Source organism: Xiphophorus hellerii, chromosome 12 (genome assembly GCF_003331165.1).
Source record: "Xiphophorus hellerii strain 12219 chromosome 12, Xiphophorus_hellerii-4.1, whole genome shotgun sequence".
In the NCBI taxonomy this organism is placed as follows: Eukaryota; Metazoa; Chordata; class Actinopteri; order Cyprinodontiformes; family Poeciliidae; genus Xiphophorus; species Xiphophorus hellerii.
Window position 1 is genome coordinate 23,825,938 of NC_045683.1, and position 115,334 is coordinate 23,941,271.

Genomic DNA, 115,334 nt, shown 5'->3' on the forward strand with positions numbered 1-115,334 from the left:
GTTGGGAGGGAATCAAGGTGGAATCAGAGTCAAGGTGAGAAAATCCCTCAGAGCCTCCAACGGCACATATATTTATTTTTTCCACAAGGAACACACAAACATGCAACAAGGTCATCACAATTCAATAAAGACTGATTGATTAAGAAGCCCTTTATAGTTTAATCAGTGTCTCTCAATAGCTTGCATTTTTGTTAGTGTCACACTGCTGGAGGTTAAATCAAAAAACAATAAGTGACCGTTTAAAATATTTATTGAAACGGCCACCTAAACGCATTAAAAAAGCTATACCGTATGGAGTTTGTAGACGCCTGGTGCTGCCTCAAGCAGGTGCATCTCAATAAATCAGAATATCATCAAAAATGTTATTTTCATAGATCTATTCAAAAAGTAAAAAACATATTGTATAGATTGTGTTGTGTGGAAAACGTTATGTGATGGCTGAAGCAATTGTGGGAAAACTGCTGACGGTTGTCCAGCAGTCAATCGCTAACATGTTTCCAAAGGAAGGGAAACAACAACGGTTTACAGTTCAGAATGGGCTGAATCCAAATACACTGATGGAGAGTTAAGTGTAAGGGTGCAAAAAGGGGGGACATGCAACAGGGATCATTGCTAAAGAAAATGGCTTTTCACACAGCGCCCCATGTAAATGACATGTTCAGTAGAAGGAAAAAGTGTGGTAGTTGGTTCTTATACACAAGCGTGTTCATGGAAAATTGAGTGGAAGAAGGGTGAAGCGGAAAAAGGGGGACATGCTACCTGTTAAGAGTGCTGCATGCATGCATGCATGCATGCTAATGGAAAGTTAAGGGGAAGGAAAAACATAAAAGCGAATAAGCCAAAGAGATCATTGTTGACATAACCGCCTCTATACAAAGCGCTGTATAAAAGTGTGTTAACGAAAAATGTAGTGGAGGGAAAACTAGCAGTGACTTTTGTGTCAAACACTGACTGCTGGTCAACTGTGAAAGAAGCTGTCTGCTTCATGATTGTGTAAGCAACAACATAGTTATAACATTTTTATATTAAAGATATTTTTTAGTCTTTTGCAAAATTCACATTTATTTTCTGACAAACTGAATTTTAGTCTTTCATCAGTTGTGAGCTGCAATAAAGAAAATTAACAGAAATACATAATTAAAATATGTCAGAATGTGTGTAACGAATCTATACAGATAAGTTTCACTTGGTGACTTAAATAACTGAAATAAATGTACGTTTGATGATACTTTTTATTTATACAGATGTGCCTGTAAATCAAAACCAATATAGGCGATAAGATATTTCTAACTAAAGAATTCAATAAATCAATCTTTTTTCCAGAAGACACTATGATGTTTTCATAGACACAACTATGCATTGTCAATACACTTACAGTTTGGCTGACATGCACCTCTAGGAGAACATTACTGCATCTTGAAAGGACATGAACGTAAGCTTTGTTTACTGGACACCTACCTGCCACACACACACACACACACACACACACACCCACGCACACCTAGAAACCCCCCCCAACTATTTCCACGGTTTTCAGCAGACACTACAAGAGAATACAGCTGTAAATATATTATGTAATAATAGCGCTGACCACTTATTCCACCTCTAATCAAATGCAAAGTATGAAGTGAATAAACAGAACGAAGCAGTAATGTTACATAAGATTCCTTTGAGAGACGATCATTAAAAAATACATAAAAATATATGTTTTCAAATACATAGCATATTAACGTCCTCAGACTGAAACCCCCTTTGCTCATAAACCAGGAGGTAGGCAAACTACAAAGGAAACATCCGCTGTCATATAAACCGGAAATCTGCTGTCCTGCTACAGACAAGCCACGTACTAGAGATTAAAAATAGGAAATTGCATAAAAGCCTTCTCTCTCTCTTTATATTCAGGCAGATCATTTTCTCTCCGTTACCGAAACTTCATCCGACATCAAAAGAATGAAGGGAAAAAAAAAAAAAAATCCCTGATTCACAGCTTTCTCTCCTGCTGTCCCGTTCATTTATTTATCTTTTTCTTTCTTTTTAATTTAAAAGAGTGTCAGGAAGGTGCGAAGGAGGAAACTCCTGGAAGAGTGACCGTTTTTAACACCCGGAGTCAAAACATTGTACTGTAATTCTTCAGAAGTTTTTTTTTTTGTTTAAAACAGGTAACACAATTTAGATAATAAATACATTTTGTACATCTCTAACAGCTGATGTCTTTGGTTCTGGGGACCGTGGTTGCAGCTTTTGTTCTTGCTATGAGCTTACATGCTTTCCAGCTAATAGCTTGGCAATGGGTAGGACATAGGGAGGGAGATACATTTCCAAATTCCTTTCACATAAAAGTATTTTATTCACCATCAGCATGGGTTCATTTATTTTAGCATTATTTGACACCATGGCTGATCCGATGGAAATATTCCTACTTCCAAGCAACAATGAGCAGATGCTTTTGACCAGAAACATTAACTTGTAAGAAATATGTCAAGCATTTTTTTTTGGGTTATCTTGTTGGGCTGGGTGTTAAATTATTAGACTAGGAATAGTCTAATAATTAGACCAATTTGCAATAATTGGTCACATTATTGCAAACGACCAATGATAAAGATGATACCTCTTTGTTTTTATGGTGTTTGATTTGGTTTACATGCTGGTCTAATGTTTCATTTTGCTAAATCAACCTCTTATATTCTATTTGCAATTTCGCCTTCAGACTGCTCAGAAAGGATTTCAAGTTCTGGGCAAGTAGAAAAAGAGTAAAAGTGCCTAACTTGTGGGAAAAAAAAGAGAAAAGAAAATATCTCCATGCTAACCTTCCCTCGCCAATAATAAAAGTCAATTTACTGAATTTACTGGCGTCCAACAGGCAATCAGCAATGCAGATTCTACGTTAAGGTAACGACAGCCGCATTCTAACACTACTTGTAATATACAACGTTCATGACATGTCACATGTTTCAGTCCCTGACAAACTGAGCCAGAATCCATTTTGACATGTGTTTGCGTATAAATATGTGGGACAATCTTTTTTTTCCCTCCGTATATATATAAGAGTATAAAAATAAACTAAACTTACACCACCGACTCAAACTGAGCTCGAAATTAAAGGTATATCACATCTGCAATTATATATCATACATATATGTCTATATATATATATATATGTATATATTATTTTTTATCTTTAAAGCATCGCAAGCCAGTTTATAAACATCAACTTAAAAAAAGACAGTAAATAGTCATTTTAGACATCTTATAAAAGAAATTAAATGAAATAAAAAGACTGATTCAACAGAAAAGTTGCCTCAAAGTGCTATGGAAGACTATGATTCAGCCCCCGGCCCAACTCATCGAATTGATCACATACACTCAGGAGGATTATCCACCGATAGGTTGCAAAGAAACATTATGAGGGCCTTGAGAAGCTCAAGCTCTCAGATACTACAAATGAGGAGGATGCAGGAAAAAAAACAACCTTCTCTGCCAAAACGCAAGATGAAATTTTGCACCCCTCTTTAACTCTACAGCTGAGAAGAAGCGAGGTCGAAGCCATGCGCTAGCATCAGCTTAAAGCAACTCTGCATGAGCTCAGTCGGGAAATGAAATGTTTCGCTGCTCGCCGTACGGGCCGTTGAGCTTGGTGTGCTGCCCGTCAGTGAGCGGGGGGGCTCACGGGAGGCTTGCGTATTGCAGGTGAGCCTCGCGATGGAGCTCGGAGAAGGAAAAAATCGTTGGTGTCTGAGAGAGGAACGTCCATCTGGGCGCTCAGCTGCTCCACTCAAGGACTTAGAACCAGAGCTGAGACGCCTCACAGCAGGCGATCGCGCTCTCGCTCCTCCCGTATGGCCGGGCGTGATGGATCGAGCCAACGGACGGGGAAACTTTCGATAGTGGAGAATAATAATAAAGCGGGCTTTCTGTTCGCAGAGGTCAGCCTCGTCAGCATCACCAACGAAGCGGATGAGTTTGGCCTTCGATGAAATCCTGCTGCACAACCTCGACATCCTGTTGCAGGCTTAGTTTCGGCCGGTGTGACCTCTCCGCCCAACAATCCAAAATATAAGTTTGGGTCCGCACCTCTCAGACATCTAAGCACTTTGCAGAATACTAATTGGTAAACAAATATAAATAAAAGCTGAAGATGACCTTAAATAGCTTTCACCAAATCAGGAATCTTCACCTTAAAAGTTGCCCAGGCGGTTTGCTTTGTATTCACACCCCCTGGTCTACAACCGCAAACTTGTAAGTATTTTATTTGTATTTTTCTTTGTGGAGATGAACTAAAATGACCGCAAAGTTGTGCAGTGGAAGGGAAATGATGAATGACTTGCAAATCATGATTTTTGCACTCAAAAATGTAATCAAGTCACCGTTGACAACTCTAAACAAAACGCACCGTAACCATCTGCCTTCATCTAAGTAGTAAATGCCTATCAGAGCGCCCTGCTGCTCTGTGAAGGCCTCAGCAGACATTAGTGAACAAACAGCATCACAAAGTCTAAGAACACAGCGAGAAAGTTGTTGGGACGTTTAAAGGCAAGCAGAGCTGCAACATAAAGAACCACATTGTTTGAAGACGTTGTTTAAGATGCCAAATCTAAACTTTGAATGAAAGGAGGAGCTCTGGTCAAACTGGGCTAAAATTAAACATGTTTTCTTACAACAGATGCAAAACTATGTGTGTAAATAAATAAATGAAAAAAAACTAACACCACGCATCACCCTGAACACACCATCCCCAAGGCGAAACAAGATGGCGGCAGCATAATTTTCTTCAATCGGGGTGGAGAAGCTGGTTGGCGTTAATGAGTAAATTAAATGGAGCTAATTAAATGGCAGTAATGGAAGAAAATATAGAAGAATCTGAAGACGAGCGCAGGCTCAACGGGACAATAACCCTAAGCAAACACCGAGAGCCACAACAGAAGCACATGTTAACGAGTTAGATGGCTCAGTCAAAGCCCAGACCTAGATATCTATCCCAAAAGAATTGCTGTAGTTGTAGTAAAAGGTTATTTGTAAACGATTTTGAAAACCATAATTTTTCGTTTCACTTAACTATGCGCTACTTTGTTGTGAGCTTGCCGTACGAAATCCCAATTTGAAGCTTGTGGTAATAATGTGACAAGGGGTGTGAATACTTATGCAAAACACTGTACTGCAATTATTGATTGTAAAGGCAAAACAGCAAAGCAAAAACAAATGACAAATTAAAGTTCTCTCCTGCGTATCTTTGCTATGACAGGCAACAGCTTATCCTGCCGTATTTGCTCAACATTCATTATGCAGCATTAGTTGGGGTCATGCATTCAAAAGCTTAGCCTTTAAAATATGTCTGATTTGGACCCTGACCTTCCAACTCGCAAGTGTAGAGCGCTTTAGAGGTTTAAGTCTAAAAGGGGTTACGTGCAAACTGCGGCCTGCAGCTTCCGACACGAGTATAAAACCATCCTCACATCCTCCTCTCAGAGGGAGGGAGCTCATCGAGGCGGGACTCGACATCCTCAAGGCATGGATCGGGAGACAGCTGGGTGGAGATCGAACATAAATCTGAACCATTGGTTTCTGCTTCTATTGCTCTTAGTCAGCCACTTCTGAAGAACGTTTCAGGTTGTAAGCTGTTAAGGAGTTGCCAGACGTAGCCTGGCACATCATGCATTGTCCCTTGTTCTCTGAAGAATGCTGTGCTGCTGGTGGCCGCTGTGGCCGGCACGTCAGTCCTTCAGATTGTCCTCTCCAACGCCCTGGGCCGACAGCTCCGTCAACACATTGTCCAAGTAGTTTGGGTCAGGGTAGCCGTGGCCGGTCAGGTTGGAGCCAAACTCCGTCTTGTGGTGAATCTCGTTCCACACGACCGTGTCCGACTCTCCCGTGGTGCTGGATGTGCCGATGGTGAAGATGAGGCGACGGTCCCAAGCCATGATGAGGAGTTTTAGGACCTGGAGATTCAGGAAAAAAAACAACAAAAAAAACAGGGGAAGTTGTATAAATCCAACTTTGGACAAAAGGTAAAACAAAAAAAAACATTTAAAACTGGAGAAAAGCCAAGAAATCTTCTGGGGACTTCATGCTTTCCTGATTTTCGATCAATCACAGAAAAACAAAAAAATCGACCCCCCCCCCAAATTACTGAACACATCAAACGTACCCACAACCTGGACATGTTCAAAACAATACTGCTCAAATTGAAAATAGTTACGTAAAGTTTGTCAATTTAGTGTCAGGGAGGTTTTTGAAACATTGCAAGGAAGCTTCTAGAAAACGAAGTGTATTTTCAAAAGGAGTCATGTTGGCAGTTCAGTCAAGATACTCTAGGATGGAGCTAGCCTTTTCCCCTTGTTCCTTCATATTTTTCCAGTTTTACATCTTTCACACCTTTTCGGCTATGAAAAAGATACATCTGCCACTGGAGTTCACGTCCCATCCACTTTGGACATACATAGTGTTCATATAAGCTACTAAACCAGAGTTAGACATCAGCAGATAACAGGAAGCTGAGCGTATTACAGCAAGCAAGCTTTGTTTCATCCTTTTGAAGGGTCCAGTTTTGTCTGCCAATGGACATAGTGGATTTGGAAATGTTGGCAATATTTTAGAAATCTAACTTTCAAGGGAACTCACCGGGACTATTAATAATGCTAACCATGCTAATTATGTTAGTCGATAGGCTGTTAAGGAAAATTTAAATGGAAAACCTGCAATCTTGCCGTCTTCGTTTTCAAATGACGTTTAATCCCGTTTAACTGCAGAGCTGTGTAACACCTACTGCTCTCTCTTATGCACACAATGCAAGAAGTTGACTCTGCTCCTTATATAGCTAACTGTTGAGCTGTTACTGAAAGGCTTCTTAAGGCTTATTCCTCTTAGAGTAATTAGATACCTCTGTCCCATAACCGGCAGGATTTTATTGAATTTACATACATGTGCAGATGCAGAGAGAGACAACGCATTTATAAAGAAAGTAGAAAAAAAACCCATTATTTCCAGTAAAAAAAAAAAAAGAATATCCTAAAAATCAGTGCTTGCGCATCTACAAAACCGTTGATTGGCCGGAGATCATCTGCCGCCTCTGTGCAGCACGTTTACTTCCTGGGACAGCAGTCGGTGCTCACCCTCCTGCCTTTCTCGTTGTCCGGGAGGTAGCAGTGTCGAGGGAAGCCTCTTGCACTGAACTTCTTGCCGGGGTTGGGGTGCTCATTGGTCTGCCGAAGACGTGAAGAACAGAAAACACATTTTTAGATGTGACTAAAAATGTCTGACTCTACTTAGACCAAAGACTCTACTTAGACCAAAGACGGCTTAACAGTGCTGGAAAGTCCCACCGCGCCCACATGACGAGCTTTATTGTCAGCATTACTTAAATGGCCCTTGGGGAGCGAGGATGTAGTGCGTACAGTAATTAATAATGTTTCAGAAAGGCTGTTTCAAGCCCCACCTCCCCCACGTGGAAATAAAATTACATCATATCGATAAGAAGAGAAACCTGCAATCGTTATAACTAAAATCTGATATCAACATCTTGAGATTAATCGTTTTCTCGTCCTTGTTTCTTTTGAAGAAGGTCCCGCTGTTATTTCAGACATTTCCCTCAAACATCACAATAACAGATCGCCTTACGAATAATATTATTGTAACGTTTTACTCAAGCTCCAAAATCTACTGAAAGCGGTCAGGGTGTATGCGGAGTGTGGAGGGAGAGGGCACAAAGAAACTCAGCAGACCTCCAGTAATGTCCCTGTTAATGATGAATTGTGCTGCGGTGCTGACCGGAGTGGTCGTGACCTCAAGTATTCTGACCCTGGGGACGCGGAGGCTTCTCTGCCGGTGGAGGGAAGAGGTCAGTTTATTGTCTCCGTTAATGCTAATCTCAGCACTACGCAGCACTCTGGTTTTCAGCTCCGACTGGGACTGCGCACGCCAAAAGATAAACCACACCCACAGCCTGAGACTGCAGTTTCCTCCAAGTCCCAAGCACTTCACCTTTCTGCACAAGTGTCCTTCTGACGAAATGAAGCAGATAAGCGGTTGAAGAGATTCAGATGCGGGGAGACGCAGCGGATCGATGCGAGGAGGCAGCTGTGGTGGATCCGGTGAAATGAGACGCGTCTCACCTGGATCCCGGCGGGGATGTCGTACACGATGCGGATGGTTTTGCATTCCGAGTAGCCGGGCAGAGAGTGGGGGATGACGTGGTACTCCATCTTCCCAGGGGGTTGGGTGCCTGTTTTCTCCCCGTAGATTGTCTTACACGTTGGGCACTGCAGGCTGCCGTCCTGGTTGCAAAGAAAACAAGCTTAGGTCAATCACGTGATAATGACTGCTACTGGTGCGTCAGTTAAAGACTTCAATGAGAGAAATAAAATACTCTCTCTGAGACTATCTGAAGGCAATTTGTGATCAGAACTTTAAAGTCCTGAAGTTAAAGATGCGGAAAAACCCCCCAGAAACTTTGTATTTAAAGTGAATCGACATGGTAAGTACATGTCTGGGCTGGGTCAGTTTTCTCCTTCATGTCCCCTCCCCTACCTGTTGCAGCAGAACGGAGCGACAGAAAGCTACTTGACTTAAAACAAAGAAAGACTTAACTGATTCAAATAATTTACAATTGCAAAAACAAAATATGTGACTGGATTTATAAAGATACAGTCTGTAAGCTACAAACTGCATGTCTGACTGCAGACTGGCTAAAAGAGCAGATAGCTGGGCTAATTACTCAGTTTATATCTGGCGATAATACTCGCTGTGCTAAAAAGTAATAAACCTCTTTACAGATTTCATCTGTCTTTTGCTTTTTATCACACTTCAAGTTTTCAGAATACCAAACTTGTACCAATTGAAACACGCAGTGATCATGTTTAAAGATTTTATTGATTCTAGATGTCTGCGAGTTATTCAGTCTAGGTTTGCTTGTGGATAAAAAAAAGAAGTTAATCTTAGTTAGTTAGTTCATTATTAAGAAAAAAAAACAAAAACAAGTTGGGTAGCTTTAACCCAAAAAAATCAATTTAGAAAAAAAATACTTTTTTATTTCCTGGATCATATTTGTTGCTGTAAAGCAGGTCATTAGAAACAGTCTGTCATTTACCTACTTTCAGGGTTTTTGTTGTACGATGCATCTTGTAATAAAATTAGCACGTTAAAATTGAGCTGGATGAAATGATGCATGATTTTTTTTTTTTTTTGCATAACTCCAGCAAATAAAAATAAAAGAAAACCGAATTGCAGTTGCATTTCAGAGTAAAGTCTAAACTCATGTGAGAAGTAATGTGAAGTTATATTACTAAGAAGGTTAAGTAGCAGATTTAAAAATGTTTTTTCCAGAAAAAAAATGAAATCTGCTTAGGCAGAACAATGGCGGCCTTTTAATGCACGACATTCGATTTTCTTTGTAAAACTTAAAACTGAACACTCACCAGTGAACCCGTGTAGGTGGTGAGAGAGAGGAGGGGGTTTGGCGCTCTGAGTGATTAAGTACTTTGAATACTCGTTGAAAGGCATTGTTATAATTTGTAAATGCCACATTTAATGTTATGATTAGCACAAAAGCTGAAAACTGAAAGACAAAACCTTTGAAACTGTCCCCAACCTGCTCGTTAGCTCCACGCGCATTTTAAGATGCAATCAGGAGAACCAATTATGGCCGACTAAATGTGCTTTCTGCATTTCAAGGAGTCAAAATGAAACGAATAGATTTTACTGTGATTTTTGATTTGAAACGCTATGCTGACACGACTGGTCCGCCGAGAGTGCATAAGATCCCCCATCTGCGCGCGCCGCAGTTTCTAGGCCTGATAATTTACCAACGTCATGAGAACTAGTCGAGCACTAAGATATCGAAAGGTTTATTTGAGCCTGGAGCGACATCATAACAACGTCTGGCTCGCAAGCTTTTACCCACCTTATTGCCATTGTTGTACATGGCCACCAGGCACAGCAGATGGTACATGTGACCACATTTGCCAAGTTTGCCCACCGATTCTGGCTTGATGCCTTTGTGCTGCAGGATGCCTTCGTAGCCCGATGACATCGCCAGCCTCTCCATGCAGATGGTACAGTCCTGGAAGAGCCAACCAGAAATACTTCTGCTGCTATGGTTGTGTGAGTGTGTATGTGCGTGCGCGCAGGGGCGGGTGTGTGTGTGTGTGTGTGAGAGAGAGAGAGTCTTTCACACCCAGTTAGGATGCTGAATAGTGACAGATTGCATCTGTTGGGAGAAAGGAAACTTTTTGCTGTTTTTTTTTTTCTGTCCTTACCTCGTCTGGCACCACTTTAATCTTCTCTGTGTATCTTCGGACCACATCCTCCGGGTTTTTACCTGGTTATGAAATCAAACAAAAAGAAATGATCCTCCAACAAATTGTAGCAAAATCTGAAATATGATAAAGAGACATTTTTTTTTAGCCTTAAAACAAATTAATCTTTTATTGCAGGAGCACAAACTCACCCTGAACATTTCGGAACATTCATTAAGCAGGGGGGAAAAAAATAAAAAATGGGCACAATTATTGGCACTCCTGTTGTGCCACAGGCCTTAGGAGTCCTAAGCTAAGGAATGGATTTTCCTATTTGGCTAAAAGAAATTCCTGCATTGAATGTTGCAAATGATTGGATGTATTACCACATGTACTTTCTACCCACAAAATTAATTAAAAGGTTTTGCCTTTGTCCTCAAAACCTAACACATTTGTTTTTTGTAAAACACTTGCTTTCACCAATTTGAGTTTTATGAGTTTGTAACATAAGTGTATTAAAATATAGATTATGGTTGCACAAAGAAAAACAAGTAACTGTGATAATGCAACTTAAAAATGGGAATGTCATTTTGACCCAGCTCAAATTTCTCCGACCCTACAATCTTTTCTACGGCGCTCCTCCCAACAGGTTTTCTATGACTTAGGTCTCAGGTTCTCATTGGGATAAGGTTGATTTTATGTTAGGTGAAGCATTTCTGTAAATTAGGCAACATAAAAAAAAAATCATTATCCTACTGAAAGACTCAATGCCGACCCATTTTCATTATGGATAGTTTCATTATTCATTATGCCATGCACTCTAGCTACATAGGCTCCCCGTGGCCTTTGGAAAAGAAACACACTCACACCATCGCAGATTCGTCATCGTACGCAACACTGGAGGGCTTTTTCACATATTTACGCTTCGTTTCAAGTCACCCCTACACTGGGATGTGAAAAAAAACTTGATATTCTCACAAACCAAAAGCATAGAGTTCCAGTTAAGCTGCTGGCAGAGTTCAGTAAAATTCATGTTTATGTTTTTAAAATTATGACAAAAAAGATTTTCCTCCTGACATCATTATTCTCCGGCTTGTGGCTGAGATGTGAACTGCGTTTTTAACTTACCTTACTATATCCTGCTCATAATCTATGGTGACAAAATAAATATGGGTTCTCCTCTGGCCTAGAGGCCAGTGGCTAAATGAAATGGTCTTCTGTATCATGACATATTTAAACCCTCAGGGAAACAGCACGTCATTTATTATTAATCAAACATTCCTAGAAACTGGAACCTTAAAATAAGCCTTAAAATGATCTGGTTTAATCTATATACCAATAATTACTTCTTGTTGTGGGATTTTATCTCTACTTTACAAATTAAAGGTTCGATTTTTCTACATTTTTCAGATTGAGATTCTCCTACTACGACGGAACATGAATTTATTTTAAAATATTGTTGCATCTTAAAAAAAAATTGTGTTTGTAAATGTGGCACTGGGGTTTTTACTGATGTTTTTTTAATAAGAAAACATGCTTTGCCCGTGTATATAGTACAGACATGTGATGTTAAAGAGGAGGTCACCTTCAAACTGGCACATAACAAACAGCCTTTCCCTACACTCCCTGATAATCCCTGTGTGCAACCAGGCTACCATGGCTGAGAGCACACACACACACACACGCACCCACACCCGCAAGCACACACACAGCTTACACCCCTAATACGCTTATAGGCAACCTCTTTCCCCCATGAGGCTTTGTTTGTTCATTTGAGGCACAGCCAGCGAGCAAAAGCAGGGGCAGCGGTGGAAAGAGACAGAAAAGCTTCGGCACAGAACAAGCAGAGAGGGAGGAGAGAGAACAGGAAAGAGGAGAGAGATATAGGTGCATGAATAAAGGATATTGCACAACTGGGAGGGCTTAAATAGTAAGATCAGAAACCTCCCAGACATTTTTTATGTGCAATAAGCAGAGTGAGAATAAAAAAAAAAAAAGGAAAAAAAACCGCTAATCTCCAGGCTGCTCAGTGCCACCCAGTTTACATGAGTTTTTATTCTACGATTGCTGACAGGGACAATATCCCCACTAATATTGGTCACAAAGTCTATAATTTCTAATATTATTGTCATTGTAAACTTGTATTAAATGAGACAAAAATACCAAAGTAATTAGTAGGGGCTGGGAAGACCAATGTTACTTTTTTCCTCAACATTGCACCACTTTGATGCGGCAAACTTTTTTCAGACGTTTTCTTTGTAAAACATCACAAAAGGCCTACTGACCAAGACTTGACGGGTGAATAAATAAACCCTCTGCCTATCAAAGGTTAGCTTCGAGCTTTGATACGAACTGAGGAGAGTTGCTTGGTATGAGCAAATGTATGCAGCTAAAGTAAAAAAGAAAAAGAAAAAAAACACCCACAAAAACACACATCTTCAGCTAAGAAAACTTGTCAACCCTTTGATTTTTTTTACTCAATAATGAAATTAAAATGGAAATGACCATTTTCTTTACTGCAGGTATTTTTTGACTCAATTATTCACAACATGAGAGGCGCCAATGTAATTAAAGCCATTAACGATGGCTAAGTTCTGCTGATAGCCTGAGGAAACACTGACAATAAATCAGCCTGCACTGGAGCAGGTTATTCCCTAAAGGGAGACGGCTCTTATTAATACATCAGTGCATTTCCTGCTACGTTATGCCAAGTTTTCCGACTGTGAAATTGTCCTACATCATCCAGTTCCTATATATCCGATTATTAACCTGGCACCTAAATCCTGTTACAGCTTCTTTTTCAGCATTGACACTTGTCTGACCTGAAATCCGTCTGCAGCTGCCAGTACAGGATGTAGTTTGTAGCTTCAGCCACAAACGCGCGGCTTGAAACTTGGCACGACGCGTTCTTGTGTTATAGTTATAGTGAACTCGCAAATCTGGCAACACTCCAGGTGCCTTGTAAGGTTTTCTAGTGGATCCCCAGACTGAAGAAGGATACGGGTTATTTACAGTTTTTCCTCGGTCGCTTTGGTGCATTTCTCGAATCATTGTCGAGATCCGCAAAGCAGCAGGTGCATTTATAGAAGTGATTCGTACAAAATAGCAAAGCAACATTCCAGTTTCTTCCTCAAAATCCTTAGTTCATTTCTCAAAATTAAATATTGGTATGGATAAACTAGACAGTGCTTCAGAGTGTTTAAGTACTGGTTTCATTGAGTTTGGATAAGACAGTCAAATTGATTAGTCATGTCGTCAATACAGTAGAGAGGGACATTTTGATGTAAACTACGACTAAATGTTTGATGACAAGAATTGTAAATTGGACAAGATTCGCATTTATTAATTAATTTATTTGACTGTAATTTGTCATTGACATAATCTCCTTCGTGTTTCGTTTCGTGGAGGTCGACCACTAAGCTTTATCGTTGCGTTTGTGTAAAGACTTTACTGTGTGTGTGAGTACAGCAAAGGGGATCTTAAAAGGCCAGCCGAGAGGACAAATGCACAGTCACCTCAATCAATTATGTGTCCTGTGGTCCAGGCCGCTCCACTGGGAGGCCTGCATTCATCAACCAGCAATTAACTGGAGGCCAGATTGCTCCACCCAGACAACATACAGTGGATACAAAAGACAACACACCTGTTAAAATATATAAAACATATAAAATTCACGGGCTGCACAGTGGCGCAGTTGGTAGCACTGCTGCCTTGCAGCAAGAAGGTCCAGGGTTTGGGTCTTTCTGCACAGAGTTTGCATGTTCTCCCTGTGCATACGTGGGTTCTCTCCGGGTACTCCAGCTCCTCCCACAGTCCAAAAACATGACTGTCAGGTTAATTGGTCTCTCTCAATTCTCCCTAAGTGTGAGTGTGTGGGTGTGCATGGTTGTCTGTCCCGTCTGTCTCTGTGTTGCCCTGCGACAGACTGGCGACCTGTCCAGGGTGTACCCCGCCTCTCGCCTGGAACGTTAGCTGGAGATAGGCACCAGCAACCCTCCCGACCCCATTAGGGACAAGGGTGTTAGAAAATGGATGGATAGCTATAAAATTCACAAACTTTCTCTTCCGTAATTGAGTTGAGTATCCTGTATGAAAAATAAAACGTCTCCTTGGTCAGGATCTGGAAAGTATATAGATGTGCTTGAGAACCGTAAAACGAATACCTTGTTGGACTACCTTTTTAATTTCATTTTATGATTATTGCATTGATTTTGACGTGTGCTTGGACTCTCGGTGAAGTTGAAAAACAAGATCTCCCCGTTTCCCCATCTCTCTCTAGCCAACACCGGTGCAAGGGTTTTGGTTTCAGAGATGTCTGGCATTTAGAACCGTTCACGATTTTACACAACACGACAAAAAGTCTACACTGACATCCGAATAACAGCAAGGAGAGAAAAATGATGCTGCCACCACCATGTTTCCCTGTGGGTCTCTTACTGTGGTTGTACCGGTGACGTTTGGTTACATCAGACAAAAACTAATCGACTGTGGTGCCACTGTTTTGCCTCAGTGGAAACCTGCCATTTTAAGAAAAGTGGCACGTAAAATGGTTGACATGCACTGAATACACTTTCAAACCCCAAACGTAAATTTTGCTTGCTTTCACCAAACTACAATTACAGATTAGTGGAACATTCTGCAAGGTAAACCATCATTTTATGTCATCAGCTGTCCAGAAACGTTTTGCTAACGTTAGCAGAAAACACTGATGATTATAAAGTATTGCAATCCAAGCAGAGCCTGCATGGAAACCTTCAACAGTTTATTTCAGAGGATGGGATGAAATGTAAACAACAGACAGACAGACAGCTGATACAGACACACTGCGAAACTTGGCAGGACACTCAGCTGAGTGTCAGTAGATCGGCGATTCTTTCGCCGCAGAGTGTGGGATTTCCGTGCAAAGAGTTCAACCTCAATTTGTTTGCTCTGATCAGACCGGTTTTCTCAGACTCACCTCTCTTCAGGTGCTTCTTCTTGGTTTTGCGCCGCATGCCATTGATCCCTGGCACAGGCTTCATGTCGCTCTTGTTGATGGGTGGCGGGTGCAGTATAGGCTTTGGAGCTCGAGTCAGACAAACGGGTAGACCTGCAGCGCACATCAGGATACCTGTCATGCCTGATACATATGTACACACGCACACGTAAACACAGAGAAGAGTGGAAAAAGAACAGCGATAGTCATTTCCTTTGGGATAAATATCTATAGATTAAAACATTTTGAGGGGGGAAAAAAATCAGACATTTGCACGTAAAGAACCTCTTCCAGTTTTTCTTTTTTTGAGAAATATGCTGGAAGCGTGGTGATTTCTAACCTGCTAGCGCTGGGTGCACAGGTCCAGACCCGGTCAGATTTTTCACTGGTAAAGCAGGAACCCTGTAAGGAGAAAAAGCCAAAAACAGAAAACAGAAGTGAGTAATGTTGCTGACAGTAAATGGCCCAAATGGTGCACCATTGCTTGAGATCTGAGAAGAAGAAGAGAGAAAAAAAGAAACCAGAAAGCAGCCTATTGTTCTCTGCATCCCACCATAAATACTGAAGCTAAAATGTCATGCACTTCAACAGACACTGCTGCAATGGGTTGAGACGGCTTGACTCATGTACAAAGCACCACAGCAGAGCCTGATTCAGGATGACATTTGGAGAGCTTGGACTTTGTGGCAAACACAGACGACAGTTCACTTGCCCACATTTCAAACTCTCTGGAGCAGAGCGGACAAAAGCCAGCGGTGTATTAATAGCGCAGAATCCAGTGACTCTTTCCGAGGGGCCGAAACCTCAATTCAAACGGCGTCGCCCTGCTGAGCAGAGCTCAGGAACTACAATCGCCTCTTCTGACACAAAACATGATGCTGCGTAGCTGACGCCAAAGCTCAAAAGAATAATTGTTTCTTGCAAGTTTTAGTGTTTTAGAGAGGCTAGAATGAGAGGCTTGTATTAAATGACATCGAACTTTGGAATAAAAAAAAAAAATAAATCATACCCAGAATAAGAAGTTCACTTTTAAAAAGAGGTCCCTTTATAAACGGACAAGAATCAGAGGATTTTTTTTTTTTCGTTTTTAGCTTCATCTCTGACTGTTCGGTCGGTAACTAGACAATCCAATCATTTTACGACCAGTGAATACACCTCGCCTGCCTGAGCACTGGCAAGTTCTGATGTAACACAACACTCATCAGTGATGAAGTCATTACTGAAGAAATAACAATCAAAGCAATTGCTCTTGTTGTTAAAAGATTATGCAGGAGAAGAACAGCACTTTACTTTTCACCAAATACTTTTGTAAACATTTTCTAAAGTTAGTCATAGTCGACCCCCATTGTTACCTGTGGTGGAAAATGTGACCACAGAGTCCTAAATGTGTTTAGATAGCTGAGCTAGAGAATGCATGCTAATCACACATACTGACACACATATCACAGCTTACAGCTAGTTTGAATTGACATAACTAAGCTATTTCCCTCAAAACACTGTTTCTCTGGCTGTACGGTCTGGCAAAGTGCATAACACCTTCTGACATTTCTTTGGGCCAAAAAATCTGATCTTCTCAATATAAATTTATTCGCCAAACAAATTCACTGCCAGAAATGTGGCTTGACATTTTTTTTCCTTCCTCAGTTTGTAATTTCTTTAAGAAGGTGAGAAAACCACAAGATTTTATTTTAGAAAATCCTGAAAAGTTCTCTGTAAATATTCAGTTACTTCCAGAAAGGTCTCCGTTCACACCAAAGCGCCGCACAAAAAACTGGTTCAAAACTCCTAAAACACTTTGTGCTGACAGAATTTTTTTTTTTTTTTAACAACAAAATCCAAAGTGGGAGGAGTTAATTCTTCCTGTTGTTTTGTTGGAGGACAAGCAAACACAGGACTTATGGTACCACTATATATGACATGATCAAACTTACTGTTTTTGTGCTGAACTAAATTTGCAGTGGCCATACTGACATTCGTACTTGCAGCATACGCAGAGGTCAACAGTAAATTTACATGATCTGCATTAAAGATAGATGGGTTTAATGTATGTGTGCTCCAGCATGGCAATAAATTTAAAAAACACAGGTCAAGACAAATTTTGACCAACGGTTTCACAAAGCAGTCCAAGTCGTTCCTTGATTGAGGACAGTAATTATCTGTCTCACTATAGTCTGCACATAAATGAAGACCAGAGGCTTTAGAGGCCTCAGCTTCCATACAAATGTCTACAAAACTTTAGTTAGAAAAGGAGTAAGGAGCAGATGAGGCAAAGCAGGGTGCACATCAACATAGACCCCACTGGGTCCGCACTGACCTGACCCCTTGTTCTTGCAACTTTGAAAAACAGACACGATGCTCATTTATCTGTACTCAGTTAATCTTATATTCCCAAGTTTATTAACCACAAACTGGCCTAAAGGTGCACACAGGCTTTGAATCTTGTTACTGTGTGACCGTTGTGGACCGTCGGAGGTCGTTGGCCCTCCAGTACTCCAGAAGAGCACAGCTCCACATCGACAGTGCGCTTTGATACAAGTGAAAGCCCTTTGTTCCTGTGCCAGGGGATGCCCTTCAGTGAATTAAATGCAACAACAGAAGCAGCACACGAGGTCGTGTGTCCCATCCCTTCTGTAAGCATGTGCGGTTTCTCACCTCCGTTTTGGCGGGAATTTAGCAGGAACGCATTTGTTCTGATTTGCTGATTTTTAAAAATTTTTTTATTATTATTGTTCTAACCACAAATTTCAACCAACACAAATCAGCGCATATTTTTGAAGTGGAACGAAAATGCTCTGTGATTTTCACAATAAAACTTTTCTATAAAGCATGCAGTGCAGCCACCTCTTCATCCGACACCCCTACATAAAATCCAGTGCAAAAAATTCCCCTCAGAAATCACCTACTTGGTATGTAGAGTCGATAATGTCAGGATACATTCAGCTGTTGTCTGCACACTTTCAAGACTTTCATTTTATGTATCGTCGTCTTTAATGACAATACTACACGGTGGCACTGCCTTGCACTGCTTTGTGTTGGTCCGTCGCATGAAAACTCAAGAAAATACATTGGTGTTGTGGTCAAAGAATAAGGGACTGTGAGAGCGAGCAGGCAGCAGCTGAAAGAACGAGAGATTTTCCAACAACAGAGAGTGATTTCACACCTTAAACCGCAACAGAGGAATTAATGATGTCTCTCAGCTCAGAGAGGGCGCTCAGGAAAACAAAAGAAAAAAAAAGCTAAAACAAAACACAGGGTCAATACTTCAAGACACGCGGCTGCCCCTTCACTCAATAAATGTATCAGCTTGATTGAGAGCTTAGCCAGTGTTTGTTTCCACTGCTGTAGATAAAGGAACGCTAGCTTAGCAGTAAATTTCAAAGGTAAGGTCGATGATGTGAGGCATCAAATGGACAAAAAATAAAAAACAAAACAAAAAAAATACAAAAAAATAATAATAACTGTGCTGCCCGGTGGGAAATTTTCCTTTTCACTTAAACACACACTTAAATGGAAACCAAATGAGAGCAGATGAGGGACAACATGCCTCTGTTTGTGTGTGCATGTATAATTCATGGTGTCCACAGACAGCCGTGATCAAACAGGTCATTTACATCAGGGGAAGGAATGGGACAGAGTAGCGAAGGAGCCTTTAGCATAATGTAATGTACTGTCTGTACGTACATTTTGTTCCAGGACACGACATTTATCCCTCTATCACGGAAACACGGCTCCACGTTTAATGGAGATGCCGTTTTGTCTCGTGGATTTTCAGTTCCAGTGACGATAACTCCCATCACAATAAATGTATCGATACAAACCTTTGGTCAGTTTTGTCTGCTACAGGCGGGAAGAAATGAGCCCTTATCCGGATTATTTATTTTCCACCTCGACAAAGACTCATTCTGAACTCGTAAACAAACTCCCGTCCATCATCAGATGTTTTACACTTTCTGTTTGAGACGAACCATCAGTGCTAGAAAGCGGTTATTCTACAAAGCTGCATCTTAAAATCGGATAAATCGCTGCCGTCTTCCTCCTCGCCGGTTTACTTTAAATATAGAAGTATCCCTCATCTCGAGGCAGCGACCCTGTCCATCACGGCTGCACCTCAAGCCAGCTCCCTTCAAACAGTGATGACAGTGCCTGCAGCTGCACGACTTCCAGGGTTTAGCCGTGGAGTAGCTCCCCGTTCGTTCCTTTAAAACAATTGATAAAATGTTGGGCAAAAATCAAGCAGCTCTTTTTTTTTTTTTAACCCATATTTTGCATGTGCAATCTGCAGCAGACTTACAAAGCAGGTAGCTCTCCCTAACTACAGGCAGACACAAATATGTCCCAGGAAATATAAGAGATCAGAACCAGAATCCGCTTTTGTGCAAGTAATGATAATCTTTTTTCTTTTCCATATAGAGAGCTTTTTACAGAACAGGAGGTCAAAAAGATGCCAACTCTGACTCGTTAGCTAACCAGGCAACAGATGTTCTCGCCACAGCCACAAACAGAGCAGGTGCAGAGGCGATCAAAGAGAAAAAGAAAAGTATTTCCTCACAGAAAGCTCCCACATCTGTGAGAACATCTGATTATTATTATTATTTTTTCATCACAAAAGAGTCCACTCTGAAAGAAACAACACATCAGAATTATGCAGGACTCTCTAAAGGTATGGACTGTTGTGTGGGGAAGTTTTTGGAATATATTATTATACTGTTTTTACCCAAAATAAGGGCAGGTTGTATTTACAGAGTGGATATATTTTAATTCTCTGTAGTCCAACGGGATTTTCAACACAGTTAAGAGAATCTATTCAACTAGAGAAATAATTTAGCAAATTATCAGGCTGAACTTTATCATCTGTGATACCTTTTAATTCTCCTGTGTCAAAATCCTGACCTACTTTAAGGAAGTTTGTAATATTTCAGGTGATCTGTATGCTGTAAATCTCGTTGTTCTTTGAGAATTTGCCCTTAAAAGTTGAATGCCTCAGTTAAATCTGGGCAGACCTCCTCAGTGCAGCGTGAGGTTCGTTCTGCCGGGGAAATCCAAAACTTCTCTCACAAAGTGTTCAGAAATTTGCAACATCCTGTGCTCATGTTTTATGTATCCCTTCTTCTTAAATACATAAACCCACATTTATTTCCAACACTTGGCATAAAAACGGAGGGAAAGCTAAACATAAAGCGTTGATCTGAACAGATTCAGATTTTTTTTGTTTTTTGGCTTTTGAAATCTCAAAACTAAATCAAGGCTCGTTTTTGGAGCCAATTGTAACTCTGAATTGTCTTCAGAGTTACAATTTAAAACTGATTCTAATCAGTTAAAGATAAAAAAAATATTTTTAAAAATTCCCACACCTCATGATCAAACGTGGGTCTGCGCTCAGACGTAACATATCGCAGCACAACATCAGCGTGAACAGGCGCCGAGCTTCAGCGTTTCCTCTGCGATTCTGCTGTTGTGGCACTTCAGTTTCGCCGAGGACGTTGAGCAAACCGCACAAAACCTTTGTCACCACCGCGTTTCTTAATACGCTGTGAGAACAACTTTTGCTTTTCCTCTCGACTCGCGTTCACCTCGCAGTTTTTCTGTCTCTGCTTTCCTGTTTTCACAAAAAGAAAAATCTTACGCAGGACCGTGTTTTTAAGGTGTTCTTGCTCTGGGGCTTTTAAGTCAGAAGAAACACGTTGAACTGTTAAAAGAGTCCGCAGCTTCATTGCTGATGCTGTAATGCCACATTAATCACGGCCTCTGGCAGGTCGGGGCATATGGGTTGGCTTCTTCTCCTCCTCTCGGTGCCATTCTTTCACTCCTCAGGGAATATTCAGCTTTCTTTTAGGGCCTAATCGAATGTCATTCTTCATTAGACCCACGGCATTAAGCCCAGTTTAAAAAGAAACGCTGATAAAGAACTATAATCCACTTCATCTGCTCATCATGCATTACAAAAAACGTGGATAAAAACGTATGAGTACTTATTAAATTACTGCGTTGACGCAGGCAGCAGCAGGTGGACACAAAGCCGCTTCTCCCTGCAGCGGCGGAGTTGGAGCAGAGTAGAGAGGAGCAACACTGACACCAGCAAATTTCAAACTTGCATCAGTTTGGCCCACATAATCTCTCATGATTTATTTATTTGCTATAATATTAATTTTCGTCCTGGTGGGGAGGGTCTGAACAAAGCGACGGAGCAGCTCGATGGAGACTAATGGTCTGTTTGCTCCTCGTCTTCGCGGGCCCTCCGATCGGCTCCCACATTAGCATTCCTACCTCAGGGGCCTCATGAAAACAGCAAACATGTGGTTACATTTTTTTTTTCATCCCTTTCAGCAGAAAACTCAGCTGTTGGGTTTTTTTTCTCCTTTTTTTTGGTTTTACATTTTGTTTTTTACTCATCAGGAGGTAATTTAGCAACACAGACACTAACTCTGCTAAACAAAAGAGGAAGTGGTTTCCTCTGAGTGAAAAAAACAACAACAACCAACCAAACACTCAAGACCGTGTGAACTAGCTTGTCTGTTAAACCACAACGTGTTACACACAAACAAATCATTGCTTTGTTAAGTCCACTTTTGAATAACTATTTGCTCAGTGAGAGTTTTCTTCGGTTTTTGCCTTTTTCTGTAACACCTTCGTTTTTCACATCGTCAAAGAAATGTCGACGTGAGAAACAGATTAAAGACCAAACAGACCAGGATAAATAATTAATAATTGTATTTTGTGGGCTGACAGGACAAAAGATTAACTTTTTTGGAAATGTCGCGTCCCGTTACGTCTGCTGTAAAACTAACACCGCCTCACAGAAAGACAACGGAGTCAAACGTGGCGGTGGTAGCGTGGTGATCTGTGCCCACCCTGTTGCTTCAAGTCCCGGATAACATTACGGAAATAACGGTACCATGAATTCTGGTCAGTGTCCTGAAGGAGAACGTCCGACCATCACTTTATGACCTTCGGCACGGTAGCATCAAGTTATGGAGCAGGACAATGATCCAAAGCACAACGGCAAGTTCACCTCTGACCTCTGCCCAGGCAAATTCCAGACTTAAATGTAATTAAGATGCCGTGGGATGACTTCAAACAGGTTTTCCACGCAAAAAAAGAGTGAACCAAGATTTCTCCATCCCTCTGAGCAAATTGGCATCAGGCAGTAAAAGCTTCATCAGTGCATCTAAGCCGTCTTAGGTATCCAGTTTTCTTTATGAGCCTGTGTCAGCTTTCCCCTCCCGCCCCCCATTTGCTGGTATCACAAATTTGAAATGATATTCACTGAAAATTAAAGTTTGTGCAACGTCTTTGCATATTCATGCATCTGCTGATGGCTGCACTGTCATTCCTTGGGACTCGGATTTAGATCGGATAAATGTGAAAGAAATCAAAACCGAAAGAAGGAGCTCCGGCTCCAGTGCCGACAGATGCGTCCGCCGCCATAGCATGCAGGTGGTGGGACGTGGGCAGTTCCAGTTTTCACATACGCCGATGTGTTGACACACACCAGCAGATGGTGCCACCTCTAATGTTTTTCTGCGCTCGACGCTCACAACAGCCAACCTCCACCCTTTTTACAGCTTAAGGCCAGTTGTTTTATGACACGCTGGATAGAGATCCATATATCAACAGCAGCTGTCGCCATCAAACAATGAACATGTCATGCCAACATTTATGACACCGGGCGATCTTACAACAAGACTACATAAACAACACGCGAGATTCTTGTAGCTTTTTGAATCGATCTGGAGAATTGACCTGCGATCAGAAGCAGCACGGTTTTCTGCACGCAAATTCAGCTGATCAAAACAAACCGCCGTGTGCCAAATACCTTTTCTGCACCCAACAACAGTTAAATTAGGGCGTGGGTGTGTGAAAAAAAGAAAAAAAGTCTGATGTTTTACACTCTGCGTGGGTTCCTCTGTTATCTGTGTGCAGCACACACTTGTGGGAACGTGCGCTGGGAGTTTGTGTTTCAGGCTGTGCCTGCGTGAGATTGCAAGCTCTCATGTCCTGCTGTGCGCATGTTAACCACACTCATCCTGTACGTCGAGCCACTCGCCTGGGAACCGATCTGCTCCGCCTTGCGCTCAACACCACCGCCATCCCCCACACCCCCTCTTACCGCCCCCCCCCGTAATCTGTTTTCCTCTATACCGCTGTGGGTCTCAGTGTTTCTGTGCCTCGAGGTGAGAAAGTCCCGTTTTTACCTACAACTCTGCATGGCTGAGCTTTGATTGAGTCCTGAATTTCCAGAAGAGATGTCCCTGAACGGGATGACCCCCCGGGGGGCGTTTTAGTGACCCGAGTCGGGCTGCAGAAAGCAAAAGCGTTTCAGTCCACAGTAGTGACAGGATGTTATTCTAGCAAGCACTTTAGTGCGTTTCTCCCCAGAAGCACAAAGAATGAAAAAAAATAAAAAAAATAAATCAAACTAGAGCAGTGAGAGGGTTTCATATCACGGACACAAGCGAGTGTCCGTGTCGCCACCACACTGTGAGCATCATTTCGCAACCAATAAGAATTATAAGACAAAGAACCCCAAAATGCAGTTTTTCAGAACCAGTAAAAAAAAAAAAAAAGCAGAAATGTTATGATGAGACCTACACAACATTGCTAAGTTGACACATCTCCAAAAGGTTCCTGACCTTTTCTACGAAAAAGGGGAAACTGATAAATTACTGTATTCAAGCTTATGTTGCTTTTTCCTTCCACTCGATTTTCCAGGGACACCTGAAGGCTTGAGAGCAGTGGAACGTAAAGCCCATTTGTGATGTTGAGTAAAATTCATAGGGCATGGACTGAGACTGGAGCCTGGACCAACTCTAAACATCTTGGTGTAATTTTACATCTTGCATAATTGTTCAGGCAATAAACTACTTACAATGCCTGTGATCCCCAAACTAAGGAAAAACCTTCACACAGAATATCCATGACAACTCTCTATCTCCTATTTTCCCCTTATGTCTTATTAATAGTACTATTTAAGGTTATTTTTTAGATGTAATATTAACAATACTATTACCATTTGTTAAGGTGTCTCACATCCACCACATAATAAAAATTTTACACAAAACAGGTAAACCTCAGAAACTTTACTTTGCAAAGATAAAGCAAATGAAAAAAAATACACTCTGTGACGTCGAGATCAGCTCACCCACATTTTAAATCCATTGTCTTCTACAGATAGTTCTTCTTTATTGCCGTTTTTTTATATCTCAATGATCACCAGATTTTGTATATTATGATCAAAGTACTAAAATAAATAAGCAGAAATGATTTTAAGAAACACAATTCAAACTTGAGCGTCTGTTCTAAAAACCCAGGTTCCAAGCACGGTGTTGGTTTTCAAGGCCAGGCTGCTGCTCGCAACATGGCCGACGCTAGCGTATCTTTTCTATCGTGCAACAAATTCGAATGAGTTTCTACTTTGTTCCTATGCTTAGGTTTATTGTAACGGGGGGAGAAAAAAAAAACAGGATCAGGGACAAGGACTGCTTTGAACGTGAACAAACTTCCTTTTCTTAGTTCCTTTTCTCTGAACTGCACTGAGGTCAGCACCATGCTGGCGCTCTGATTTTCCCTTGATCCATTATTCATTCTTCCCCGCTGGAGCTCTGCCTTCATGGCAAACAGGCGTCCAAAGCTACACCAGTGCCCTCTTCGCACTTTGCCCATCAGTCACTCCACGTACACAAGAGTCAGAAACGAAGCGCACTCGAACAAAGACGCTGTTAAAAACACATCCCACCCCCACCGACTCGCCCCGTCAGACTCCTTAGCTTCCAAGCGACTCAACAACCCCAGCGCACCCTGATAGCAACAAATTAGTTCAAAGCAGAATGATCCAGAAGAGCTGCAGTATTTCACGCCTACTGGGGCCAACATAAGCTCATTATGGAGCAGACACACACACACCCACACACATACACACAGGGAAGGAAAGGGAGGACTCTGGCACACAAAACTAAGCTGAAGATTTTTTTTTATGATTCCTCTGCAGATCCATTGATCAGCATGTTAAAAGAGAGCAGTCATAAATCAGCGGAGTAAGAAGTGGGGAGAGAGTGAAAAAAAATAAACAAGTACAGAAAATCCGACACGTTCAGCGTAAAGCTTTGTGAGGCAAACATGACGTTTGTTTTTGTTTTTTTAAAATATTCAATCAATGTCTAAGTTGAATCTGAGCTTTATGCTGAGGCAGGAACACATGGAGGCTGCGGCGGACTTCAGAGAATCTCAAGGACCAAAGAAAAAATAGACACCATTACCCGGGTGGGATGGCTCCTCTGGTGGTCCCCATGGAAATCCGCTGGGTGCCTGGCCGGTTCAGATTGTTCTGTCCGTTGATGGTGAGCGCGTGGTGACCGTGGGAGGATGAAAGCGATGGCATCACCGGGGAGCAGGGAAAGTTGGCAGAAGGCAGCGGCGACTGCACCTGTTCGGCTTTCGACTGCCCACCTCCCACGCTTATGTTATTGTGGTTGGCACCGGAGGAGCCGGACGTCGGGGACCACAGGGAGGTTCCAGCGAAGGTGTTGCTCTGCCGCACGCCGCCGAGGCCTCCCGCGGCGCCCGAGTTGCCAGCCGTCCCTCCGTAGAGCTTACGCCGCTGCGAGGCCAGGATGGCGTTGGAGGCAGCTCTTGTACTGTTCACCAGGATGCACTGCTGGCACGAGCAGGGCTGGCCAGAGCTGGCGCCCACGGGCCACGACTGGGACTTGGGAATGGAGCCCATGATGAGCGGGTACGCCAGGTCCATGCGTCTCCGAAGGCGGCGCTTGCGCTGACTCTGCCGGTTGGTCTGGGACATGCTGTTGAAGTCGATGAGGTAGCAGAAGCCCAGAGAGGTCAAGTCCAGCCACGGGTGCTGCTTCTCGTAGGCATTCTGGATGGTCACGCAGATCTCCATGTCGTACGGCGTCCACGAGCCGTTGTCGTTTTCCCACTCCCACACCACGCCTTTCCCTGGGGCCGATGACGGCTCGTAGAAGTTCCTCTGCACGGGCCTCATGGTGCCTGAGAGGAAGCGGAGAAAAGTACAATGTGAAAATGACTTCTTGACTTGAATGGTAAACACTTTGGTAAATGAGAGGATTTGCAACTTTAGTTTTATCGCGAGGCTTGTCTCAAACTCATTCCTTGTATTGCATTAAGACTAAAGCATCGTCAGGCCCCCTACTGGTGGGAAAAATATTTGCTGACTTTTTTTGTTTCTTTCCTGCCCACTGCTACCCAGCTGCATGAAAGGCTGCCACTAAGTTTTTATTTCATGCATTTTTAAAAGAAAAATTCAGTAATGAGTCATGAATCAACATTATACTGAAAATATTTTTGGTCACGAAAACTAAAAGAGCACCACCAATCAATATCACTAAGGTATATTGAATTTTAAAGATGTATGACTATCACTATATATATATAAATATATATGTGACAAATTGCAAATAGTCATTAAGTGTACAGATTACTTTTTTATACCTGAAATAATAAATATGTTTACATATTTTACCAGCGAGAAGATCACATTTTTGCTCTCGTTTCAGATAAAAGTAATGTTGTTTTTGGGCTTATTTCAACATTTTGTGTCAATAGAAAATGAAGCCAGGGTATTTTTATTCAGGATTATTACGCTGTAGGAAACCCACACTGACCTATAGCCAGTACAGACATTTCCTCCAGACCAAATGTTTTCAAGTCTCAGGCACATCAAATACGATATGCGGTGTTGAGAGGACATGACGTGCTGATGGAAATGAGCGTTGCTCTGTTGCCCTGAGGGAAGAACAAATGCTGATGTACAAACTGATAAATTCTTCACCCTCATAAAGCTGCCACTTCACATAAAAGTGTAAACTTGGCCTTTGAAAAGAAAAAAATAAATAAAACACAGACACACGTCATACCCACAATCCCTTACTCGGTAAGTTTGCCACTCTTCTGTATGACGACATCGTGGAAGGGGACTTTATGCCCATGTACCACCGCCGATGGGCACTCAGCTCCCTCCTCCATTATAACACAATTACCGTAGCCCCATGGGAAATCATGACACCTCAGCCTATCCATCTCCACGCCACACATCAACAAAGGTATGCAGGCGCTTCTGCAGAAAGCGTCGCCCCTCTTCCTCCCCCAGCTAATTTAACGGCTAAATGCACAGTCCTGTGACAAGGGAGAGTCGCGGCAATGACGGAGGAATGGGAGTGTGTGTGGAGAATAAATAGGCGTGGGATTGACATGGGTTGAGCAGGGCCGCTGGGCAGCGGTAACCCCCTCATTCGGCAGTTTGGCGCCAAAGCAAGGGAATAAACTGCATCAGCAGAAATGGCGACTCTGACCTTGATTGTGTCCTGCAGTCTGCTGCTAAAGGACTCGGTTTGGTGGCTAATTTCAGTCTGAGCCGTGTGCTCACAGATGACTAGTCAGCCAGCTGCGTGCGTCTCTCACATCTTCACCCAGCCGTCCGTGCACAAATCTGCACCAATGCGTGATCGTCGCTCGCAGGTGTACCTCCTTTTTCTCAGAAGAAAGCCAAAATACACAACATCGTTTAATAAGTTTCAAAATGAAACCTCTTCCACGTGGTTTTTGAAAGTCATGTTCTGCTCTCTGTAGAAGAGAAAGGCTCTGTGATGTTCCAGTTCCTCACTGTGGCATTTTTTTGTTTTGTTAACAGATGTGCAACATGCAAGTATGATTTAAACTGATGTAAAAATCAACAACTAAATAAGCATTGTGCAAATTTCATAAATAATGTCACACGCGCAGTTGCTTATCCCCAGGCCTTAATTTATCCACATGGTTAAGGAGGGATGAACAGCATTTCATTTTGAAGACTGTTTATTAGCTTAAACTGATCTGACAGAAATGCATAACACAGACGTGAAAATATTATGTGGTTAATGTCTGTAATGTGCAACAGTTACTGTCTAGTCTTAAAAAGAAAAGCAAATAGTTTTACTTTTGTTGATATATTTATTCAGGGGTTATAATGACATATTTTATTTTTTTAAAAGCTGTAATTGGACCACAGGTTTGAATTTTGAAGGTTTGCCTTTAATCTATACACACCTAGAAACTGGCTGGATATTTGAGCACTGTTAATGGCCAAACTGGTGGAACTAATTTTGCTTTCTGTCTCTGACAAGCTGTTTAGAATAACTTTTTTCCCCAAAGGGTAGAGGTCATTCAGGGAGCTTAAAGTAACACACTGGAACAACGCTGTTCTAATGTCTGCTTTATCCAGCATCAGTTCTGATGTGTGTCTGCGATCAGAACTCGGACGGAAAGCCAACTTGCGTCCAGGTTTCTGCAACCCGGCTGCTGGTTTGAGATGAAATAAAGCAAAATGTGGATGTAGCTCATCCGCTCTGTACAATGAACCAGTGCAGCAAAAATAGGCCCTCGGCAAAACACCACTACCATCCTTTACTGCTGGTTCAGTGTTCCCGAACTTGAAAGCCTCGTCTTACAGCTAAGCTGCCCAATTTTTGTCTCATCTGGCGACTACGCGTTTCTCCAGAAAACATTTGGTCGCTCCAATTAAAAGCCAAGACATCAAAGCCAACGATGGGTGAACGTAAACTCCTAACGGGAAGTTTATGATTAAAAAGCTGTACACATCTCAGAAATTTCTGGAAGAGCGGCTTGTTTAGTCGCATTATTGAAAAGCTGAAGACACCGTCCTGCTGAGTCGACGACCTGATGACTAATAAAACAATGAGGTAAGAAAAAAAGGGTTATAATGTAAAAGGGATTTCCATTTACAGACTCATCATTTTTATCAATTATTTCTACACCGTTCATCGCTCTAGGACATCCAGTTTCCTTCTGTCTGACAGCCTGTGTGCAGCTTCTCGCTAAAAATCCTCCCACCACTGTTACACCATTGGTCAGAGAAGAAAAAAAAAAACGTGAGAGAGCTGCTCTCTTTGTGTTTCAAAACTGCCAAATAATGATTGATATTAATTGTACAAATTACACAAAAGGTCTTACAGTGACTTTGACAAATGACGATGGAAAGAAGTTTGGCTTTACAAAGCTCAGCAGTCTAGTAGAAGCAAAAATATGTGAAACGAAATGAAGTTGGTTTAGAAAATATCCCCCATGGTGCAGTATCTTTATTTAAAGAAATAAATAAAGTTGCGTACACATTGCACATCTGGCAGGACTTGTACATTGTAAGCTTCTTATGAACGCAATGTGTTGGAGTGAATTGCTGATAGAGGACGAATGCATGGCGAGGTTATTTCCATAGCACTATTCAGAAACAAGATCATTCAAAGTGCTTTACATGATGAAACGAGTAGATTGCAGTGATACAGAAAGGGAAAAATTTAACTATAGACTAAAAGTAATAAAAACGGGGTTTTTATCAAGGTTAAAAACTGTGTTTTAAACCTCGATTTAAAGAACATAAGGAGAGAACTCAGTGTTCCAGCGCTGCACTGATGTGCTCCATCTTTTTAGTGTTAGTGAGAGCAGCAGCATTCTAGATCAGCTGCAGCTGCTTGATTTTTTAAGGCAGACCTGTGCAGACACTGCTGTAGTAATTAATTTGACTAGAGATAAACACATGGATGAGTTTCTGAAGATCTTGTTGGCACATTAGACCATTGATCCTGAAAATGTTCTTCAGGTGGTAGAAGGCTGTCTTTGTAATTGTCTTTATGTGTTTCTGAATGTTGAGGTCTGCATGTATCACTACTTCCAGATTTTAGACCCGATCAGTAGTTTCTAGCTGTAATAACTGAAGCTGTGTGTCAACTCGAGTTTCGTTTTTATTCAGCCGAAGATAGTTATGGCACTACCACACATCGATTTGTCCTACACATCTACTCAAGACTTATGGGTTCACAGTCACCTGGTCATATTGAAATGGTATAATCTGAGCTAGCAGGAGAATGTAAATATAAAATAGGAGGCGCCCCAAGATGGAACCTTGGGGAACCCATCATGTGATTACCATCATGTCAAAAGTTACCTGGTCCTTAGTGAAGTATTGTACCGAAAGCTTAAGGATAGCAACCATATCTTTGTTTTTTACTCCTGTACTCAAATTAATGTTTTATTTTTTTTCCACTTAATGTAAATAGCTTTATTTATTTGAACACAGAAAATCCTAATGGCTAAATCTAATCACCAGTCGCTCAACCAGGTATGAAAACTGTTCTGTTAAGTGCACTAAAAGCTTTAAGGGCTTTACATTGCAAAATTATCATATGTTTGACCTATAGTCACGCATCCTTTGGTATATAGAGCTACAGAAAGAAATAACATATAGGCAAACAAGAAGATAATCAGCTTTATGATATGAAATTTGTGCAACACTGATCTACCACATCATAAACCAAAAAAATGATGCTGAGGGAGGCTGGACTGAGACCAATCTCAGCCCATCTACAGAGGCGTCAGTCATTTTGACATTCAGTCAAGTACACAAGTAAACTGGTTTCTGCTTCTGGTACTGTAATCAGCAACTTACTACATCAGCACTTCCACCCGTAACATTTTACAGAGGGCTTTCTGGGTGTACATGGGATTGAGGACTAGGAAATGCCAAGGTGAGCAGTTCTAAACATGGTTTGTTATTTATTTTCAATGTTTGAGCAGAGACAAGACGTAAAACAATGCTACATTTAAAAGAAACCATTGTCATATGAAATAACTAGTGTCAATATTAATTTAGTACGTCCTCTGTTTACCTATGACACAGTAATTATGAAGTAAAAGTATTAAAAGGTTTCAGGTTTAATGCCAGTGGTCAAAATAGATGAGTTATAGGAACAATAGGACATAAGTAATCGGGAATAAAAATGCCTCAATCTGAGAATTTTGACATTTAAAGTTGTCATCCAAATGAAATGATGATAATGCATAAAGCCTTGTTCTGTCTTCATTCTGACTGAGGGAAACTGACCTAACCCCACATGTGTGTCCTATGCTAACGTGACGTATTTACACCGTCAGTGAATAGAAGCTATAGAGCAAACTTAATTAGGGTGTGTATTAACGTCTCAACCGAACCTCGAGCGGAGACGGACGCTTTGAAAACACAGAACGAACACACTACTGTGGTTGTCTGTTTTTATGTTCAGTAATTTTCCAACTTTGCGCATGTCAGTGCGTCTATTCCGAATAAAACCTGCTGCCAACGCATGTAAAGATCAGATAAGGATTTTTGTTCTCATATGAACAATTATTTTTCTCTCTCCCGGTCTGAATACCTTTCAGTCCCATAAAGTAATTTTGTGCAAGTAAACATAGCTACTGTCCGCTATAATGACTTTGTATAAATTCATTTAATTTTGCTACGCAGATGTTTCTGTTAGTTATGTGAGGGGGGGAAAAAAATCCTGAATAGTACTGCACGTAAAAGAACGGTACCCCATAATAATTTTAGCAGTCTTGCAAAAATCTTAAGAGTTGAGGTTTGGATTTGCACACAAAGACAAAGGGATGCTGGTACCAAATATAACCAGCTGCCATAACTCCAAAACTGAGAGGTGAGACCTAGTGAGGCAGAAACATTTGTGCTATCATGTTTGCGTTCTGCTGTAGAATCTGTGTAAACTGCTGATGGAGGATTGTTAGGACTGGAGACCAGAAGCCACAACACAGCAGTCCCAGAGCCATATGTGGAAAAGTTTTGTCCAAACATTCATTCTGAAACTTCTGCCACCTATTATGTCCTGTAATTTACTGCTGTGTAAACACTCCACTTCCCCCTGCCTCACCAAAATGTCTGGCCTGAGCTGCTGATGTTCTCCCTGTGACCCTTCCCGCTCATCCTAACAGGATACCGAGCAAGAGTGGCCACTTCCTGTCTGACCTTCTGTGCCTTCGGCGGCCATCTTTCCTGCCTCACTTATCTCCCTCACTCCCACGATGTCCTCCAGCTGTTCCCCCCCCCAACCCCCCCATCCCCAGCACAGTCTCCTCCGGGTGAAAGATAGCTGCATGATGTATTGTTACAATCGAATCTCGCCGCGGGACTCTCGACCCACTGTCACACAGCACCGGGCGGATTCAAGGTGGGCTCAATTGGCCTTTCACATCTTAGCCGGAGCAGAAAAAAAAAAGAAGCCATTCCAGTCCTCATCCCTAATAGCTTTGTTTTTGCCTGCGAGTGGGAGAGAATTACTCTTTAAAAGGGAAGGACATGCATCATTAAATTGCAACATCCTTGACTGCCCTTAGAGGTATCCTGCAGGGGAAGTAAATAGATTGGGAAAATGATACTTTATAGATAGCAATATTGAATGCTTTTACAACGGATGTACAATTACTGCTCATTCTGAACGAAAATATGCAGCACAGCCGGAGGGGATAATTTACTCTCAAAGCAGAACTCTAATGCTCTCTTTTTACCCTCCCTCCTCAAGGATCTTCCTCATTTTTCAGGTCAAAATGAAGACAAAATGAGACTTTTGAAGAATGTAATTTCCAGGCTTCACAATTAAATTTTTGTTACCCCCCCCCCCCCCTTTTTTTTTTTTTACAACTTCATCTAACAACCAAAATAATAAAATGTCTCTGTTTTTTTTTTGCTAGAAGTTTCTACAGGTTTAATGGACAGAATCTGAAGAAAATACAACTGTAAGTGGATGGATGAATAGAGGTGAATACATTCTGGAAATACCATCAGATTTACAATCACCTTTTATTCTTGTGCACTTACCCAGACAAAAAACATTTAAAAAAAAAGAATATAAATTTTTTTATAATTTCAAAACGAGGTAAAAGAACAAAACAAAACAACAAAAAAAGGTGCTATTTCTATTATCTTAATGAATATACTACATAAATATGCCACTGAAGTTGTGTCACGCTTTCAGTGCATTTGTGCTGTGGTCATCTGAGAAACAATAATAAAAAAAAAAACCCACTCCTAATAGAAGCCATCTGTGACTCGATCAGTAGCTACAGGTAATTCCAGATATGGCAAAATGCACCAGGTTGAAATGGTGTCGTCACAGAGAGGCAAGATGTCGTTGTCACGAAAGTGTCTCCGCAGAGAGAAGAGTGAGCAGGATGGGGTGGGTGCGTGTGTCCACATGTGAACCACTGTACTATTACTTTCCCTGAGAACAGCACCAGCAGAGTCTTCCTCCTGTACTCATCATCTGCTGCTGACGCCAGCTTCCCCCACCGGCCCAAACACCCCTCCAGTCTCTTCTGGATCCTGACCAAAGCAGTGAAACTGAGCCATTCCTCACATTTTCCACTCTGTCACTCACTGGACCCCGTCCCGGCTCTCTCACATACAACGCTCAGCTTTTGGACAGAGTTGAGAGATCTGTGTCAGTGAAAAACATCACCTTGTATTCATTGCTCTGGGTTGCGCCGCTGCCGCTGCGCTTGGATCAAGCTCTATCATAAATCCCTATAATTGACAAACCTCTACCGCTTCCCAGGGGCTCCCGTTGATCGTATTAAAACATTCTGCTGTGGTTTCCCCTGAACTGGAAGGGGAGGGTTCGCAAAACGCTCAGTCATATGTCTGAGAAGTCTTTAAGGGGTAATGAAAACAACAAGACGAAGTCCTAGCACTACATTGGTTTTAGTCTTCCTTTCATCACCCGAAAACTATGTTGTGCTATAAATGTTTTTCTGAACTTGGTATTCGGTTAAATACATGCTCTCAAGCACCGGTTTCCCCTCCGAAATGTTCCCTGTAGGCGCCAACATTAAAACATTAATGCTCTTCACTGTGCTTTATCAATACACTGTTGAGAAGTTTCTAATCCACACTGGCAATAATCTACGACTCACTGCAGGTATCCACTCTAGGGTTCATATAACATAATTTGACCCAAACGTTTTTTGCTTTCTTTTCTATTGCACATCAAGAATAGTTAACTTTCAACAAAGGAACTTTTACATGTCACAAACTCCCCAAGAAGCATGTTTACAGTGCTTCTGTAAAGACTAACAATAAACTACCACATTATTGTCAATGGGAAGGGAAATTAAATATGGTATTTAAGTTCTCTGCCTTTTTTACTCTGCCTCCTTTATAAAACAACCTTGGACTGAAATTAAAGCCTCGAGTCTTTCAAGGAGCATCTCTACCTGCTTTGTACATCCATTCTTCAGTCTAGATAGAAAGCCATCTGAAAACATCCTTTTTCAAATCTTGTTAACAATGATTTGGGTTGCCAGTTTGAACACCCGCTATGCACCATTCTGATTGTATGTTAGACTCACTTCTGTCAGTCTTCTCCAGGGTAGCAGTGGCTACAATGTAGCTCGCCATCATCGGCGTATGAATGTGTGCGTGAATGGGTAAATGACTGAATGTAGCGTAAAGCGCTTTGGAGTCCTTAGACTTGATAAACCAGTATTCAAGTACAGGCCATTTACCTTTTATCGTCATTAAACACCATCAACCAAAGGATAAGAGGGCCTGGTGCCTGAGTGTTAACCTCTGTTGTACCTGCTGCCCCCCTATTGACTCCTTGTGTTTTCCCTCATGTGCTTTAGCCTTTCGCTAATTCCTTCTTTGTGTTCATCCTTCAAGGTTTCCTCCGTCATTACCTCCAGAGTTCCTCCTAGGGTTCCTCACTCATAATCTCCCTGCAATAGTTCCTGGGTCAACCATTCACGACCTCTTATCGTCATCATGCAACCACTGATCCGACATGTCCTGCTTCCATGTCAGCTCCCAACATCCCCTGTACCACGCCAGCCAACGACTCTCCCGACTCTCTCATTCTTTCCTGGCGTTCATCGCCTTCATCCACCGAAAGCCGTCGACCGTTCAACCGTCATTAGGGTTTGTCTCCCTGGATCATCTCTGTCCCTCTACCTCATAGCGTTGCCGTTTCCTGCCTCCTACGACATTCCAAGACTCCACTGTATTCAATAAAATCTGTTAAACTTTTACTTTGTCTCCTGAAAGAGTCTGGGAAAACCGTGAAAAACATGACAAGTCATGATGCAGTTTGTTTACCGATATTCTCCTTAAAAAAACAATAAAAAAACCCAACTTCTAACGCCTTGAACAACTCGATTTATAGTGAGATTAAAGTACACAAAAGAGGGACTCTATTTATTCTAATTACTAGAAACCTTCCCAGGATTATAGGATCTACTGGATTTTATTAAGGTTTATGAGAGAAAGGGGAGGTAGAATCAAGCAGATTTTTATTTGTAACTTCCCAATTATGTGATCGCCAGTGTCTTCAATAACAAGCATTTTGCCACAGTACCCATGTTGAACACTGAAACAAATATTTAAAGCAAACTTAAAGGAACAAATCAATTTAAATCTGATACACCGAGTCCGACGTAGAAGAACATCCAAAGAAATGTGTCAAAAAACTAAAAACACAATGCAATCTGACAAACATGCCACGGAAGGATGACATATCCAAAGGGTTCAACCTCAAACTCAGCTGGAAAGGATCCAGCCGCTGCAACCCTGAACTAAAATGAGTCAAAAATGTTGCTGTAGAAAAAAGAAAAACAAACAAAAAAAACTCCATGAATTATTATCATCGACCTTCATAATTTTCCTCATATAAATAGCAAATTCATGGTAAATATGCTAATACATTCTTGAGTATGGGAGACATAAAATAATTAAAGCCAGTTTGATGTTTTCACATAACTCCCTGGGGCAAATCTTTAAAAGACTTTCATCTCTGGAAAAAGGATCCCTCACAAACAATAAACCCAAGCTGGCCATTAGCGATGAAAGAGAGAGAAGTTGTTTTGAAAACAAATGCCTCAAACTGTCAAAAAAAAAAAAAAAAAAGTTGTGATATTACCTGAATATGATAAAAGGAGATTTTTATTTTATTGAAATGCATGTAAAGCAGAGGCTTTAGAAGTGAAATCTCTCTCTCCCGTGTAAAAAAAAAAAGAAAGAAAAAGTGCTGCATACCTGCACATCAAAGTCCCAGAGATCAGTGAGAGACTTATCTGCTCGTTAGGTAACATGCGGAGATCAGAGAACATCGTAATGAGCGAGATAGGCTGGGATTAAGCCGTTTTAGCAGTATTGGATCTTAATATCTCTGTTCTTCAGCTCCTCTTTCAAAAAGGAAAGACAAAAACTCAACCGGCGAAGCTCTTTCCACGTCCTGATTCATTGCTTTTATTTTCCCAGGATGCACCTCTTCATAAAGGGCTGTGGTCATGAATAGTGACTTGGGTTCCCTGAAGCATCCTGATCTCTTTGCCTGCAAAAGTGATGGATGAACAAAAGTGTCGGCAGATGAGGGAGAAAGAGGGGGGGGGAGGGGCGGGGGGGGGGGGGGGGGGGGGGGAGAAGAAGAGAGGAACGGTGGAGGAGGGGGGAGTGGGGAGAATCAGAGATGGAATAAGGCCAGAAAACAAGAAAGAAAAAAAGGAGGAGAGGAGAAGGTGGAAAGCATCTGATGAGAGGAGCTTATCAGCTGACAAGAAAAAAAAGCAAGGAGTGCGGTGGTGGGGGTAGCAACTTCTTGAAAAGTAAACGCTGCAGTAAAAAAAAGAAAGAAAAAAAAAAGAGAAATTGCCCAACTTACAGTTTCGCCTGCAAGAAAGACAAAGTGGTCAAGAAAAGCAAACCGACTCCCACTGCAACCGTCCTCCTCTTCCTCAGCCCCTCCAGCTTTCCTACAGCCTGGCAAGGCGAGGGGAGCTGGCCAGTTTCTGCATGCTTGTGCAGCGTTTGCACTTACTGGCGTTTCGCAAAAAAGACAGAGTGGGTAAGAAAGAAAAAAACTTCAGAAAATTAAGTTAGAGGCCTGTCCACCTGCCAGCTTCCGCACTGCAGCAGGCGCTGAGACAACCTTAATGTTGTGGCCGTCCCTCGGCTGAGGACTTTGGGCGTTTTTCACTCACTTGTGGTCGACCTGCAGCTGAGGGCATGAGCAAAGGCGAGCAGCGTTACGTTGAATTTTGACACAAAGCTGCTTCCCTTTCACTTCGGCTGCGTCGTGTCCAGGGGAAACCTCGTCAGTGCAGTCGAGTTGTTGGGACAAAAAAGGAACAAAAAAATAAATAAAATAAAGAGGCACAACTCAGGCACCATTTGCTTCACACTAAATCTGCAGCTTTGGCGTCACATAACATGGCAGCATAAGCAGAGAGAGCTGACAGGTCTCCAGTGAATAAGATTTCTTGTTAGCAGGAGACGCAATTTCGCCAGGAAAGCGAAATCCAGCTCTGTTAATTTTTCAAGCAAACACATCCAACGGCAACCGGAAAACACAGAGCCGATGAGGACGGAGGGGTTTTAGAGGGACCGTCCCTGTTGAAAACAGTCACTTCACCTGTTTACCTTCTGTATTAATAATCATTTACTGCCAACTCGCACAGAAGGGCTCTTATTCCTGAGCAACAGCTAAATATTTCATCCAGGCATCGGTTCAACAGTGAAGCCAAGTATTACCGGAGAGCAGATTGAATAAAAGCATGAAAGTCCTTTTGAAAATGTTTCAAATAACTCAAACACACGCAGCTAGATTGTTGGGAGAGACGAGCACGAAAAGCAGAACTAATCCGAGTTTAAAAACGATTTAAAACGATATAGTTGAAAACAAACACACCCGAGTCGACGAAGCCACATAAACATGTAAAATTAGGATTTATATGGAGAAATCTTTTTAAATTTTATTTTAAATGAAGATTTTTTTAAAAATGGAGAAACAGAAGGAGGATGTGACCAATTCTTGATGCAGGCGACCAAAGAACGAGCAATTTTAAACCTCTGAGCCACTTAGCTAATGTGGAGATATTTTCACAAACTCCTTTACAACAGAGAGACCAAAACAAAATCACAGCGTCGCTAAAAGCAGACATTTGAACCTTGAAAATCAGACTGAGACAGACCTCTCTCAGTTTGTGTTAATGTACCTCAAGGTTTATTGCCAGTCATGCAAAATGTGCCTCAACACAGACATTAGAGCTGATATTAGCTACAGCAGTGCTGACACAGGTCCACAGCAAAAATAATAATTAATATTTATCTAATGTTCTTTAATACTTTAATAGATGATTTTATTACTGTCAAATATCACTATTTGGTTAAAAAATGTTTTATTTGAATGTGATAAATTCAGATTCCAAAGCTTTCCAATTAACTGAATCTCGCCTGATGAAGTCTGGTGAATACTTAAACACGGCCACCTGACCTCACATTGCCAACAGCAACACTAATCCCTCCATTTAGCATGGAAAAAGTGACGCATCCAACTTTTACTCCCCACGCCGTTACACGGTGATGTATTCCACGGCAACGGCACCATTATTCATGCCAGGCGTCGCACCGCGGCAACAGACTCCGCCGTCTGCTCAGCTGGAACCTGACGGATGGGCCTACTCGCACGAGGAGAGACTTGGAGAAAAAAGGTCACGTTGTTCTCCATCGAATGACCTCGGCCACGCGGCGCATGCAACACTGGTCACTACACGACTCAGTTTAAAAACAATTTGGCACAAAATTAGATTTTAAAAAAGCAACAAAAAAAAAAAGAGGAAGAACCACCTCATCTCTTTGGACGTCACAGATTTCTGACTCACTGCTTTGTTCACACAACCACATACAGGTCTATCCGATGGCCTGCTCAACACTCATTGCTCACAAAATATGTTAAGTGGGTGGCTTCTCCCCTCCCCCCCGTAAAACAACAATCACTTCCAACAAATCAACCATAAAAAAAAAAAAAAAAAAAAAAAACTTGGACTACTGAAAGCGAGTGTGACTCATCCAAATGAACACGCAGCGAACGCGTTTGCCGAGATGGGCTTTCATAATCCACTTCGCGGCTGTCAGACGCGCTCGGGCCTTATCAGAGGAAACGTCTGGCCACATTAGCACAAGCTGTCCCTGTGCCAGACGACAGTGGTCGGCTCTGATCAGCGCTAAAGTGGACATGGTGTGAGAGCGTTGAGAGGGCGTCAAAGTGCTTCAACTGCACAAAGTGGTGATGTGTTCAACAATTTCACCTCAACTGTGCTGCTCTTTCTCAAGGATGTTTTTTTTTTTATTTAAAAATCAGGTCCAGTACCTTTCCCCCATGGACTCACAACTTTAGTCACATTTGTGCAGCGTTCAGACTTTAAACTACATATCAAGTGCTCGTCCAAAATGCTCCTCTATATTTCTGCGTTGCACAGTTCATCTGTAATCCCTCCGTGTATAAAGAGTAGACGGTTCATGTAAGAGGCCGGTTGTGGTTGAGGTCAAATCTTTGCCATTTTAGGGCTAAACGCATGAATAAGGCTCCAAAGATTACCGCTAGACTGTTAGGAGTTTCGACAAATGCAGCCCGCCTCAAAACGATTCGAAAGTTATCGATTGTGCTGATTTGGCAAAGGAGGAAGCGGAAGTCGCTGAATTATCAACAGTAGAGTGTTACAGCTGAGCCAGAAAGATGGTTTTCTTCTCATTGTACAGATATCGCTGAAAAGGGTTCGCTTCAATGAGACGATTTCATGCCGTCGGGTTCCCAACAGCTGGAAGAAATATGCATAATTCAAAAGGACCTATGATTAATGAATCATTTATGACATTCTTAGAACGTGTTATTACTCTAGAGGAGATAAGGGTCAACTCATTTAATTAGTATTAAACTCAGAGATGTAGAAAAAAAGAAAACTGAATCTAAAATTATATATATATATATTTTTTTTTTTTTTCATTTTACTTCTTGCTGCAGGATAAGAGGGTGCAACAGGAAGAATAAACCCTGTGCAGCTCCCAGAGGAAGGACACTTAGTCGTAATTGTAGCGGCACAGTGAAGTCACTTTATTTACAACAGAGGTTTCTGAACGGTATGAGGGGTTGGAGGTTCCCATGCTGTTCATGCTTGTATTGTTTGAGCAGATGAATATTTAACCTTAAGGAGATGTATGATCCATCTCCACAGAGGGCCACAGTTCTCCTCCTGATATCTTGTCACATGAAGAAGCAGTGTGGTTGAGGTATTGTCTTAAAACATGTCCTCATTTAACTCATGTTAAAATGTCTGTGTGCTTCAACCTGTCAGAAGCTTACAAAACCATGACATCATCATCATCGGGGATTTACCAAGGTGACTCAAGGCGTAGTAATCTCAGTCTTTGTAAACTTTGGACTGAAAATGTATCTCTGTATCAGTAAATGGCATTAGCAAACCATGATAATGCCAGCCAGAGGGGAATGCCTTTTTTTTTTTTAAGCCTTTTGAGATTTCCATTTCTGTCTGTTTTTCAACATCCTGGTGTAAAAATGTTGGCAGCCTTTTTGAAAATCTGAGAATTGCAAATTTCAGGAAATACACATAAAGGCTGCTGTTTTGCAATGTTTGCCATTCTAAGTGATGATGTACATTAGCTAAATCCTGCATAACAACAACTCACACAGTGATGTGAAGCTTAATCTGCTTCTTGGGCTTTTCTCTACTTCTCGTGCAGCTCATGTCGACTTGGCCGGTCCGTCAAGTTTCTCATTTTAACTGCAGCTTTTGAAGTATTTTATTTTGAAAAAATAACAACTTCCACCTCCATATGACTTATTCCCAGTAAAGACTCCTTACAGTTTTATAATTATTCCCGAGCAGTGAAAGCGCTGTGAAGGCTTATTATTTGATGCATGCATAATTCTTACACCAGTGGATTTTAAAACTTCAATCTAGATGCGATATGTCTATTTTTACTTATTTATTTTTACCTTTTGATTATTCATTGCTTTATGTTTGAGTTTTGTTTATTAATCACTTTTCCCATTTTCAATCAAGAATAGAAAAACGTCCAAGCCTGTCAACCTGTCAAGGTGAGCAGCAGGACAAAGAATAGAGACAAGCATTATATATACTGTATATATATAATGCTGCTATGGTCTTTCTCACACTGAAACAAATCCGTCATAAAAAAAACGATGGGACTCGGACATGAATCAGCACCTGAAAGACTTTGCAAAGACAACGTTCACATTCTTTCACCTGACAAACGCCTCCCTGACTGAAATGCATTGATGCAAAGCACATAACCGGAGGCAAACGGCGTGGAATCACGATGGCCCGCAGGTTTAAACCTCGAAACACATTTCCAGACATGAGATGGCATCTGAGCAGCTCCTCCGAGAAGGAGAAGTGGATGCGGGCTGCCAGCACCACCTGGCACACTTCCTCCTCTCACAAGTTACTGCAGGACGCTCCTCCTGCTTGCCGGGTTTGGCCTCGTACCAAGAACCGTGATTTAGAAGTACTTACAGGTGACACAGAGAACGGAGGAGAGGAGGGTGGGGAACACCTCGCATTGATATTCCAGCAACTGCTCAGGCAGCACACAATCAAAATAAGTGATATTGCTTGTAGGGCCTGAGCCACGCTTCGCCACAAATATTCTCCCTCTTTTTGTCATCGCTCCAAACAGCTTTTGACCTTGCTGTGAGAAGGAAAAGTCGACGTCAAAACCTTTGCAGCCAGATATGCAGATCCAAATGGTTTTGGATAAAGGAGCAACCGATACTTAGCATGGTATTGGGAGCTTTTTAGGAAATGATGTTCAAAATGACCTGAATTATTATTGCATAAATAGCAATTATTGCTAAATGAACATTAAACCATAATCCTCAAGTGAAGTTACTGGTCGACTGGTTAATTGGGGCATTCACACCAGTCCAGTTCAGCCTGCTTTAATTGTAATCTGGCCCTTTTGATTAGAAAGTCCGGTTAGTTTGGCGAACCGTGATGCGGATCCGCCTAAAAACCTGGGTCTCGGTTCGACTGAAGTGACCTGGCACAGTTTGAATGTGCAAGTGGATGCTGACCGGACACTGCTCCAAAAGCTAGAAGTGGACTATGTCGCAGGGCGTTCTGGTTAAATCCAACCCAAACAATTGTGCGGGTCCAGCGCTAGCGGGAGAAACGTCTCGGAGTCTTTTACCAAAGACTAAAGAGAAATCCTACAACTGCTCAAATCTGACGCTGCTCCACTTTTGTTGTCATTTTGTGAAGAAGGAAGTTGCGCTCGGTGTCTTGTTCGGAGGTTTTTCATGTCGTTTCCTTCAGTGGCTCTTGGTGAGGCGCCACCACGGGCCGAGGGTAAACGGGTTTCTCAAAGACTTTGAATCGTTTGACACAGAGCAGTTTGAAAGCGAACTACACCAGCTGAAATTGTCACAAATTTAGAACCGAGTCTACCAGACTGTCAGGCGTGAAAACATCCTAATTTTTATACAGTGTTAGAGCAGTGAAAACAGTCCAACAACACAACAAAGTGGTCATTCAACATAAATATCTTTCAAAAGTAAGCAAATGTTCATGACATTCAAAACAAAAGGAGAGCTATACATGTAGGACATAAAAATAGAAGACAACCAATACAAAATGATTTACTATTTACTATCATTCATTCAGATGGTTTTATGTTCACTACATTTAATCACATTATGCTAAAGCTGTTCCGACCTGTGCGAGACGGTCTTTAGAGGAGTGATTTACATGAGCGCCAGGATACTTTAAGACGGAGGCTCGACGCACGTTTGTTCAACAAGGAGTCAGCCAATAAACGGAAGCAGGAGATGAAGCGGAGTTTACACAGACAATGCTTTGATAATGCCTTTGATAATCCTCGCTTTCTGGCAGCAGCGGGCCGAGTCAGACTCCCGAGCTCTGATCTGAGCGACCTCCCAGACAAGCCTGATAAGGGGACGGGGGTTGGGGTAAAAGCGGTGCGGAGAGCAGCTTTAAAACCGCCTCCTTGATGGAAAAGTAAGATATCCACTTTAGAAGTTGAAAGTGGCGACTTGCTGGATTACGAGTTCGAACGTGACGTGAGGAAACGATTCCACGACCGAAGCCAGAGGCTGCTAGGAGCTGCTAGGAGCTGCGGACACTAAACTCATCACAGTAATGTAATAAAGATGTGGAGCGAGAAACAGACCCAACGAGGTGGAAATCAGGTTGGCTTTAAACTCAACAACCGTCTGCCTGATGCTTTAAAACAAAACTACGGGGATTATTGATTACAGTTCGACAGAGGAGAACCGTAATTTCGTTCTGATGAGCTTTTCTGTAAGCTGTTTCAAATTAAGACAAATTTCAATATAAAAGATATCCTGACCCAATACAAAACACGTTTCCCCCAACAATGAATTCATTTGTTAGCACACAAAGCGGCCGGTTTAAGCACACAGCTGAGGTGCGGACTGACTATTGTTTTGTAGCCACAGACCATCATGCTGCCGCCACCATGTTTTATTCTGAGCATGATGAGCTTTCACTGGAATCCTGTGTGAACTTTAAACCAGATGTGCAGAAAATTTTTTTTAAAAATCAACATTTTCTCCAAAACATTCCACAAAATATGTTTCTAAATTTCTAGAGGGTCATCAAGGCGTTGTTTAGTAAATCTGACATTGAGATTTGTGTAGTTTTTTTCTAGCAGTGATTTTTGCTTTCAAACTTAATTGGGGCAAATATGTGTTCAGCATTGCTTTAGATGTTTTCTGGGTACTTAGCAATCTCATTGTTGTCATGGCAATCTTGCCGTAGTTTTGGTAGATGGGCCACTCTTGGGAAGGTTTATCACCGTTCCATGTTTTCTTTATTTGTGGATAGCGTTTCTTACTATAAAAGTCAAGTACTTTGTCTCTTGTCTGTTCTTGAATTTTATTTGGTATTATGCGTTGCTTTTGAGATCATTTAGCCTACTTCATGTTGTTAGGTGGGTTATTGATTATACAGATTTGGGAGTATTCAGACCTGGGTGTGACTAGTGAAATTAAAGTCAGCTTTCCAAAAAAGTGAAATAAGAGTTTAACAGGTTGCTTCTCTGTTTTGTCGCTGTTGTTTTATTGCTGCATTTACTTAGGCTATTCTTGTCACATATCACAATTTGAATACTACTAAAAAGTGTAAAAAATAAAAAAGAATGTTTTTTTGTTCTGTTTGTAGCAGTGTACCCAGAACAATATGCAATGGTTCTGCTTCATTTGTTGGTTTTACAAACCGTTCTATTACAAAGTTGTCTTTTTTTAATGCATCTTGTGTTTTGAACTTTTGACTGTTCATTCCTGAAAGTAATAAAATGGCCAGGAATCATAATACTGTACCCAGTAACTGATGCAATAAATATTTAACAATATAAACAACATATTTTGCAAGTTTTAGATGATTTTATTCATTTTAACTACCAAAAAAAAACCAACAACTGTAAAATATGTGCCGGAAACATATAAATACTGGAGACTCCAGTTTATTTCAAAGTCCTGTGCAGCATCATGCCGGTCTTCGTGGCAGCCATCAGCCTCCCACCATCGCACTCACCAGAAGAAATGCTTAATCAGATAGCCAGCAACAAATATCAATAAATAAGGCTTGATTAAAATAAAATTAAATAGGAAACCATTAGGCTTAAGTGGATGTTTCACAGCAACAACGCTCAAGCAGCCTCCTGTGATTCATTCCCTTCCTCCAGTCTGTCACTTCCCATCAGGAAACCGTTCCACCTCTCCCCGTGTTCCTCCTCACTCCACACCTCTGCAGGTTCCTCCCTCCATCTCCCTTTTCCTGCAGACATCCGAGTGGAGTCCAGCCGGCTGATTCGGGCCTAACGGACCCCCGAGGAGGGCGACACCTCAGGGCCGCCCCGGCTCCGATTCCACTAAAAACCTCTTTCTGACAAATCACAATTTAACTATACTGATGGTAATATTTTGTGGTACTTATTGCAATGGCTGTACACATAGCAACAAACCGTATCCATGCTGAAGTTGAAACAGCAAAAGTAAAAAACCTGATCGTGTTGTAAGCAGTGGGATAGTTGTGAAGATCATCAATTAGCCTTTATTACTAACGGAGGATGAATATTTATTATCGCAACTATTTATCTCACAGTAGCCATGAACACTATGAAAATAGCACACCCATATCTGCCTGCCATTTCAAAGAGTCCTTGTTCCCTTGACAAGAGAAGTGGCCCCCAGCATCACAGGTCCTCCTCTATGCATAGCAGTGGGCAAGAGCTGCTATTCCACATGTTAAACCTTTGCTTTGCGCCAGATCCGTCGGCAGAATTTGTTGCCTCAAAGCTTGGTCTCATCAACCAATCAGTCGGTCTTTATTTTTACAGACCACCTTTTCACACACAATGAATGAAGGCGACAAAAGCCGTCTTTAAGCTTTGCATAAAATCAGGAGGCAAAAAACAAAACGATAACAAAAAGCCAACAGAAAAGAAACAAAAAGGATTTGTGCAAAGTGTACAGAAATATGCTGTGATATTGGTTTGAGGGACTGAGGAAGCAGTTGTGCTAGTGGAGATACTAAAAGTAGACATAGAGATTTTAAAGAAGAATGGATTGTAAAATCCTGATAATATTTTTAGACCTAAAATCAGGACCAATAAAAAGAACTTACTCTGACTGGTAATCAACAAATCAGTGTGTCAAAACTATGAATTCCCACAATTTTCTGTTTGGCATAGACACACCAAACAACAGCAGGTACTAGGGCTGGGAGATGTGGTTTAAAAATAACATTTTGTACTTTTTTTTAAATACCAAATCTGATTTTAATCACCGTTTTTACTTAAGAAAAAAAACAAAACAAAAAACACTTGACCGAATGAACTGAAAGTCCAAATAAATAGAAGCTGTAAAACAAGATGGTAGTTCTTGGTCAGACTGCTGCCACTCTGAACTATAGAAATCCAAGGAGTGCATTGGTGGAAAAAACGATCTAAGAAATAAATCATCAAAAACAGAAACTCTGATTAACTGATCAAATCAATACATTGCCCAGTCCTATCAAGTTCCCTAATGGACGTTTTTTTTTGTTTGTTTTTTTTAAATTGAGCAAAAAAATCACATAAAAGTTAGTGATGTGCTTTGATGGATACATTGGAAGAAACTTGTAATTTCTTTATTTCCTGTTTAATTCACAACTACAATCTATCACAGAAAATGTAGCAGATGTTGCTCAATTATGTCTTGTAGTGCTTAATTAAAAAATGCATCCATCAAATTTAGAATTGGCAGCTCAGACCTAAAAATAAATAAATAAATAAATAAATGAAAACAGAAAATGACACTGGCCAGGAAATTCTGGTTGGTACATTTCTATATTTTCAAACCGAGGGAACTTCCTGGCGTAATGATATAACTCAAGATAATTAGAAGTTTCTGGACACTGATGAAGTATGAAAAGCAAACGGTGTCAGTAAACGCGTCCGTCACTGAATGACTGTCGACACAGTGATGCTTCTTACTGTAATCAGAGTAGCGTACCAAACACACTGTGCCAGCCAACATCACAGCAACGCTGATGCATACACTCAGCGGGAAACCATTTGAAAGCAACGGCAAACGCACCACAATCACACCCAACGACAAAACGCTCCGCTTCTATTTCTAGCCGGCTTCCTTACATCTCTCGGCACACAAGCGCAGACTTTAAAGCCTATAGGCTCCACTCCCGGCTCGGTTTCACTTTCTTCTCATGCAGATGGGATTTCACAGTCAGAGCTGGCGTGCACGCCACCTGACCTTTTTCACGTACATTGCAGGAATCCTTTTCACAGCTTCCTCCCACAGACCACCGAAACTGTTCCCACACATACTCCATACTGAGCAACAAAGGAGGGAGAGAAAGAGAAATAGAGAGAGAGAAAAATAACAAATTCACAGCTCTTCCCTCAACAATATGCAGCCTTTTCAGTGCACAGGTAGCAGTACCGAATCCCCCGACCAGCCCGTAACCCCTAATGAGGTCTTTGTCTTCTGCTGTTTGCGCTCAGTAATTAGCCAGAGAGAGAGGGCAGTTAGTCGTAGGTAATGAGCCAGAAGAGAGGAGGCTCTGGAGCCTCTGCAACCAAAACAAACAAAGCCTCGGTGTGGCAGCACAGCAGCCATCAGCGGCCGATAGAGGTTTATCTTTGAGACGCACATGGGCCTTCTTGCGCACAGTGACACTGCAGAGGCCTCAGATACCCAGCAACGAGATACAGCACACATGCCGACATGCGGAAACGTTGTCGGATTTTGTCACGTTGCCACCACAAACCTCAACATATTAGATTGGGATTTATTGTGAGCTGAGGTTTAAAAGAAGGCTTTAGATCATGTGATGTTCAAAGTGGGGCCCGGGGCCAAATTTTTGTTGATTTTAGTTTTTGAGAATCATATTTTTTTGACCCACAAGTACTTTTGAGCTGATGATTTTGGCTCAAGTGGCAAAAGTTTGGACACCCCTGGTGTAGTTTCTATTCATCTTCTCAGCTATCTTCTTCTTTGTTGGTCCCCCAATGTGGCAAAATGTGAAGAAAACCTCTGACACATACATACGTTTGCAAGGTACCGTGCATTTTGTTCAATGGTGAATTTTATTTCATAGTTTACTTGGAAATGAACATTTCAGTCACCCCATGATTGGCAAATATCAGACTTGAACGCTGACTTAAACTCATGGGGAAGCAACCCAAGCAAATAATCAGGATATAAATTCAATTTGCACAATGTCGGTGGGAAAGATCATTCACGGTTGACACGTGCTGCATTTCAATTTCTGCGTCCCACAAAGCAAATTTCTATTCAGCAAGAAAAAAGGTCACAAGCGAGAGCGACACACACACACACACACACACCCCAACACACACACATGAATGCAGATGAGCTGATCTGTGCCTCGTACCCCTCGTCCTAAAAATGGAAAATATTGAAGATGTGAGTGCTTAAAAGCCAGGCGGCAGAATCAATCAGTGTAACGTCCGTCTGACAGGCCGGGAGCGTTGGTGTGTGACGGCAGACGGGTCTGTCTGTTTCACCCAGGGAGCGCTGTAGCGCAAGGGGATCTGTCCGAAGCACTGTTCCGATTTTCAGCCGTGCATCTGGGGAGGGGAACAGATCGATCCCGATTGGCCGGCAGCCAGTCGTCGCCTTTGCCTTCACACGCGGAGGGCCGACCTCACCGAGGTTTCCGCACCGTGTGCAAATTAAGTGCACATGTGTTTGGACTGCCAGCCGAAGAGAGGGACCCTGCAGCATCATCTGCGGTGCCAGCGCCGTCGTCATGACGCTCCGATTACAGGGAGCGCACTGTAAACTAAACCTGCAGTCTCATTAGTCGGAATAAGTCGGCCTGGTTGCTGCCCACAGGAGATCCTCCCAAACCCACACACCCTGCACAGCTCACTGGAACGGGGCACAAACACAGCATGGAACAGCACACACACGCAGACGAGATCCTGTAAACTTTTCATTCTCATACATGGACGGCAGAATTCTTCAATAACATTTTCCAGCTGAACAGAAACAAAACTGAAATCATTATCTTTGGACCTACAGAGTCGGCACGCAGCTTCAGCTAGTAATAACTAACTTCAGTTATTACAGCTAAACTAGTGATCAGGTCTGAAATGTGGGTGAAGTGATGCACTCAGACCTGAACCTTCAGAGCCACATAAAGGCAGCTACAAAATCAGCCTCTTATCACCTGAAGAACATTATCAGAATTAGAGGACTAATGTCCCAGCAAGATGTAGAGAATCTCATCCATGCGTTTATCTTTAGTCGCTGTTGATTACTGCAACAGCGTCTTCACAGGTCTGCCTAAAAACAAATAAAATCTGACAGCTGCAGCTCATCCAGAACGCTGCTGCTCACATTCTGACTAAAACCAGGAAGATAGATAAATCACTGACCCAAAATATTTTAATGATCTGTTGTTGTGTCAACCTTGCAATGGATTGGAGACCTGTCCAGGGTAGACCCCGCCTCTCTCCCGCAATGTCTTGCTGGAGATAGCCACCAGCAGCCCTCCTGACCCCACTAGGGACAAGGGTGTACAGAAAATGGATGGATGTTATGTCAACATTGCAAACCACTCAGATCTTTTGGTTCTGCCTTGCTCCGCTTCCCCAGAACCAGAACCAAACATGGAGAAGCAGCGTTTAGCTTCTATGCTCCTCAAATCTGAAGTAAACTTCCAGAAACCTGCAAGACAGCCAGCACACTGACTTCCTTTAAATCTAGGACTAAATACCTGCCTGTTTAGAGTTGCCTGTGAGTGGAAGTAAGAACAACATTGATCAAAATATTTGATGTGTATTTGCTTGATGATTTTGATGATGACATTTGACAAAATTTTATGTTTATTGTTTGTTTCATAATGTTTTTTATGATGTAGAGCACGTCAAACCTCCTTGCCCAATTGTGCCACACAAATAAATTTGACTCTCGTTTCCTGCTAAAACTGGCCTCAGAGGATGAGATTGCCAACTCCCCTAGTGAATAAGATTTTCCAACAGCATGCGTCGAACACCATGTTTGACAAGCTCACGATGCGTCAAAGACGATGTCCTGGCTGGAGGTTGGCCGCATTTAGGAGCAGGGGGGTGGAGGGGTGAGAGTTCAGAGGATTCTCCTCAGGCTGCGCCGTGACAGGTTGATCCTAGACAGAGGTGAAGACAGCGCTCCGAACGGCACCGGGAGACGAGTGTAGGTTATCCTGCAATAGTCAGCCCCGCCCACTCCTCACTACTCCCCAGGGCTGCCTACTGACCAGTTCTCCGTCTAACAGGTCCGGAAAATCTCTGAGTCCTGGGTATTACCCTAAGAGTACTCTATAAGAGATAATCTATTTAAACTGGTAGCGAAAGTGACTCGTCTAGCTCTAACTACCTCCAATCCAGAAGTTATGACCCTTTACAGTTAAGGAACAATCAGCTGAGTAGCCCTCGCAGCTGCATAATTCCAATAACCACTTCTGTTAACGGTAGCCCACTTTCTTAATCATAACTTGCACTTGGAACCGGCTAGATTATGTTTAGTGACTTAGATGTAAGTCCCAGGGTCATTATTTACTCTCACCAAAGGAAATTATGAAGCCTCCTATTTACTGGAATCATGTACATTAGTTTTACCTTGATTAAAAGAACTGGACAAAGATTAAATGACTCTATTAATTCCAATGTCCACCAACCTCATTAGAATTTTGTGGTATAAATTTATTAAGCAAGCTTAAGCAGGGATATGCGACATACAAATCAATTATCAATCGTATATAGATCAAAAACAGTGTAATAAAATTTACATGTACAATCCCACTACTCTGTCTCCTTTCCCTAAGAATTAAGTCGCAAGTTCTGAAATGGAATTTCAATGAGCAGATTCAACTCATACCCAGGCGATGGTGGATCTTTTGGCAACAGGAATTTCTTGCGTCCTTGGTTGAGGTCTTTGCCTGGTGTGGAAAAACCCTCCTCAGAAAGGAAGCAAAGCAGAAAGGGTCTGAATCCTTTTGCAAAACCCAGTTCTTTATCCCTGATGGACCTTTGTCCTTCCTCCAAGTCTTGTTGCAGAGTTTGAAAAGGCTGGGTTGAGACGAGACCAGCGGTCGAATAAAGAACCAGAGCTGGGGCGATGGAACCCAGTCCTTTTTTAGTGGTGTGAAGTCCGAGCTTCCCCGTGGTTCTGAAGTGCGGTCCGTGTTTCAATCTGCTCCTGCATGCTATTGCAGGTGTTGTCTCTTCTTCTCCGCCGCCGGACTGGGAACGGCTGGTTCCTCTTTTCAGCCCCTTTTTATGCCTCTCCTCACCATGTGTGTGTATGGGAAGGTTTGGCCTACGTGACTTCCTTCACGGCCGCTGTGTCTCATGAAAAAGTCCCCCCCATTTCTCAACCCGCTTGCTGACCACAGTGGAATTTCCCGTCCTTCTCCTTTCTTCCTGTGCTCCTTGGCCATCTGTTCAGAACTGCTTGCGACATTTCCTGTTTTCAGGGCTGTACTGCACATTCGTCTTCTCTATATTCTATAACTCACTTTATCTATTAAAACTCAGTAAACACATTCAACTTGTTGTTAAATTGATTTCAGATGATTATAACTTCATATTCATTGACAATAAATCACATCTTTTCCTTGTTGTTAATCATTAACATCATCATTACATATTTAAATCATTACAGAACATTAATCAGAGATTCTTTGCAGAAACAAATCCTTACAGATCATTAATTAGAGATTCTTTGCAAAATGTTATTGAGTGGTTACTTGTATTCACGTTATTCAAACTTATTCAACTTAATTATCTTTTAATCATCCTTACAAGATTACTTTATTTCTTTCAAGCTATGATGTACCTTTTTCTGCGTATACCCGGAAAGATCTCATACCCTTATGCCAGTTTTCTTGACACCCCCTCCATGAGATCGGACGGTGCTGCGCGGAAAACACAGAGTCCAAAGTCAAAAGAGATCAAGTCCATCACCACAAGTGGCAGTGAGGATGTCCCGCTCATAGCAGGTAACCGGAGACGATGAAGGTGTCCAGGAATCCACAACCTCATACTCCGACAGATTGGATGGCGGAGAAAGCCAGTGTTCTGCACCCAAATCGTTGTCAAGGGTAGTTTCACCTGAGACGGAAAGGGTGGAACGCTCCAGCGGAGGCTGCAGAGGCGAAGGCAAGTCCATGCCAAAGTCTGGCAGCGCGGACGGGTTGTTGCAGTAGCCTTCCAATTCTGCCAGCAGATCCTGGAAATCCATATCACTTGGTGATGGAGATGAAGGGGAAAGGATGTCCTCAGTCTGGCATGCTTGGGGAGATGAACTGAGGTTCTCAGTTTGGGTACCTCTCTCGTTAGTCGCACTGCTGGTTTGGCATCCGACGTCGATAAACAAATCTGGAGACACGGGACGTGTAGGCGGAAGGTAGTCGCCCACTGCCACAATTCGGCCGTCCAACAGATGTAAAGTTGGGAGGCATTGCCGAGTAATTTGGTGTTCCCATAACTTATGAATCACGGGCAGCCGTAGTCCCGTATACAACGGAGATGTGGTGAAGTCGTCGTCGTCTAGGCCAAACGCGGAGGTCCACACGATTTTGTGCACCCGTTCCAGGGACCTAGAGGTGGAATCCGCTATGTAGGGCAAATCCTCCAGCCCTGTGGCGCAGAGGATTGCCGTTACATTGGTAAAATTGGCGTTCACGCATTTGTGACACCAGCGGGAAGACGATGCAACCCAAATGAATCCATAAGATTCTGCAGTTATTCCACACCCCACACAGCAGGTTGATGCCTGAGGAGAAACAGTAACCCAGGTAACTTCATGATCAGTGGTTATTGATTAACTACATGTACTTACAACGACGAAAATGCAAAAGCGAAAGCTGAGAGAGTAGGCTGGTTTAAGCCCGTGTGCCGGCGTATTTTGCGAGCCAAGGTGAATTAATCACAGGAGCCGGAATGTCATGATCCGGAGCGGGTTCACCTCGATCATAGACATGAGCTGAATCATGGAATATTGCCGCGTAGGTCATCAGCCATACAACAATGGCCAGGTCCGAGGTCTCACGGAGCCAGTAGAGGACCACAAGGATCCCCCAAACCGTTGCCCAAAGAGCCAGAACTATCCATTTCTGCATCCAAATTCGCCGTCCCCGACCCTTGATAGACAAGGCCTGGCGCGCTAAATAGATGAGGATAGATACTGCGAATAGCCCTTCTAGAATAGCTGTGAGGATCTTAAATGGGGCGGCTCGGGTAGCTTGTGTGCCCCCAATGACCAATTCCAGTATCAGGGCTATGGTGTCGGTGATGAGCCAGAGGCAAACCACAACGCCCCTGCGCCAATTAATGCGGGTACGGCCCATCAAGTAACAAGCAAAAAGGGATGAAGCCAACCCCCATTTGTGGAGAACGACGGGACGGAGGATCAGCTTGGCATATCCTTGTAGCGCGACGAAGATCCTCATAGGGTGTTCCTTAGGCCAAGGACCGGTGTGGCAGAAGACTACCCAGGCCAGGGTAATCCCTAAATGCTCAAGGGTACTCACTTGAATCGGTGCAAAAAGTGAGTTGGGGTTTGATGAGTTGGTTGAAGAGTTGGATGAAGAGTTGGTTTCCATGATGTCCGATGATGGTTGCTCTGGATCAGGTCTTCTCAGCAGCTGCGGTGAAGGTTGAATGGCTCGCAGGCATACGGCAGCTCTCTCTTATGCAGAAGCAGGCTCCTCCTTCGGGGGGAGGGGCTGGTAGTTCCTCTTTTTGCAACGACACAGTGCTTTTAGCCACGCCTCCAGGACGATTTTACCGATGATCAACGCGACAGCGACGCCCAGGAGACCCAAGAGGTATGGCCACAGCAGACTCAAAGCACTCATCAACCATTGTTCAACAATGTTGAGGCCTTCTTCCACCACATGAGCAACTTCTTCCGCAACCTCAGAAATAGCGGCCACCAATGTTGCCCCCATAGTCTCGTACCAGTAACAGTCATGTCGATCAGAGCCTTCTCCACATTGTTGCCAATTCTCTGTAGTGGTTGAGCAGGTGAGATTGGAATACAAAAGGTTAGGTCCTACCCAGTCAAACCCTGAATCTATGTTGCCATCACACAAACTTTTACGGAAAGCATGTCCTTCGGCGATGGCTATAAGGGAGTCAGGGATGAACGGAACAGGAAGACCAAGTATACTCTTGCGCTTCTGGAGATGATATCCTAGAATGGCATCGGTGCAGGTTCCTCCGCTCACTATCGCCCTTCGCCATGTTCCATTGAACTTTCGCCAAGTAACCTCAGAAGAGTGAGTGTCATACTCGTCTGCATAGTGGTCTTTGCAGTGACTTTCCCAACCTCGGAGTTCTCCGCAGGGTCGTCTGGCCAATCCTATTACACATTCAAGGATATTTCTGGTGTTGTTTTTACAAGTCATGCGCCAAGGTCTAGGGCTGACGTAACTGGCCGGTCTCCAAAAAATCCCAGGCCAAATCATGCGTTCCTTAGAGTAGACCGTAGCGATGTATTGGTACTGTACCCAATAGTTTGTTGATTCTGTAAGGCATGGTGTTACCCAGGCTTCAACCTCATGTTGTTGGAGTCCCCACCACTCGTAGTCCCATTTTCGATAGTAATCCTCGTACCAGGCTCGTAGGGCCCATTTAGCCGTAGGAGCTTTATCAGGATCCGGGCAGTTATACCTCCAGGTAGAGTGCAAAGCGTTGCCAACCTGCCAGAGGTCGCACCGTGGCGATGAGAGGGTTTTCTTCCAGCAGGTGTCATTTAGGCTCTCAAAAATTCTGTTTGCAACACACTTGTCAATTTTTGCAAAGTCCGTTTTAGGGACGGTGAGAAGGTCATCAGGAGTCGGAAGGCGCTGTGTACGCAAGTTGGCAATGTATAGATCCGTTAATCCAGTGTGAGAACGAACTGTCCCCTCTGGGAAGTCTCCCATAAAGAACGTTTGGTCTTTGGCTATGTATGTCCACGGGAACGTGTTGTTCAGCCAGGGTTCAATTTCTGTACGGTGTGGACGTGTAGAGTGCCAAAAATCAGCCCAGTACTCTTCTATGGCTGATACTATATAATTCTGTCCTACACATTTCACAAACTTGTTCCAGAGGCAAGGATTTAACCAAAGAAAGTGGTGTTTGTAACAGTGCTGTTGCTCGGCCTGATACATAAACTGTCTAGGTCCTTGTCTGATCAGGAAAGCCGTCATGTTAGTCAAATTGGCTGGTGTAGGCGAAATCGTTGCATTGACTGGAAGATTACCTCGGGAGGCATTTCGGTAGGTCCAGTTCCCCGGTGGTGCAGTTGGGATGGTGTCATCCACCCTGCAATTCAGGTGATAATCTCCCCAAAACTCCTCTCGGGGAAGCCAGGCTCGACAGCCTGAGGACCTGTGTGGGGCTGGGTATACTACTTCTGTATCCCAGTACCCTTGATGTGGCAACAGTAGCAGCGACCTACAGGCCATGTTGCAATGCCATTCTGGCATACCTCGGTCCGGGTGAATCCAGTTGCATCTGACGGTCCGTCGCTCTTTATTTTGCAGAACCCGTATCCAGCAGAGCACTCCGGTGTCGAGGAAGTCATAGTTGTAGATCTCCCAGGTGCGATTCAGAAGGTCGTCCAGAGTGGAGTCGTTCAATCCGAAAGCTCGGCGTTCCACGTACTTTTTTCCGTTGTCTTTGGCGAACAGTCCGGTTCGGTTCTGGACAGAAGTTTCGTTGTCCCATGGTACAAAAATAGCCGTGGTGTTTGTGTTCCAACAATTGAAGTTGGCGTACTTGGAATGTCCGTAGGTGACTCTTGTATGCGTAAGATACCACGGTCCAACACCGATGAAGTAGAAGATAGTAGCAAGAACAGCAGCAGCAAACAGCAGGGCAAGAAGCGTTAGCAGCCCTCTCAGGCATAGGGATTTTCCGGTTATCGTAGTCGTTTTCCGTAGCAAAGGTTCGTTAGAGGTTTCCGAGTCGTCGTCAGTGTCAGTAGAGCTGTCTGAGTCCGATGTAACATCCAGCAACTCCGGGTCTGTAGGCCGGCGCTTCATGCCGATAGCATCCATCCTGGCCAGACTAGTGCTTCTCTGGGGTCTAATGTATCAGGCTTTGCGCAGACTTTCCTCAAAGCCTTGAGGTGGCCCTGGTTGGCAGGGTTCTTTCCAACCCGTCTGGTGGCTCTTCTCTGCTGCAGGGCTGTAAATATGGGAGAGGGGTAGGGTAAATCAGGCTCCAACCCCCTCCACACCCACTTCCAGTGGAACACCCTCCAGTAATCCGGCCGAGGAAACGGGCCTTGGGCGGTGCCAGTTTTCAGCGCCTGGTCATACCAGGATTCGTGTTTGTACCCTATTGGGGCAGGCACTGAAATGTAGGTGTACAATGATTGTCCATGCAGGGTTAGTCTGGTACGGTACCCCCAGGATGACGGAGTATAAATCCTCTGGTGTGGTGGATTGGGGTAGACCCTGTCAATTTCCAATTTCAATGGAAGCCTGGTGTTATTAAATATATAACATTCTGGATTCGTTTCCCTCTGTATTATGGTTTTCGCCATGCTTGGTGATGTGGTCCAAATGATCATGTCATTAACTGTAACTTCACAATACAGTCCTTGCAGTGGTTCAAGATAATGGGGACCCCACCGAACCCGCAGCTCGATCCCCCGTACCCTGAAATACACTGTATTAAAAGTCCATGGTAGAGATCTTGGACACATAGGGGAGATTGATGCAAAATTAACCGTGTTTTCAGATCCTCTTCCTTGCCAAGCAGGCGGTGCGGTAGGGATAAATATATGTGGCTTCGTGGGAGGGGGCGTCGTGTATTCTTCACTTTCCTCCACCTGTTTTGTGTTTTGGAAATTGGTGGGTCGGAGATATATGAGATATTTGAGAAAATAGGCCTCGGTAAGCGGATTGGAAACAGTGAAATCTTCTCTTGGCATATCGAGTAGAATGGAGGTGGTAGGGAGTCTTAAAAACGGGCCTCTGTCTGATAGTCCCGATGAGACTCCAACCCCCACTTTGAACAATCTAGTCACAAAACACTGTCTCCCCTTTCGCTTTTTGGTTTTTTGCTGACCTTTAGACTTGACGACTCGGTTTTCTCCTTCCGGTGCGTCCATCAGTTTTGGTTTGTCTTTCTCCATGGAAATGCTGAGGCGAGCTTCTGCCAGGCGTGAGTTTTGGGTTTCTTCTTGGGAGGCTCCGACTCCGTACTGGACACGGTGGCGTAAGTCTGCTCGTCTGGTACCACTTTGATGGCTGCTCCGACTGAGTAGATCCCTTTATAGGGGACGGTGATCATGCGCACTGACAGCTGGACATGACAGGAGGTGCTAGGATCAGAGGGCGTGCTCGCCCTGTGAGCCACGCCTCCCGGGTGTTGCAAAACTCCATCCCGAAACTGGGATTCCGCTGTCACCCAGTACAGGCAAGACTTCTCCTTTGGTCTTACCGCATTGCTGCCCCATCCGTCCACCTCAGTGGTGTAATAATACATATCTGAGCTGCGCACCCCATCTTCCCGTGGTACATCCGGCAGATCTACTATTGGTATTGTGCAGTCATTGATGACCTCCAAAATCAGATGTGCCCAGGTGGTCAGTTCCCAGGGGCCTGTCCACCCACCGTTAACGGCTTGCTCTCGGGCGTCATCTGGGAGTGCACTGAGCTCCTCGGCTGATGGTCGGTATGCATGAGGCCGATGTACCCGGAAGACCACAGGAGAGTGGTTGGCATTCAGTGGTGGAAAGGACAGGGAAGCTCTAGCAGCGTCATACGGCCAGGCGGCTTGAACAGAATCCCACAGGACATCATGCGGTCCTTCGTCCCTCCTCCACACCCATGGGTCCAGTTCTTCTGGAGTGTTCGGAGGAGCGGAAGGTCCTGGTAATATTATCGGTATGGGGCTCCCATAGTTCGATTGCACTCGCCCGTAGGTTCTGTAATACCGCAGCGAGCTGTAGAACCTTGTCACTTGCCACCCTTCAGCTTCGCCTGTCAGTGTTACCTCTCCGCTCCTTAGCTGTTCCTCACACACAGGACAGTGGTGTAGCTCATTTCCATCCCACGTGCAATAACAAGTTCTTGGTTCTTCCTTGAGCCACCCCCATTGGGTTTCCAACTTAAGCCGGGGCAGGTAACCAACTCGGCAGTTCCCACAGATTGTATTGTTCAACACCGTGACCGGGGAGACGCGAAGATGTTGTAGCATCTCTGCGGTAGCCCCCTGGTGCCTTGGCTTCTCACGGCCTGGTCCTTCCCAGATAATGGGGAGATGGTGGTCCGTTAAACAGACCGGACAGCCGCTTTTAGCTTTCCCCCAAACCAGCATCTCTCTTTCCTCCGACAGGACTCCATTTTTAGCCCAATCCAATTTCTTCAGGGCTCGTCCTGCCCAAATCCCTGAAGGTGTTCTTCTAATTACAACCACCCCTTTCACGGTGGCCAGTCCGAGATAGGGTGGAATGGTACATGATTCACTGGCCATTTCACCGGCTTCTGTTTCACTTTAGTCAGGAACTGGCTTGAGCTGCTCAACTCCTTGGATCCCTTTTCGTTCCAGCAATACTGTGTTCCTATCCAGTACTTTCTTGACGATGTCAGTTGTCTCGAACTTGGGTTTTACTGCTGCATGTACAGGTTGCTCTCTTGCTTTGACCCACACGCGCTGTCCCTCTCGGAATGGCACTCTGGGCGTCAGCTTCTCCTTTTTGTCGCTGGAGCCCCGCCCCACTTCCTTCGTGGTGAACGGCCGTTGGTTGAGTTCCATCGCGGGGGCGGGTCTTTCGGCTCTGCTTCTGTCATTCAGGGCCTGCCCTATTTCCACCGCTTGGGTGCTCCAGCTGTTGGTGTTAGCATTTTTAGCTATCCAGCTTTTCACTAACCCAATGGCTCGTTCCACCACTCCGTTAGCTTGTGGGGTGTAGGGTGGCGAGTAAACTCGCATTACTCCATACTTCTGACACCACTGGTCAACCTGTGAGTTACGGAAATGAGTCCCATTGTCCGTGCGCAGCTCTTTCGGGATTCCCAGGGCACTGCATACTTGTTCCAGCATGCCGACAACGCTATTGCCGTTTGCTTTCCTGGCTGCTTTTGTAGTTACAAACCCCGACATAGAATCCACCAGCACTAAGAGGTACTTTTCACCTCTCCTTCCTGTTATCCCCATGGGACCTGCAACATCCATGCAGACTGAGCCCCAGGGGACCGTGCTTTTGATGGACAACCCATCCATCCGCTGCCCTCGGCGACCTGCGTTGTATTGACCACACACTTCACAGTCCCTTAGCACGCGTTGGACTTGTTTCACTGGGATCCAAAGGTCTTGCTCCTCCAGTTCCTTACGGGTAGGTCGTACGCCTGCATGTCCAAGGGCCTCATGCACGCTCCGCACGACCTCGACCACGTATTCTTCTGGGACCTCCCGTCCTCTGGGAGTACTGTCCCACTTCTCGGTACCGACAAAGACGATCTTCCTTTGTTGGACATAACAGTCCACCTCATCATTCCCACGCCAATGAGCTCCCTCATGCGTGTGTGCTCTTTGATGCTCAACATCTATTTCCAACTGCAGTTTTAGCTCAGCAATCTTTTTCCACAAGTCTTTGTGTGCCACTGGCTTGCCCTTTGCTGTCTCGAAACCATTTTCTTCCCAAATGGCCAAGTCCTCTCTGAGGGCCTGAGCACAGTAGTAACTGTCGGTTACTAACCTGGCACTTTTGATTTTCCTTTTCACCAGCTCCAGCAATCCTTCCAGTACTGCCGTCACTTCTCCGGCTTGAGCACTACCGGGGGCCTTTCCTTTCTGACGGCATTTCTCTTTGCCATCCTGCTTCAGAATAAATCCCCAGTATGCCGACTGGTCGGACCCCTTTCTGGATCCATCGGTGTAGATTGTCCATTCCGGTTGTCCTGGCTTCTCAGGTGTTTCTTGTGGTTTTTTCTTACTGGTGGGTTGTGCTGGCCCAATTTCAAGCTCCGGGTCCAGCAAGATGTCCTCCCATCTTCCCCACCGAGTATTGGTTGCTTTAGTACTTTCCACAGTCCCTTTTCTTAGGTACTTGTGAACTTGACTTTGTGTGATGACTTTAACTGGTTGTCCTTGTGCCAAATCCTTCAGCACACCCCAATATCGAGCTAACACCGCTAGCTCCTTCTCCTCCTGCGGGTATTTCTTCTCAACCGAAGTGAGGGTGTAGCTCCACAGGGTAACCAAGCCTCCATTTTCGTTACTCACTTTGATCATGGCGTCGTCATTCTCGCAGCTGATTTCTGCCACCAGTCTTTCTGATAAACTTCTTGGCTCCAGTCTCACGGCTGCTTGAATGGCCTTTCTCAGTTCCTCTAGGTTCTGTTGATTGGCTGCTGTCCAAACCCAGGGTCTTTTTCCGTCTTTCTCATCGTCCTCACTTTTCCTCAGGCAGTGGTACAAGGGTTTGGCATATTTCTGATAGTTGGGCACATGGTCTCTGACATAGTTGCACAATCCCAATATTTTCTGTAAGTCATTTTCTGACTGAGGTGGTTGAATGTTCGTCAGCTTTTCTCTGTACCCATCAGAGAGTCCCAAGTCCGACGTGACTTGGAAACCCAGATAATTCACTTGGAACTGTCCAAATTGACATTTCTTGAGGTTTAGCTTCAACCCTGCCTTGGTGAGGTTTTCAACTACTTTTTGTAGCCTTTCTAAGTGTTCTTCTTCTGTGTCATCAGCAATGAAAACATCATCAATGTACACAGTTGCTCCTACGTCCCCCAGTACTTCCATCACTGCTGACTGGAACACATTTGGGGAGTTCTTGTAGCCCTGGGGTAACCTTTGCCACACATAGCTTTTGCCTTTGTGGGTGAATGCAGTTTTACCTTGCGACTGTCTGGCGAGGCGTAGGGAGAAAAATCCATTAGCTAGGTCGATGCAAGACTTGAACTTCTTGACTCGAAGAGTTTTCAGCGCTCCTTGTGGATTGATTAGACTGGCTCGGTTGGCTATTGTTCTCCGATTCAGGGCCTTGAAGTTGATAACTGGCCTCCAACCCCCTCCAGCCGATTCAGGTTTCTTCACCGCCTGGATGGGGCTGTTGGTGATCGGGTTGAGTTCCTCTCTGATGATCTCTAGGGCACTCAGTTCCTTCACGATCTTGTCCATCTCCTCGACTGCTCCTGGGTTCAACGGGTACTGCCGAACAGGTGGGTGAACCCCACCTTCGATGTGATGAACGAACTTTGGGCCCAAATCTCCACAATCGTTCTTGAACCGTGCCACCTGCGCCGTAACGATGATCTCACGCAGCTTCTCTTTCCCAGCCGGGGAGAAGTCACTCTCTTCAAGTTTCTGTTCTGTCACCGTTGGTATGTCGACCGGTTTGTACCAGTCTTGCTTTTCTGATCCTGCTTGGGTCGGGCCGACTTTCACCAATCTTGCTTTCAAGCTTGTCAGCCTTCGCTCCAGTCGGCGATGTGTGCCTTTCTTTTTACTGAGTTCGTCTAAGTCTTTTACTGTGAGGAGATTGTAGGGACCTTTCACCCACACTACTCCTTTCCAGGTCCCATACGGCATTTCTTCTACTTTTCCATTAGCAAACTGAACCTTCAGGTGTCCTGCTGTTTTTAGGTCTTTGCGGGTCATAGACACCTCCGCTCCTGTGTCCACCAGGTAGGGTACTCCCTCCACTTTAGCGTAGATTTCGTCCCCCTCCCAGTAGGCATTTTCTAGAATGACCCGCGACCTGGACGCCATTACTTTGGTGACCCTCCGGCCCCGGCTTTACGGGACTCACGGAGGGCCGTCCTCTCTTCTGGGCTCAATTTCCTATACTCCTCATCTGTCAGGAACTGACCTTTTCCTGGCTGGTTTGATGAAGCCGGAGGGTTGGTCGGTTTCCCTTGTGGTCCTGGTGGTTTCTGCTGGAACGGCCGGTTCCGGAAGTTGGATGGCGGTGCTCCTTGTTGAAACGGTCTGCTCTGGAAGTTGGATGGCGGAGCTCCTTGCTGGAACGGTCTACCCTGGAAGTTAGATGGTTGTCTGATGTTGACCCTTCCAGGTGGCTTTGCCGATTGGCTAGCTTCCTTCTTCCTTTTGTCCTCGTAGTACTGCTGTTCCAGGTCGAATCCTTGCACTGCTACATCCATCTGAGCGATTGTTGTGCTTCTCACTGGCAACTTGACGAACACGATCTCTCCTCTGCGTCCCTTGGTCACCTCACGCAGTACCTTCACATATCTCGCAGGGGAAACGGTCTGCTTAAGTGTGTGCCACAGCGGTTCCAACCGGCTTCCCTTGTCCAGCCGTCCTCTGGCTCTCTTCACCTGGGACTCTTCATCATCCATGTCCTCCAACACCAGCCTTTCATAGTTGCTCTGCGCTGAATCTGTTCCAACCATCGGGTCCGAGGTCACGCTGGTCAGCCACAACTTTTTGGCTCCCTCGTGGTTGGTGGTAGACAGCACAGTTGGCCAAACATCTTTCAGATATTCCTCATTGTTTTCGTCTGCGTTTTTACTCCTGATCACCAGCCTTAGATTCTTCAGCTCGGCGTAAGCGTCCTGTCCCGTATTAGTGGCAGGTAGCTGAGCTGACACCTCTGGTTGTCTCGCCGGGATCTGCGGTCCTGGCTCCGAAGACGTCGCCTGAGGTTCCTCTTCATCCGCCGACACTTCGTCCAGCTGCTGTTGAGTTTCCCTGGAGTACTTGTAGGCGGCTTTCTTCAGTCGTCGCAGCATCACATCGTACATAATTCCAATGTATGCGTTCCTGAAGTTGGTAGTCAGGGAATAGTGTGCTGTCAGGGTGGAGCAGGATGGTGTCATCAGGATGTTAGCCCATTCTCCGATTGTTGCTTCCACCTCGAGCTGCACCCGGTCTCCCAACCTGCTGGCCCATCCTGCCGGGATCTGGTACTCGGTTTGGCCGGCCTCTGGTACATACGTACGCCGTCCGTCCTTAGCCTGCACTGGACCCCAGGTCACGTCTCTCGCCAGTCTTTCAGAAGATTTCTCGATGTCAAAGGTCTCCATTTCTTTCTTCTTACCCCGGTGCTGTCCTGTTCGGAGTGTCTTGTGCTCTGTCGGTGGTTGCTTCGGGTCGGAGAAGACGCTGCCGTGATCACTTTCCTCTTCTTCTTCTCCAGGTTGTTCGATCTCCGGCTGCTCTTCTCCGTCTTCCGAGTCGCTGATATCCTCATACTGTTGTTGTCGAAGAGGTTCTCTCCCGGGGGAGTTCAGCGGTTGAATCTTGGCTGGTTTCATCAGTCCTTGTTCTTTCGGGACCGTCGGCTGCTCATTCTTGACTCTTCCCACATTGGGTTTTTTCAGTTCACTGCGGCTCTCTTCAAACGAGAACTCCTTAACGTACCTTGCTGCGGAGAACCCTGGTTCAACAGGTGCCTCCTTTATCTTTATTCTGGGTGGCTGCACGGCCTTGGCTTTACCTTTCTGGGTGGTGTTTGAAACCTCTCTCTGGGGAATTTTTAAGGGATATTTCTTGACTTCTTGTGATGGATGGCTAATGCGGCATTGCTCCTCCATCTCAGCTGCCATTTTCACCCCTTGCTCAGTGCGGAGTCGATGCAGACGGGGGTCAACCACCACCACCACTTCTTTGAACACAAAGAAATGGCTGTTGTTCTTAGCTATATTCACCACCCCGTTCTCTGCAATCGATCTGGCGGTGTCCCTTGGCAGATCCGGTGATCTCAGTCCCTGCACACTCACTACCACTCTTCTCATGCATTCGTTGCTGGCTGCCGTCAGGCCCCGCTCGAGTCCGTGCCACATCTTCTTCCGGTACTCATCTAAACTCTCTCCTTTTCGGTAGATGTCAATCGGGACCAGGATTACAGCACTATAAGGGAGACTATAGCCGTTCATCAAGACTACTTCCCCCCTTGTTTTTGGGCTACAGCTAGCTTCCAGCAATCTTAAATCTGTTTTGTAACATTGCCCTGCTTGGTCCGCAAGGCTGTGTCTGAATTTTCGATTGTGGATCTTGTATTGGTCATTGGCGAACACAATCAGTCCGTCACCTTCAAGATCCCATATTCTTCCAATAACCTGATAAATCCGGAGTCCGGTCTGCAGTCCAAAGTTGCTGGCCCCCGGTGGTATTTCGGCTAATTCTCGGGCCATCCTCCAGGTGTCCGATTTCTGAGTCTTCTTCTTGGGGCGGTCGGGCTCCCGCAGCTCCTCGTCCGATTCCTCTTCGTCTTCGTCGGAGCTGTTATCCGCCGGAGTCCTCGTAGGTGGCAGTGGAGGCCTCCTCTCCGTGCTGTGGACTCGGGGATGAAACCCGAGCTCCGGGTCCCGTTGAGGGGACCATTCCTTGGCTGCATCCTCCCACTGCTCCTCTGTGAGTCCGCCGACGAGCGCTCCCTCGGGGTCGTCCTCATTGGCCGGTGCAGGTGGGATGTCCTCGTTCCGCGATGGACCCGGTGGAGCTGAGGGACCCTCATCGTTGTCGTCGCTGCCGCTGTCGCTGCTGTTACCGCCGTCGTTGTCGTCGCTGCCGCCCGTCAGGTCTATCAGAACCCTCGAAGGTTGCTCCCGCTGGTGAGTCGGTGTCGTGGCTCTGCTGGGCAGTCGGGACGGAGCCTCGGCCACCTCCGACCCTGCCTCTTCGAGGGCCCGCTCCTTCTTCTTGGTTTCCTTGTAGGTCAGGAGCCTCTGTAGGGCCTCCTTGCATTCTTTGTACTGACTCACCCCCCTAGCGAGATGGTTCACCAGGATCCCGTCGATGCCTGCTGCCAAAGTAGCGGTTTTCACTACTCCGTCGTACTTTTCAGAGGGGCTGTAGACAATCCGCAACTCGCCAGCCGTCCATCCCTCCAGGAGCTCGGCGAACCATTCCAGCCACTCTTTAACCTCCGGCTTCTTGGTAACTTTCACCGGGCATTTAACGACCCCCAGGCGGTGACCATTCCTAAGCCGGGAGCAGTAGTACATCTGAGTCTGTATCAAGTATTTCATTGTGTCCAGAGCAGTGTCCTGATTGTAGTGAGATTCAAAGAACATCTTCTTATTTGTCTCAATCCAGGATTCTAATCCATCACCGAGTAATATTAACATTACCGGTAAGTGTGACAATGTGGATTGGGAAAGAAGGGATTGACGATTTTTCCCGCCTTGGCCGATGTTGCTTGCCTCTTGTTCCATTGCTGGCTTTTGTAGGGGCTTCAGTCCCCCTCCTTCTTCTTCCTCACTCATAGTTGTCTTTGTCTTCGAGTCGCCTATCCCCCAAAGCCTCTCTTTGCGCTTTCGAGTAGGGATGGGTCCAGGCTGTGTTGGCTACTGGCTTCACTGTCTGGATCTGGTCATTCTATCCTCAGTAGAAGCTTTCCCTCACCTGCATGCTACACAGTTACTGCGAGGGTTGTGACTGATGGCCTTATCAGTCACCACTAACTCTCTTCCCTAAGAGTTAGCAACCCAAGTGAGCTATTCAGAGTCTCACATCTGTTTTTACTGACTTGGTGTCTTTGGGGCCCGCCTACTCAGTTGTGCGCCGCCCCACGTTGGGCGCCATGTAGGTTATCCTGCAATAGTCAGCCCCGCCCACTCCTCACTACTCCCCAGGGCTGCCTACTGACCAGTTCTCCGTCTAACAGGTCCGGAAAATCTCTGAGTCCTGGGTATTACCCTAAGAGTACTCTATAAGAGATAATCTATTTAAACTGGTAGCGAAAGTGACTCGTCTAGCTCTAACTACCTCCAATCCAGAAGTTATGACCCTTTACAGTTAAGGAACAATCAGCTGAGTAGCCCTCGCAGCTGCATAATTCCAATAACCACTTCTGTTAACGGTAGCCCACTTTCTTAATCATAACTTGCACTTGGAACCGGCTAGATTATGTTTAGTGACTTAGATGTAAGTCCCAGGGTCATTATTTACTCTCACCAAAGGAAATTATGAAGCCTCCTATTTACTGGAATCATGTACATTAGTTTTACCTTGATTAAAAGAACTGGACAAAGATTAAATGACTCTATTAATTCCAATGTCCACCAACCTCATTAGAATTTTGTGGTATAAATTTATTAAGCAAGCTTAAGCAGGGATATGCGACATACAAATCAATTATCAATCGTATATAGATCAAAAACAGTGTAATAAAATTTACATGTACAATCCCACTACTCTGTCTCCTTTCCCTAAGAATTAAGTCGCAAGTTCTGAAATGGAATTTCAATGAGCAGATTCAACTCATACCCAGGCGATGGTGGATCTTTTGGCAACAGGAATTTCTTGCGTCCTTGGTTGAGGTCTTTGCCTGGTGTGGAAAAACCCTCCTCAGAAAGGAAGCAAAGCAGAAAGGGTCTGAATCCTTTTGCAAAACCCAGTTCTTTATCCCTGATGGACCTTTGTCCTTCCTCCAAGTCTTGTTGCAGAGTTTGAAAAGGCTGGGTTGAGACGAGACCAGCGGTCGAATAAAGAACCAGAGCTGGGGCGATGGAACCCAGTCCTTTTTTAGTGGTGTGAAGTCCGAGCTTCCCCGTGGTTCTGAAGTGCGGTCCGTGTTTCAATCTGCTCCTGCATGCTATTGCAGGTGTTGTCTCTTCTTCTCCGCCGCCGGACTGGGAACGGCTGGTTCCTCTTTTCAGCCCCTTTTTATGCCTCTCCTCACCATGTGTGTGTATGGGAAGGTTTGGCCTACGTGACTTCCTTCACGGCCGCTGTGTCTCATGAAAAAGGCCCCCCATTTCTCAACCCGCTTGCTGACCACAGTGGAATTTCCCGTCCTTCTCCTTTCTTCCTGTGCTCCTTGGCCATCTGTTCAGAACTGCTTGCGACATTTCCTGTTTTCAGGGCTGTACTGCACATTCGTCTTCTCTATATTCTATAACTCACTTTATCTATTAAAACTCAGTAAACACATTCAACTTGTTGTTAAATTGATTTCAGATGATTATAACTTCATATTCATTGACAATAAATCACATCTTTTCCTTGTTGTTAATCATTAACATCATCATTACATATTTAAATCATTACAGAACATTAATCAGAGATTCTTTGCAGAAACAAATCCTTACAGATCATTAATTAGAGATTCTTTGCAAAATGTTATTGAGTGGTTACTTGTATTCACGTTATTCAAACTTATTCAACTTAATTATCTTTTAATCATCCTTACAAGATTACTTTATTTCTTTCAAGCTATGATGTACCTTTTTCTGCGTATACCCGGAAAGATCTCATACCCTTATGCCAGTTTTCTTGACACGAGATAAACGTCAGGTCCAGCTCTTGCTCTGGGGTAATGGCTGACAAAGTGTTGACTGGTTCATCTCACAGCCAGTCAAACTCGAGGCACGTGTAAGGCTGTGCACGGGGCAACGCCAACGAGAAGGATCAGAAACTAAGCCTGACATCTTCGTAGAGCATTCCAGGATTGAAGGGATGTGAAGAAAAACAACTGTGTTTGTTTCCATGTGTTTTATTCAAATGGAACTGAAATAAGCCGTTATTTACTATGAATCCCCGATCCCTCCGTAACTAATTCAACAAAATGCAAGGCGCCTTGAAAAGGTTTTCATACCCCTTCAGTGGAAGAGGGATTTTGCGCACTAGACTGACATATTAGGGCGTAATTGCGAAATGTACATTGTTTTTCTACATCTTTTACTAATAAAGGACTCAGTTCTTGGTATTTGTGTTCAGTCCCTTTGAGTAAATTGTCTAAAAGCAACATTTCCCTGTGATCAACGCTCTGTCTGAGTGGACAGCGAACTTCTGTGAACATCAGTTTTCAAGTCTCATCACAAGTTCTAAATTAGATTTAGGGCTGATCTATTCAAACACATTAACGCAATTTGATTAAAGGATTCCATATTAGCTCTGGCTGTGCGGCTGATGACCTACTGGAAGGCAGACCTCCATCTGATTCTTTTTGCAGGCTCTCACTGGTTTTCCTCTAAGGTTGCCTCGTTTACCTCCATCCAACCATGCCACCGACTCCGGCTTAACTACCTTGTCCCTCCTGAATAAAAGCATCCCCGTAGGATGATGCGTCCAGCGCCGTGTTTCATGGTGGAGATGGTTTGATTGAATACAAATTCACATCAGATATTTTCAGTTCAAGGGATATGAATACTTTCGAAGGGCACTATATAATCACCAGCAACTGCATGAACTTTTTTTTCCCACAAAGCCTGAAAAACCTTTTTTTTTCCCACAAAGCCTGAAAACCCCCCCCCAGAACATTTGCTCATCTAATAAAGTCAAACCGGAGAAAAATAATCTGCGTTTAGTCAATGTTTGCTTGTAAAACCGGACAGTTACCAGCCACACACAGATCTCAGTAAAACTTCAGATGGATCTAATTCAATGAGGCAGAGCCCTTACCGAATTAGAGCCGTGCTTCTGTTCCGTCTGCACTCTAATATAATAATGCACTCGCAAATTAACCACAGCAAACCCATTAAAGGTGACACAGAGCAGTTCCATGCACTGCGGGGTCACCTTCTGCAGATCCCATGTGTACGTCTGTGAGCCACGTGACGCTTTCATGTTGCATAACGTCTACGGAAAGAAAAAACAGAAGAAGACCAAGAAACCCACAGCATATGACAGAAAATTATGAAATATGTTTAGGTGGTTACTTTTTTGTTGCAGATGTGACCACTGCTCACAGTAAAGCTTCAGATATAAAGCTCATTTTGTGGCCATCTTTATTTCTAGCTGATCAGAAACATTTAGGCCTACAAATGAATCATGAAAGTTTGGATTACTGAACAGAAGTCATGAACTCCGCCATTTTGAATTTTTTTTTTAAGGAAGGCTCTGTTAAAAGGTTTCAAGCAGTTATTATGTGACCTGCTATAGCAAACTCTCTTTTCATCCGTATTTTGTACAAAAGCAGATGAATTGGTCCTCGAGGCAGAAGCTAACTGCTGGTGCAAAATGGGAACCAACTCAAACTTTTAGCACATAAAGACACCTCCAGTCTCAGAAACATGGTTTATGCAAAGGCTGCTTTGGTAACCGTTGAATTGTCGTCAATGTTTGCATGGTGATTTTATATAGAAGTGAATGATTATTTACATCAGAAATGGAGGTAGGAGGCAGTGCACTTAGGTTGTGTAAACCAAAAAAATCTTCCCTTACAGTGCTATATATATATATTTTTTTGCTTTTAACTTTTACAACAGACCGTTGATCTGACTGGAAATGTTTTACATGTTCCTTTTTTACAGCACTAGTTTCCCACTGGAAGGCCATCAAAGGTGAACATATTCCTTCCTTCATTACCTGCTTAGATAAAAATGACAACAACAACAAAAAAGGATTGTGGTTATCATGTTTACATCAGATGAAATCAGTCCTGGGTCATCCTGTACCTCTTGTCACCTTGTGAAGATGTAAAAACTGTCCCGTGACACACGCGCAAGTGGAATCGTTTTCTTTGAAAGGAGAGTGAACAGAAAGGCACTGACTAAACGGTGGTCCTGCTGACCTTAGTCAAGGTCATGGCATTCAAACCGCTGGATGACGACGAGTCAACATAAAAAAAAAAACATCGTAACTTCACTTGAAGCACATTAGTGCTTTGTCTGCTGTTTGCTTCTCAGTTCTGCATCTTACATTCACCAGCCTCAGCAAATGAATGACACAAAATATTAATATAGCAGCCATAGCAAAGTATTAACAGGATGGTACAGTGGTGTTTTTACTCAAGCTTACCAGAGTGTGAAAATCCCAAACTGGCCCATGCCTGCTTAAGACATGAAACTACTCTTAAAGTGCTGTGAAAATTATTTGCCTACATACGTTTACTTCTTCTGTTTTCGCTTCCAAGAGCGAGAAAGTTGAAGAAAGTGGAGCTTTCTAAGGTGAAAATCACAGATGACCAAAGGAACAAAAAGCCTCATCTCACATTTACCTTAAAACATTTAGATGATCCCCCCAAAAAATATATCATGGAATGACCAGAACAAAAGTGGAACTTTTTGGAAGGGGTGGGTGTGTGTGTGTGGGGGGGGGGGGGGGGGGGGGGGGGGGGGGGGGGTGTGCGTGTGTGTGTGTGTGTGTGTGTGTTCTCTGCCAGAAAATCCCACAGGAAAATGTTTAGCACCCGCTTCGTGACATTAAGCTCAAACACACTTGGGTGATGATGCAGCAGAGAAATGATAAAAACCACAGACAGCAGCAAGTCCACCTCTGACTCACTCAAAAACAAAAAAAGAAAAGTGAAGAATTTTGGAGAAATCTAGTTGAGATCCAGACATACATCTGACTGAAATCTCCCCTAGTTGCTCTAAATCTCTCCAACGTGGCTGAATTACAACACCAAAGACTGATTCCCAGTCATCACAAACGCTTGGCAGCAGTTGTTGCCACCAAGGAGGATGGCACAGGCTGTAATTAGGTTTGAGAGGATATTACTTATTCACTTTTGGTTTGGATAGCGTTTACCAGCTGCTAAATTAAATCATTACATGAATACTGTGTCATGAAGTGCGGTGGTGTTGATGGTGAGGCAGGCGCAGCGGACCCAGGTCAGATGAAAATGATGATTTTTAATTATAAATAAGTCCAGAAACACGGCAGCTCGCACAGAGACACACCGACGACGAACAGACTAGACATTGACGAGGACCCGACGAGGAACAAGGAACACAGGTGGAGTTAAATACACGGGAGGGTAATCACAGAGACGAGACACACCTGGGAACAATCAAGGGGAGGACAGGACAACGAAGAGACTAAGGACACAGAAAACTCTAAATAAACACAGAAAAACACAGATCCTGACATACTGATCCATATTTACTCAGGTTATCTTTGTCTTAGTTTACAAAAAGACACACACACACAAAAACAACAACACACAAAGTCTGCAAGGGGCAATAATACATTTCCACTGTAGTGTCTCCACTCTCCTGGAAAGCAACAGCTAAGTCATCTCTGCCCAGGGTCTCCTGCCTCTTACCTGTGTCCTGCCGAAACTGGTGCATAGACTGCAGGTCGATGATGTAAGGGGAGAGCTGGGCATCCACCTGCCCAAGAACCACGCTTCCCCTGGCGTCTCCCTTCAGTACGTTCTCGATGTGGTGGCACACCGCCGCGCTGTACGGCCTCCAGCGCCCGTGCTCGTTCAGCCACTCCCAGACGACCACCCTGGCCAGGTTCTGAGGCGGGTACCCCACGCCATTCATGGGCACCAGCAGCCCCGACCCGGGGCGAGCCATCTTTCTCCGGCGGTGTCTGCGTCTGAGCTGCTGGGCTGTGTCCCCGTGCTAGAACACCAGCAGCAGCCCCCAGCACCCCTGACGCCCCCGGTCAGTCAGCTCACACACAGGAACATCGTTTTGGATCAGCCCTCAAAAGAGAAAACAGCTCGAATCAGCGGTCAGCGTGATAGTCCTCAGTAATCTCATGCTGCTTTCAGGCAGTCGGCTCGGATGAAGTCATCTTCAGCAGGTTTCTCTCTTGACAGGGGCCACTTTCGATGATGAGCCGAAGTCTATCTTGTCCTGTTTGAAGGGGACAGATCCCGATGATGACAGGAGAGCTACAGCAGGTAGACAGAAGACATTCACTAAACAAATGACAAGTAGCAAAAAATAAATAAATAAATCCACTAATAAAGAGATGTCCTAAATGAGTTTCAGCTACTGTTTCTGCAGCGCACATCTAAATCTGCTCTGGACGCTGCAGCTCTGCTCCTGTTGGCGAGCCGGATTTCTTTCAAAATCTATGAAAACTGAGCGAGTCTGCATGGGAGCTGTGTCAGCAGCAGCAGCAGCAAAATATCTGCCATCAGATGTATAGATGGGCAGTGTGCAAACACAGCAAAAAATAAATAAAAAAAAAAAAATAGAGCCAGCTATTATCAGATCATCTAGACGGTATCTTGCAGAGACAGATCAATCTGCTCTGAAGCAGAAAAAATACAACAACAGCAACAAAATAGCACATGCGATCTCCAGATTAACTGTTAAAACTAGTCAGAGAAAATGCCTCAAAAGAGATGTTACAGATACAGACCTGTAGGCAGCAGCAGCAGCTGTGGTGCCACAGATCTGTCAGGTAAGAGGCTGCATCTTGCGGGATCCGGGATGAAAACCAGAGAGCAATACGAAGGGGGTTTAAAAAAAAACCCCAATAACAACAAAAAAGAGGGGATGCAAACCCTCCGACACACGCCTGCCTTTTCACAGACCTGTCCCTATACTCAAAGCTCGAAATTGTCCCGCAAACGCTGAAGCTGCCCCGACTCCGTTACGAAAGAGCGAGCCGTCGCCGTGCAGAGGCTCTCAGATCACAGCGGCTTGTTTGGTGCGCTGCCGCTGCTGTGTGCTGGCTGAATGCATGCCCTAGTTGCGCGGTTTGCAGACAGAAGCCGCTTCGCTGGTGGGGGAGGAAGGCTCCTTTCCGTCCGTGTCACACTAACAATCAGACGCTCCTAACGCAAACACCAGATCCCACGCTGCTCCGGTATGCGCAGCCGTGCACACCTGTATGCATGGACAGAAATGTCGCCTATTGGTCAATTACACAGAAAACACGAAAAGTTGGCACTTCCGGTATCCGGTTTCAAAATAAACTCTGCATCCTCTACGAGAGGAGCTGACGATAAACGGTGCACACGCACCATGACCTTTGAACTTATCTATATATTTTTGAAACGCGAAAACCGCAGTGTGTCTATCACTGAGAATGCATGCGAGGGACTGGCACAATTCAGTTCAATTCTGTTTATTTATGTAGCGCCAATTCACAACACACGCCATCTCAAGAGACTTTACAAAAAAGTCAGTAGAGTTGACATTATCATTCAAATTGGTCATAAAACAATGTTTTATCCAAGGAAACCAAGCAGATTGCTTCAAGTCACTGACTGGATGAGCATGTAGCAACAGTGGAGAGGAAAAACTTCCCTTTAACAGGAAAAAGATGTGTGTGAACGATCATCTGCCATGACCAACTGGAGGTTTGACAAGAAAAAGCATATATATATATATATATATATATATACACACACATGCCCACACAGAAAACAAACAAAAAAAAAAACAGAAGCACCAATACATCAGTATTTTCTATGTTACAGAAAAGTAGGAAGTTAATGTGAGTAGTAGCTCCTTTAGCAGCTTCATTTATAGCTTTAAAGGCTAATGGAAAGAAAAAGAGCACAGGAAGTTAGGAGCAACAAAAGCTCAGCCGGTAGCTTTGTTAGGGAGAGAAACAGGGTTAAACACTGAAAGATGGGATCAAGTATGATCTATAATTTGATGTCAAGTTGTAGGCAGCAGTAGCTCAACCGATGACCCCCCTCTAGTAAAGGCGTCACAGCTGGAGTTAAAGACCAGATGTAGATTCTACAGAGAGTACAAAAATCAAGATAGGAAAGTTGAAAACTGAAACAACAGCAAATAATGCAACTTTGCTCTGTTAGAAACATGTGGAACAATCAGATCTCTGATTTATTATTGAGTCAGATGATTCAGGGTTTCACATGGAGAATGTTAAACTCTATTCTGGATGTAGCAGGGAGCCAATGGAGGAAAGCTGAAATAGGAGAAAGGAGTATGATACATGTCTTGCAATGTCATTGTACAAATGAAAACTTGCAAAGTGTGATGTGCTAAATAGCTTCTGAGTTAATCTTACAACTACCTTTCACAGCTGCAAGCCTTCTGAGTAAATTTTTTTAGACCATCTTTGCACCTTTAGAATCTGAATATTTCACACATTCCTACTTGTGAAGACAAACAGTCCCACACCATGATGCTGCCACCACTATGTATATAAATTTGCATGGTGTGTTCATAACTGTTCATAACACTGTACATAACTGTGATGTACAGTGTTAATTTTTCCTCTATACAAGGTGTTTTTGGCATGTAGGCCAGAAAACTAAATTTTCTTCCGCATGTGTGCTGCTGTGTGCCCTACATGGTTTGTGGCAGTTTCAAACTCTGCATCACAGGAGAAGATATTCTTTGTGACGTGGATGAGAGTATGTGGCCTAACAGAAAGAAATTGGTAACACTTTTATTTGACGGGTTGTGAATAAGACTGTCATGACATCGTCGTAAACATGACATAACACCTGTCATGAACATGAGTACGTCTTCATGAATATTTATGACTGTTGTCATAAAGTGTCATTCGGTAAATCATGACACTTTAAATACAAAGTTGACATTATTCAAAATGTCTTTGTTATGACAACTTGACATTAACCAAGAAATCATGATCTGACATAAATTTGTTATAAAAGTATTACTGATTAAACTTTAAAAGTTATGTAGCATTATGTTATTAAAGCTAAAGTTTAATCAGTAATACATCTATAACAAATTTATGTCAGATCATGATTTCTTGGTTTCCTGCCTCTCGCCTGGAACGTTAGCTGGAGATAAGCACCAGCACCCCTCCCAACCCTACTAGAGACAAGGGTGTTAGAAAATGGATGGATGGGTGGATGGATGGATGGATGGATGGATGGATGGATGGATGGATGGATGGATGGATGGATGGATGGATGGATGGCTGTCTTATTTTAAAATACATTTTCTCTTCATTAGTTTCAATGATTATTCTTCTTAGCCTGCCTGATTGTAAAGGGTCACTCACTGGTCTCATAATGTGAGAATTACACAAGTGTGTTGCCTGGTTACATGGAGAGATCAGTGTGATGAAAAAACATGTTCTTCCTTTTTTTTACCACAACAACAATAGCGACTCTAGCTTTACAAAACAGCGCCATCACGTGGAATGTTGGTGTTAGTGAACTGAGAACTAAAAAACAAAGCAACTTTATGATAGACGTTTGTCTGAAGCCTTTTTTTTTTTTTTTGCTGTGGACTTTTGGAAATGAAACCTATTTTAATTATTATATACTGGCAAAGCAACAGAACGGAAGCAAAATCTGGAAAATGTTTATTCTATAGAGGTTGCTTTGTGTTACTCAAGTTTCTTTTGCAATTTTCTTCCTACTTTCAGATCAGTCAGGTTCATCTCTGGGATGAGTCTTTAACACAGACTCAGCCATCTTTATCTATTTAAAAAAAAGGTTTTGTTACATTGAGATATTTTAGGAAACAACAAATTGAACTTCAGTAGCAGTCAAAATTGGAACAACACCCAAATCCAACCACACCTTTACCTGATGTGTCAAAGTCCAGAATGACCAGCCTTATTTATAATCCAGGCAGTGTCAGAAATTAGCCATGTGCAGCCTGAGACAAAACAATGCATTTTCTTAAGGGTCACATTATGTCTCTTCTGATACTCCAGTGCTGTTTTTCACTGCTGGCAGAGCTACACTAGCAAACAGACAGAGACCAAAGAAAGAATATCCGTCATGTTGCAAGATTAAAATGGATATATAAATGCAAAAAAAAAAAAAGAATGAGAAAGGCTGAACCTGCCTTGCAGAAGGACCTGGGTTGGAATCATGGTCTGGGGTCCGTCTGCGTGGGTTCTCTCCTGGTTCTCTTCTCGTTACAGTCGAAAAGCATGCATGTTAGGTTATTTGGTCTTTCTAGGTTGCACTTAGGTGTGAGTGTGTACATTCATGGCTATTTGTCCTGAGTGTCTCTGTTTTCCCCTCTGAAGGTCAGGCAACCTTTCCCACCTTTTCTGTAGCACACTGCCTGATGCCATCCTGGAGAGAGACATTTGCATGTCTGGGTGGATGGTTTATAGAAAGTACGGATAAAGGTCATTGTTAAGGGAAATCAAGCAAGGCAGGTAATGCAACTCGAAATCAAATCCGACTTTTACTCATATTTGCTAGAACAGGGCTTAGGGACCTTTGTTTGGCCAGTGTGAATGAGCAGCACGTGAGCAATGACACATAACAGGAACAGCAGGAAAGTGGTTTTATTAAAAATACCTTTCAATAACAATGCACCATGAGTAATTTGCTTATATGTAAACTTTCTGCATTCAGACTTGTGCCTGCACTAATGATTCTGTGTGATTTCCTGTTTGCTTTCTGTTCTCATCTCCCAGTTTGGACCTGTTTACCTTGTGAAATGTCGTGAGGTGAGATTTGTTGAGAACTGGTGCTACACACTAAAAATAAATAAAATTTAATTGTTCACAATTATTGTTCCAATGTACACATGTTTGACTGATTTATAAAAGTCTCGGTATCACCATATTATTGTCCCCTTTGGGATTTTTTTCCATGCAGCAGGATAGGGGGAAAAATACTAAAGAAAAAAACAAACAAACAAACAAACACAGAGATAATCATACAACAACATTGGAAAAACATTTAAAAAATCTATCAAATATCAATGAAACAAATAGACTACACACATGTGAAGTAATGTTCACATTATGTTTTCGATGCAATCTGACTGAGCTTGAACTGTTTATCTATAGACCTTTGCAGAAATAGCACCACCTTGTGGTGAAATTAAAAAGAAATTACAATTCATCTGAATTGTAATTCACGTTGTACTTTTATTTGAAATATTATTAAATGTGTATGAGTGCAGAACAAATATGTATACATATACATAGATATTATAACAAACACAAACTAAGCAAACCTGTTAATTTTGTTCTATTATTTTTATAATTTGAAATTTAAGCTCAGAGTATTTTTCCCCCCACAGAACAATGTGAAGTGAATATTTTCTTTTCATACATACTCTGAAATCACTTCTCATGAAACAACTCTTTCCATTCAAATATGTTCAATAATTTAATTTCCATTCAAGCTATTGGCTACTGCATACTCTTGATCGTCAGAAAACTGATTTGGATTATACACGTAATTTTTATACAAATATACAGAGGAATATACTGTACATGATCGCAGTCTTTTGGACAGCTGAACAGTGTTACTAAAACTCCATGTCATTCTTGAAAACATTCCTATAAAATGATGGATGGAGATAAAATTACGCTAAATGATAAATCAATCATTAGCAGGTAACAAAGTGAAAGCATATTTTTTAAGAAACTGGTGAAAGTAGAGAGCGGGAAGCTAACAGTGCTTCAAGATGGGGGTTTTACAGAATAACATATACAAAGAGAGCCATAATGGCAGCGCTGATGAGCCCAGAGATGGGAACTGTGACAAACCAGGCGATGAAGATGTTCCTGAACAGACGCCAGTCAACTGATTTCCTGGAGCGCAGCCACCCGACGGCCACCACAGATCCCACCTGTGTGCAAGTAAGAGTTACTGGAAGAATGAAAACATCTTTCCACTTGAACTTTTAACTTTTGTGATCAAACAACCACAAACCTGAATATAATTTATTGATTTTTGATGTGATATAGCAACAAAATGAAGTGCATGATGATGAAAAGGACGTGTTTAAAAATTCCTCACAATTTAACAACCTGAAGCTCCGGGTGTTAAGCCCACTTTAAAGAAATACCCTAAAATAAAACTGAGTCCAACCAACTGTCTGTAGAAGTCAACTAATTAGAAAAATACACCAACTCCAGCATAAAGCATGCGTCATTGTCAATTTGGTGCTGTGGAGTTGATTTTCTTCATCCAGAGCAGAGAAGCTGGATGAAGGTAAACACATTTTCAGAGTAATCCCTGCAGTAAACCTGCTGGAGGTTTGTATCAAAGCATATTTGTTCGTTTGAATGGTCCAGTCAAAGTAAAGACCTAAATTGAATTCAAATCTGTAGCAAGACTTAAAATACGCAGTTTTGATGGATGCTTTCCATTAAACTTTTGAAATATTTTTTCAGTCTTTAAATGTGCAGAGAGACATCGCCCAAAAGACTTGCAACTGTAATCAGAAGCCAATTTTGGTACTTGGCACTAAAATAAAGGTTTATTTCTCAAAGTTTTTGCTTCAAGAACATAGACTGCATTTGATCATCAATCTTTGAATCATCTATAATTTTTGCAAAGCACCAGGCTAGCATCCAAAAACCCAAAAGCTGGGAAAAAAACAACAAAAAAGTACAATTTTGCTTGTTTTGTGTTGATCCATCACACAAAATCCTAATGAAATAGATTTAAGTTTATGGTTGTTTGTTACATGCAGAGGCAGCTGCATGTAGGATTTCCCCCCCAATTCAGGTTGCTGCTGAGCTCCGGCGGGTTAAGCAGGCCCAGCTGGTTTCACTCTGCCTCTTGATTAGCAGGGTATAAGACTAGCTGGGAAACTGACTTTCAGGGCCTCTTGGCCAATTGGGCAGCATGTGTGCTGCAGCTTTGTGGTGCTGTGATGGAGGAGTTGTCTGCTAGAAACCCTGGTTTTTGTTGTTATTCTCCCCTTTCTTTTCTTTTAGGTTCTCATTTTCACCTTTGAGACTTCTTCCAATCCCACTTAAAGAATAAACCTTTAACTTTACCCTCCTGGTTTTGTCTCTTTTTCCCCCCTGGTTTATCTATTGTTACAGCCCCCCTCCAAAACCCTTAGACTGCCTTGGGGATGTAACATTGTTACATAAAAAAAATGGAAAAAAAATTCAAGGGGTGTGATTATGTTTGCAAGTTAAGCATTTTTGTGATATATGACTTTCATAACATGCTCAGAGCTCACCTCTCTATCTGTTTGTGATAAAGGATCAGAGATTTTAGCTTTATTACCTTGCAATGTGTCGTGCTGACAGGAAGACCAATATTAGATGCTACAACGACCGTGGCAGCTGAAGCCAGCTCGATACTGAATCCACTGCAGAGAAAGGAGAAGTTTATTTTGGTTTAACTACCTGATAAATCATCACTTCTGCTCAGACGGGGCATAGCTACGAGGCATACCTTGAGGGTGTAATGGGGGTCAGGTCTTTACCCATGGTCTGGATCACCCTCCGACCCCAAACCCAGAGACCAGCACAGATTCCTACTCCGCCGTATAGGAGCAACCAGATGGGAGTGGGAGCATTCGACACCACAGACCCACTCTCATAGAGAAGCCACAGGGCTACCAGTGGGCCAATAGCATTGCTAGAGAAGGAAATTAAATGTAAATCATTAAAAAGATCATACTTAGGCACACTGAAAAAAACACCCTTGCTTACCTGACGTCATTTCCCCCATGAGCAAAGGAGCCGAAACATGCAGTTAGTATTTGCAAAAACTGGAAAAGCAAAGAAACTGCAGGTTGGTCGATCTCCAGCTCGTCTTCCGCCTCAGCAACGCTTGCGTCGGCTTCCTGCGTCGCGCTCCCGTCCGGGACAGTGCTTCCAGTGGTCACTGCTGAGTTGTAGCTGCTGTAGCTGTCCACCCGAGGTCTCCTCTGAAAGCCGGTGTCCACGTCTCTGTATTTAGGATCGCCTTGGATACCGTATATAGCCATGGTGTAGGATGTGTAGCTGTTGTTCCTCCGCATGGGTCGCTCCTCTGTGTCACTGTCACCGATGCAGTCCCCAACCTTGGCCTTGTGGAGCTTGTGCAGCAGGTCTTTGTAAAGGCCAGAGTCCTTGTGGATGGTATGGGAGCGTCCACTGTGGGGATCGGTGATCGTCATGTGGCCTACAGAGCCATTCAGAACTGTGGGAAAATCTCTCTTATAATATTGTCTTGCTAATTGGTCGGTCGTAACTGCTTGTGGTGTAACCACATCTTGATAACTGTGACACTGGTGTGAAAAATGTAACATTTCCAGCACCAGATTTAAAAATTCTCACCGTTAGAGATGTCAAGATCTTTGGATTCTATGTCGCTGTTTAGATCAGTCTCCTCTGAGCCTCCCAGTTTAAAGGCCACCTTCTGGGTTTCTACCGGAGGGTTCTGCAGATGGAGGTCAGACGGGATTTGAGGTTGTTCTGCTGGAGGTTTGCTCGAGTTCTTCTCCATTAATGGAGTCTCATAGGGAGCAGGAGCTGTTTCACCTGAAAAGTGAGACGTTACGAGTCAAACAGCTTTGTTGCAGACAGTTATACTGCAGCAGAATTTACAGATTTATTAAATTGAATTTATTGCTGGTGGATCCGTGGTGATAGATTATGTAATCGTACAATGGTTTATGGGATTTTATGTGGTAGACCAACACAAAGAAGTGCATAAATGCATAGTTATGGCTGTGCGATGTTTTTGAAGTATTTCCTCACTGTGCGTGCACATCAAGAGACTGAATATTGTGCTAATTTCTCTTTGCAAAATTGCTCAAGTGACTAAATAACAGGGAGAAGTAATCGCAGGAATGTTTGATATGGGATCCAAACAGGGTTGTCAACAAGACTAAAAAAGTAAACAACACTACAAAATGATCATTGTGCAAAATCAAAGTCCTAAGGACCACAACACTCTGTCCATGCTGAGGTAAAAATAGTCCCCCGAGCATGATGCTGCCACCACTATTTTCTGCAATCATCAGGGTGATGAGCAGTTCAGTCGTAGTCTTATTTAACCAGAACTGGGTTTATCGTTCTACAACAAAATCCTGCTTTAAATTTCTCCACATCTTTTACCCTGGCCTGTCTGCTGTGTGGAACAGATGGATTTATACTCATAATAAAGAAACACACAATTTGACTCTATTTATTCATTAGAGAAGGTCTAAACTCTGCTACATTTCTTTACGTATATCAGAATACAGAGTGTTGAAATTACTTGTACACTTTGAATATCATGTATCTTTTTTTTTTCCAGTTGTTTGCTACTTTCTGTTGATGTATCAATAAATTACCAATAAAATACACTGAGGTTTTTGGTCGCAACGTGACAAAACGTTAAAGAGTTGAGTGGGCGTGATTTCTTCTGTGAAGCACTGTACTTCCTAGTCAGTAGTTCAACAGTTTCATCCTCGAATCTAGAATGTTTGTGCAATGTTTACTGAAGCTGTCTCTGTTACACTCACGTTCAATTTTCTTCTTGAGGCGTGGACAGACAACAAACCAAACAACCAGAGCGGTGATGATGGCACAGCCCAGAGAAATGCACAGAGTGCCCCACCAGGGCATCCTGTCAAAGCCAAGCACTATGGACAAAGGAAAAGAGACATGTCAGAAAAGGTTGCCTCAGGAAAAAAAAAAAAAACACAAACAGAACCTCGTGTCCATTTATTTTTTGCCTTCATGCTCTAAAATTGAAAAGCAACCAAACCTGTCTTACTAAAATTACATCGCCTTAGAAGCAGGACAGCAGGTGTCCAACATAACAAGTTAGTCATGTAATTTGTAGAAAATTATCCAATTTTTCTTAAACGTTCCCTCCTCAGATGCCAGCATGTCTTTCTGTTTAAAGGCGGCAGTATCAGGGAAAGTGCACACTCCTCTAATCAGATACTGAGGAAGAGGCCAGTCTTGCGGCATGGTGATAAAAACTCAGTTGGTGGAAGTTTTAATAATTCCTCTTCTCTTCTAATATTTGTACTACACATACAGTGTGATGTTGTTTTCTGCCTTTTGAAGGTGGATTAAAATGAGCTTAATCTTTCTTTCTTGTGAGCAGCTGGATCATAACACCAAATAAGCCCGAGCAACACTATGGGTGTAGCCTATCTCTAACGTACATGCTAAACCGGACTGGCCTCAAACACTGCATGCGAGGCGTGCAAGAAGATAATCTCATTCCAGTTCAAGAAAACTCAACAGAACTAATGGATTTCCATCAAACTTGCAAGAGATAACCGCAACGACCTTCTGCACGATATGATCATGAAAAGATGCACAGTACTTTTGTACAACAGGACTATTTTGGACATTTTCTGCCACAGTGGTGTGCAGTCAGGCGCCCTTTTGAAAAGTCCAATCCTGCCAATGAATACCAATGGGGCTTTCAAAAATCCATTCAATAGGGGATTATTTTATTCTGTTCTCTTGTACCTCATTAATTTTACATCAAGCCTAGTATGGGGATGTTTTTTGTAATTAATACAGATATTAGTAAGGAATAAAGTTAATAATCTAATACATTTTCATTCTTTGGATCGTAATTTTGTCATGAACCGTCCTTGATATTTCCTCCGGCTCATTTGGAGAAAATATCAAGTGACTTTCTGGCTTGGTGTGCCTATGTGATACTCACGTGGAGCTCCGGTGAACATGATGGAGAAGAGGTTGATGCCCATAGTGATGCCATAGAAGACAGGAAGGGCTCTCAGTCCATTTGGTACAGGGTTAGACTGTGGGGAAAAAAAGAGACCTTTTGTAATTCTAAATCAAGTGCAGTTTCCTAACAAGAAATGGGTATGAAAACTGAGCACGTTCAAGGTTGTGAAGTAAATGTCCATCTGAAAGTCTTTGTTCCTGTTTTCTTTAAGTTTAGCCTTTAAGAGTAAAGTTTGCTCTGATCAGGCAGAAGTGTCAGATTATTATGAATTGGATATTTCAGTGAAGTCAATCGATCCTAAAAGTGTTCTCTCACAGTCTGGGAGAACATGTGGATTTGGTACAGACCTCAAATCCAAATTCACCTTGTTCCACTTTAAAACTGGAAATCTGAGGGATCAGTGACATGTTAATTACTATTAGCAACACAAGCTAATAATTTTTTTTTCGTAGTATTTCGTGCATTCCAACCGTAACACGCAATGCTAACAGAGGTTGTAGTGGACTAGGTGTGTGTACTATATTATGAGATATGAAATATCAGAAGTTCAAATAGACAACTTTTAGGCAGTTGCTGCAGCTGTCACTACATTTTACGTTTTAAGACAACCACTTTGGATTCTGAAGTCGGGGTGGGTAAAAGAAGTCTGACTTTTCCATTTCTGCCATTTATTTTCCCAATGTGTAGCTTGAACATTTTAACAGCTGTGTTGAAAAATGAATAGCACAAAAATAAAATATCAAGCAAACTGAAAAAATCCAAAGTCTTGCTGTATTGATGTTTCAAAATGTCTGCCATGATGGTGGTACTTAGTAGGCTTAGTATTGAGGCGGTGCTTTCAACAAATAGTTAAAATCTACAGCTGGAATGTAAATAATAATGTACACTTTGTGTACATTATTATTTACTTTGTGTACATTATTATTTACATGAAACGATGCTCAGCCAGGACTGAAACAGTACTACAACTATAATAATGTAACAAATAACAAAACAAGAATATTAAATATGATTTATCATTTCATGATCTAATCACACAGCTCCTTGCTTTATTTACTTACCTTATTCAGGATGAATTTGCGGACGAAATAAAAGAGAATTGCCGACATGATTCCCGACAGAACAGGCGACAGGAACCATGATGCCACTTTAAACAGAACATTTCACGTACAATTTATTTACTGACTTGGATTTTAGTTTTTGTAGATTATTCTTCCTTTTTGCTGGAATACTTGGAAAGAGAAAGTCTGTTTACCAATGCGAAGTAGTTCCATCCATTTGACCCCCTTGGGGCCTCTCGCTACCATTGAAAAGCCAATTGTGGCCCCAACAATGCAGTGGGTTCCAGAGATGGGGAGCTTCAGGAACGAAGCAGTCAGCTGCCACACGGCAGAGCCTGTGGCACAAAAACACCAGCTGAGCTTTTGTTTATGGCCTAAAGGTTCGCACTTTCAAAACGAAAACAAAATCTGTGTGAAGGCTCACCACACATGGCACTTATCGAGCCCGCCATGAGCACGTGCTCTGAGCCGTTGTACATGCGCACATCGATGATCCCCTGACGGATGGTCTCGCTGACCTTTGCCCCCAACAGCACCGAGCCCACCGTCTCAAAGATGGTGGCCAGGATGCAGGCCTGCCGCAGGGTGACCACTCCGGAGCCCACCGCCGTGCCGAAGGAGTTGGCGACGTCGTTGGCTCCCACCGAAAACGCCAGGATGAAGGCAATGATGAATCCGACCACCAAGAGCCAAAGGTAGTCCGACATGTCTGACCGGGAGACCAGAGCTACAGTGGTGGCAGCAGCCAACGTTGCTAGAGTAGTTGTATCCATGAGTATTCTCAATGTTATTCTACTAAAAAAAAACAAAAAACTAATTTGTTGTTTGATAGTAACTTTTGAGGTAGTATGTATCAATAAATAATAACAAAAACTCTAAGACTTAGAACAAACTAACCTAGTAGTGGAAAATTGATTAAATCTATTGCTAGCTGGGTATGCAGGGTTTTTCTGTGAGGCTCATTATGAAATGACCCTGTATGGAAATGGGAGAAGAGTCCATTGTGATCCTGAGATGATTCACGCTGCAAAAACACAGATATATATGAGTCAGTATAGGCATCATCCCATAGACAAGCAAACACTAAGCTGAGTTACACATTAACAAGCCCAAACAACCCAACAAAAAACAAGCGGCACGCATCCTTTACCTTGACATGCATGATTTACTCAAATATGGCGGGGTTTAGGGGGAGGAGCTATTCCTGCCAGTAAAATAAAAGCACTTTCTTTGACTGGTGAACAAAATGGCTCAATCAGGAATAAATAGCGCTAAAAATAACTTTACAGCAGAGTGTGTCAGAGGAAGCAGAGAGCACTGAAGTTAACTGGAATATGTTTTGGAGGGCAAGAGCTCATGGGTGTATTTAAGCCTTTAATGCCTCAATCAGGTTATTCCCATGGCGATAAAAGAGAAGAACCTTTTAAATGATTTAATGATCAAATCCACATTAAGTCCACTGATGCCGAGGTACGGCATATAATTAATTTACAACACACTGATCGATGCAAAATCTGAACTTGTTCAGCATGCTCTCAGGAGGTTCTAAGTGAGCTCACCCTGAAATTGATTTGCTGCAATAGAGAGTGTCTTTTTAGAATTTTTTTAATCTAACAAAACTTAATGACTCATCTGCTTTTATAGGTGTTGTCAGTTATGGTTCTTGCATTGAAGGTGGCCAGGCCAAGCACCTCTAGTGACCTCATTTTTTTTTTGATTGCTACAAAGTAAAAGTTTGTAGCATTTTTTTTTTTTTTTGATTGCTACAAAGTAAAAGTTTTAACCAATTTGTAAGAACCTGTGATCGGTGTAGAATGATTCTGTTCAGTTTCGAATGATGCATAAAGTGTGGTTTTCATGCTTTACTCAAATATGCATAATAAGAGTATGCAAAGACCAAAGAATTATGCAGAGAAATGTTTCTACAGCATTGTTAATTGTATTTATTTAAAAACGCACTGCAAACGTTCGGCAAATTTTAAAAAATGTTGCGCATGCATACCCAACCTTGGGACACAAAGTCACATAAATTAGCTTGAAAGCATATATTAATTGTAAATGGGAATTTGAGTTTACAAAAAAATAACTTGCTGCAGTTATTTAAGACTTGAATCCTTAAATTTACTTTTAAAAAGAGAAATAAAGAAACTAAACTTTTTTGTTGTTCCCTTCAATAGATTTTTATATGCAGCCAAGCTTTTTCTGTATTTAAAGCACATAGAGGGTAAATGTTTGCATAATGTTTGTATTTGTACTGTATATTTGTTTAAGGTTCAATAACTAACAAGGCACATGCCTGAAATATCTTAAGTGAAAGTAATTCAGAAATTGCTTTCCCTTAATACCTTTTAACACAAGGGCTGAAGTCACTAAGCCTCTGTAATAATATAATTTTTATATCAATAAAAGTAAAATTTTGAAATTATATAATCCCTTAGATTCTGACATCCATTTTTCATATCAAGTTCAGACTAATAGGGGAAAAAAGTATTGTGGAAACTTATACAAAAAGAACAATTTTTTTTCATAAATAAATAAATAAAGCACCTAATAGTTTTGGAATAACTGTCGTAAAAAAACAGCAACAATAGTCAGTAGTTTTGAGCCAGTTTTCATCAGGTGGTATGTTAATCTCCTTAGTTGCCCTTACATAATTCAAAGAGACCACATAAAAATGCAAGCCACTCTATAAAGTGGAAAAAAAGCGACACTCACGTGAGAGACGTGCAGTTTCCCTCGGCGTGTTGGTGTCTGTCCTCAGGCTGCTGCTGTCAGCTGTGAGCAGGATGACCACGCAGGCTGAGGGGGCAGAGCAGCGGCCTGTAGCATTAGTGGGGCTTCTGCTGGGGGCTGCTTTATATGCCGAGCCGAGAACACGCCTTTTCACTCCGGTCATGGGACAGCTGCCGTGCAGAAGCTAATGTTTAGCCTGTTTGTTGACAGGGTGCAGAATAATTACAGCTGTGTGCTGATTATCTTGTCTTATTTTATCCTCAAATTATGCTGTACCTCTACGTCCGAAATAAGAAAGAGAAAAAGCTATTGCTATGACGAATATAATCTATTTTCTAATTCAGGTCATACTACTCTTTGGACGATAATGCAATTTCGCACAGTATATCAAGACAGTATAAGGTCAAAAACGTGAACACAGGAGAGTGCACTTTGGAGACACCTGCTGGCCAATTATCGCATAGCAGCCCCCAAAACCTAGAAAAATCCCGATTGGAACTGGAGCCAAGATTTTATGAGATCATAATTGACGCACCTCTTCTGTTTTTAGCCCTACTCATCAGTCTGCAAAGCACTAATCTGCCCAGACATTTTTTTTTTTGCATGCTCTCAATTTAACAACCCTAAATCAGGTTTTGTGTAAGGTGACCATATAATTTATCTAACTTTGTTCCCAGATTACTCACCTTACATTACCTATTAAATGAATAGTAGTAAATTAATAACAAAGGTCATTTCTTACTCTGACTCACTCATCTGGTGTTGCCATCATGACTGGAGTGCAGTATTTCAGCTCAGACTTAACAGAGCTGGGAAGGAGGGGCAAGTTTAATCACCTGGTTACCAGCACACACAGAAGATGGTAATTTATCCACTGATTAATTTACTTTTGCAGAATGAATGAAGTGTGACTCCAGCACGGATGCAAACGGCAGTTATCAGTAGTGAGTGATGAACTATTAAACTAGATATTTTTCATATATACTGTTTGTGGTGTTTCAAGGCAAGGCATACAAGTACGTATACCAGAGGACCCTCAGAAGCAGAAGCCACAAATATGCAGTGGTCCTCATACTTTTAATAAAAAGTACCACTTCAAAATATACTCATGTTTCCATATACGACATCTATTTTAAAACCATAACACAACACAATTTGTGTTTTTTCAAAAAGGAAAACAGAAAAGGTACTGTAGACTCTGCTGAAGGATTCAATTCAGTTATGCACTCAACATCAACTTATACATGAATTAACAAGAAGTATCAGTGGTTCTAAATTAAACTTGCAATTCCTTGAACCACACGTCACTGAGGATAATTGAAGCAAAAATAGTGGAGATATATTTTTTATGTGAATCTGACATGATTGGTGTTTGAATAAATAAGACACACAGAAGATTACAGAATTATAGGTCCGCTAACAATAGTTAGCTTGTCACTGAATGTAACAGCATAACTCGCTAGCTTTGTGACTTGCAACTGGAAAACAATGTGTTTGGGTTTACTTGGGTCGTTCTCGGATCACGTTCAACAGAGCTACCACTAGCCACTGCGCCAGGTTCATTTTTGTCCTCAGTTTATACAGGGACTTCTCAGAAAATTTTCCACAGTACTACTCATTTTTTCAAGTATTTGTTTAAAGGAAACATAAACATGCTTGAGCAACTCCTCTTTCTGGAAGTTTAAAACTAAAATTATTCCTGAACAAGCACTAAAGACTACCCAAGTACCATCGGTGTTACTTGTACCAACTCTGAGAACCATGTGATTATGGGATTTGATTTGTATTTTTTTTTGTCTATTTCTGTGTTACTGTTTACAGTAATTACACATACAGGAGACTGCATGCTTCATGTCTCTTCTGGCAGAGAGAGAATGTAGCGAGTGAAAAAGCAGTAAAAGATAAACCCTGCCCCCTGAAATACCCAATACTTTAGTTTCTTCAAATGGGGACTTTAAAATCCTGAACTATCATGAAGACACCATGGAACCATTGACTGACAAGCAAGCATTTTGGGAGTGACGGTTAAGGGGTTAAACCCATTTGTGTTATTTGTTTAGAGACAATGGTGAACTCACCATTACTGTAAACTTAAATATGAATCACTGGAGAAATCACACCCATTTAAAACGTAGATGATGACACACACAAAAAAAACAGATCAAAGAATCTGACACAGTTTTCATTTTGAGTCAAACTGAAAACCAAAAATAAATTACTTTAGTTGCTGTACAGATGTAGAATTTTATTAGCTGCAAATAAAATAGCGAGTGGCTCAAATTGTACTGCTGGCCCCCACCTGGCCATTACTTTGAATATTTTCTGCAGGCACTGCTGGACTGAAATCACTAACACTGGCTGGTGATTTCAATGACGTGTTTTCATTACATATCAGTAGCACTTTAAAAGTAAGTTCAACAAATTGATCCGAAAAAAAAAGGAAACAACTTAGACCGTATTATAATAATAATAATAATAATAATAATTTAAAAAAATCAAACTATAAACAGCTCAGCCACTGCAAAGCAACAGTCACCAACAGTGTTACTAATCAACCTGTTGCTCAGGTCCCTTTTTCCGGGAATGTCCTGGAGACATGTTAAACGTCAGCAGTGCTGACTTCGTCCTAAAATGCTCTGATGCCTCTGAATATGCTGATCACTTCCTCCTTTCATTACTTATTTAGTTTGTCCTTGGTGAGGTCTGCATGTGTGACATGTATACAGAAGTGCCAGCTACGTGGAATATTTTCACCTCACCGAAGCCACGCTTACACAACTGCTCACAAGCACTTTCATCCTTTTTTTAAAATGGAATATTAAGCATTAGATCAACAGAAAGTCACGCTTCACTGGGAAGCAGAGGAAAGAGGATCCACAATATTTTACTTTCAAAATAAAAATATTAAAAGTGTGGGATGCATATGTGTGTAACTTGACCTCAGTTTAAGTTAAGCTGTTCTGTGACGGCCTTGAGCGCTTGTTAGAGGTCATTAGTGAACAAACAGCATAATAAAGCCCAAGGACCACAGCAGGCAAATAAGAAATAAAATTGTCAAGAAATTTAAAACAGGATTAGGTTATAAAACAATAGCCATGCTTTGAAGATTTCACAAAGCACATAATGGAGGGGTTTTGAGTGGATAAGTGGAGCAACTTCTACCCATATAAAATTAACTTGAACTGGAACTTATCATAACGTCAAGCAGTCTCTCTGACAAGACAGTTTTATCTTCATTATATGTTTAGTGCATGGATTTAAAAGAAAATAAATCATGCTTTGATGAGAACATTTATTTGTATGTGCTTTCTTTTTTTGTGCAATTCAAATTTCCCCTTTTAAATGTATGTTTAAAATATCTCTTATAAAGTTCAAAACTGAATTACATTTTGCAGGAACTGAAAAAAAAACAAAAAAAACATTTTTAACATATTAAATCAGCTAATTTCTGGAGTATAGGTTCTTGCCAATGCGTTTTGATCAAGTAATATTCATGGTGGTCCAGTCAAAGTGCAAACCACAATTTCCAATTTTTTTTATAATGAAAAGTGAAAATATTCAAGAGGAATACTAAGATTTGTGCAAAGCACAGCAGCAAAAATGCTGCAGATCATAAAAAGATACCAGCTTTTATCAGCCGCTGGGATTTTTAAAGTAGCAATCCAGGCTTTTTGTCATTTTGTAGAGACAACCAATTTTCACAATTGGTTTTTAAAATTCTACCACCAAGGTCTTCTTTTTCGGTAAACGTTCAGCAATTCTACCAGCATTTAAATCCCTTAATTTGCCGTGTGTGTGGACATCGAGGGGAAAAAAGTGGTGACATTAACTTTTACTACAAATAAAATCAATTCATTAATAACTGAAGCTTCTCATGTCTTAGCTAATCTTAAAAGCAATTGCTAAAAAGTACTTTAAGTGAATACAACATGGAAAATTTCAGAAACAAGCTCTCTACCATGAGGCGACGTTGTTGCACCAGAGGCGCCAGTATCCTTTCACAATAACCGGCTGGTTAAAAGCTCGGAATTATAAAAGTGTATATCCCAGACAACTTTCTCTGATTAAACACAACGCTTCACAAGATCTATTTACCAACATCACAGCACATTTATGTTCTCATGAGATTAGTGCACTACTGTTTCGTGTTTACAGAAAGGATTACGGATTTGTTGACAGTGATTTATCCAACAAAAATTCAAGAATTTTCCCAGAATGGTGTGGGCAATTTTTCTTATGGTAAGAGATTTTTAATAACTGTTTGCATGAGTTAAATGCTGTTTTCTGTCGTTTATGAAGGATTAGGGATGGCAGTGAGCAGTGACTGCTCCCTCACTCAACAATGTGCATTTGTTATGCAGCTGCATGAGAAGCATTTCTCGTCACATTCTCATAGCAAATTGCTCTGTACAGTTCAAAAACTATCTATCAAGGTGATGGCACTCAGGACATGCTGTGCTTGTCCTGACCTCCTTGCTACACTGATAGATTTTTATTTTTTAGCATTACCTTCCAGATTTTGGAAGGAAAACCTTAAATGTAGTGAGACTTCATGCATTTTATTGTGATTCTATGAGAGAAAATGATTTCCTCTTTCGCTTCAGCGTGAAAACACCTGCGTCCAAACAGCCGTTTTCTAAAGAACTGATAGTTACTGGTGAAGTTGTTTATCGCACGACATGAGTCACTGGAAATATTGGCTGTTTAAGCACTTCTTGGGAGCCTCTAGGTGGCATCAAAGCCCCTATTCAGGTTACACTGGATGAATTTGTTGAAATACTAGTTTGTGACTCACTGGGGGAAAGTAATCTTCCAAGATTGATCAATATTTTGCTCCCATACTTGCGAACTCACCCAAGACCCTGTTGAGTGTAAACGTTTGATGGCGTTTCGTCGTAAAGAGGTTTACTCTAACAAATACAAAAGTTTATTTCATTTGTATAAAGATGAAGACAGAAACAATACCCATAGCTCAGCTTTACACAGCTGTAGTTTTCTCGCCCAAGAACAAATTATCCAAACGTTCAAAGTAATCTTTTAGAATTTGAATTTCAGACACAGCCTCTTTGGTATTTTTCAGTCAAAGTCTCCAATCGTTTTCCAAATTTGACAAGCTAGGACATGCAAAAAGGGAACAGCAGAGCATGACTAGTTCTCATGCTCAGGCCGATCAGCCCAACCCTTTATTCCCCTCCAGCCCTACCTCATATCCCTTGCCAAACAGGATCTGTGAGATCTGAGAGAGTCATTTTCTCAGGACACAGGAATGTCAGCGCGCCTGCTGGGACATGCTCCCTACATTCTCTCAGATTTACTGGAAAAGGGGTCTGGGATGAGTTGCTCATGCAGCCATTTAATTTTAGAGTTGGGCAACAATGCTTATTGTTGGATACCGTCTTCTGGCCAGGTGTGTTCACTGACTCACTGATTAAATTAGATTGTCCGGATCACTCTGATCTTCACTTAAAAGATACCCATAATCTTCCATTTCCTCTCAGACTTGTCATCCATGCAAAAGAAAGAAACATAAAAAAATATATATTTTTGTTCATTTTATTCTTTTTTTTTAGAAAAACATTTGTCAAAACTTAGATTTGTATAAAGCTTACAAGCAAAATTTTACACAGCAGACAGACCAGTCATTCAGACTGGGAAAAAACAAACAAACAGTGTATCAGAACATAAATACAATACAGTCAATTTGTGGCAAACATGCAATCTGCTAATGGCACAAATTTAAAGAAATGTAGAGGATTACTTGGCCCAAACACCATCTATAGTATTTCAAGTGTCAGATGCTAAGCACGCACAGGGTAGAAATGTAACAAAACAACGTTCTTCGGCTCAATGCTACATTTATCAGAGTTTAGTGCATCGGGTTTGGACGTGCACACGTCCACGGTGAGTGCACTTTGTTGTGATCCGTTGACCATCTCTGAACACTTGCGCTGGCTCGTCTGTTTTACGTGGACAGGCAAAGCTGTAGGTGCTGAAATGTAAAAAAAATAAAAAAATAAAAAAATAAAAAAGTTCAGTAGTGGTGCCATTTCTGCTTAGTTAAGGGTCCAGTGGCTGGATGTCAGCGGTGACTGTTTGTGGGAATGGTTGGGACTGTGGCTGTAGGTGGGCGAGTGGGTGACGCTGGGGCTACTGGGCGGCGTGGAGGAGCAGGAGGACGACTTGGATTTGATCTGCAGCCACTTGTCCTCTCCCAGTGCCTTGGCAAAGTGGTCGTCCACGGACACACTGATGGAAAGTTCCTTGGTGGGCGCTTGTTGGTAATTCACCCCTAGACTCCTCTGGAAATGCTCCTCGAGGACGTGATCATAATTGCATTTGGAGTCTCCTGGAAAAAGGAAGGATGTATGACACAAGTCAAATACACACCTCTGTGAGTCAGAGAGAGTCTGTTCAAGACTGAGTGGTTATTTAGTCTATGAGTTGAGTGTGAAAGTCTGGAGAGAGTGAGAGACTGACCTGAGGAGTGGCTTTTGCGGACCTCGGGTCTAGAAGAAGGGCTTTGTACTGATGACACACAGGTGATCACTGATGGGCGCATCTGTGGAAAAGGAAAAAAGACAAAAGTGGGTCAATCACTATTAGAATTTCAACAGTGATCCTATGTTTTGTTTTCCTTTGAATCTTTAACCTTCAGTGTTGCTGCCTAAACCTGAGAATGCACTCTGTTAAGATTACAACCACAGCAATGTGCACAGTTTAACGCAGAAGTGATTAAACTGGTTGGGTTTGCTCCTGAAAGTCAACTCACTTCTACTGTGATGCCATAAACAGTTCAGAAGGAAAGCAGTCTGTTTGGTCTTGTTGAGGGCATTCCTCTTTCCATTGCTTACATTTTCTACTTGAATCCGGCTGGATTGCATTGCTCAGGCAAGCTTAGGCCTGTGTGCACTCAATAGACTTCACTGACTAAAGAGTAGAGATGTACCCCTGCTGTGGGTTACCCTCAAGCTATGCTGAAGTTAAAAGGAACATCAGACAGAGCTGCCACGTTTCCAAAGTAATGACCGCCTGAACTTCCTTTATCTCAGTCAAAATCTGGCCTGTTGAAGAAACAAGCGGCCCTTGTTCAGAACAGCTGAAATACCTGGATCTGAGTGGCAGCAGAGGCCGTAGTCTTTTCTCTTGCGTTTTCAGGGTCTTTCCTTGGTTTTTTGATGAGTGCCAGGGGTTCATCGCTGACTGGTGTGTAGTAGACGTAGGGGGGGAAAGGGCTGGTAGGACTAGGCGTTGGGCTCTGTGGGGATGATGGACTCTGCTGGGTACTGAAGGGTGCAGGCACTGGACCAGCCCTCTGGACCATCTTGTTCCTGTTTATTGCCCGCTCTCGCCTAAAACAGATATAGTCATCAGAAATGGCTTCGTTTCTTCAAGAAAAGGTGCATTTATGTGGGCAAAAATAAAAAGTTCTGCTAACCTCTCCTCCAACGTGAGGCCTCTCTCGTAGTTGCGCTTGCGTTTGACCGGAAACACAGCCGGAGCTCGAGGTCGCTCGTTCCCCATATGCCTGTACCGGTCTTCACCTCTGAGATGAGGCTGGCCTATAAAACAGGGGCTAGAGTTAGACGATCAGAAAGGTTTACGCAACATGATGACAACATCCTGATATACTATTGGATGGATACCATCTTTCATCTGAAGTGACCTGTCATAATGTTTTTACCTGTTAGAAAGTACTTAACACTTATGGGTGACTAACAGTTGTTTTCATCCCATGACATCAACCTGCATGACAGCTAGTCGTGGGAAAATTTTTATTTTTTTCACCGTTAATTGTAAGCTCCGTTAAGTAGCTAAACTCGATCTACCTGATCAGTGAGGGTTTCAACACTTCACAGCTGATTCAATACTAACGGTAAATGTTGTTTTTCTTCAATGTTGGCATACAGCCCGTTCACACGCCTCCAAGAAGACGATCAACACAGATTTTAATGTAATTTTGTGGGGTAGAAAGGCAAACATTTAAACATCTCCAGCTATTTATATAGGCGAACCCCTTTGTGGATGTAGATGCGCCTATTTTTTAAATTTTATTTTGAGTCTACTCAAGTCAAAACACATGAGCTGAGGTTGGCTCTGATAAGCTGAAGAGTTGAGGAGATTCACAATCGTGAGATTCAGTCCATCAGTTAAAAAAAAAAATGGGTGTGATTTTCACAGGTCTTACGTGGTTGCATTTGAGTCCAAATGGAGCACACACTAAACCAAATCAATGCGCCATCAGAGTTTGCGATGGGATGACATGCTTGTAGTCAAAACACCAACACTCCTTGAAATTGCGATCACCCCCATGCTTCGTTGTTAAACTGTACGCTCTCTCGACACTCGCAAGTCCACATTCACTAAATGACTGGAGGATTCCTCCGTTTGCAAGACAACAATAACCACTGCAGTCTGGCTGGACTGAAACAATAGGCGATTATCTGTTTTCGCAGTGCAGGACAAAAAAGGGGGGAGTTCAGCGTCATTGCTTGGACTCGTCAGCTTGCGTTACCTATTGCATAAACATTCCATCACCTGCGTGCTACTCCTTCACACAGTGTGCCATTATGGAGGGGGAGCAGGTATAACCACACCTATGCTGATTTTCTAATGCCTCGGGCATGGATATTTTTTTTCTTATTAGCTGTGAGCGTGCGCCGCGTGACCTTCTGTTTGGCTAAATTTAATCAGACTTTTGCTGAAATCCGAAAGCGACACACACTTTGCAATTCCTTTGTTGACATTTTAGAAAGGAGGTTTAAAGTGGAGTCCCTCGTTATTTTAATTTTGACAAGACTTCCTGTATTAAAAAAAAAAAGGTTCCAGTCCAACAATATTCATCTGAAACGTGCATTGTATGAGGTACTTTTTGGATTTTAGCTTCAATTTGATCAGATATCAACTTGATATCTGATCAAATTGATCAGATTGATAAGAACAGCGTCTTCTTATCAATCACTTTATTTACATAAACATCAATGACAGAACAAAGGCACACAGCGGTGGAACAAAAACAGGTAACGACTTTGTCCATTAATGAGACAAATACATGCTGACAGAGATCACGGAAACGTAAAGCGGTTCGTGTTACTTTTACTGGTCATAAAAGTACATGTATTTTTATATCACAAAGAAACAAAGAGAAAGTGTTCCCCAAACTCACCTTCTAATATGTAGACCTTGAAGCCACTGCTCATCCGGGTAATGTACTGGAAGTTAGCCACAGCCATGGCTGCTGGACTTTGTCTGAGTGGAGAAAAACACTCGGTGGAGCAATCTGAAGCTCAGGTATGGCTTGTATTAGAAGGGTAATGAGATTCTGGCTCTGCGCTCAGGTAGGTAAAGTGTCAGGTGAGCGCGGACCGCCTCGACCTGTGACTCATGCCTGCACTCAGATTGGCTGCTCTCCGGGCCAATCAGACGGCCTCGTTCATTCACTCCATTGTTGCGGTGTTTTTTAGGCGAAAGGTTCTCACAGGTAAACTTGTTTCCAAAGTGGAAAGTTGAGTTGTTGAAATGTCACGGGGCTACACTGCTCCCTCCTACCAGAAGAGCATTCACAAATCCTTTAAATATGCTCCCAAGTCTAGAATAATTAAAAAGCGAACCAGTTTTTAGGCATGTACATTTCCTTTCCAAGAGGGGTTTCAATGACTCCCAAAGGTGAAGAATGCCTTTTGTTTCCCCTCCGTGGAATCAACACCTTGCCCACCCTTGTCTGTCCTTCCCCACCCCGCCCCCAGATCTGAAATCTCACCAAACTGCATTTTTCTGACTACTTAGCCCACCGTGGCTTCAGTCATTCCACTGACCTGCCCATACACGCTTGCAGCTGTACTCTGAGCCCGCCTCACATATAATCCAAAGGCTTTTGTTAACGGCTGGACAAAGACTCCTAAGTTCTGAAAATACTGCAGCCATGAGAACAATCTTATCTGCAGACACTACGACATTGGCGGTATGAGAAACAAACAACCCGCACTGTGTGTGCTACTGCGAGATAGCAACCGTCTAATCATGCACGAGGAATATTGGCCTTAAACAAACAAACAAAAAAAATTCAAAGCACTCCTGCTGCAAAGGTCTTGCCTGAATAGTATTCATAAACAAAACCTGGTCTAATTTCAGCACAACAGTGCCCCCTTACGTCGATATGCACTGGAGAAACAAGACTTTCTACAGCTTGTTTCAATAATAAGGGGTGAAACATTCCTGTTTTAAGGTACACGTTTAAAGACGTGTTTACACAGTGACAAATTCTTTGCAGAGTTAACATTTCACCACATGAGGAATTTAGTCTTAAAATGCAAGGAATCTGTGAGTGGACAAGCAAGTCTGAGAGCAAACCTCTTTAATGAATGCAGTTCATGACATTATCTAAACCTGTGTGTCATGACAGCATTATGCTCCAACAAAACTGCATTACTCAGTGATCTCACCGTTTCAAAGTATTTCCATAATGCAAATAGAAATCAGACACATGACGCGAGAGACCGCTAATGTTTTAAGACTGTTCTAACTCAATTTAAAATGATCATTATATAGCAACAATTGTGCAACAAGGTGTCAAGACTCTAATCTCGGGATGTAAAAGCAGTTGGGTTAAGCTTAGCTTGTCATGAAAGAGAAAACACATAAACCACACCAAAACCTTTGGGTGACATGACAACTGGAATGACAAGGCAGGATTTCTCAAATGACATAAATAAAGCTCTCGCTGTTACCACTCTGAGGAAAAATTAAGGCAATTTACAAAAGGTTTGTGTTTATCTACAGAGCTGAATGAACAGTCATAGAATCACGACATCTTAAAGTCAAAGGGTGGCACAAGAAACCCCGAAACAAACAAACAAACAAATATATATATATATATATATATATATATATATATATATATATATGTTCATATCACTGTTCATATCACTGTAACTTTTGTTTGATATGCTTAAGTTCTGCTTTCACTTGAGGACGATATTGTTCCAAAATGGTTTTATTGTTACCATAAACTTCTGTGTAAAGAATAATAAACTAGTGGTTAAACTTTAAACAAGGTACTTGCTGGTGTTTCCCTAAAACTATTGACGCTCCATTGTGCAAGCGGTTCCTGCACAATGAATTTACGAATTTAAAGACACATTGGTTGCTTAAGCAAATCAAGAATCTTTAGTTCTTTTTTAAGAGCTATTTTTCTGACATTAAAATAAAACTCATGCCATTCTTTCATGGCTTTTAGTTTGGTGTGTCTGGTCACCCGTTACAAAAACATTCTGGAGACGCCCTTTGCGGATGACTTGTTAACAGGATAGCGTAAGTCAAGAAACACGCAAAAATACAGAGATTAACACATTTTTTGTTGTTTATTTTTTGAGCAGAGGGTGAGCTATACATTGACCCTCCACTGTATTAATGATTCAAGAGAGAATAGCAGGAGTGCCTGTTTCCCTTGTGATCATCGTCAAGTTCCAACCACAGTGTAGTTTCCATAGTACAGTAGAGGATAAAGGGCTCCCACGGGAGGGGGTATGTAGAGGGGGGGGGGAGGTAGTCTGTTGATCACCAACAGATGGCGCATCACTAAAAACCGACCGTATTGAAATTCAAATGAGCATCTCGGCAATAAATAGATGTGTTTCTATTGGCCACCAGCGGGATCCCATATAACCTACCGACCTGATTGTCCCGTGGAGTCAGCAACTGGTTCATGTGTGTCAGAGGCACACGATCCTGTCACTGCTCTCATCAGCACCACCCTCATTACCCATCACACTGCTGCGTCAAATGCACCTAAACACAGCCGTAACACAGGAAGTCCGATATTCTCCCTCACAATTAATGCTGGACAAATCAGCAGGAAGATCTAGTCTGATGAGAAATGTATTTATTTTAACTATCAGCATACTGCTGTAAATAAGTAGACACGAGTGAATTAAATTCTTGTCATTTTTTAATGCTATCTATTGCAGGAAATTCGACAAAGAGAATGTCATCTTAATAGCATGGCTTTACCTTCTGAACAGCACCGGAAATCAGCTCCTGCATCCTCGCGTTACCTTGACAACTGTCCAGCCTCGCAGCCTCCTCTCCCTCAGGATGACTGGGAGTGACGCAGGGCAGACGGAAAACACTGGGTCTTGAAGGGAAGCAGGGCGGTGGGGATGCTGGGAAGACTTTAGCTTGTATTTATTTCTCCGCTTTCAAGTCGGATGTACGGCCTGGCTCTGCGCCCAGAGGACATGACGGTTACCTGCGTGCAGGCTTTTCCTGTGACTGACCAGTAGGAAACCATCGCCTCATCCATCCTTGGGGCGGATCACTTTGGATACATTCCCAAGTAGGCTTCAGAAATACCTTGATGCTTATTTTATTGCGGGTGAGCCTCGTTAAAACGGAATTAATTTGATTCAAACGAGTGATTTAACCTGTGCATATTTCAGCTGTAATCTAGTTGCAGGCTGATTTTCTTTGCAGTCACGATTTCTTACTATGTTCATTTAAAAAAAAAACCTGAAATCATTAATCATCACCATCAAATTAATAAAACCCGACTTTATTCTCTTTTAGGTGGCGGTGATTCCCGTTTATGCACATGGGAAACTAGTCCAATCATATATTTTTCTTGCCGAACACCAAGTTCTGTGTCAGTAGGTGGGATTTTTTTTTTTTTTTTTTTTTGGACCTACTTCTCTCTACGTCATTTCAACAAACCTCCACCATGAATTACTTGCGTCGACGTCTCTCGGATAGTAATTTCATGTCCAATCTGCCCAATGGCTACATGGGCGACCTCCAACGCACCGACCCGCCGCAGCAAAGCCCCGCAGTGTCGCCCGGGCCGCCGGAGAGGCGCCAGCCCGCCGCTCAGCCGCAGCCTGCAGGCGGAGGCTCCGGTTTCTTCTCCTCCATATCCAATGCCGTCAAGCAGACCACCGCCGCTGCGGCAGCAACCCTATCCGAGGCGGCGGATCGGGCTGGCGTCTCCAGCCACGGCAAGATCCTCCTGGTGATCGACGACCAGCAGACCGACTGGTAAGAGAGCGGCGCGCATCAGGGGCCCGTCTAGACACAGAATGTGTGCCAGGTCCACTGTGGGCTGCAGTGGCACAAACTCTGGAAGGTCATATGATTCAGGTGATGCCGAGAGGCGCTCCGTGAAGCTGCCAAACGGCTTCATGCTTAGATAAGGAGGGTGCTCCTGCGCTTGTGACATGGCAAAGATGAACCTTGCATGCAAAAAAAGAGAGAAAGAAAACCCTGCATCTGCATCATGTAACATAGCCAGGTTACAGTCGGTCGTTGATTGGTGTGAAAGTTACACTACACTGAAAAAGCACTGACACCCCAACCGTTGAACCTGTAGGTTTCTTGTCAAATCACAACCACAATCTTCAGTGCATTCAGTTTATGCATAATTGTGAAATTAAATGGAATGAAACCAATACATTGTTTTTAATCTTTTGTTCTCAGAGGTTTGCTATTTAGACCACATAGACAAAAACAAAATCCACTTCATGCCTGATTTAGTTGTAAGGACGTTTTATAAAACAATATCCGTTTTTCCAATTGTCGTTTGGAAAAAAAGGACAAAAATGCAAAAACATGAGCATCCACCTATAGGTGGGTTGCATTTAGGTTAGGTTAGGTTGCATTTATAAATGCAACCTAACATTAATCAGAAGCTTTGCCAAAAGGCTCATGTTAACTCTGGAGGAGCTGCAGAGATCCACAGTTCAGATGGAAGAATCTTTTGATTGGACAACTGTAGCTCATGAACTCCCCAAACGTGACCTTTACGGATGAGCGGCAAGAACAAAGTAAAGCCTGAACAAGTTCAACTTATAGAGTTTGACACAAAGCATGAAAGAACACAGGAAGCATTGCAGAAGAATGTGCTCAGGTTAGAAGAAATCAAGCTTCTTGAAGCTATACAGGGCAGTCCTGGAAGAAAACCTGCTTAATGCTGCTCCTTTTCCAGCAGGGCAACAACTGCTAAACATACAGGCAGATGAGTAATGCAGTTGCTCAGATCAAAGTATATGAAAATGTTAGATTGGACATGACAAGACCTCAAAATAGATTTTCATAAACACTCCAATCTTACTCAGTTTGATTTATTTTACAAAGAACATTGAGTTAAAAACATCAGCCTCCAGATGCGCAAAGCCTGGTAGCGACATAGCGCAAATATCATGTAGCTGCAATTAAAGTGAAACGTTGTGTTACAAAATAAAAAATTAGCCAATATTTTTTACATTTCTAGTTTCTAAAAACCATGTATTGTTTTCCTTCCATGTCACAAGTATGCACTATTTAAATAAAATCCCAATAATATGCAATTAAGTTTGCGACGAAATGTGCAAAAGTTTGGCCACGTGAACTGAAAGTTTTCAAAAAGCAAGAACTACGCAGACAAAATGACTCACTATCACATGCAAATCTCAGCGTTGCACAAAATTAAGTTGCACTTTCAGATTTAATTTGAAGTGTCAGCAGCCTGAATGTGTCAAAGACGAGACTGTTCCCAGTTTCAAAATGTCCTGCTTGGGCTGGAGAGAAAAAACAAAAAACAAGCTTGAACTGTTTCTCATTTTGTTCCCAAACATACCAAACAAATTGATTCACCTCCTTGTGTCACATTCAGGGTGAAGGTTTTCAGAGGAAGAAAGATTCACGGCGAATTTGACATCAAAGTAGAACAGGTAGGTCTTAAACCCAACTGTTAAGTTTTATTTCAGCAGGAGAGTGAATGTACAAAACGAAACAATAGTTTGATCAAGGGTAAAGAAATTGTCCAAGCAGTTTACCTGATGGAGTCTGCAGTGAGAGCGATGTTGCATGCTTTGTTTTAAAGAGATTGTAGCGTGTTTTACTTGCTGATGGACAACACTGCCTCCGATCTTCTTATGTCAAAACAGAAATAGGCCTCCTAGCGTACAGTTTATTTTTCTTGGCGGAAAAAAACAAGCCGTGGCATTATTAATGAGCTGCCATGTTCACAGAGAGCTCAGAACAATAAATGTCTCAGGGTCCGTTTCACTATCGAGTAAGAGCCGATACTCACAGCTGCATAAATTTTCAGTGAAATGCTTTCTTACTTATTAATATACTACGAAGTCATTATGAATGGTCCAAAACATTACGCAAGTACCACACCTGTTAATGTGACCTGATGACTGACCAGGAGTAATTTAGCTAATAGTTTTAGCCGAGACGTGTTGCCCAATGGTGTTTGTGGTTGCGGTGTTAAACCGGTGGTTATTTATAGCATGCAAGGAGCAGGAATGCGCCCAAATGTTTCAAAAATCATCTTCTCCGCCTCAGGCACTTTTATCCGTGTGTATTTTGGTCCCTTTAACTCTCGGCTCTGACTTAAAGTGCCTTGCAAAAGTATTTATACCCCTGAACTTTTGACGTTTCGTTATGCTGCAAACTTTGTTTTATTTCACTTGGACTGGATCTGATAGATCAATAATAATAATGACTTTTAAGTCTAGAGGAAAACATATAAATTACATGTTATTTTGTGTTGTTCTATCACAGAGATTTGTGGGCGTAATGTGACAAAATGAACTCAGTAATAATCTCACAGCATATCAGATGGGTAAATCAATCTCTTCAGTAACTAATAGTTTGTAATCAGTCTACCTGGCTGATGGTTTAACTATTATTTTTGCTCACGCACCCTCACAGTTAGTGCAATTTTTATATGGTTGGAAAGGGTTTGAATTTGATGTTGTTCTTCCCAGGCAGAGTTCTCAGAGATCAACCTAGTGGCCAATGCCAGCGGCACCTATAACGTCAACATTGACGCCATCAGGAATGGGCATAAGGTTACTAAGTAAGTCCTGCTTTTAGTTTGGAGTTATCACTCTGCTGCAAAGTTTAGCTTCTGAAATTCCGTTCAATATTTCCCTCATGTCCTCTGTGCCAGATCCTTCAGGCCAGACTTTGTGCTGATCAGGCAGCATGCGTTCAGTATGGACAGGAACGGAGACCATCGCAACATGGTGATCGGACTGCAGTATGCTGGCCTGCCAAGTGTTAACACCCTGCACTCTGTCTATAACTTCTGTGACAAACCGTGGGTGGTAAGTAGTCTTTAAAAACTCTGTTCAGCCCACGGCGAGCAGCTTCCAGATTTATAGACAATGAGAGTGGCCTCTTAGGGTTAAATTCTCCCTCAGTTTGCTCAGATGTCAAGACTCCACAAGCAGCTGGGACCGGAGGAGTTCCCACTGATTGAGCAGGTTTACTATCCAAATCACAAGGAAATGGTGAGTTCTTTGAAATCTCCTCTTCGCCACTTCCTGAGGCGTCCGATGTCCAGCTGTAATTCATGATTTATGTCACATAGCAGCTAAAGCCAGTCTGACTTTCTTTGTGAGCTTATATCTCTTTGGGTTCTTGCTTGCGGCGGCAGAGTTTTCCGATTTTTGGGTTGCCGAGTCAGTGTCAGGAACATTGAGTGAATGTCACTGCAGAGCAATCATCTCCACCCCTGCAGTCTCAGGCTGACAGAACTGGGCTGGCTTTCAAGTCATCAGAATGACTGTGTGTCCTCTCTGTTGGATTAAACGATTGATGTTTTAATCATTAGAAATTATATGTTACAAAAACAGGGGTTTTCTTCAGCAATTTTCATGATGAAGGTATACTCTGCTGGGATTATTATGCACAAGCATCTCTCACGTTCACAGAAAACAATCTGAAAAAGTGAGGACGTCCGGCGAGCGGGAGTCGAGTGGATGAAAATGTCTTGCTGATGGCCCAAGTTAGGAGAGAATGACGAGAATGGTTGAGATGACACAAAGGCAAGAGTAGTTCATTACAATCAAGATATGTGGAAAACCAACATATCTTGACGAACCTTGAAACAGAAGGACTACAGCAGCAGAAGACAACAGCAGCCAAGAACAGGAAACTAAAAGGTTCAGGAAAGCTAGACAATCCCAGATTGTAAAAATGTCGCCTGATCTAACCAGTCTTGATTTCAGCTGTGATATTCAGATGGTAGGGTTGGAATTTGAGGCTAACAACGTGAAAGCATGGATCAATCCTTCTTTCTATCAACTGCTGATAGTGGTGCTGTCATGGCAACGGGATTGTTTTTCTTTTGCGTCTTTAGGACAAATTGAGCATCACTTGCGTAAATAAAGAACTGGTGGAGCTGTGTGGATTGGGTTGCTTTTGTGGGGTGGAAGCTCGACTGGAGACTGAAGCTCCAAGGAAGATTTTTTGTGAAAATAGGCGGAGCTTATATGAGCGAGTGTTAAGATAAGATACCTACGAATGGCTGCCAAGGGAGATTTAAAATTTCTTAAAGGTGCATGAATAAGTCAACACAATAGTCTGGGTTTGATGAAGGAATAACATCATAACATGATCTAAAGCTCAAAAAAGTTGATTTTACATAACCCCCGCCCCAATTACCAGGATCATACTTTTTTGTTTTTAACCAATCTCTTCAAATCCCATCAGAGTTCTGGATTTAGGATCAAATGGTGTGGTAATTCATAATATAATGTTTTTTTTGTTGGTTTTTTTTTTACAGATCAGCGCCCCAAAGTACCCTGTTGTCGTAAAGATGGGCCATGCTCACTCAGGAATGGGAAAGGTAGGGATGGAATGATCAATCCTTTATATTATGTAGAACACATCGCATATGGGACTAACGAGTACTACCAAATGTGTGTTTTCACACCTGCCAACTAGGTGAAAGTGGACAATCAGTATGACTTTCAAGATATCGCCAGTGTTGTGGCGCTGACCAAGACCTACGCCACTTCCGAGCCTTTCATTGACGCAAAGTACGACGTTCGCATCCAGAAGATTGGTAACAACTACAAGGCTTACATGTGAGTTAGTTCGTTGTGTTTGTGATTTCGAATGTCACATTTCACTCTCACTCACCTCACTGGAAGTGCATCATAAACTGCGTTCTTTACCAGGAGGACCTCCATTTCTGGAAACTGGAAAACTAACACTGGCTCTTCTATGTTGGAGCAGGTGGCCATGTCAGACAAGTAAGAACACGTGATTGAATGGTACTAAAATCCAAACAGTATGTCTCGCAGGATAACAGAATTCCTATTGAACACATGGTTGCAGGTACAAATTGTGGGTGGATTCATGCGCAGACATCTTTGGTGGGTTAGACATCTGTGCTGTGGAAGCTCTACACGGTAAAGATGGCAAAGACTACATTATCGAGGTATTTTATCGCAGTGTGAGCATGTTGATGTTTGTCTACTATTACGAGAGCATTTCTTAACATTTTAAACATTATATTGCATTTTAGGTTGACGACTGTTCGATGCCACTGATTGGGGACCAGCAGGATGAGGATAGAGTTCAGATTGCAGAACTTGTGGTTTCTAAGATGCAAGAGACTGTTCCACGCACTCCCAGTTCTTCCTCGGTACGCGCTGCAGCGGGACAGCCAGCACAGGTGCTTAAACTGAGTGCACAATATGCTTACGGTAGCAAAGAAAAAAAAAACACTCTTTTATTCTCCACCTTTCTTTGTAATTGCAACTCCTGTCACAATATGTTTCTTCTTTGCTTTTTCTTGAAATGGAGGATTCATCTAAGGTGTGAAGGTCTGTGTTTGACTAAAGTAGAGTTCATCCTCTTACAGTGTTTTACTCTTTATGTGAAAATAAAGACGATCTATATTTGAAGTAGAAAACCGATAAGAATGGTCATGTAATATGAACATGTTGTTCATTCTTAATAAATAACAGTTCAGCAGTTAGTGTTGTTTTAATTATCTCTAACTTTAATCTTTTATAAGGACGCTTCCACCTGCATAATTTGTACATATTGTGACAGATGCGACATTTTCTGAGCCATCTGTTTGTTTTGCAGAAAGCAGTTTCTCCTCAGCCTGTCTCACAGCCAAGAGTGCCACAGGCTCAACAGCGCCCCTCCCCTCAGGGTAATTTATCCTGATCTTTTGTATTCATTGAAAAAGTCAAAACCAAAGTAATATCACGGTGTACGAATATGAGTGGTGCCCTATTTTACCTCCTGCAGGTGGTCCCCAACAAAGTCCTCCGACCCAGCAGCGGCCCCAGCCTCAAGGCCAGCCTCCCGCACCAGCTCAGCAGTCTGCTGCCAGCCCGGGTCCCGCTGAGCCCGCTTCTCAGGCTAAGCCTAGCCAGGGCCCCTCAGCCCAAACCCGACCCCCAGGTCAGGGCGCTCCTCAGCGAAGTCAGGGAGGTTCCCCTCAAACTCAGAGGCAGCAGTCCGTCTCCCAGCAGCAGAAACCTTCTGCCGGTCAGAAACCTCCCGGTGGGCAGCAGCAGCAGAAACCGGCCCCACTCCCTAGACAACAGTCACAGGGAGGATCACAGAAGGTCCAGCCAACCCGTCCCGGGCCTCCAACCACCCAGCAGCCGAGACCCGCCGCCCAAGGTCAGGGTGGCCCCGGGGGACGCCCCCCTCTGCAGCAAAAGCCCCAGCCCCCACAGAAGCCCAGTCAGGACAGCCCGGCTATGGGCAGCTCTCCACAACTAAAGTAAGTAGCCGTTCACGAGAACAGAACAGTGAACTGGATCAGTACCATCTCATTTGTACTTTTCGAGCCTCAGAACCGACATCCACAGAATGTCTATTCTTACCTCTTTTTTTGCCTGCACTGAGGCATGCATGCCACATGTAAAAAAAAAAAAAAAAAAAAATCCGCTCATACAGAGGCTATCCACTTGAATGCGCATGCTGTATCGATTCTTACATTTGTCATTCTTACAGCAGTTAGTGTTATAAAACAGAAACATGTCAGACTGTCTGGTGAGGTTGTGAAACGTTAAAGCGACAAGCAGGTTTTAACAAACGGGACTTCAGGTGACACAAGTATTAAAATCCTTGTTCTGAAGCAGGCTTCTCAGGGACACATTTAAACACCAAATTACAGGTAATAACTTAATAAACGGTTGGTAAAGACTTCTGTTTACACAACGGGGGTACTTATAAAAGTCTAATCCTTTATTTGTTGAATTGCATATCTGAGCACATGAGAAAATAGACATAAAAAAAGAAAAAATGTCAACCCTATGTCGAAAAGAATGAAGCTAAGAACAGTTTCTAACTTCTGCAGTAGTGGTCAACCTACAGAATTCACTCTGAAGTGAGAACCTTTCCCACTGCTACTTTTAAAGGCCAAATGTGCTAATGCTAGGACAGAGGTATTCATCTGGAAGTTGGCTAAGACGATACCAACAAGCTGGCAGGTTAATGGATAACGTTTTATGTTTCAAATTACACTGGTAGTGCCTTTTGTATTAAGAAAAACACAATATGTAGAATAGAAACCACATTCACATTACTAAACATGATGGTACTTGTATCATAGTTTGGACCTCCTGTGTTTTATCAGACACAGGACAAGATGTTTTAATTATTGAAAATTTCTGAAATGAATCTTATGCAGAATAAAAAAGGTGGATTTTGCAACAAAGCCAGATTGCAAAAGTCACAAATAGCTAATGACAAATGTATGCAGAATATTTCTCATTTCGAAATAACCACTGAAACCACACCAGATTGTCGAAAAGGTCTAAAAGCAAAAGCTAACACACATTCATTACTGACAGATACAACTACACCATAAGAGTTTCTTTCCGTTCTTTAGCCAACAATTTTCTGATGCCCCTTTTTTATTTGGATTCTGTTCATTTATATTTTGCCAAAATATTTTCACGATCAATCCCAGACAAAACACACAACAATGTGCATCCAAAAACCGTCATTCACTATTCATATCATGTCAATGGTGACTTGAAATGATAAGGTAATTCTGAATGACCTCGGAGAAGGAATGACCCCTTTTTCATCTTTTATTGAGTCTTTCCTCCTCTGTATCGCTCTCTCTCTCTCTCTCTTTATCTCTGTGTCTTTGCCTTGCTGTGCTCCAGTCTTTTCATTCCATTGGTTTGCTGCATGACTTTAATAGCCTTTCCTTCTCCTCTATTGCCATTTCCCTCTCTTTATAGCAAATCCCAGTCTCTTACCAATACCTTCAACATTCCAGAAACCCCAGCGCCCCGAGCCAGCCTTAGCCAGGACGAGGTGAAGGCTGAAACCATACGCAATCTACGCAAATCTTTTGCCAGTCTCTTCTCAGAGTGAGCTGGCATCAGATCCTCCCATCCCTCTTTCTTCTCCTCCAGCTGAGAGAAAAACAGACAGGCAAACTGATGGACAGACACCCCTTCTCTTCTCCACCCCACTCCGGAAACGAGCAAGGACCAACAGAATCTCCAATTTATGAGTGTGATATGAACGTGTACACACTTGACACCCACTGCCCAAACAGTTAATATCTATTAGAGTGAACAAAAAGGTAGAATAGAGTCAGATGATGTGATGCTTCAGACATTTCTCGCCTTGCTTAAAGCTTAACCGGGTCATCATAGCAAACCTCACAAAAGCCTACATATGTGCATGCGACAACCATTAACTAAAATCAGAAACAAAGCAACACGATACTGCTTCCTCTTATTTGTTGGTGCTGTAAATCCGTTGTGGTATTTGTGGTCAAAAATCTGAAGGACTGTACAATCGTTATTGGGATGAGAAAAATAGTAAAAGATGTTTCCTATTCCTCTGTAAAATCCTGTTCCGGTGACAATTATTGCAAGTTATTCTAAAATAAAAGTGAAAAAAAAAATACACTCCATTTTCCTGAAAAGAGATGTTAGAAAATATTTTCTTTGGCAACAAAATTGAATACAGGAAGTGGGTTGCAAATCTTCTTGTGGTGATTAAGTGATGTAGCAACTTTAACTAAGAACAAATTCACTGATGCAAAGGCAAAGAGTGTTGCATTTTATTCCTAAGATAAGAAGCTAACTATAATGGTGTAGCATTAGAGTAGAGGAGGAGACGGAAATAAAAAAAATAGCACAGTAGAAGCTATAATCTCCACTTCTTCCTTTTCTTGTACAAGCTAGAGTTAGCTAAATAGTTCAGCTAGCTGCAGGTAATTAGGAAGTTACGATATAAAACTCCCATGAACCATTGCTTCATTGGTTCATAAACACACTAACTCAAAGCAAGACAGTAAAGATCGAGATAGCACTAAAAGTATAAAATGTATAAAATGTCATCTCAGCTAAATACTAAATCAAAATAGCTAATAGTAAAATGTATAAAAATACCGCAACAAATAACAACCGAATCCTAATGAAATTAAACAAGCTCTCATTCAGGAAAGAAAATGTAGATGGGATAAAATAGTTTCTTCATATATGAAGGTAGATATCAAATTACGGCTACTAGATTACAAACATTTTTCATCTTCCTCTTCCTGTGCTCTAAAATACTTTTGATGAAATGCCAGATAGTGACTTGAGTTTTCTCCCGATATTTGAAGCATAAAGCAGCACCACACTCCAAGCTCTCAATTTTACATCTGTTGCTGCTTCCTGCTTACATATTTTTCACATTTTTGCAACTATAATAATCCATATTTTACTTCTTTTTTTTTAGCAGTTTAATATATATTTTTGTTTTTCCTGCTTTAAATAATAGGTATTACCATTTCATAGCTTGGTATACTTTTTCCATTAACAGGGTGCTAATATGAAACTATGGCATTTTCATCAAAGTTATCATATCATGAAAACCTTAAAGAAACCCATGCTTAGCTGGCATATTGTTAATGATAAGCATTATTAAAAGTCATTTAAAGAGTGATATATTGACAATACAAATAGCATCAGCAACAAATGTGTTATTTTATCTCTTGCTGTTATGTTATTTTATGTTATGCTACTCTTAAAGCATGAGTACACTCTAAACATGATCCGTTTTGCTATTTGCTTTGATTGGGAAGAAGACTGAGATTTCACACATCCTGATTTGTGTACTCCAGTGGGGTCCCGACCCTCATCTTGGGGATCCTGTGCCTCTGACAAAACACATTCCTATAACCCACTCAAAAGTTGTTATCCGCTTTAATGTCAGCAGCTGAATTTTAGTCTCAATAATCAGCATGTAGCAAAATGCTGTTGATAAAAAAAAAAAAAGTTTGATCTCTTGAGGGCTATGGCAGAAATGAAAATAGATTTGTTATCTCAATATCGTCGGAATTTGACTCGAAAGGTGCAAAATCCCACCACCACCTGCCTCAACAATTTTTGTACAGTCCACTTCCACAGCTCTCCGCAGTGTTAGCAGACACTCTAGATGTGTTCGAGCCGTTTCGACTGCTCACGGTGATGTCGTAGCTGCATGTCAATAGGAGGCAACTGTTGCGGTTTCCAGCATCTCACTCCGGCGCTTGTAACTGTGTCGTCACATGTAGTGGATTAGTCAGTAAAGTAGCTTCGTAGGTGTCGTGGGTATGTCGTCACTCTCGCTTTCCTTCCATTAATTTTTGCTGCACACGAATGAAACGCTCTTTACCTTAAGAAGGAAAATAAAAAAAAGAACATAAGAAAGCACGCCTTAGACAGACAAGAACATCAGATTAAATGGAGCTGTCTCAGGGATGTCCACTTGATTGTGACACTCGTGCGTGGCTGAGGGTCTTCCATTTTCAGGCATAATGTGGCTGTTTACAGATGATGAGGGACATGCATGCCTTTTTTTTTCTTTCTTTTTTTTTTTTTTGCTGTGACGTTGTTTCAGATACTTTTGCACAGATATTCAGCAAAAATCTTACTTGAAAACAATGTCATGCACAAATGTGTGAAGTTTGCATTTTCAGGTTTATTTGACGAGGCACTTGATGGAGCAACAGCTCACTTATTCTCGCTCTCAGAGGTGGTGCTGAGCTGCAGAGGGGAGCAGCACCCACCGAGAGTTAGAAAACGGTCAACAGGTTTTACAATGGCCCTGACTTTCTAGGAGGGGCGGTTGCATTGCACTCCAAGCCTGAGTCTGTTTTATGAATCTCAACATCTACTTCCAACGCTGCTTCCTATTCTTTTCACTGGGACACACCCTTATACTCAGCCAAGGAATGTTATTGTGAGATTTGTGTGTACAATGATAGCAGCAAAACAATTGTAATGAAAGATCTCTGCAGAAGTCTTCTCTAACCGCAGCAGAAATCCAAGTTGCTAGTGGAAATCAACTCTTGTTACCAGACGCTAAACATGTCTTCCAAAAAGAGTGCAATCCATTTGAATATTCATGTAGAGCTGCAATAACCTGTTTTTTTTTTTGTTCTTTTTTAGAGAAGTAGACAGTAATCACAAAATATTGATTCTGCAGAGTCTCCTTCACGCTGCCTGTGCTTATTGGTCTGTTCGTGTAGCCACAGTGTCTCCTTGTGCTCAACAGTGCATTAATGTGCAAATGTCCAGACCGAATAGATGTGCTGTAAAGAGCTCTGAGCTTCTCCCCCTTGCTGCTGTTCATGCTTATTGATGTTAGGTGTGCTGGCGAATTGTTCAGTTTTTACGTTAAAGGTATTCAAGTGGCTCTTTTTACTTATTTTGGCATTGCCTTTGTGAAATCTGAGGTTCCACAGAATGGGGCTTGTAATGTTATGCATTAATTGATTCAGGGTATCATTTGAGAATTTCGCAACTCACTGTCGGCGCGTATTATTGTCTGATTTATCGCAAGTCTATCAGCAAAATCAGCAATGTGTAAAAGCAAGCCATCGCATTTACCATGGATGGTTGTTTTAAAAAATATATTACCCTCAGAGGCCTCTTTGCCACTCTGAGACATAAAACATGCAAGGCGCACTGAATGAGCAGAGGCAGCAATGCAATGAAGTTTTCCTTTTCTTTGGGTTTTCACCTATTTGGATCCTTTACTGTGGCTATATCTGACTGTGAATGTACATTTTTGTTTGTTTTCATACAGATGACTTTATTGTTTACCTATTGCACTGTATAATCATTGTGAAAATATAAAATCATTATGAACCTGTGAATGGGTTAAAGCAGTCAGTTGATGCCTCTCATGTTCAAATCGTTACACCCTAAATGTGAAAAAGTGCAAACGCCCGAGGTTCCTCATCGTCGCAGACAAGACGATGTGTCATATAATTTATGGTGGATTATTGAGTTAAGTGTAAAAATAAAATAGATGTTATATGCAATGTAGCTATATCATGTGAAAATGAATATGTTATTGAAACATGGACACGTCCAATAAAGTCTATGACCAAATACGAACTCCTTATTTGTGCTTCTTCTTCTTGTGGAACTACGAAGACCTGGAAGGGATCGCTTAGAATAACAGATAGGAGCTGGATTTTCTTTTAGCCAGAAGCGGACAGTATTTACGCAGGAGACTGAATTAGGAAGTGGTGCACCACCAATGATATCCCTCTGTAAAACAGAGAGAAAAAAATTAATTTCTTCTGCTATCGTAAGTCAGAAGTCCACATCTTATTGAGATCCACAAACACTGAGCTAAACAAGACAGTTGAGAGTTATTTGGATCAGTGCTTTGGGACGGGATACAGGCTGCTGGGACCAACTACGGCTCACTGAAGGGAAGAAATCCTAATTCACACCTCACAGTCTGCTCGCCTGCAAAACTTTTATACTGTGCACTTTTTTATTTCTTTTTTTCCACCTTTAGCTATGGCTAGACGTGTTTGTATGCAGCCCTGATTTTTGGGACCACTAGACTTTTAAGTGTTAGAGAGGACTATTATAACTTCAGTCACAGGAGGCGCCAAATACAGAGAACATAAATAAAATGAGGGGATGAGCAGAAGAAGTAAAATAAAAGGAAAAAAAACATTTTCAAAAAAAAAAAACGTTGAGGAAAAATTTGCTGTTTTCCTACGGCGGACAATTTATCTCTCAAGAACAAGAAAGATATTCTGGTGCGATATCACTTTTTTCTTCCTTTTATGACTTCAAAGTAAACAGTTTAAAAACCATTATTGTTCTCTATAAGGACTGTAGTGAAAACTGTTAATGAAGCCGGGTTGCTCAGGTGACCCAAACATAATACGGATAGGAGAGAATGCTTCCAAGAAAGCTCTAGTAGAGTGACAACAAGAAATATGTCAAGTCTTTAACAACAATATGTGCCATAATATCACTTTTCAAAAGCCTCCTGTAGATTAATTGGAGTGGGCACTGCTATTTCGGCTTGGCTAACCTCCTATAACATTTCTGATTTTTATGCTGCTTTGTTGTCATATCAGACAGTTCCACTTAGCAGAAATATTCTACATGTTCTATTAGTACATGTTTCCCGCAGGAAGATTATGGGTTGCGGACAAGCAACGATCCAAATGAGAGCAGTGAATGAGAATCACACAAGTGTAAGTATAACATACAAGAGAAACAGCAGACAATTTAAAAGGATGCAGTTTTAGTTAAAGATGAATTGATATATGTTGGAATCATTATTTAATTGTTTGCATTAACTGTTTATAATTTGATACGCATCTCACTTCAATTTATTTTTTTTAAACAGATTCTGCACATGAACAAATTTGTAGTTTTAGCTTAGGAGAAATGCACTGTTATAAATGTTACAAATATGCTTTTCTGAGGCATTTAGTTAAAAATAACGTCCAGTAAAGTTTTTTTTTTTTCTTAAATTGAAATCTTTGGAAATAATTGTAACTAACTACAGACCTGAAAAGATTTTCACCGTCTAGTTAGTGTAACAGTTACACACTGACCACAAGGTGGTGCAGACCATCAGTCTGTCGCCTGCAGCCTCTGGCAGCACAGAACCACTCACACATTACAATTGGTCAAAGTAGGTCGATTTTCTCACTCTCAGTTAAAAAAAAATTCACAATAGCATCATGTGCACTCCGGTCACATTTATGAACAGTTTATCAGTGTAACAAACAAACAAACAAATTGTTGTATTTGTGACGCTTGAGAGGTTTCAATAGAAAAAGATCTTTTCTGAAATTTAATAATTTATTTTCATTTACTTTTAACACTTAAATTGTACAATTTATATTTATATATGTATATAAATATACATATATTTATATATGTCGATGTATGCAATAACGCAAACATACTGAATACTGTCCATCATCAAGTCGTCTTTGGTAGGACCGTGGCCTGTTTCTTGCTTTATGATGTCATATGGTATATTTTAGTCTGACTTTCCTAAAGGGTTTAATTCTAAATACAGCAGCTGCAGCTGATAAAGGCTAATACATTGTACTATGTGACCCACCATTCCAGACACACACTCATCTCTAGGGCCCTGTTCTGCATACATAGCTGACACCATCTACAGAAGAACCAAGCGGAGTGTTTTACTTATTCTTATCAGCTACAAAAGCTGCAGTTTTAACCACTAAATGGATCAGATTCTACATCTACTGCAAGCTTCCATTGCAGACAAAAAGAAATGTGTAAATTTCAGTTTGCAGACAGAATAATATATATATGCTCACTCATGAAAGGTCAGTGCTTTTTTTTTTTTTTTTTTTGGTGTTTCGTTTTGCTGCCTTGCATTTTCCACCCGGAGAGACCGCACTGTTCCCTCCTGGAAAATCCAGGTTCAGGAAGTGGGAAGGATGCTCATCCGATCGGGGAGAGAGAGGGTGATTTTTCTCTGCTGCTGTCTAATGACGGCACCAACATAATAACTTTATATCTTGTCAGAACACCAAAGGCTGCTTTTCATAGCTTAGAAAAGATTCATTCATGAGAAAAATAACAACAGGCGGCATTTTGTGTGTAATCCTGCTGATACAGATTTCATGACTTTGCTGGTAACAAACAAAGGATTCATAGATATTGCCGGCAGTAGTTTGGCTCTGTTACCGCCAAGAGAGTAGAAAGCAGAGGAGGGGTTGGGGGGTGTGTGTGTGTGTGTGTGGGGGTGTGTGTGCGTGGGTGGGTGGGTGGTGGAGACGGGGGAGGGGGGGGGGGGGGGGCACGACTTCTTCTCAGATCCAGGATATTTGTAGAACTGACCCATTTAGACAGCCAGGGAAGCTGCAAGTGCAGGTGCATCGTGCATGTGCACGGCTGCAACCAGGATGCTCAGCTACATAGTATTAAGATTGCATTAATTCAAAAATAGAAGCGGGTGTCCAAACCGATATGCACACGCAATTTTGACGGGCGACTGGTGCAAACTGCACAGACCTCCTAGCTGTCCAGGCAGAGAGAAGTGTTTCCAGCTCCTCGTCACGTGTCTCCATTCAAGCACAGAAGATAACAAACAGTCTCAGCTGTTCTTTTTTTGGACGGGATAAAGAGGCAGACGTACACGATTCAACTCTGAAAACTGCAGCCCGAAGAGGCTGTTACAGCTTTCATAGGAGGCTTACAGCTCGGCACAGTTAGTGCAAGCCAGTACTGCTTTTGCATTGTGCTGCTGCGGGGTGGTCGGTGAATGATATCCATATTTAGAAGGCGCTCATTGATTCTCCCTCGACGAGGCACAAAAGATTTGTTGTCTGTCCGGTCTTGAATAGTGGGGACCTTAATGACAGCCCTGCTTTACAAAACCCCTTCCCCGGACCTTAATCTGTGTTAGAAGAACAGAAACAAAACAAAAAACATAAAACTGCACGCTGAGGCTGCTCTAAACGGACCATTACCGCGCTCTATTTCTATTCTGTTACATAACAATATCACGGTGACAATGCAGCAGCGCGAACAACTCGCATCACTGGGAGCTCTCTCAGAAATTAGCGGGCGCCCGCTGAGAGGCCCCATCTCCTCACTCCAAAGTGTTTCCCCCTTTAATAAACCTGCACACACATGACTGAGTGATTCCTCGGCCAAAATGGCAGATGATGAAGGATGAGAGAGAGAGAGAGAGTGTGTGCAATGAAGATTTAATTAAATCTCACCATGGGATGTTTTTTTTTTTTTGCTGGGACTCCAGAGACCCGGACAGAGGAGTTTGTGTTTAGCTCAGGCAAGCTATGAATAATATCTGCACTACAGCATTCCCCACTTTGACCCAAATGCACAGAGAGTAGGAGGATCCGAGAGTAAGGCCGCATCGCTGCAGGGTTTTTTTTTTTTTCATCTGATTTGCCATGCACACAACTCTTGCACTTCAAGCTGTCAATCTCAGCTGGAGACGATCTGCTCTGTAGAGCACATGCTCGCTGCAATGTTTCCTCTCGCCGTATACGTTCCACACGACGCCGAACTTTCTTTGCGTCTTGCCGAGCCATTTCGCCTCGGTGCCTCTCACTCACGATGTGACGTAGATTTTAAGGTCTCTGCGTGCGGATAACTCTCGTCAGTCCTTTACTTTATTCCCTTTCAAATCAACGCTGCCTCTTTTGCTCCTACTCAGTGTGGGTTGCCATGGACACCGCTCCCAACCGGTTTGGCTGGCACATGAATTTGTTTATAAATGTTTCTCTGAGTGGACTGAAATGTTCTCCCTCTCTCTCGCTCCCCGTGTGCAGTCACAATGTTCTAATTAAGCACAAGCAAACTAAGTCTAATACTTTTCTCGTTTCTGTCCAAAATATTGTCATAAAATCTCGTCATGTGCGATTTTTTAGACCATGAAGTTTCAGATACATAAGGGAAATCTGCTCCTCCTCTGGTTATTCTAATTATGACTTGCTGAAGTGTATTCACATCCTCTGAACCTTGCATAATTTATAACATTACAACATTTTTTTGGAGGGTTTATTTGAGACATCAACACAAGGTAGCACATGATCATGAAGAGGAAGGAAATGGGTATGTGGTAAACATCTTTAAAAAAAATGTGGCACTTGGATATGTTCAGCTTTCTTTATCCTAAAACCATTAAATGATATCCATTGCAACAAAGTTGTTTTCAGAGGTCACCAAATTCGTAGTTGGAATTGTGTGTGTAGTTTGATATATTAATCCAGCTGTTCTGTGAAGCTAACACATAAAGAAAATAGCTAACAAACAGCACCGCAAAGACCAAAGAACACACCAGACAGAATAAGGGTTTGGTGACGTTTGACCATTCAAAGACTTAAATTTACAAGGTACATGTATTGTTTTTCTTGTTACGTAAATTACCTTGAACTGCTTTGCTGCTGAAATGCGTTTTACATATAAACTTGACTTAAATCAAATGGACAATTTGTGTGAAGACTTGATAATTGCTGACTGATTGAGCTTCAGCTGTATTGATCCGGGAGGAATTTTTCTCTTCACGTGTGACAAAAATTCACATGCGGAGTCTAAAAGACGTGCGGTTTCAGCTGAGGTACTTCTATAAACTATTGATACCCATGCGTTTGTTCCTTCCCCTTCACAGGTATTCACTACCTTGTGTTAGTCTGGCTAAT

General features: G+C 42.5%; 4 protein-coding genes across 10 annotated transcripts; 1 reads left to right on the forward strand and 3 right to left on the reverse strand.

Annotated features, from left to right (window-relative positions):
- Positions 1–2,572: 2,572 nt before the first annotated feature.
- On the reverse strand, positions 2,573–71,901 carry dtx1 (deltex 1, E3 ubiquitin ligase). 3 transcript variants are annotated; one of them, XM_032577631.1, is made up of 10 exons: positions 71,384–71,901; positions 70,326–70,907; positions 25,455–26,202; positions 15,542–15,603; positions 15,184–15,315; positions 10,248–10,309; positions 9,893–10,051; positions 8,106–8,267; positions 7,107–7,196; positions 2,573–5,933 (listed from the first exon to the last, which is right to left on the reverse strand). In XM_032577631.1, exons 2-10 carry the CDS (start codon positions 70,582–70,584, stop codon positions 5,709–5,711), a joined length of 1,899 nt encoding a protein of 632 aa, XP_032433522.1. In that variant the 5' UTR covers positions 70,585–70,907; positions 71,384–71,901; the 3' UTR covers positions 2,573–5,708. The 3 variants fall into 3 exon arrangements, with proteins under 3 accessions (XP_032433522.1, XP_032433521.1, XP_032433520.1); XM_032577630.1 differs by having other exon boundaries at positions 15,184–15,345; positions 70,326–70,869; positions 71,384–71,899; XM_032577629.1 differs by having other exon boundaries at positions 15,184–15,345; positions 71,384–71,899.
- Positions 71,902–75,211: 3,310 nt separating this feature from the next.
- slc20a1a (solute carrier family 20 member 1a) lies at positions 75,212–85,245 on the reverse strand. 3 transcript variants are annotated; one of them, XM_032579765.1, is made up of 12 exons: positions 85,109–85,245; positions 83,291–83,417; positions 82,818–83,188; positions 82,588–82,728; positions 82,394–82,479; positions 81,309–81,405; positions 80,140–80,259; positions 78,968–79,171; positions 78,359–78,812; positions 78,099–78,284; positions 77,928–78,012; positions 75,212–76,530 (listed from the first exon to the last, which is right to left on the reverse strand). In XM_032579765.1, exons 3-12 carry the CDS (start codon positions 83,164–83,166, stop codon positions 76,375–76,377), a joined length of 1,878 nt encoding a protein of 625 aa, XP_032435656.1. In that variant the 5' UTR covers positions 83,167–83,188; positions 83,291–83,417; positions 85,109–85,245; the 3' UTR covers positions 75,212–76,374. The 3 variants fall into 3 exon arrangements, with proteins under 3 accessions (XP_032435656.1, XP_032435655.1, XP_032435654.1); XM_032579764.1 differs by having other exon boundaries at positions 78,359–78,830; positions 82,818–83,185; positions 85,109–85,244; XM_032579763.1 differs by having other exon boundaries at positions 78,359–78,830; positions 85,109–85,243.
- Positions 85,246–90,663: 5,418 nt separating this feature from the next.
- Positions 90,664–94,469, reverse strand: vgll4l (vestigial like 4 like). The gene is made up of 5 exons (XM_032579361.1): positions 94,290–94,469; positions 92,562–92,685; positions 92,232–92,475; positions 91,604–91,685; positions 90,664–91,472 (listed from the first exon to the last, which is right to left on the reverse strand). The coding sequence occupies exons 1-5, from the start codon at positions 94,354–94,356 to the stop codon at positions 91,180–91,182; spliced, it is 810 nt and encodes a 269-aa protein (XP_032435252.1). The 5' UTR covers positions 94,357–94,469; the 3' UTR covers positions 90,664–91,179.
- Positions 94,470–96,899: 2,430 nt separating this feature from the next.
- On the forward strand, positions 96,900–110,262 carry syn1 (synapsin I). 3 transcript variants are annotated; one of them, XM_032578650.1, is made up of 14 exons: positions 96,900–97,496; positions 97,688–98,152; positions 99,765–99,822; positions 100,870–100,961; positions 101,055–101,211; positions 101,308–101,397; positions 102,675–102,737; positions 102,836–102,978; positions 103,072–103,146; positions 103,232–103,334; positions 103,422–103,571; positions 103,991–104,060; positions 104,159–104,642; positions 106,117–110,262. In XM_032578650.1, exons 2-14 carry the CDS (start codon positions 97,839–97,841, stop codon positions 106,250–106,252), a joined length of 1,935 nt encoding a protein of 644 aa, XP_032434541.1. In that variant the 5' UTR covers positions 96,900–97,496; positions 97,688–97,838; the 3' UTR covers positions 106,253–110,262. The 3 variants fall into 3 exon arrangements, with proteins under 3 accessions (XP_032434541.1, XP_032434542.1, XP_032434543.1); XM_032578651.1 differs by having other exon boundaries at positions 96,900–97,457; XM_032578652.1 differs by having other exon boundaries at positions 96,907–97,496; positions 106,155–110,262.
- Positions 110,263–115,334: the final 5,072 nt, after the last annotated feature.

Coding starts and splice junctions, on each gene's coding strand:
- dtx1 (XM_032577630.1), bottom strand. CDS start 70,584: ATGGCTCGCCCCGGGTCGGGGCTGCTGGTGCCCATGAATGGCGTGGGG. Junction 10,310..15,183: donor GAAGAAGCACCTGAAGAGAG/GTGAGTCTGAGA, acceptor TTTCATAACCAG/GTAAAAACCCGGAGGATGTG. Junction 5,934..7,106: donor ACAACGAGAAAGGCAGGAGG/GTGAGCACCGAC, acceptor CTGAATCTCCAG/GTCCTAAAACTCCTCATCAT.
- slc20a1a (XM_032579764.1), bottom strand. CDS start 83,166: ATGGATACAACTACTCTAGCAACGTTGGCTGCTGCCACCACTGTAGCT. Junction 82,729..82,817: donor CTCGATAAGTGCCATGTGTG/GTGAGCCTTCAC, acceptor TTTGTGCCACAG/GCTCTGCCGTGTGGCAGCTG. Junction 81,406..82,393: donor GCAAATTCATCCTGAATAAG/GTAAGTAAATAA, acceptor TTTTCCCCACAG/TCTAACCCTGTACCAAATGG.
- vgll4l (XM_032579361.1), bottom strand. CDS start 94,356: ATGGCTGTGGCTAACTTCCAGTACATTACCCGGATGAGCAGTGGCTTC. Junction 92,686..94,289: donor CAAGGTCTACATATTAGAAG/GTGAGTTTGGGG, acceptor CCTGTTTTATAG/GCCAGCCTCATCTCAGAGGT. Junction 92,476..92,561: donor GGCCTCACGTTGGAGGAGAG/GTTAGCAGAACT, acceptor TATCTGTTTTAG/GCGAGAGCGGGCAATAAACA.
- syn1 (XM_032578650.1), top strand. CDS start 97,839: ATGAATTACTTGCGTCGACGTCTCTCGGATAGTAATTTCATGTCCAAT. Junction 98,153..99,764: donor GACGACCAGCAGACCGACTG/GTAAGAGAGCGG, acceptor TGTCACATTCAG/GGTGAAGGTTTTCAGAGGAA. Junction 103,335..103,421: donor GCAAAGACTACATTATCGAG/GTATTTTATCGC, acceptor ATTGCATTTTAG/GTTGACGACTGTTCGATGCC.